The sequence below is a fragment of the Anastrepha ludens genome, chromosome 6 (assembly GCF_028408465.1).
Source record: "Anastrepha ludens isolate Willacy chromosome 6, idAnaLude1.1, whole genome shotgun sequence".
NCBI lineage: Eukaryota > Metazoa > Arthropoda > Insecta > Diptera > Tephritidae > Anastrepha > Anastrepha ludens.
In genome coordinates this window covers 126,745,558-126,856,284 of record NC_071502.1, presented here as the reverse complement: position 1 = coordinate 126,856,284, position 110,727 = coordinate 126,745,558, and the positions used below count along the sequence as shown (strand labels likewise).

At 35.8% G+C, this 110,727-nt stretch overlaps 8 protein-coding genes and 2 long non-coding RNA genes across 21 annotated transcripts; 5 read left to right on the top strand and 5 right to left on the bottom strand.

Annotated features, from left to right (window-relative positions):
* Positions 1-316: 316 nt before the first annotated feature.
* On the top strand, positions 317-2,034 carry LOC128868525 (rRNA 2'-O-methyltransferase fibrillarin). Its single transcript, XM_054110715.1, has 4 exons — positions 317-461; positions 525-734; positions 787-917; positions 1,168-2,034. Exons 1-4 carry the CDS (start codon positions 449-451, stop codon positions 1,756-1,758), a joined length of 945 nt encoding a protein of 314 aa, XP_053966690.1. The 5' UTR covers positions 317-448; the 3' UTR covers positions 1,759-2,034.
* Positions 2,035-6,162: 4,128 nt separating this feature from the next.
* Positions 6,163-14,031, bottom strand: LOC128868524 (uncharacterized). Of its 6 annotated transcripts, XR_008455133.1 has the most exons (9): positions 10,677-11,203; positions 10,402-10,624; positions 10,130-10,287; positions 8,834-8,949; positions 8,610-8,775; positions 7,795-7,925; positions 7,267-7,404; positions 6,517-6,895; positions 6,163-6,445 (listed from the first exon to the last, which is right to left on the bottom strand). XR_008455133.1 is itself a non-coding variant. In XM_054110712.1 (8 exons), the coding sequence occupies exons 2-8, from the start codon at positions 10,598-10,600 to the stop codon at positions 6,574-6,576; spliced, it is 1,230 nt and encodes a 409-aa protein (XP_053966687.1). In that variant the 5' UTR covers positions 10,601-10,624; positions 13,870-14,031; the 3' UTR covers positions 6,494-6,573. The 6 variants fall into 6 exon arrangements, 5 of the variants coding, with proteins under 5 accessions (XP_053966687.1, XP_053966686.1, XP_053966688.1 ...); XM_054110712.1 differs by lacking the exons at positions 6,163-6,445; positions 10,677-11,203 and adding an exon at positions 13,870-14,031 and having other exon boundaries at positions 6,494-6,895; XM_054110711.1 differs by lacking the exons at positions 6,163-6,445; positions 10,677-11,203 and adding an exon at positions 13,635-13,832 and having other exon boundaries at positions 6,494-6,895.
* Positions 14,032-16,006: 1,975 nt separating this feature from the next.
* On the top strand, positions 16,007-16,805 carry LOC128868172 (uncharacterized). Its single transcript, XM_054109977.1, has 2 exons — positions 16,007-16,133; positions 16,206-16,805. The coding sequence occupies exons 1-2, from the start codon at positions 16,099-16,101 to the stop codon at positions 16,639-16,641; spliced, it is 471 nt and encodes a 156-aa protein (XP_053965952.1). The 5' UTR covers positions 16,007-16,098; the 3' UTR covers positions 16,642-16,805.
* A 984-nt stretch (positions 16,806-17,789) lies between these two features.
* Positions 17,790-19,562, bottom strand: LOC128868170 (zinc finger protein 567-like). Of its 2 annotated transcripts, XM_054109974.1 has the most exons (4): positions 19,015-19,562; positions 18,884-18,954; positions 18,747-18,809; positions 17,790-18,659 (listed from the first exon to the last, which is right to left on the bottom strand). In XM_054109974.1, the coding sequence occupies exons 1-4, from the start codon at positions 19,331-19,333 to the stop codon at positions 17,817-17,819; spliced, it is 1,296 nt and encodes a 431-aa protein (XP_053965949.1). In that variant the 5' UTR covers positions 19,334-19,562; the 3' UTR covers positions 17,790-17,816. The 2 variants fall into 2 exon arrangements, with proteins under 2 accessions (XP_053965949.1, XP_053965948.1); XM_054109973.1 differs by having other exon boundaries at positions 18,884-19,562.
* Positions 19,563-19,581: 19 nt separating this feature from the next.
* LOC128868173 (uncharacterized) lies at positions 19,582-20,948 on the top strand. Of its 2 annotated transcripts, none has more exons than XR_008455073.1 (4): positions 19,582-19,917; positions 19,977-20,065; positions 20,120-20,187; positions 20,248-20,948. It is a non-coding gene; the product is annotated as an uncharacterized LOC128868173 (long non-coding RNA). The 2 variants fall into 2 exon arrangements; XR_008455074.1 differs by having other exon boundaries at positions 19,865-19,917; positions 19,970-20,065.
* Positions 20,949-21,770: 822 nt separating this feature from the next.
* On the top strand, positions 21,771-24,005 carry LOC128868171 (cytochrome c oxidase assembly protein COX15 homolog). The gene is made up of 4 exons (XM_054109976.1): positions 21,771-22,518; positions 22,667-22,799; positions 22,855-22,987; positions 23,123-24,005. The coding sequence occupies exons 1-4, from the start codon at positions 22,411-22,413 to the stop codon at positions 23,973-23,975; spliced, it is 1,227 nt and encodes a 408-aa protein (XP_053965951.1). The 5' UTR covers positions 21,771-22,410; the 3' UTR covers positions 23,976-24,005.
* A 41,198-nt stretch (positions 24,006-65,203) lies between these two features.
* LOC128868174 (uncharacterized) lies at positions 65,204-67,181 on the bottom strand. 3 transcript variants are annotated; one of them, XR_008455076.1, is made up of 4 exons: positions 66,995-67,064; positions 66,806-66,930; positions 66,440-66,741; positions 65,204-65,764 (listed from the first exon to the last, which is right to left on the bottom strand). It is a non-coding gene; the product is annotated as an uncharacterized LOC128868174 (long non-coding RNA). The 3 variants fall into 3 exon arrangements; XR_008455077.1 differs by having other exon boundaries at positions 66,498-66,741; XR_008455075.1 differs by having other exon boundaries at positions 65,204-66,741; positions 66,995-67,181.
* A 1,706-nt stretch (positions 67,182-68,887) lies between these two features.
* On the top strand, positions 68,888-98,050 carry LOC128866214 (transcription-associated protein 1). Of its 3 annotated transcripts, none has more exons than XM_054106767.1 (21): positions 68,888-69,211; positions 72,139-72,324; positions 72,411-72,605; positions 72,667-72,833; positions 72,900-72,996; positions 73,894-74,032; positions 74,092-74,464; positions 75,143-75,239; positions 77,016-77,165; positions 77,226-77,429; positions 77,488-78,105; positions 81,615-83,007; positions 83,102-83,397; positions 85,653-87,263; positions 87,515-87,815; positions 87,886-88,045; positions 88,099-90,874; positions 91,094-91,630; positions 91,692-91,820; positions 94,997-96,214; positions 97,373-98,050. In XM_054106767.1, exons 1-21 carry the CDS (start codon positions 68,984-68,986, stop codon positions 97,943-97,945), a joined length of 11,448 nt encoding a protein of 3,815 aa, XP_053962742.1. In that variant the 5' UTR covers positions 68,888-68,983; the 3' UTR covers positions 97,946-98,050. The 3 variants fall into 3 exon arrangements, with proteins under 3 accessions (XP_053962742.1, XP_053962741.1, XP_053962743.1); XM_054106766.1 differs by having other exon boundaries at positions 72,667-72,836; XM_054106768.1 differs by lacking the exons at positions 68,888-69,211; positions 72,139-72,324 and having other exon boundaries at positions 72,534-72,605; positions 72,686-72,836.
* Positions 98,051-98,432: 382 nt separating this feature from the next.
* LOC128866217 (transmembrane channel-like protein 7) lies at positions 98,433-101,881 on the bottom strand. The gene is made up of 3 exons (XM_054106770.1): positions 101,501-101,881; positions 101,066-101,295; positions 98,433-100,575 (listed from the first exon to the last, which is right to left on the bottom strand). Exons 1-3 carry the CDS (start codon positions 101,661-101,663, stop codon positions 98,638-98,640), a joined length of 2,331 nt encoding a protein of 776 aa, XP_053962745.1. The 5' UTR covers positions 101,664-101,881; the 3' UTR covers positions 98,433-98,637.
* A 1,527-nt stretch (positions 101,882-103,408) lies between these two features.
* Positions 103,409-106,214, bottom strand: LOC128866218 (probable transaldolase). Its single transcript, XM_054106771.1, has 3 exons — positions 106,026-106,214; positions 104,329-104,452; positions 103,409-104,265 (listed from the first exon to the last, which is right to left on the bottom strand). The coding sequence occupies exons 1-3, from the start codon at positions 106,114-106,116 to the stop codon at positions 103,485-103,487; spliced, it is 996 nt and encodes a 331-aa protein (XP_053962746.1). The 5' UTR covers positions 106,117-106,214; the 3' UTR covers positions 103,409-103,484.
* Between the last annotated feature and the right edge of the window lie 4,513 nt (positions 106,215-110,727).

Genomic DNA, 110,727 nt, shown 5'->3' with positions numbered 1-110,727 from the left:
TTTTAACCGGGGGTAATTTAACCGGGTGATAAATTGAAATGAATTGAATTTAATTTTCACGCGTAATTCGATCATTATGATTTATTTTGTTAACATTTACCTTTGTCACATAAAGTATGAATGCATCTTAAATGGGGCAGTGAGAAGATATGTGTTAATGAAATTAAACTTAAATTATGTTAGTTGGGTAAATTTTCCAAAAAAGATTATGTATCTTTTCTCGTAAAAAAACTTTTACTTTCTCAAACGTACACCAAAACTTGGGAGGTATTTTTGAAAATGCCTAAATAAGCAACACTGAGTTAAAACAGTGCGACCAATATACAACAAGGCTTTTTGAGAAACACGTGTTGAACTTTTTTCATTGCTTTTCTTGAGTGCCATCATTTTCCATAGCTTGTTGAAGAATATATCGTTTGTGTTGGTTTTGTCTAAATATATATAAATTATGGGAAAACCAGGTAAATATAAAAAGATGGTTTCCCGAAGTAAAAGACATTTAATAACAAATTGTAATTTTAAAGGTTTCTCACCACGCGGCGGAGGTCGTGGACGCGGTGGTGGACGTGGTGGTGGTGGTGGTGGTGATCGAGGCCGTGGAGGCTTTGGTGGGCGGGGTGGTGGTCGTGGTGGTGGTGGCGGTAGTTTTCGTGGTGGAGCTGGTGGACGTGGAGGAAGAGGTGGTGGAGGCCGTGGCGGTCGTGGCGGCGGTGGTGCAGGCGGCTTTAAAGGAGGTTAACTTGAGTACTTTATGTGAAATTTTAAATATTGTTTGTAAATCCGTAGGTAAAACTGTTGTAATTGAACCTCATCGTCATGAGGGAGTTTTCATAGCGCGTGGAAAAGAAGATGCTTTGGTAACACGGAACTTCGTCCCAGGATCAGACGTTTACGGCGAGAAGCGTATATCAGTAGAGGTATTTTATACGGTATTCTTAATGGAATTGTGTAATAAACAATTATGATGAGACTGTGCAGGGGTACAGAACTTGGCAATTTGTGGCCATGAAACTATGTCGAAAAAATTAAAATCGCTGGTTTGAGACCTGTATGCGTATTTTAATAGGACAAAGTTTTAGAATAATGCACAACTGACTCTATTATAAAAGCTAAAGTTTGTTTATCATTTTCGTATTTGATATGTATATGTGTATATTCTTTTTGCAGACTAATGGCGAAAAAATTGAGTACCGAGTTTGGAATCCTTTTCGTTCAAAACTTGCAGCCGCAATTTTAGGTGGAGTGGATAAAATTCACATGCCTCCAGGCTCTAAGGTACTTTATCTAGGCGGTGCTTCCGGTACAACAGTGTCGCATGTATCGGATGTTGTAGGTCCTGAAGGTCTTGTATATGCCGTCGAATTTTCACATCGTTCGGGTCGCGATCTAATTAACGTCGCTAAGAAACGGACTAACATAATTCCTATAATTGAAGATGCTCGTCATCCTCATAAATATCGTATGCTCGTTGGAATGGTAGATACGATTTTTGCGGATGTAGCCCAACCAGACCAGGGTCGTATAGTTGCTTTAAATGCTCAACATTTTCTTAAGAATGGTGGACATTTTGTTATATCTATTAAAGCTTCTTGTATTGACTCAACTGCGCAACCCGAAGCTGTGTTTGCAGCAGAGGTGAAGAAAATGCAAGCCGATAAATTGAAACCGCAGGAGCAAATTACGCTAGAGCCGTATGAACGCGATCACGCTGTTGTAGTCGGTGTTTATAGGCCACCAGCTAAAAATGTAGGCTTTTAGAACCCATGGTTATGGCAATGCAGAACATATTTTATAACTGATAATATGTATAAAATTTGAAGATAAAAATGCAGTTTGCAAAATAATAATTAAATTTAGATAACATTAACTTTTTTATCTGAATTGAATATATTGTCCATTCGGGTCCGAAGGAATTAGTGTCGAAGCTTCAGGCAAATATTAGCTATAAGTTTGTTAGTGTAAGTGAATTTTCTTATACATAAAAATATTTTTACCATAGAAAAAAATACAAAATGTGTAAATCAAATGGTTTAATTCATTGAGTTATAATTTTTCATAAGGGATTGTATATCGCGCCATTGTGTGTGATTTCGACTTTATATACATAGGAACAATTTTATAATTTCAAACACGCTTGGAAACACAATAGATCATTAAATATGATACGTATACACATATGGTCTTTAAGATATGTACCCCCCACGTTTATACGGAAAATGCAAGTGTTTTAAATAACAGATATCCAAATGTATGTTTTTTATTTCATAGATTAATATAAATAATAATTCAACAACCTTTTAAAACTTAAACTAGTAAAAATAGGATATACATATAAATATAATTGGCTCGTAAACCATTTTTGGTTGTTCCACAAATGGAGGGACCTACAGTTTTAAGCAGACTCCGAGCGGCAGGTATTTTTTATGAGGAGCTTTTTCATGGGAGAAATACACTCGGAGGTTTGCCATTGCCTGCCCAGAAAATAGGAATAAAAAAGAAATATCGATGTGGTCATTAAAATAAGTATGAAATAGATACGATACAAAAATAACTGATTCCATTAAAAATGCTGATGCCACTGTGCCCACCTTTATTGTCAATGACTTTTTATATTCGATTTGGCATAGAGTGGATAATCCTACGGCAGGTTTCGTTTCATATTCATCAATATTTCATTCATTTTTTGCCATAAATCCTTATTTTTGAATGTTTCCTTCCCCAAAAGTTTTCAGTGTGGTTAAGGTCGGGTGACTAGCTTAGCCAATCCATAACTTTAACATTATTTTATAAAAACCATTTACGTACTAACAATAAGTAGTGTTTTGGGTTATGATCTTGCATACAAAGCGACCGAAGTGGCATATTTTCCCAACGGTGAAATCCCTTCTTGAAGTACCTATATTTGTCCATTTTACTGGTTATGAGGTTAGTGGTTCTACTCCATACCAAGAGAATTGTGGCTCCTGCGTAAAGGGATCCTTTTAAGTCATAAAAGGTCACTACAGCTGAAATCAACGGAAATCATCAGTGAGAATTGCACAGCCTCGATTGCAAATTATGAGCCTACCAGGAAGAATAGCTCGTTGTCACATTCCCATGGCAGCCGGTTCAACGTTACCGGAATGACTCGGGTTTTTCCCGACCAAGGGCTGCCGCCCCAGTAAACTAGCCCTGTCTAATGTACTGTATCCTACCCCCAATCTTTCGTCACAGGAGCAACTCATTGTAGCAAGTTTGCTCCAAATACTTCTCTTCCGGGCTGGCGTCGAACCCAACCCCGGACCAGAGGTATTTTACTGCTGCATTTGCCACAAACGGCTCCACCCGAACTCCACCTCGGTTAGGTGTAATCAGTGCAACGGGTGGTGCTATCTGGCCATGTGTTGCTCCCGCTCACAAGCGGCCCCTGCCTCAACGGCGACACTACCCTCAGTGCCGCCACCAACAACACCTCAACGGTAAGGAGCCCCACGAGCAACACAACTCCCTCTCTGACCCACAACCCTCCTGCTCCTACCCCAGTGCGGGGACAAACCAGCAGCTCTTGGTCCCCCGCACAGTCTGCTCCGTGTGTCAGACCGTAATACCTCGGAATCTGGTATCAGTCCAATGCAATTCCTGCAATGGCTGGTGCCATTTTCGGAGGTGCCCCTTGCTGCAGAGGTCTGCAGCCCGAACCGCCCCAGTGGCGCGGCCACCAGTCAACATCACTGGAGAAAACCGGTTGGTAGTAGGTGACTTTAACATACATGCACGGGGAATGCTGCTGGAGTGACAGTCCTTGGCCGGATATAAATCCAGGTAGTTTCGGTAGCGTAGAACCGACTGTTGTGGTTAGTATCGTGCGGAGTACTTTCACATGCTGGATGGGGTCAACTCCAGATAGGTAGGAGTTAAGTCTGCTACTGTATCCAGAACGTAATTGTGCCAAGGTTACGCGGGACTCTCGGGGAAGCTGGAGCTTTTCGTCTGCAATAGGTGGTGGTTGGACTCCGATAACGGCATTCGGGGGTCGGGAGCTTACGAAGGTGGTAAGGGTCTCCCGATGAATGTCGTTTATGGCCTGTCTGTAGACTGTCAGGTCTAGTAGATTGCGGTCAGTTTTGTCCTGGATTTCGTCAGCGTAGTCTAAGAGACGTCTCCTGACGTGCCTGGGAGGCGGCTCAGGCTCAAGCAGGTGTCTACAGGGGTGAAACCTGCGGTAACATCCCAGCAGGAACTGCTTGCCGAGCAATTTGTTATGCTCCATTACTGGAAGCATTTGTGCCTCGTTGTGTGGGTGTTGAACCGGGGACATCAGGAGGCAACCGGTCGCTGTCCGAATGGCAGTATTTTGGCATGTCTGAAGCTTTGTCCACTGCGTGTCACTAGCTCCAGGCGACCAGAAAGGCGCTGCATAGTTTAGAACCGGCCGACCAATTGCCTTAAATGTTGATAGCAACAGTTCTTTGTCTTTGCCCCAAGAGCTGCCGGCAAGCGATTTGAGGACCTTGTTGCGATTTTGGACTTAAGTGGCAATTGCGGTTGTATGCGCTGAGAAGGAGAGCAAACTGTCAAAGGCTACTCCCAAGATTTTGGGGTTGTTTACCGTCGGGATTGGTGCGTCGTCGACTTTTACCTTAAGGGACAGTTGACTTCCTTTGTCCAGGTGGTAAAGAGGGTCGCCGTGGATTTAGTGGGGGAAAGTTGGAGATTCCTCGCAGTGAAAATGCAAGAAAGGTCGGTGAGATAATTGTTTACTTTGGAACACAGACCATCGATGTCATTGCCCGACGCCATTATCGTACAGTCGTCAGCGTATGAGACCAGGGAAACTCGCGCTGGTGGTTGGAGGAGCTTCGAGATGTAGAAGTTGAACAGCAAGGGATAAAGGACACCACCCTGAGGTCCACCTTGCTTTATCTTCCTCTGTTTTGATGTTTGATCTCGAAAAATCACTGACGAGTGACGACCGCTCAAATAGTTTGCGGACCACCTCTTCAGACCTGGCGGGAGTGTCGACTGATAAATATCATCTAGTAGCGTGGAATGGCTGACTGTGTCGAAAGCCTTCTTTAGGTCTAACGCTACTAGGACAGTCCTCTCGCAAGGGCGGTTTTGGTTAAGCCCGGGGTTTATTTGGGGGTTTATAGCGGTGAGTGCAGTGGTGGTGCTATGCACTCGTCGGAATCCGTGCTGATGTGGGGCTGGGGCCAGGCGTTTCGTGAAGAGTGGGAGTAAGAGGGCTTTAAGTGCCTTCACTACTGGGGAAAGTATCGGACGATAAGATTCCCATTGGTTGGCGGGTTTCCCAGGTTTCAGTAGTGGAACCACTCTCCCTGCTTTCCACTTGTCAGGGATGATGAGAGTGGCCAAGGACAGATTGAAGACCCTTGTGAGAAATCCTACTCCCAAAGGTCCCAGGTGCTTCAGCATCAACGCGTTTAGTCCGTCAGGGCCAATGGCTTTAGATGTTTTTGATTTGTTGATGGGCCCCCTGAACCTCATCACCGGAGAAAGTGGCGCACTGTCGTTCGTCAGTTTGTGCAGCCTTCTGGTAGCACGACGCTTGGGTCTGTCGGCCGGAGGATGCAGTATAAATTGCCGGCTAAAATAGCTCGCGCATCTCTTCGGCGAAGTACAACCGTTGAGGGTGATGGCCACCTTGTCGTTGGGCTTCGTCGGGTTCGACAGGGACCTAACGGTGGACCAGAGCTTACTCACCCCAGAGGTGAGGTTATAGGTCTTTAAGTGCTCAACCCATTTAGTCCGCTTGTGTTGGTCTACCAGTTGCCGGATCTCCAAATTGAGATCCCTTATGTGGGGATCCCCAGGATCGGCATGGCAGCCGGTTCTACGTTACCGGAATGACTCGGGTTTTTCCCGACCAAGGGCTGCCGCCCCAGTAAACTAGCCCTGTCTAGTGAACAGTATATCAGTATATCACCCAGTTCTAAGTGCATACCCCGTTGCTTGAACTACAGGGATTGCCTTGCACTACACACCATAGAAATTGGAAAGGTACGCAACCTTTGTTTTTGTTATATCAAGAAAATGTCTTATAAAGTGTAAGCCTGATTAAAGCATTGCCTTGTGCACTAGTGATTTCACAGACGGTGGAATACCCTGGTATTTTGTGGATTTTCATCTCGCCACTTAAATAAAAGGAAAAAAATGCATAAAACCATTAAGGTAATAATTTATAAAAAATCAACGAGATTTATAAGCAACTTCGAACTTACACTTTACTATATTAAAATTTATTAACCTATAAAACTGCACACCAAAAATCTTTGTAGAATTTTTAATTAAACACCGTGGAACTGCTGATTGCTAAGCCGCACTATATGGCAGTAGAGCTGTGCGCCAAGGCCCTGCATAGTCGGTCAACTTTGCTAAACAATGTCGTGTCGTGCAGTTTCGTTGCCGCATAATGTGGCCTGCCTCATATGATTCCATATAAACTCTTTTTTTATATTTAGTAAAAAAGAAATAGTATTAAAAAGTATGTATGTACGTTAACAAGTCTCTATTTACTCTATTAAATTATATTCTTTAAATTCGTAATATTAGCATTTTAGTTCCTTTCTGTTTTTATAATTTAGCTCGAGTTTTTAAGCCAACGCTCTCGATTACCCCGCAACTTTGAAGGTGCTTTAAAAGACATTCCAAATACTCCTCCCGGTGCCTCACGAAATGTGCTGCATGCTGTGAACGTTCCCAACATTTGAATGAAACTTTAATGTTGGCGCGTTCCCAATTTTCACGTACCGCTTGATTCGACGAAGGTGGTCCAATTGGATCATTCTCCGATACAAAAAATAATGCTGGCTGTTTAACCAATGTAGAATGAAACATTTGGCTGGATCGCATATAATGGATTGTGGCTTGATTGTGGAATGTCTTCATGTGGTATCTATTTAGAAAAATGCGTGTTTTAAATATTTTTGCAAATAGAACTTATCGCACCCTAAATACAAAAGGGTCACAACTCAAAATGTACTTCTGCTCAAATATGAACGAGACGTTATCAATAAAACGGTCCGCGGATGACATATGGCAAAAATACATTTTTTGTTTTTTGGTAGGACTGTTATAAGCTTACATGGCAAATTTCAGCGTGATATGTCACATAGTTTGTTTTCTGTGCTACTGGAAACAAGTCAAGCTCGAGTGTGGAAAATTTTGAGTTGTGCCCCTTTTGTATTTAGGGTGCGATATGTACATATGTAGGTGAAAATAATGTAACTATAGTAATTAATGGACGTTTGTTTCTAAATAACTTACAACATATAGTTACGTAGTGCACTTTGCATGCGGGGATTTTTCGGAAATATCGACTTTGGCACGCCAATTGGGATTTCTGTAATATCAGCAGCACTATCCCAAATTTGACAAGCAATTCTATCCAATACTTGTGAGTAACTAGAAATTTAAAAAATCTGTATTTATTCAATTTGACAAACTTGACTCTCATTTTTTTATTATTACATTAGTCATTTTGCCATAGCATCATGGCTACAACGTTCCCTTATAATATATGTATGCATACATATATATTACATATAAGATATGTCTATATATACATAATATATATACATTATACAGAATATATGTGTATATACATATAACTGGTGCTTACACCCTTTATTGGGTGCCAAGTTTTATGTCGCCTCCGAACTACGGATGGTTTTTTAGGAGGAGCTTTTTCATGGCAGAGACTTTAATTGATCTGCCAAAATTCAAATTTTTAATACTGTTAGCTCAGAGGAAACCTTACGTAATAGATTTATAAAATTCCAAATTTTTATATACCGTTCCATGTCACGAGCCATTTGTAACATCACTTCGCCCAATTGATAAGCACCCACTGAAAATCCATGAATAACAATTGGCGCATAAGATTTGTTGATTTCCATAAATTTAAGCGTATCTGCAGCGACAACCTATAATTTAATACGTGCACGACAAAAAGGCAACAAATAGAAATAAAAACAGCCATATTTTGTTAGTATAAAGACTTATAAATACCACGGTCCAATAGCATTTTTGCAACAGAAAAGTGTCCATATAAAGTGCATCATGAGTATACCATTTTTTTTTTTTTTTTTTTTGACAAAGTTGTACTTGTCTCAGTTTTCCTTTTCAGTGAGTCAAATTTTCTAAATTTTGTTCATATAAATCTTTACATTACACAGTATGTACTCGTATAAAATGTGTTGAAGCCGATATAACAGGTAGTTTTCTGTTTTTACTTTCCATAATTGCATAAGTGTTTTTCTAAGTAGTTTTCCTTCTAAAAAGTGATATTATTGCTTGTCATATCTATAAGATTTCCGGCATGTAGATACGTTTCTACTTATTGATAGTCGAGTATTTCTGCTAATTACGAGTATATACTTTCCTATTTATAACTTTTACGATTTCGGCAATTCCCACGGTATGACCAAAATTTGAAAAAATTGACCCAGAATAAAAAAGACTGAGACGTGCTATACTACTACTATACATGCTGCACTTTCAAGGTTATATGGCCGGTTTTCTGTCCCACTCAAAAATTTTATTTGTTGTACTGTATAATTATATAATAATATAAAGTGAACTACTTTTGTTAAAATATAGAAACAAACCTGTGTTCCCTTAACTGGCCAAAGAAGCTGCCACGGTGTAACGTGTACGGCCATAACATCGAATCCCATATCAGTATAGATTTGAGCATACTTCCTTAGATGTTTTTGACTTGCCATTAGCCACGCCATAATTAAAACAAGTGGGTTTCTGGAAGGTTTCTTGAATCTGAATGGGAATATTTATTATTTTTAAATCTAAAATTTTATAAATTTGTCTGACTAACTCAAGCGTCTTTGGGTCCACTTCGCTGTTGAATGGTTCATTTGTGAAAAATGTCATATTTTTAGTGATTTCTTTAGTTGAAAGGAAACGACGATTTTTCCAAGTCGCCATTGTTGTCTAAACAATGTTAGAATTAAGAAATAATCAAATATTTTCAATGTCATTAGATCTAGAAATTCAATGATTTTAACAGGGGTATTCATAGCAAAAATTTTTTATACGATTTGCTGCACCAGGAAAGATCTTAAAGAAATACGATTATCTAAAAAAATTGGATAACCGGCTTCCTTAAACATTAATCTAAGCAGTAATTTTTTCGACATTGAAGTTTAGTAAAATCCTACAGCCCATCCTACCTCCCTATAGAAGAAATTTTAAAAGACGATATTGCAGATGCTCATGTACATATGTATGTATACATATATGTATATGTATATGTATATATATGAGAATGATAAAATTTCTTTGGAAATATGTTTGGAAGAAAATACAGAACCAGGCTATTAGTGATTTAATACAATCTTAATAAAAACTGCGCCTGCTTGTTGGGGAGAAATAGTTTGTAACCAAACTTCATATATCATACATATGTATGTATTTCATGAAAGTTTAGTTAAAGCTATTGGTTTTTATTTTTTATTTGAGGTCTAAATTTTCACTGCCTGTCATAACGTTGATTGGAGTCGATTTCATTACTTTGAGAATTATTGCAGACTTATAGTGTAGCTCAAAGAGTGTGTTTATTGAAAAGAAGTAATTTTTTCTGACGAATCACATTTTGATCTCAGTTGTTAACAAACAAAACTGTTGCATCTGAGGATCGAAACACCAGCACGTGATCATCGAGAAGTCAATGCACTCCAGGGAGTGACAATTTTGCGGATTTTAGAGCGGTGGGAACATCGGCCCTCTCTCCTTTTAATACCATTTCGGTCTATGGTGATCTCTACAGAAGCATTATAAACGATTTGTATCGCCTGAAATTGAAGACATGGATTTGAACAATGGTTCGAGCAGGATGTCGCACTATGTTACAATCGATCCTTTGCGCGCCATTTTCGGTAATCGTGCTCCATCAATAAAGGGAATGTTTGCTCTTTCGAAAAATTAACATTTTTTTTAAGTAACCACTGTATAGACTTCACTGTACAATACCGACATTTGTATAAGTATATATAAAGATAATATTAAATATTTTGTCCCATAGATATATGTACATAATAATTCGTGAAACTAGTTGGTGGAATCACTATATGGATAATTCTATAAGGAAAGTATTAGGATTGAATGGTCTTACTTGATGTATTAATTTAGTAGGCTCGAACTGCAATGGTATCTGTAGACTTGAAAAATGTCTGCAATTGGTCTGCTGAGCGTTAAGAAAATGCCTGTTTAAATTAGTGGAGTACCCACAGTTAAAAACTAGTGACGTAATGACTTTGGTGCCGCAGTTAGCTATTATGGTAAAATATGAAATTAAATAAAAAATAGTAAGCTTTTTAGAAGTTAAAAACAATTGACATAAATTATTGTTTTGGGTAGAAAGTATGTCAAATTTTGGTTTTTTACCACCAAAGGATATGTCGGTTACTGGTGGCGCTGCTACTACTGCTGTTGAATTATTATTTCCTGTTGGTAGGACTGTAACGGTGTTGACGTTTATTGATTTATTCACGTTGTAATATTGCGGAAAGTTAATATTTGACGCTCCCGTCAGTAAACGGAATATGCGTGCAGTGCTTCCAACACAATACATCGAAGAAACCATTTCGAATACACAGCGGCCCAAAAACTGCAATTGAAATAATATAAGATATTGATATACATTTTGCACGCATATGTACATATGTATGCCTATGTATGTACATAGTTGCGTATAATTATGCTTCCTAGTTTGGCATTCACTAAGGGTTTAGAAAGATTATACGACAGTAACACACATTTTGTGACTTGCTGTGATTACAATCCCACAATTAGACTGGCTAAAAAAACGTACATATGTTAATGTTTATACTATATACATATATCCAGTCGGAAATTGTAATGTATATTCATGTACCGGCTTTAAAATATGCATTATACATTCCACGATGTATCTTTTTCCTCCCTCTTTCTCTCTTATAATATCATTTCTCTTCTCGATTAAGTGGGTTTATGCATTCCGGTATGCTACCTTTTATATACGTTAACATATGCATCGAATGCCATGTTTGCGCATAAGTATATATTATACAGTGCACTCGCGGTAACTCGAATAGCCGCTAAGTCGAACGACGTGCTAACTCGAACACATTTTTTTCCCTATTGACTAGTTTGTAACTCGAACAATATTAAAGCTCTATAACTCGAACAAAAAAACAAATTTATTTGTACACACATTCTTTTCAAACATGTACATTTTGTACATACATACATATGTAATAGTATATGTATATAAATTATATGTATACTAGTGTATTGTCCATATGAATATTTCGACGTTAATATCCCGTTAGTTTTCTAGGAACAACATCTTGCATTGACCAAATTGCTTTAAATTTGTCATTTGTAGTGTATCAGTGCATGTGAGTAATGGATCGTAAAAGGTTGAAGTGTTTAACATTAAAAGAGAGGGCTGAAGTCCTTAACAAAATTAAACGTGGATGTAGTGTTACTTCTCTAGCGAAGGAATATGGGGTAGCCAAGTCCACCATAAGTCTTATAAAAAAGAAAGACAAGGCAATTTTAAAAGCAGTAAACAACACGTTTTTGGGGCTTGGGAAGAGGAGAACTTTAAAAGCTTCTGAGTTTCCTAAAATGAAAGCCGCTTTATACAAATGGTTTCTGTCCCAAAGAAAAAAGAATTACCCAATAAGTGGACTCATCTTGAAAGAACATAACATGAAAAACATAATTTACAGGTCGAATTTTCGCTTTATGATGTTAGCAAATGGAATGATGGTGCCGAATTTACCGACACAGAAGTAATAATTGAAACTAGTGATTCTGAGTCTGAGTTTAACAACACAACTGAGACATGTGAGCGGATATCATCTGAGGAGGCAGTTAGCTCTATCAATAAGGTAATTCAGTGGGCCACAACTGAACAAGTAAGCCCCGCAAAGGTTAACACTCTTCAATTGCTGCGTGAAAAAGTCATATTCAACATTGCTGCAGGCAAGAAAAGACAAACACACATTACAACTTTCTTTTCGGCCTAACTTTTCTGTAAAAACTGACTTTTTTGTGTTACTGACACAAAGACTGCCAAATATTTGATGAAAAATATTGAAACGAATTAATTATTTTAAACATATTCATGTTCATATCCATATGTAAATAAATAAATAAATTTAATTGAAAAAAATCGATATCGATGACTGTTTTTTTAACATAGCACACTCAATTGATAAGTCGAACAAATTCGATAAATCGAACAGCGCCTGTTTTAATTAGTTCGAGTTATCGCGAGTGCACTGTATATGTATATAATTAGCGCATACACCCCTTTTTGGACGTTTGGCCGAGCTCCTCCTCCTCCTATTTGTGGCGTGCGTCTTGATGTTGTTCCACAAATGGAGGGACCTACAATTTCAAGCCGATTCCGAATGGCAGATATTTTTTTATGAGGAGCTTTTTCATGGCAGAAATACACTCGGAGGTTTGCCATTGCTTGCCGAGGGTGACTGAAAAAAAAACTTTTTCTTCATTCGAGATTGAAACCAACGTTGTCTCTAAATTCCGAATGGTAGTCACGCACCAACCCATTCGGTTACGGCAGCCGAATTGCATTTACAAAAAATATATTTTATCATTTTAACTAATGCCGTTTTGGATTAATCATTTAACAATACTACACTTCTGAATATGAGTTAGAGTTTTTAATAATATATTTACAAAGTTCTTATTTATTCAATTATTTTATTTCTTCGATATCACATATGCCTTTTATTTGGAGTCTTTTTGAAAAAATATGAATTAAAGTACAAAATCTTTTTGTCCTGGGATCAATACGTATCGATTGGTATCCCTCTTAACCTTTTTGATTGGTTTGAATTTTGCAGTTTATCAAATTTATCAACAAAAAACCTGACACAACAAAAAAATTTTTAAACAAACTCAGCTGGTATGTCTTTTTCTACAAGTTTTTGGAAGTGATGGATAATTTTCCGTTTGTTCATTTATTGACTTTTTCTTCTCTTTTGGAGAGGGGTTGGTGGTTCATTTTGTTATCCAAAACAACTATTACTAGTTCGCTGCCTTTTGAATACATGCTAAAATGCTTTCGATTCGCTATTAGTTTTCTTAGTAAAACGAAGCGCTTAAATTACACTATAATTTACTTAAAATGCACGGTTGGGTACGTATCTCTACATATATCCTTAAATTTCCGAGTGGGTACCAACGAACACCTGTACATATATTTAACAACGAATCATTCAAGCGTCCACACGTTTCCACACATATGTATGTATACATTAACACGATAATGTATATATTTTACACAAACATGAATGCAATTATTAGACTTTGAACCTTGCACCGTAAAAAGATATGTATGTATATGCATACGTGGAATTGAAGTATTGCTAAAATAAAGGGGTTTAACATAGGAAATCTTTAATGTTCCTATGTGTACATTCCCCAGTTAAACTAAAGTGAATCGGGCAGCTTCAATGCAGTTACCAGAAAATGTCAATGAAATTCACTGGGAAGAGAATTAGAGACAGACGCTGCCCGAATATATTCTATAGTCGGATTAGAGAACAAATTACAGTAAGCGCTTATATCTAAATGCTGGTTAAATAGATGTTATTCCAAACCCTTTTCCGTTGATTTAATGGTAATTATTTAAAACACTTGTATTATTTGTTCAATGATAGACTTATACAATAATCGCCTAATAATCGCACAAGAAATTCCGTCAAATGCACTACTGTCCCTCAAAATCCATAAATACTTCTGACCGTAGTCAAATATCTTTGTTTTCTTTATGCCTTTATTATCAGAACAGAAATGCATTTGCCTGCATTTACAAAACTTTGAATGCATACATACACATGTAGAAGTAAGAAATGTCAGAGCGGACGTGAATGCTCAGTAACAGCTGTGATCAGCGCCTCCATTTGTTCATATTTCTCCTACCCTGTATCGACATCGCTTGAGTTTTTGAAAAAAAAAAAAAAAATTGAGCTATCTGCCGTCAGACTACACCAAAGTAACAGCCACTTGTGTAAGGCAAATATTAGATAAGTCACTTCTGTTTGGGAATATTTAGAAATGTAAAACGATCGATAGAGCAACCACCGATAGTTTAATGTGTGGCGGTTAATCGGGTGTAGCGAATTTGGAGGAATCAGCTGATTTTCTGACGTAATATGAGATATGATATGTTTACACATAGGTCGGCATAAACTGTAGCGGCGATGGACAAAAAAGGTAAACCGGCTGGAATTTAGAACAATGTATATTTGGGAATTTTTGGCAAACTATAATGTTATTTTTAATGAAACTTGGTGGAGATGTTAGTGACGTGTTAAGGAACACTCTTTATAACTTTAAATAATTAATTTTTTAATTATTTGCATTCAAAATTCCCTCGGGAACTTCACTATAATTTGCCACTCTAAATTTTTTAACATTTCACTAAAATTCACCAAATATACACTCACACGCGTGTTTTTACTGATTTTTATGCTAATATTCTAATTATTTCTATTAAAATTAAATGCAAATTCATTTGCCCTGTAATCACCTTCCAATTTTAAACGCGAATAAGAAGAAGATTGGAATTACAACAGTATGGTATTGCCGGATGCCTGCAAATGAAAGCAAAAATTAAGTACTTGAGTTTAGTGTTAATGATGGGGATGGGGGTTATTGTGCCTCCTTACTACATACACGCAAATTACGTTTTAATTTTGGGTTCAATGGTTTTAACACGGAAAGGAGTTTTACGCAAAAATACTGTGGATTGCGTAGCCGGAGTTGGACTGATGAGGTTTATTTTTTTGAAGCGCAGCCGAAGGCCGCCCACGCGAAAAGGAGTTCTACGCAAAAATACTGTGGATTGCGTAGCCGGAGTTGGACTGATGAGGGTTATTTTTTGGAAGCGCGGCCGAAGGCCGCCCACGCGAAAAGGAGTTCTATGCAAAAATACTGTGGATTGCGTAGCCGGAGTTTTACTGATGAGGGTTATTTTTTTGAAGCGCGGCCAGAGGCCGCCCACGCGAAAAGGAGTTCTATGCAAAAATACTGTGGATTGCGTAGCCGGAGTTTTACTGATGAGGGTTATTTTTTTGAAGCGCGGCCAGAGGCCGCCCACGCGAAAAGGAGTTCTATGCAAAAATACTGTGGATTGCGTAGCCGGAGTTGGACTGATGAGGGTTATTTTTTTGAAGCGCGGCCGAAGGCCGCCCACGCGAAAAGGAGTTCTACGCAAAAGTACTGAGGATTGCGTAGCCGGAGTTGGACTGATGAGGGTAATTTTTTTTGTGATACGCTTAATATCATTGTTTTTAAGTTTAAGTGAGTTGTATGTTTTTATTTTCAAAATTATTTCTCAACTTTAAATTACAGCAAAAAATACTGCAGTTTTACAATGAACCTTCCACTGAACATCCCTGCGATCGAACTTCGTTATCATTTCAGGTGTATGGCAACACCAACTTTTCGCTAAATTAGAGAACTTTAACCTTAAATTACTTAAAAACTATAAGCCTCCGACAGGTTCTGTTCTCAGTTTTAAGATGGGGATACACCCCTCTATCACCCCCTTTTAACCGTTTTTTTCAAAGCGATATACATTATACTAAAGTTTTCCCGGTAAAACTAAGATTTTAGTTTATTTTATAATTCACAAAATTTATAAAACAAGTCTTCGGCTTATCCGAAATTTATTTTTCAAGCAAAGTTCATTAGCGCGCTACCTGTCTGCTTCCCATGAGGATTGTATTGGATCCGTAAATATTTTAATGTGGTATTTTGTAAAAATATTGACAACATCACTTAAGCCTTTCAATGGGCTTACTTTCTTCTAGGATCAACTTTCATAGATTAATATATCTTCACTTCAGAAAATAATTCGCTTTTAAATTTTGTGGGAATATAGCATTGGAGAAAAACTATCAAAACTCATCGATTGCTGCAAAAAAATAAAACTATCGATAAGTACATCGATAATTTGACACCTCACCTATTTACAATACACAAATTTGAAGGAAAATGTTGTAGTTTTTTTGTTATGACATTTTTTACTTGAAGAACTGTAGTAGACGTGAAATAAATATGCTTCGAAAGTATACTGCTGCAGTTCAAATATTGTAAGTAAACGTTTCAAAAATAAAACGATTTCTCTTAGATATATACGAGTACATATTTTTCAATTATTTTAGATCGAGATTATCTCACAAAAAAAATACTTGTTTTAAAGAACGGAAACAAATTGCTTCAAAAGCTTCCAAATCAACGACTAATGAAAGCTCAAATGAGCCCGTAAAATTCTTTGGAAGTCGTGCCGCTACTTGGCGTGCCCGTGAGACAAGGAGTGGCGGCTCCGAGGACATATTGTGGTTTCAACCTTACGTCATTTCAGGAAGTTTGGCGGTGTTTTTGTTATACTTTTGCATTCTACGTGAAGAGAATGATATTGACAGACGGTTGGAAGGTAATCTGTTTGATCAGGTTGCTGGCCTTGAGGAAGTACAGCTTACCATGAACTATAAATATAACAAGGAAAATGGTCTGGACACTTCTGAAATTGAGAAACGTTTATCTGAACTAGGGGTCGATATAAAGCAATTCGATTTACAACAATTACATAAGCATTGAAAAGCCGAATCCATTTGGTTTCTGCTTACCAATATTTATATGCATGGATATTCGATACCGTTTACTAAGACCAATGCTACTTCCTAACAGTTGGGTAGTTCACAATCAATTCAATTTGTTATATTAACCAATTTAAAAACAATATACATTTTATCATAATTTTACATTATGTTAACTTAATTCGAATGCGCCGAAAAATGTTAATATGAAAATCTTCTCATAAAAAACCATCTGCGTTCGGAGGCGGCATAAAACTGTACGTCTCTCTATTTGTGGAAAGATATAAATACGTATACCACCAATTGGAAGAGGAGCTCGTCCAAGCACCCAGACATAAAACAACATTTTAGTCTTGAACAAATTTTCCGGGTAGTTACTGAGATTTCACGACTACGAATAAAATATTCACATAAAAACTATCACGTTTTTTTTCGCATATCAACACAATCTCATTTTTTGCCGACGTTTGTTGTAAACAAACCACTATCATATGCCCCCTTACGTTCGCAAATCAGCTAATTCCTTCGAAAGCGCTGAGGATTCGATAACGATCTGATGTTCGTTTCTACGACAGTCGGTTCTACGTTACCGAAGCGACCCGGATTTATATCCGGCCAAGGACTGTCACTCCAGCAGCATTCCCCGTATGTAAGTATGGGAAATGTTTATGCTGCTACAACAACAGCATCTGATGTTGTTCACACCTTCTGTATTCTCTTCACCACGAGTCTTACCTGTATAAGAGTGGTTTTAGCTGTAATAATTGAGGCACGTTCTGTCAGAAAATTTCTGCAACAATGTCAACTTCACGCGTTCTGTCAATAAAATATTGACAATCTGATGGTGATCACCAGGTAGCTAATTCGCACAATATTAGTTTTTTTTTACTGCTATGTTATAAGTATCGGCAACAGGATCGCAATATTGCGGCGAACATAACCACACCCATATGCTTATACCACGGAATGTGGTGATAGGATGAAATGACAGTTTATAAGCTTCCAATATAACATTTATTCATAATTTAAGAAAGAGGTATACATATGTATTGGAGTGTTATATATCATGTTACCACTATATATATAGTCAATTTTAGTTTAGAAGACACTACTGAACTTTTCTAAAGAGAAACGTATTTTCAAGCCTCATTAAACATGTTCTTGATATAGTTTGAACTATTTATTCACATTAGCTTTAACAGATGCTTCTGCTTCATGAATTAACAAATGACGTTTAAGACGATAATTTTCGTAAAATTTCTTACAACATATGTTACATTGTAACCTTGGTGGCTTGTGTGTGCGCAGATGGACATTTAAACTTGTACTACTTTTATACGATGCTCCGCATAAATCACAAACGTAAGCACGAATGTCGGTATGTGCCACCATGTGTAAGTTATAATCCGTCTTTGTTGAACTAATGTGCCTGCACAATGGACAATTCCATACATGCTTCTTCGTATGCCTATTCTCGTGATGCTTCCAAGTAGAAGGATGTAGAAATGAACGTTTACAATGCCGACACTTGAAGGGTGCGTCATCTCCATGAGTATAGTGGTTATGAACCAACAGTTGATTTTGCGTTTTAAACTCCCGCTGGCATTTGTTACAACATACCAATTGTAAATGGCTGAATGGAATAAATTCTAATAATTTATTAAAGTATGCGGGATGCGCACATACATAACCATCACGACTCCAACGACCTCTTTTTGACTTGATTTTCGTCTTGCTTAACTGCAACGAACGGAGATACTCACGTTCAAACCACCGAATCAGGGAGAGTATACTTGATCGGGCTAATTGCGGCGATATACATATGTTAAAGTAATCTTTCAGTTCTGTACAAATTTTTTTTGCACTCTCATCTCTTTTTTCTTTGTGGGCAAACTCATAATCTAGCTGATTCCATTGACATGGATGGCGCCGAAAAATATCAATGAAACCCAATATAATGGACGAATGAGTAGTACGTAATTGAAAGAAAGACCGCGCAGCAGAGCCCACTGTTTCCATCTGAAATAATACAATGTATTTAAATTGGAATCATAAATTAACTAATAGAAAATATTTGTAACATAATTACATAAATAATAAACTTACCGTGTTATCAAATAAATAGTTCTTTTCGAGATTGTCTTGAGTAATATTTGTTTCTCCGGTTATCTTCAAAGAAATTATATTAAATAAATATTGATATATTTATGTTCCAAACTCATATACATTTGTATATTCTTTACCTCTGAAAATTTTGGCAAAATTTCTACTTCTAATCGTACTATCGATTCCTCATCAAGGACACCCTGTTGGTCTGTATATTTTGGCATTATATCAAGGATGAAATCGGAGCTTTGTAAATTTTCTTTCTCACATAGTTCACTTTCAGGCTCAATATTCTCAGCACGCAGTACCCCTTCTGTTGATATTGGAAGAGTCGGCTTCTGCTTCCATTTATTTTCTTTTTCACAGGAAGATTTAAAGAAGTTTCCGTTTGCATCATTCAATTTTTCTTCAATAAGGTAATTTCTTTTAAAATCGTCATGTGTTAAACTCATATGCAAAGTAAAATGCGTCCATTGCTTAAACACCCGTAGGCATATTTGACATTTTATTTGAAATTGGAATTGTTTGTCGCTATTGATGTAGACACGCCCACATTCGCTACTATTTTTAAATGCCCTTGAAAACATTTGCTCTCAATATTGTTTAATACTTTATAAAATAGAATCAATTCATGTTCCTAAAGAACAATGTAAAATTTGTCAGCTGTACTAAAACGGATGATACTCAAGAATGATAGAATACAAGTTTGCGCCTTCTGAACTCGCCGTGTCGTAGAGCCCATGAATAAAAAAACAAAAGGAGAGAGAACTACTTTTTTTTAAGAGGAAGCAGAGAACGTTAATATATTACATTCTCTGGAGGAAGAATAGGTGATAACAATGGAAACAACCAAGCTGGATTTATTAAGGTGACAGCATTCACCCAGCTGAATTTTTCGCCGTAGGTATAGCTTACGTCAAAATCATGATTCAATTATAGAAGGTTAGGTAAGTAAACAGCTTTCTCGCTCCCTCTTGACATATCGGCTCCCTTATTTGAAAACGTGTTGCTTCTTTACAAAAAAAAGTACCTATTTCACAAAAAAATTTTTGAATTGTAGTAAAAACTAAACTTTTGGTGCAAATTATTTGGTCGGCAACACCGTTTCCACTTTGACGCTTTGCTTTGTTATTATTCGTTGAAAATCTTTTATCTGTTTGTAAACATTCAAGTAAGTATAATAATAAAAGCTAATTATTTTGTAAATTAACGTCGTTTTTCAGTATTTAGGTCGATTATGTCTTACATATGGTGATAGTCGATTATTTGGAGTCGGCTTTCTGCTGGAGAAAACCACCGGTTTGTGAATTTTCATACATGTAAGTCCAGATCAGACATTTGTAAAAATTCTTATTAAACTTTTTCATTCATAGGTTTTTATAGCAGCGTTTTTGCAAATATAACAGAGACCACCTTACATACAATACATAAACTACAGTTAGTAAGTTCTTTTAGAATATTTGCTAATAAATTGTAATAAATAAAAAGTTTTTATTTGTAGGACTTCACAGACGGGCAATTGCTGCGGAAGGTGTGTGTTGAAGAGCTAGGTGGCCCAACTATTGTGGTTTTTAGAAACGAAACGCGCGTATTTCTACCATTGTCTCATGTGGTGCTACGGACAATTTCATAGGAGACATGGAGCGTGTTGTGTATGATGGTGCAAATACCTGTTTAACATGTGACGGTCATTATGTGCCTAGTACTGCTACCTCTGAAATCAATTTGACTTCCGAACTGGCTGTCCACGTCGATACCTTACCCCATCTAGAACAATATGCTGTACGTAGATGTATGCGCAACACCTACACGAGCAAGTCCTCGCGCTTTAAGTCTACAATTACAGATAAGTTGTAATGATATATTTGTGAGTTATTTTTAAGTTTTTGGTTTACAGGTTTTTGATTTCTGTCTGAAGTAAGTGCAGCGTTCCAACACCTATACGAGCAAGTGCACCCACATTCCTCATATTTCCTCTCCGATTCATTACTGAGACACGTGGTATTGATATACGTAAATTTACAAACCATCACAATTACTAAAAGTGGATTATATTACCAATATCTAAAATTTTTCGATGTATTAGTTTTAGTCTATATTATTGTAATACATTTTCCTATTAATATTAGGGACGCAAAGTATATTAAGGTAGACAAATTTTAAACTATAAACTAGTAAATTTGTAATTTTTATTGCAAACTATTTTAACTCTTCTAATTTCAATTTTTTTCTTATATTTAGAAATGATCGACTGAACTTCTGCTTTCGCAATGTCTTTACGGTAACATACTACATGTACCTACATGTATTGTTATGCACGAAATAAGAAAAAAAATTAAACTTTCTGTTTCATCTCATTCCTGTCGATTAAGTATATTTTGACCTTTGGTGTATTAAAAGACTTGTACTATTGTAGTAAATTAAACACATTAAATTCCTTTATTATGACTATTTTTTGTTCTCTTCCACAAAATATACTCAAATCTATTGCAAGATTATATATATATATATATATATATATAATTGGCGCGGGTGGGGTGTTTGGCCGAGCTCTTCCTCCTATTTGTGGTGTGCGTCTTGATGTTATTCCACAAATGAAGGGACCTACAGTTTCAAGCCGACTCCGAACGGCAGAAAAAAAACACATACATAAGTAACATCACATAGTTCTGCGTGCTCTTGTGTTAGATAAACATCCAAAATATTCTAAATAAATATTACATTTGTTTAAAGAAAAAACTATAATTTTTCTGTCGTTTCGTTTTAATGTAGATTAAATAACCAATATACTTGTTTTTCTCTTAGTACAGGACTAATTAGTTACTTTACGTACTTTTTTACTACCTCTAGGCAAGAAGGGGAAAACATTTTTCCCTTTTTCCCATCCTTCGTAAATGCAGCCCTAAAATAAGGGAGTGTCAAAGCGCCCTTGTCACTACTTACCTAACCTTCTATAATTGAATCATGCGTCAAAATGATATGCTTTGTTTGTATAAATTCGCGAAAGCAATGGAAACAACCAATCACAAGAAATTATACGCACACACACGTTCTTTCTAACCGCAGCGTCTTCCACATAACGCAAAAAACTACATTTGGAGGCTTTATATTCATTTATGCTTTAACAATTTAATACGCGGAACTTCCCTGCCATTAGTTTGTATAGTTTTAATCTCACAAATCACAATACCACCAAGCCATTATCTGAATATTCACAAACATGTTATTTCTCCTACTTTTGTTTGTTTTGTACTGCATCAGTTCCCCTTGCAATACAATGTTATGTTAAAGGAAGAAAAATGCAGTCTAGAAAACTAAGATTATCGAAGATGCTGTCTATGGAGGCGTCACAAAACAATACCAACTTGAAATTGAGCAAATGAATCTGTTGAACATTGAGATTTTAATACTTCTAATTTTTGAATTAAGCAAACTAATAAAAACATAATTTCAATATTAAACTGAACAAACTTTTTTTCCATTTTTACCATTTCCACATACTTAAATTTTGTTTTTGTCCTACTTCTACCACCTGGTGTGAATTCTAATTGTCTATCGATACTTTGCTTTATTTTATTTGTATCGATATAAATTATCTATTTCCAATTTTGATGTACATGAAGAGTGCAGAAAGTGTTTAACTAATTTTGTGTATTTTCAAGTTATGTTGGGTTTTACAAGACTTTTATTACATAAAAATGGAGTTTCTGCTATTAATTGCAGGAGTTCCTTGAGCCGGCATCATCACATATTTAGCTGCAGGTTTCAAAAGGTGAATTTTTTATAAATAATGGTGTATTACGTATACTTGCAAGAAAGATTACCATTTGAGAGTATAAAAGCCGTGCTGAATTAAATTTATTTTTATGGCAAATTAATTGTATCATAAAAAGTAACAATTTATATCTTTTTCACTCAAGGACATAAAATTGGTGACAAAAGGGGTCAGAAATTGGCAAATTCGATGCAATAGCAACCAGGAGAGAAGTGATAAAGTAATTGGTTCGTGGTTACTTTGTTGTGGTGGTATGGTGTATGTTGCAGTCGCTTTAGGTTTGACTGAATATATCCGCATTAAAATACTATGCTTACATGTTCATTTTAATAGGTGGGGTAACCAGGCTTACCGAGTCAGGCTTATCAATGGTAAATTGGAAATTACTCGGTGAAAAGAAACCATCAAACTTAGAGGAATGGGAATCAGAGTTCCATAAGTACCAACAGTTCCCTGAATTTAAATTGTAAGTAAATATGTTAAAAAATGAATACTAGCTTTTCTATGTATGTATTGTAGTACATATTCTGTCGTAGCAACAATATAAAGATTTATATAAAGAAACGTTTGTCTTCATTCTCTTTTTTTAATTTACTTTTAGAAAAAATAGTTCAATGACTTTGGAAGAGTTCAAATTTATATATATGATGGAATATATTCACAGAATGTGGGGTCGCGCGATTGGAGCTGCTTTTCTATTTCCAGCAATATATTTTTGGAGACGGAACTACTTTACCAATACAACTAAAAAATATGTTTTGGTACTTGGAGCATTTATTGGTTTACAAGGACTTATGGGTTGGTATATGGTTAAATCTGGCTTGGAAGATAAATTTCAAGATATAAACGACGTACCCCGAGTATCACAATATCGTCTAGCTTCGCATTTAGGCGTTGCATTTATTCTATACAGCTTATTTCTGTCATCGGGTTTGAAGAAGTTATTACCACCAACTAAAATCCTATCGTCTTCAAAAAGTATTGTGCACTTGAAAAAATTAGCACACCTTTCTAAAGGCTTTGTGTTTCTTACGGCGATATCTGGTGCTTTTGTAGCAGGTCTTGATGCAGGATTAGTATATAATTCCTTTCCAAAAATGGCTGATAAATGGATTCCCGATGACATTCTTGCATTTGAACCAATACAGAGAAATTTTACCGAAAATCCCACAACAGTCCAGTTTAATCACAGAGTATTGGGAATAACTACGCTGACGGCGGTATCTCTCTTATGGATGTATTCAAGAAGATGTGTTTTGCCAAAACGTGCATATTACGCTATGAATGCCACCATGACTATGGTATGGTTACAGGCAACTTTAGGTATAACAACATTGTTAAACCATGTTCCAATCCCACTTGCCACAGCTCACCAGTCTGGTTCCTTGTTATTGTTGTCCTTGGCTCTTTGGCTATGCCAAGAATTGCGTGTGCTAAAGTATATTCCAAAATAAAATACATAATACATATAATAATATAACAAATGTTTTCATTTAATACTTGCAACAACTCGATTATTTTGTTATAAAGTGTTTTTAATGGCGCCACCTCCACTACCCAATTCGCCTGGAGTTAAACGTAATGACGTAATGATTTCTCTGTAAATTTGAATTAAATAAGACGACTGTGAAAAAAATGGCAAAGTGTGTAGTGCGCTTAAAAACGCTTATGAACGCGGAAAAGGACTTTTTTCCAGTTCTAATTAGAGAGTCTGTTTAGGTCCACATCACGCTGGACGCAGCTTGAAAGTAAAAGTTTCGTATGTAATTTTCGCGGTTATAAAAAAAAAGATGTCTGTAAAGTCGGTTTACTGACAATAGTTTAACGTGACAACGTCATAAGAAAATATTGATGGAATGCTTGCAAATTTTCAAAACAAAATTTGAATTTTACTTGTTTGGTAGATATTTTGTATGGATATAGAGGAGGGGGTAAATGGAATTGCAATAGAATAGGTCAAGTTACATTTACACAAACGTGAAAAATGACGAAACATTTATCAAATTCATGAAAGATATCTTCAATTTCGATTGTGCATCAGACGTTAATAAGTCAACTACACTAAGAGGCACCATCATCGATTTGCCTTTTTCAAGACACTACACTCGAAACACTCCCTTTGATTTCCTACTTTTTCTATCATCGTCCTATTCTCAACAGAGAAATGGTTCATTACCATGCACACAGGAAGAAGGCATATGCAAATACAAGTACAGTAGGTTCTGTTTTTATGCGGTAGATACGTTCCGCAAGAAACAGCATAAAAAAAGCTACTAGTTCTATAGTAAAACTATAGATACGTTTCAAAAGTGCTAAAACGGCATAAATCTGAAATAATGTAATAAAATCGCTTAAAAAAGGGCACTAGTCCCATATTATAACTATAGATACGTTCCATAGACCGCATGAATCTAAAATAATTAAATAAAATCGCATAAACAAAATATTGTATTTTTGAAAATTATATCTTTATTTAAGAAACGTCAGAATCGAAAAATAAATTTAAGTCAGAAATAGAATCAGACAATACCCACATGTTGCGCGTTCGTTTAGGATTTGGCGTAAAATCACTTTCGTCACTTGAGGAAATGTACACGTCTGATCTAGATAGTTATGCAGGCGGTTCCATACTTGTAGGGTTAGCATTTCTGATGTAATCTGTGATGAGTTTTTGCTTAGCTGGTTTAGAATCTTGTTTATATGTACAATTCCCGATAGGTCGACATGCATTTTGTAATTTAAAAAAAAACCGCACTATTTCAAAACCGCATAAAAACAGAACCTACTGTATGTGAATTTATATACCTACATATGCGCATATACATACATATATATGCTCACTCAAGTAGGACAGAGCCAGATGTCGAACGTTGCCGAACCCGGGGCCGATTGTGCTCTTTGTCGTTCGTTCCGCGCTCTCGCTTGCAGTTCAAGCAATGTACATTAGCTTGCGTACAGAATAGATTCGTACATTTGATATGTCCATATGATTTGTATGCATCTTTACATATAGATTTGTTCTTTTTGAAAATTGCGCGAAATTGTATATGTACATATGTATATGCATGTTTATATGTTTTCACAATTGTATATTAGACTATGAAAATTGAACCAAAGTACAGTACTATCTCGATAATCCGGACACCCTTAATGTTAGGGGTCGTCCGGATTATGGGGGTGCCCGGATTATAGATGATTTTTGTTTTTCAACTAAACGTTGTTGTTTTGAAATGAACATAACGCAATTCAGATATATGTATGTACATAAATAGTTTTATTAAATACAGTACAATCATATTTACATAATAATATGTACATCTGTACATAATCAAACATTTTTAGTATGTACTATTTCATTTCACATTTAGTCGCGAATTTTCTAATGGCTTCACGTTTCTTTTTTATGTCAAAAACAGTAGATTTGTTGACACCAAATTCTGTTTCAAACCATCTTAATGATTTTCCTTTATCAAGGAGATCTAAAATTTCACATTTTTTCTGAAGAGTAAGGGTTTTATGAGCCCTTTTATTAAATTTTCCACTGCTCATAATAATAATGTCCACTCAATTCAGTTTGTCACTAAAGAATAAACACAACGCGTGATTTATGCTGTTGCATTTCGTATACATATATTGTTGTTAAAGTACCGCTATTTTACGAAAAACTCACAAAGCAAACTAAAAATTAAAATACATATGTATGTACATATTGCGAAGCAAATTTGAAAAATGTCCGGATTATAGAGTAAAAAATGTTAAACTGTCCGAATTATGCAGTTGTCCGGATTATAGATGTGACCGGACTACCGCGTGTCCGGATTATCGAGATAGTACTGCATATGTATGTATGCTTGTTTATATATGTACATATCTATATATATAAAAATTAAGCCGAAAAAAAGTGTGCATTTGTCCGGGGTAATCTCAGCAACGCGTGTAAGGAAAACAATGAAAATTTCACACATTGTTGGGGTTGCTTTGGCAAAGGTTTCTGTGAAGTTTGGTTGAAATCCGATAACGCGTGTATGTGCGGTGCGTCGGTTACGTGAGTGTGTTTTTGCTATTTGCCGCACGTATTTTTTGTACCGCACATAGCATTCATTAGAATTGAATACATTTGGGTCGTGTGTGTCTGGGCCGATTATTAAGAAATTTGGTATATATATATATTTTTCCACGGTGAAGGTTAGTATAATATGCTTATTGATTCCACTCGCCACCAGGTGGCGCTGCCGAAGGCCAAAACGAGGACCCGGGTAACCCTAGAATGTGTTTTTACATTGTAGGTATCAAATCAAAGCTACTGATGAGTGCTTTAATACAGAGTATTTTTTAGATCTCTGAGTTACCAGGGTCTCGAGATATAGCCGAAAATGTGGACCAAGGTACCCTTGGATGTGTTTGTACAATATGGGTATCAGATGGAAGCTGTTGATGAAAGCTTTTAAGTGAAGTAATTTTTACTGCCCGTTTCCGGGATAAAGAAAGGAGATGGAGCTGGAGATGGAAGAGGAATAGCTACAGGACGAGGAAGAGGGGTAACCACTTATTATTAAAAATTAAAAAAAGATTCTAAAAAAATTTTAAAATGTTACATATACGCTTATTATATAAACGTTAATCTAAAGTCAGTTATAGTAAAAAATTCATTGTATCATTGCCGGCGTGATTGGTGATCGTTTCCTTAATTATTTGCAGAAAGGTTATGCTAATATGAGATATTACCTATATCATTCATATATTTACATATTACCTGTGTACTCACAAATATACGGTTTAAGCAAATATATGCCAGTTTTTTTACTTCGCCTGGAAAGAGTAAATAGAACTTATTTTATATCAGACTTCACGCAAAAAAGTCATTTGCACCTGAACACATAGCTGGGTTAAAGCTGAGGGGAATAGAGCAGTTCTCTTCTCCTTCTCCGCTTTTTCATACACGACGAAGTGTATGTATCATACGATTGATGTTGTTGTTTATGTGTAAAGGGGAGCACATCTATGCAAATGCAGAACGGAACAACGACGCGCTCAAACTTTCTTTCTGATCTGATTTTCAAGCAAACAACAAGTGAGTATTTTTTCTCCAGAGAAAACCACGTTTTTAACCCTCCGATGTTCATATGGGTCTGGCCAGACCCATTCGATCTTTAAATGTATGTAGATCTTTTATTTTTAATATCTGAGGCTTCTTAGTCCATGACTTCCTAAAATGTAGTGTGCTAAACACAATGAAGGAGCAAAATTAAGAGTTTTTGCTATATTTGCTTTAAAAATAATAATTTTAAACTAATTTCGTTAATTAAGCTCACATGGGTCTGTGCAGACCCATATAAGCTTCTCATGTAAATTGGTTAACCGTTAGGTGTAAACAACTAAACTGCAGAGATAATTTTTTAGTTGACATTTGAAAATTAAAGTGAACACGTGTTTTTCAATTACCGGGAAGTGTTTTTTTAAATAAAATGGAACAAGTAAATATGGATGAAGTTGATGTGATGACGCGTTGCTTCGTAAGCTAAGTGCAGCAAATGTGAGTCGGGAAGAACGTCAGGTATAAATTGAAGAAATTATGGAACAGGAGTCCGATCCATTTGAAGCAAGTGGCGAGGTAGAAGATGATGAATATTTTCCAGATGAAGATGACTTCGGCGAAGCATCAGATATAGAACAGGAAATCGAGTTAGAGGTTGTTCTGGATGAAAACCATGATGATATTGAGGATTTGTATAGAGAAGCTGTCGCCCTTCAGGCTTCAACCACAATGGAATCATGCAGCACATCTATTACCCAGGGCCTTATATACAGGTCGAAAGATGGTAAGATGTGGAATTCAAATCATCCACCACCTGGAAGGCCTCGTTGTCACAATGTTACAACTTTTACTCGTAAAGGGCCACTACGAGGAGCGTCACCGAGTCATAAAGCTCTTTTCAAGCTATTGCTGTCTCCTGAAATCGTGAGTATCATTGTGCAGGAAACCAACAGAAATGCCGTTGAAGCGTTTCGTCTATGGAATGAAAAGCATCCGAGTAATAAACAGCGTTCTTGGGTAATGACTAACGAAGACGAAATGTATGCTTTTTTTGGGATGCTACTTATTGCTTTTTACAGCCGCCTCACGAGTGTAATCAGTATGGTTAAAAAAGGAGACATCACCATCCTGATGGGTGACCTAAACGCACAAATTGGCCAATGCAATCTGGGCCGCGAAGAGATAATGGGTCGACATGGGTTAGGTGTACTCTCAGAGAATGGTGAACTATTCACTGAGTTATGCGCAAGTAATAACCTTGTTATTGGCGGCACATTATTCAATCACAAACGCATTCACAAAGTAACGTGGACGTCACCTGACCATACTACCGAAAACCAAATCGATCACATTGCCATAAGTCGTAAATGGCGCGGCTCCCTCACGGATGTTCGCAACAAAAGGGGAGCGGACATATCAAGCGACCACCATCTCCTCATCGCTGTAGTCCGGCTAAAAGTTGCGGCAATAACCCAACAAAAGTCGCAACGCCGCTTCAATGTGGAAAAATTGAAGGACGAGAGGGCCTCCACTAGGTTCGTCGAAGCACTAACCTCGACCACTGCCCCAACTACACCACACGAAAATGAGTGGCAGCGAACCAAGCAAGTTTTCCTGAACTCAGCAGAGACCCATTTAGGCTTTAAGGCAATCAAGCGCAAGTGCTGGATATCAGACAGAACCTGGAACCTAATTAACGATCGCAGAGACATCAAAAACCAACTAAACTGTGCTAAAACAAGGCTATCTAAGACAGTCCTGCAGCAGCGATACAGCGACATGGACAAGCAGGTTAAGAAAAGTGCAAGAACGGACAAAAGGATCTGGAACGACAACATAGCCAGCAACGCGCAGTCCGCGGCGGAGACGCATCGCACCCGTGATCTTTTCCTCGCCATACGCAATTTAACCAACAAGTCACAGAAGTCCAGTAAGCCGCTTAAGGATGAGCATGGCGAAATGACGACGTCCAAAACTAAACAAGTACGCATTTGGGAAAAATACTACGAGAAGCTCCTTGCGCCAACACCATCCGTAGCAATACAGCCATGTGAATGTCCACGTCACTTGGTAAGACGCGATATCCCCACCACCTCGCCTGATGAGATCGAAGTTATGAACTCAATTAAAGCCCTAAAGGCCAATAAAGCGCCAGGACCAGACAACATCAATCCTGAACTACTTAAGGCTGACCCTCAGGTGAGCGCTCGAAGGCTACTCCCTCTACTGCAAAACATTTGGATGTCCGGGAAGATCCCGAATGACATTAAGGAGGGTGTCATCACGCTCATACCGAAAAAGGGCAACTTATCCGATTGCAAGAATTGGAGAGGCATAACACTATTAAGCATGGTCAATAAAGTAATAGCGCATATAATTAATAAAAGGCTTTCCGACGCACTGCAAAGTGGCCTACGGAATGAACAAGCGGGATTCCGACCACGCTGTTCTTGCGTCGATCAAATCAACACCCTGAGAGTGATTGTCGAGCAATCGGTCGAGTGGCGTTCGCCACTTTATCTCTGCTTCATCGACTTTGAAAAAGCTTTTGATACTCTTAACCACGAGGCAATCTGGGGAGCACTTTACTGCAAAGGAGTGCCTGAAAAAATCATTTCACTTGTCAAAGAACTGTACAGTGAAGCAAGCTGCCGTGTGAGACATGAGGGCATCCTGAGCAACGCTATTCGAGTTCGAACAGGAGTAAGACAGGGATGCGTGCTATCTCCGCTCTTATTTAATCTGGTACTGGACTTAGTGATGCGACAAGCCTCAGCGGCGAACAGAGGCATATCCTGGGGCCTGAGCGGCAACCTTGAGGACTTAGACTACGCTGACGATATTTGCCTGCTATCACACAAACACTCACATATGCAAGCAAAAATAGAGGCGGTGAGCGAATTCGCAGCGAGGGCTGGACTGAAAATAAACATTGCGAAGACAAAGATAATGCGAATCAACACCACCGATTCACATATCTTTCAGATACGCGGCACTAACATCGAAGCTGTAGATGAATTCTGCTACCTAGGCAGTGTAATAAATAAAAACGGCGGTTCAGCGGCTGACATACGTAACCGGATATCGAAAGCTCGCGTAGTGTTTGGCATGCTTGATAAAGTTTGGAGAGCAACGCATATAACGAGGCGCACGAAACTGAGAATCTTCGAGTCCAATGTGAAATCTGTCCTCTTGTATGCATGCGAAACGTGGAACGCGTCAACACGCGACATACAAGCAATGCAAGTATTCATCAACCGCAGCCTTCGCAAGATCACGCACATTTTTTGGCCTAACGTCATATCAAACTCCGATCTGTGGACTATAACGAAACAGATACCAGTCTATCTCGAAATTCGACGCCGCAAATGGAAATGGATCGGTCACACACTTCGAAAGCCATATGGTGATATCACTAGAGCAGCCCTGGATTGGAACCCCCAAGGCAGCCGCAGACCTGGCAGACCATCTAACACGTGGAGGCGACTAGTAGAAACAGAAGTGCAACAAGCAGGCCGCTCCTGGCGGCAAATAAAATTCCTAGCTTCTAATAGATTTAACTTTAACTTGTTTATTGAGGCCCTTTGTTCCACCTAGGAACCACGGGAAAATATATATATATACTTATTGCTGGTGTATTCCACTCGAATTCTCAGCCAGCGAAAGAATTGTGGGCCAGTTACAATATGCCAATTTATAAGGCCACCATATCATTGAATCGGTTCAAGAGCTTAACTACTTTCATCCGTTTCAATAACAGTGGTACTCGTGCTGAGAGGTTGAAGCAAAGCAAATCTGCTGCCCTGGACGATGTATGGCTCATGCTGATGGCCAATTTAGAGAAAGCATATACTCCGGATTGTCATGTAACCGTCGATGAACAGTTATTTCCATGTCGTGGGCGCACTCGATTCACCCAATATATTCCGAGTAAGCCGGCAAAATATGGCATGAAAGTGTGGTGGATTTGTGACTCTGTTTCAAACTACCCTTTGAAAGGTATAATTTATACCGGAAAACCACCAGGTGGCCAGAGAGAAACGATTCAAAGGTGAACGGGTCGTCATGAAATTGATGGAAAATTATATGGACAGCGGTAGGACTGTTTATGCTGATAATTTTTTTCAACATACAACTTGGCAGAAATGTTGATGGATCGTGGAGTGGATTTTAAGATAAAATAAGACCTTCATTCCGCATGAATTGCTTAACCCGAAACGTGATGTTAAAAGCACTTTTTTTTGTTATCACAATAATAATATCGCTCTGTGCTCGTATATGGCAAAGCCGAAAAAGCCAGTAATTATGTTATCCACTGCCCATTAACGTCAAAGCACCGATCCATTGAAAGGATTCAAGCCAGATCAAATTTTGGACCACAATAAATTTAAAGCGGGGTAGATACAATGGATCAAATGTTGACTGGCTATTCGTGCAAACGCTCGACAAACCGTTGGCCACTGGCAATGTTTTATAATATGCTTGATATTGCCGGTTTGGCCTCATTCATCATCTATGACGAGCTGAATCCGGCAAAGCAGAGTGATAAGAGGCGCTCATTTATCATTGAATTGGCACGGCAGCTAGTTATCCCACATATGACGAAACGGGCGACTAACCCATTAGTATGGAGGTTTGCTCATATAAGACAAGCAATGAATCTTTTCAATATCAAGGTGAGTATAAATTATATACACACATACATATATCTCCGCGTATAAAGATATGCGTATGCATGTATTCATATTTACTAATTTAAAATAAATTATTTCGCTACTTTTAGGTACCGGAATCTTGTCCATCGACATCAGATGCAACACAGCAACAATCATATGCTCAAGTTGCTTCAACACAGTCATCGTGCTACCATTGTGCTGCTTCTTCTTCGAAAAAGCGACGTAAAACTTGTTAAAACTGCAGCAAATGTATTCGTCCCATATGTCTTAATGAACATTCCATGCAACTATATAGTTGTAAACCCAATTGCTCTTCGTAATTAATACTAATCCGTTCAAATAAATAAATAAAATTATTTTTAAAACCGTATTTCTTACATTATTTGTATGGGTCTGGGCAGACCCTTATGATGCACTTACCGCATCATAAGGCACCGAACATCGGAGGGTTAAAACTGTTTTCTGATAAAAACAACCATTTGAGTAAATATTCAGAATATTTTGCATCTATTTGATAGGAAACGAAGATTTACTAAAATATTTAAAATATTTCACGCAAAATTGTTTCAAAATATTATTTGCCACGATAAAGCCGGAAAAGAAAGAAATTTTATTTTGTTAGTGCAAAGTGAACAGTGGACACTGTTACAAATCAAGATGATATTGTAAATTATCCCACTGATTTTTTGAATTCCTTTGATTTACCTGGATTATCGCCACACATGCTAAACTTGAAAAGAGAAGGCTCAGGAACGAATGGGCAGGTTAAATGTCAAAACACATCAAAACGAGGGTAGGAAGTTAACAGTCGAGAGTTAACATAGCGGAGCGTAGTCAACAGAAATAAATATAGCGTTTGCATTGAAATGTAAAATGCCATGATTTGATGTTAGGGAAAAGAAAATAACAGCAGACTTGTACATTTTTCTTTCATGCTTATTTGCCGTCGGCATTTTGCATGCGCAAATGGATTATTTCTTGTGAGATGAATAAATTAATTCTAAGTAACGCAATAGCACCGTAGGCCTAAGTAGCTAGAGTGCTCTATCAGTTAGTGTTATATTTCATATTTCTCTAATAAATAATAATAATAATAATTCTTAGTATATGCATGCATGAATATGAAATTTTAAGTATCTAATTGAATAAATTGTATTGAATTTAGGTCTATTATCAAAATTATTCAAATATCATAACACAAAAAATAACTTTGTAAACCATTCCATCTTCATGTGGCCATCCATATTCATGTGGGCAGAAAAAAACATGACTTGCCTCAAAACCCAGCTCATACACCTCTCATACACATCTACATATAAAGAATTCAAAGCAAATAGACAAACGTATGCAAACATATTTCTAATATACATATGTATGTACATATGTATGCAAAAATCACATTTCTCTTTCATGCTTATTTCTCGTAGGCATTTCGCAGAGAACGTTAAATATAGAGAAGTCTCACGAGCTACGAATAGTGTGAATTGTCAAAAATGAAGTGAAACCGCGAACACTATTTCACCTCGCTTAACTCGACAGCGGGGAAGTTCTTAACAGGGCTGATTACAGTGAATTATGTACAAGCAGAGAATGTTAATGCAATGAGAAGGAGCAAATGTTAAACGAGCTTTTTTCGAGTTCTAATTTGTAGATTCATAATAAGGTCATTTCAAATTCAACTTTGCTCACGAGTGGCGAATTGCAGATATTTACCACGCGAGTGACGCGAGTGGAGGGTTTCTATATTTACTTACCACGCTAGGACAGAAATTCAGATTTTTTCTGCGTTTACCATACTACTGAGGAAGTTCATAAGATTTTTCGGCACACTACTAAGGAAATCGAAGCGAATAAATTTGCGATTAAGAAGGCCGTGCGGCAGTTAGTTTGTGGTGCAGAAGCTAAAGTCGGCGGAGTTATTCGTTTTGTTTTTTGGCACGTATTTAATTCAGGTTCAAGTCCTGAAGTCATATTTTTTTTTCTTGCACATTTTATTTTACAATTCAAACCAGGAAAGTTTGGTAAAATTTTTGAGTTTATTTTAATTAAAATTTCTTTAAAATACTGTTTTCTTTGTATTTCATAAATGGAAATTTCTTTTCGGTATAAAATAGTTCATACTGGATATGACCTGATTTTTATATAAATCAATCAAAACAGAAAATATGTACATATGTCTATAATCTATTTCATCAAATCCAAATTATATTGATGAGAAAATATCATTCTAATATCCGTCCAGAAAGCCAAACGCGCAAACACACATACATATGCATATAATTACGCATACAAACTTTCAACTAACGCAGAATATGTGCATATAAAACTGCGAATCGAATAAATGAGTGATTTAGAAAAGATCATTAATAATTATAGATTAGCGCAATCGTGAAAGACGTGTCGTGTATGCAGTACATCGTCTCATATTTGACTCAGGTTCAAATCCTGTGCACAGTTTTTTGTTCCATATTTTTATTTCATTTTTTATATTTGGTTTAATTAGAATTGATTTAAAATAGTGTATTCAGGTTTTTCTAATACCTGTTATTTAGAAATTTATTTTCTATATAACATTATTCATACTTCTTTTGAATTAATTTATATGTAAAACAGCCATAAAGCCAATCATATGAATATGCATTCCTATATTTAATCTCTTCAGTCAAATCTGAACTACTTACATACACATATTGATGAGAAAATATTCTAATATCCATCCAGGAAGCCTAACGCGCATACTCACATACATATGTGTATAAAAATATGTACAAACTACCACCATTCTAACAAACCCAGAACACAAGCTTCTGCGCACACTTGACACATGGGATATGTATACCCTATGAGCAAAAAGAACCGGGAAGGTGATGTTGACTGCTTCCTTCGATTGCCAAGGCATAGTCCACCATGAGTACCTTCCATCGGGCCAGACAGTCAATAGAGAATATTATTTATCCGTTTTGAAACCTTAGAGAGATGCTGTGTGTTGCAAACCGCCGGAAATGTGAGCAACCAATCCTCAGATTTTGCATGATGATAACGCGCCATCGCACTGATCAAAGAGAATACAAATCGGCCTGCCGGGGGTGTTTGGAGGACTGGGTTAAACGTTGGCACATGTGTGTTGCTTCAGACGGGTCAAATTTTGAAGGAGATAATATAAATTTGCCTTAAATTTAACTCTGTTTTGTTTAATTTAAACATTCCCGGTACTTTCTGATCATAAGGTACATATATGCGGCTTCGCGGACAGCAATGTGTGATTCGCTGGAAGTCGCATTAACTAGCGACTGTGGCACAGTTAGAAGACATATTTACATACATATAAGGGTACATACATACATACGGAGCCGCGGCCACTCGACATGACAAAAATTTAAGATTTATCAAATATTGGCAAATAATTCCACGCGAAATATTCCAATATTGACTATTTTCGAATGGTCGCGAAAATTGGCATATGGGCGGCTCGTTTATGAATGAAATTGAAATATGAGCTCTAACTTATGAATGAACTTTTTGTTTTTGATCTAAATTGTTCAGCGCCGTCGCTGATAAAATCATGGCCGCTGCGACTGCGTCTACGAATGTATTTTGTTTTTGTAGTCGCTAGGCTTAGATTTTAGCTTTGGGCGACATGCGCATGTGAGGTATGTGTTTTTGTTGTGTTCTAGAATATTTTAGAATGTGTGGTGGCAAAGCGGCCATCGCGTTGTGCTTGCTGTTGCTTTTGCGTCTATCAAAGTATTCTGTTTTTGTAAGTACAATATTAGGAATATCGACTGGTGAAAGACAAAAGTACACGGAAGCAAGAAGGGAGCGCTGTGCTCGCGCATATGTATATGTATGCTTGAATGTATGAACGTGCATGGATGTAGTAACATATGAATACAATTATTTTGTAGGAAGTTTAGAAGGCAAGTAGGTATATATGTATGTATGTATATATGCTAGGACATAAAGTCGGTATATATGCATACATAGAGCAGAATTGTTTTTGCACTTGTTAGGAAGAAACTCGTTCACTAGTGCGCATGTGTATTTGATTTCTTGTAAGAATGTGATGTGGTATGACATGTGTACATACATAAGTCAAGGTTATTTGGGCATACTTGCATATGTGATATGATGTTCTTGCGCTTGTGCATTATTGTTTTTCATATACAAATGTACATACATACATATGTATGTAAATGCTGTCGAATACATAAACTATAAATTGACATACAATATAAAATAAGTGTTGATTTATCTTAAACCATTCTTTTTTTCTGAATGCAAATACCTCCTATTGACATGTACATACATATTATGTACTTATGTATATTTCATATACCATCATTTATTTACATATAAAGTATACGTTCATTTATGTACATATGTGTGTAATGAAAAACTTCATGAATTACTTTCAGAACTTTATTAAAATTTATTCGCGTCGCGCGCATGCACAAAACCTTTTGTTCACAACGCAGGCGCAGAAATAACGCTCTGCGTATTTATCCTCCCCACGTGACTCGCCATCAATTCTCGGTGGAAATTTTTTTTTTTTCGTTTTTAATTTTTATTTTTTTAATGTAATCGTAAAAAAATTTGTAATAAATTTTATGTATCCGCTTATCATTTCAAAAGTAACAAAATGGTAAAATAATAAGCAGTCGAAGAAATAAACGCACCGCCTATTTTTCCTCGCCACATGTTAGACTCGAGTTCAATTCCCGGCGCAAACTTTTTTTTATAAATTTTTATTTTTAAATCGTTTTTTTTTTTAATGTAATTGAAAAAAAAAAAAAATATGTAATAAATTTTACGTATTCACTTATTATTTCAAAAATACGAAAATATAAAAATTTAATTGGTTTAATGTCGAGGTGAGAAATGTGTTGTGTGTTGAGGTGAAAAATGTGTGGTGTTTCTAATTTTTGTGTGGGCAAAAGTCAGTGAGGTGTCTATAAACTCGGTGTGCTAAATGACCTTATTACAAATCTTTCAAATCTCAATTGTACTAAAAAAAGCTCACAGTAACATTTGCACCTTCTCATTGCATTAACATTCTCTGGTACAAGTACATTGGCTCTGCTCAGTTTTTGGTTTCTGTATGAAATCAAATTGACGAATGCCGACGGTATTTTGCAAGGCATTTGCTTGTGCATTTTTATGTTCCCTTGGTAAACGAAAATTTATTCAATTTGTATTTTCAAACAAAGGTGATGAAGAAAAAATGATTGAATATGCGCCAAATCAAATCAAAGTAACTTTAATATTTTGATTTAATTTAAAAAAATACATTATAAAACGACCTCTCACATTTTGGTATGTGCGTTTTAGTAAATTGAAAACTAAACAAATTTGATGAAAATTTTTACTAATTTTTTGAGTCGAAATTAATTCATAGCATACAAGCGTTTTGGTATATCCACATATGTATTTACATTTGAACATGCATTTATTTGTTCCTTTGGCAAACCAAATCTTTTTCAATTTACATTTTATTACAGGGAATAATAATATACATTCATTTGTATGTATGCATTTTCTAGATAGTATAAAACTTTAAAATAAATAAAGGAAAACTTCAAAGAAACGTATTTGCATATATGGGACAACTAAGTTCTATTGCATCTTTAATATAGTGTTGCACGCATATGTATGCACTGAAGCAACATGACCTACCTCACGAGCATCGCCTTATCATATTTCATGCAATAATTAGGATGTAAATATTCGAATGATCGAATTCCTGCAAATGCTAAAACAACTTCTTCTGCATATGCATCGACGCATGTGCATGTGCGTATGTATATGCACACCTGATCCCTAACTATATCTATATATCAATCAATCAATCGATCAAATCAAAAAATTCTGTATACAAAACGCTTCATTACATTTTCATTACCAGGCACACAGGAAGATGGCATATGCAAATATAAATATTGAATTCAAGCAAAACAATGCTTATTAATATACACATATGCATGTACATACAACCGCACACACAGGGCATTCGCTTTATTCCTCAAAATGCGTATGTCGTTCAAAGCTAAAATTCCATGCCTAGCGACTACAAGAACAAAATGCAGTCATAGACGAAGGCGTAGCGGCCATCATTCTAGTTGCCATAGCGCTGAACAGTCGCGGCGGCGCCGAACAGTTTCAACTATTGTACTGTGCAACAAAAACTCATCTTCAAAAAATTCATTGATAAATTCGAGCTCATAGTTCTAAGAGCAAGAACTTTCATTCATAAAACGAGCCGCCCATATGCCAATTTTCTCGACAATTCGAAAATAGTCAATATTGGAATATTTCGCGAAGAATTATTTGCCAATATTTGATAAATCTTCAATTTTTGTCAAGTCGAGTGCCCGCGGCATCGTACATATGTATGCAAAAATATATGTATGTAAATATGTCTTTCTAAATGCTCGACAGCCGCAGCTGCTGTGCGTCAAGTGCGCGCATGAGCATACAGTAAGTTGCAGAAGAAAACAAGTAGCTTAAAAAAAAGGTCTGATTCGGACATTTTAATACTAAGATAAAATTTGGAAACAATTATTTTATGTTAACTGATAGTAGGCAAATAGTTAATTAGTAGATTACTTTACGTATGTAGTTTTTCAATAGATAAAAAGTGCACAAAACATATGCATATATCTGCAGTTAGAAACTTACTCTGAAATCAGAGCATTTGTAGGTGCCTGTAAACATGTCAAGGTTACTGTACATACAATGCTGTGCCTATGAATGTGCGCTGCGCCTTTGAATGCGCGCTGGATTTCTTGCGAAGTTTTACCGTTTTATCTTGAGCTGTGGCTGGTGAGCACACATACACACAGCATATACATATGCGCAAATGTATATAAATTCACAAATTTACATTTGCATATGCCATCTTCCTGTGCGCCTGGTAATGAAGCGTTTGCTATAGAGGATTTTGATTCAGTTGAAGGGAATTCAACAAAGTTTTACAGACACCAGACAGACAGACATAACATATGTACATAATTTGGATGATTTGGAGAAATTCAAATATATAGGTCATATTAAAAAGCTACCTAGCATTCTTTGCTTCTAATCACCAACAAATTCTTATCGACTGCTGCTAAATTTACATAATTCAGCCCCTTACTGTTAATTTTTGTTGAAAAATGTGTCTGTGGTGAAATTGTCTTCGCGAGACGAGTACCCCTCGAAAATGAACACTTTCCAGTCATTAAGACTTCTCTATTCATTAACGTTCTCTGCATTTCGCAGAGAATTCTCACGAGCTACGAATAGTGTGAATTGTCAAAAATGAAGTGAAACCGCGAACACTATTTCACCTCGCTTAACTCGACAGCGGGGAAGTTCTTAACAGGGCTGATTACAGTGAATTATGTACAAGCAGAGAATGTTAATGCAATGAGAAGGAGCAAATGTTAAACGAGCTTTTTTCGAGTTCTAATTTGTAGATTCATAATAAGGTCATTTCAAATTCAACTTTGCTCACGAGTGGCGAATTGCAGATATTTACCACGCGAGTGGAGGGTTTCTATATTTACTTACCACGCTAGGACAAGAATTCAGATATTTTCTGCGTTTACCAGACTACTGAGGAAGTTCATAAGATTTTTCGGCACACTACTAAGGAAATCGAAGCGAATAAATTTGCGATTAAGAAGGCCGCGCGGCAGTTAGTTTGTGGTGCAGAAGCTAAAGTCGGCGGAATTATTCGTTTTGTTTTTTGGCACGTATATAATTCAGGTTCAAGTCCTGAAGTCATATTTTTTTTCTTGCACATTTTTTTTTTACAATTCAAACCAGGAAAGTTTGGTAAAATTTTTGAGTTTATTTTAATTAAAATTTCTTTAAAATACTGTTTTTTTTGTATTTTATAAATGGAAATTTCTTTTCGGTATAAAATAGTTCATACTGGATATGACCTGACTTTTATATAAATCAATCAAAACAGAAAATATGTACATATATCTATAATCTATTTCATCAAATCCAAATTATATTGATGAGAAAATATCATTCTAATATCCGTCCAGAAAGCCAAACGCGCATACACACATGCATATTCATATAATTACGCATACAAACTTTCAACTAACGCAGAATATGTGCATATAAAACTGCGAATCGAATAAATGAGTGATTTAGAAAAGATCATTAATAATTGTAGATTAGCGCAATCGTGAAAGACGTGTCGTGTATGCAGTACATCGTCTCATATTTGACTCAGGTTCAAATCCTGTGCACAGTTTTTTGTTCCATATTTTTATTTCATTTTTTATATTTGGTTTAATTAGAATTGATTTAAAATAGTGTATTCAGGTTTTTCTAATACCTGTTATTTAGAAATTTATTTTCTATATAACATTATTCATATTTCATTTGAATTAATTTATATGTAAAACAGCCATAAAGCCAATCATATGAATATGCATTCCTATATTTAATCTCTTCAGTCAAATCTGAACTACTTACATACACATATTGATGAGAAAATATTCTAATATCCATCCAGGAAGCCTAACGCGCATACTCACATACATATGTGTATAAAAATATGTACAAACTACCACCATTCTAACAAACCCAGAACACAAGCTTCTGCGCACACTTGACACATGGGATATGTATACCCTATGAGCAAAAAGAACCGGGAAGGTGATGTTGACTGCTTCCTTCGATTGCCAAGGCATAGTCCACCATGAGTACCTTCCATCGGGCCAGACAGTCAATAGAGAATATTATTTATCCGTTTTGAAACCTTAGAGAGATGCTGTGTGTTGCAAACCGCCGGAAATGTGAGCAACCAATCCTCAGATTTTGCATGATGATAACGCGCCATCGCACTGATCAAAGAGAATACAAATCGGCCTGCCGGGGGTGTTTGGAGGACTGGGTTAAACGTTGGCACATGTGTGTTGCTTCAGACGGGTCAAATTTTGAAGGAGATAATATAAATTTGCCTTAAATTTAACTCTGTTTTGTTTAATTTAAACATTCCCGGTACTTTCTGATCATAAGGTACATACATATATGCGGCTTTGCGGACAGCAATGTGTGATTCGCTGGAAGACATATTTACATACATATAAGGGTGCATACATACATACGGAGCCGCGGCCACTCGACATGACAAAAATTTAAGATTTATCAAATATTGGCAAATAATTCCACGCGAAATATTCCAATATTGACTATTTTCGAATGGTCGCGAAAATTGGCATATGGACGGCTCGTTTTATGAATGAAATTGAAATATGAGCTCGAACTTATGAATGAAGTTTTTTGTTTTTGTACGATATAATATTCTAAATTGTTCAGCACCGTCGCGACTAAAAGAATCATGGCCGCTGCGACTGCGTCTACGAATGTATTTTGTTTTTGTAGTCGCTAGGCTTAGATTTTAGCTTTGGGCGACATGCGCATGTGAGGTATGTGTTTTTGTTGTGTTCTAGAACATTTTAGAATGTGTGGTGGCAAAGCGGCCATCGCGTTGTGCTTGCTGTTGCTTTTGCGTCTATCAAAGTATTGTGTTTTTGTAAGTACAATATTAGGAATATCGACTGGTGAAAGACAAAAGTACACGGAAGCAAGAAGGGAGCGCTGTGCTCGCGCATATGTACATATATGTATGCTTGAATGTATGAACGTGCATGGATGTTGTAACATATGAATACAATTATTTTGTAGGAAGTTTAGAAGGCAAGTAGGTATATATGTATGTATGTATATATGCTAGGACATAAAGTCGGTATATATGCATACATAGAGCAGAATTGTTTTTGCACTTGTTAAGAAGAAACTCGTTCACTAGTGCGCATGTGTATTTGATTTCTTGTAAGAATGTGATGTGGTATGACATGTGTACATACATAAGTCAAGTTATTTGGGCATACTTGCATATGTGATATGATGTTCTTGCGCTTGTGCATTATTGTTTTTCATATACAAATGTACATACATACATATGTATGTAAATGCTGTCGAATACATAAACTATAAATTGACATACAATATAAAATAAGTGTTGATTTATCTTAAACCATTCTTTTTTTCTGAATGCAAATACCTCCTATTGACATGTACATACATATTATGTACTTATGTATATTTCATATACCATCATTTATTTACATATAAAGTATACGTTCATTTATGAACATATGTGTGTAATGAAAAACTTCATGAATTACTTTCAGAACTTTATTAAAATTTATTCGCGTCGCGCGCATGCACAAAACCTTTTGTTCACAACGCAGGCGCAGAAATAAACGCTCTGCGTATTTATCCTCCCCACGTGACTCGCCATCAATTCTCGGTGGAAATTTTTTTTTTTTCGTTTTTAATTTTTATTTTTTTAATGTAATCGTAAAAAAATTTGTAATAAATTTTATGTATCCGCTTATCATTTCAAAAGTAACAAAATGGTAAAATAATAAGCAGTCGAAGAAATAAACGCACCGCCTATTTTTCCTCGCCACATGTTAGACTCGAGATCAATTCCCGGCTCAAACTTTTATATAAATTTTTTTTTTTTTTAAATCGTTTTTTTTTTTAAATGTAATCGTAAAAAAATTTGTAATAAATTTTATGTATCCGCTTATCATTTCAAAAGTAACAAAATGGTCAAAAAATAAGCAGTCGAAGAAATAAACGCACCGCCTATTTTTCCTCGCCACATGTTAGACTCGAGTTCAATTCCCGGTGCAAACTTTTTTTTATAAATTTTATTTTTTAAAATCGTTTTTTTTTTTTTAATGTAATTGAAAAAAAAAAATTATGTAATAAATTTTACGTATTCGCTTATTATTTCAAAAAATACGAAAATAGTACAAATTTAATTGGTTTAATGTCGAGGTGAGAAATGTGTTGTGTGTTGAGGTGAAAGATATGTGGTGTTTCTAATTTTTGTGTGGGCAAAAGTCAGTGAGGTGTCTATAAACTCGGTGTGCTAAATGACCTTATTACAAATCTTTCAAATCTCAATTGTACTAAAAAAAGCTTACAGTAACATTTGCACCTTCTCATTGCATTAACATTCTCTGGTACAAGTACATTGGCTCTGCTCAGTTTTTGGTTTCTGTATGAAATCAAATTGACGAATGCCGACGGCATTTTGCAAGGCATTTGCTTGTGCATTTTTATGTTCCCTTGGTAAACGAAAATTTATTCAATTTGTATTTTCAAACAAAGGTGATGAAGAAAAAATGATTGAATTTATTATATGCGCCAAATCAAATCAAAGTAACTTTAATATTTTGATTTAATTAAAAAAAAAATACATTATAAAACGACCTCACATTTTGGTATGTGCGTTTTAGTAAATTTAAAACTAAACAAATTTGATGAAAATTTTTACTAATTTTTTGAGTCGAAATTAATTCATAGCATACAAGTGTTTTGGTATATCGACATATGTATTTACATTTGAACATGCATTTATTTGTTCCTTTGGCAAACCAAATCTTTTTCAATTTACATTTTATTACAGGGAATAATAATATACATACATTTGTATGTATGCATTTTCTAGATAGTATAAAACTTTAAAATAAATAAAGGAAAACTTCAAAGAAACGTATTTGCATATATGGGACAACTAAATTCAATTGCATCTTTATTAAATATGTATATGTTGCACGCATATGTGTGCACTGAAGCAACATGACCTACCTCACGAGCATCGCCTTATATTTCATGTAAATAACCTAATGATCCAATTCCTGCCTCACAAATGCTAAAACGAATTTCTTTTGAATACTCATGTACATATTTGTATGTGCGTATGTACACTTGGTGCCCATATCCCTTCAAACAAATCAAAAAATTCTGTTACAAAACGCTTCATTACCAGGCACACAGGAATATGGCATATGCAAATATAAATACATATTGAATTCAAGCAAAACAATGCTTATTAATATACACATATGCATGTACATACAACCGCACACACAGCAGAGAACGTAAATTCATAGAGAAGGCTCAGGAACGAATGGGCAGGTTAAATGTCAAAACACATCAAAACGAGGGTAGGAAGTTAACAGTAGAGAGTTAACATAGCGGAGCGTAGTCAACATAGCGGAGCGTAGTCAACAGAAATAAATATAGCGTTTGCATTGAAATGTAAAATGCCATGATTTGATGTTAGGGAAAAGAAAATAACAGCAGACTTGTACATTTTTCTTTCATGCTTATTTGCCGTCGGCATTTTGCATGCGCAAATGGATTATTTCTTGTGAGATGAATAAATTAATTCTAAGTAACGCAATAGCACCGTAGGCCTAAGTAGCTAGAGTGCTCTACCAGTTAGTGTTATATTTCATATTTCTCTAATAAATAATAATAATAATAATTCTAAGTATATGCGTGCACGAATATGAAATTTTAAGTATCTCATTGACTAAATTGTATTGAATTTAGGTCTATTATCAAAATTATTCAAATATCATAACACAAAAAATAACTTTGTAAACCATTCATTTACATCAAGGTTTATTATTCAGTAAAGTGTTGAATTAATATAACATCTACCATCCATATTCATGTGGGCAGAAAAAAACATGACTTGCCTCAAAAGCCAGCTCATACACCTCTCATACACATCTGCATATAAAGAATTCAAAGCAAATAGACAAACGTATGCAAACATATTTCTAATATACATATGTATGTATGTATGTATGCAAAAATCACATTTATTTTTCATGCTTATTTCCCGTAGGCATTTTGCATGTCTATGTATTTCTTGTGAGATGAATAAATTAATTCTAAGTATATGCATGCATGAATGTGAAATTTTAAGTATCTAATTAACTTAATTGTATTGATATTAAGTGCATTATCAAAATAATTTCAAAATATCCACATAAAAAATTGGCTTTGTAAACCATTCATTTGCATCAAAGGTTATTATTCAACAATATGTGTCCTTTTTAAATTTTTATATCCATATATATGTATATTCATATACTAAATAGATATAACATCTACCATCCATATTCATGTGGGCAGAAAAAAATCTTGACCTGCCTCAAAACATAGCTCATATGTATCTACATATAAAAATTTAAAAGCAAATAGACAAACGTATGCAAGCATATTCCTAACATATGCAAAAAAACTCATCTAAACGGTATTCGCGTACATATACATATGTATGTATGTATGCATATACATATGAATACATATGTTGGGACAACGTACATACATATGTACGTAAAGGTTTCTATTCTAAGCAAAACAATGAATATTCGTATATACCTACATATAACCGCACATACTTACTTTATGCCTCTGCATGTGTATGCTTCCAAAACTAAAATTCTAAGCCTAGCAACTACAAGAACAAAATGCATTCCTAGGAGTAGCTGCTGCGGCCATGATTATTTAGCCGCGACGGCGCTGATCAGTTTCAAATATTAAAAAGCACAACAAAAACAAATTCATTGATAAGTTCGAGCTCATATTTCTACGAGCAAAGTACTTTCATTCATAAAACGAGCCGTCCATATGCCAATTTTCTCGACAATTCGAAAATAGTCAATATTGGAATATTTCGCGTAGAATTATTTGCCAATATTTGATAAATCTTCAATTTTTGTCAAGTCGAGTGCCCGCGGCATCGTACATATGTATGCATCAATATATGTACGTAAATATGTGTATATGTACAATGATGTGCCTATGAATGTGCGCTGCGCCTTTGAATGCGCGCTGGATTTCTTGAGAAGCTTTACCGTTTTATCTTGAGCTGTGGCTGGTGAGCATACATACACACAGCATATACATGCGCAAATGTATATAAATTCACAAATTTACATTTGCATATGCCATCTTCCTGTGCGCCTGGTAATGAAGCGTTTGCTATAGAGGATTTTGATTCAGTTGAAGGGAATTCAACAAAGTTTTACAGACACCAGACAGACAGACATAACATATGTACATAATTTGGATGATTTGGAGAAATTCAAATATATAGGTCATATTAAAAAGCTACCTAGCATTCTTTGCTTCTAATCACCAACAAATTCTTATCGACTGCTGCTAAATTTACATAATTCAGCCCCTTACTGTTAATTTTTGTTGAAAAATGTGTCTGTGGTGAAATTGTCTTCGCGAGACGAGTACCCCTCGAAAATGAACACTTTCCTGTCATTAAGACTTCTCTATATTTAACGTTCTCTGCATTTCGCATGCGCAAATGGATTATTTCTTGTGAGATGAATAAATTAATTCTAAGTATATGCATGCATGAATGTGAAATTTTACATATGTATGCATCAATATATGTATGTAAATATGTGTTCTCAATTCTCGACAGCAATAGCAAATCGAAATATTTTTTCTGTCGCAAGTGCTCGCAGCCTCATATGTATGTACATATGTATGTCTATGGAAGTTTGTAGGCATGTACATATTTATGTATATGCGTGTTTGCTTTTGCACGTCCATATGAACGATTTTTCATATGCAGATATTCATTTGATTTAGCTGAACGAATATATTGATTTTGTAAGGAAATCCTGTCGAATTAAATTATTGGTATATGTTCATTTAAGTTCTTCTTACCAAATAAATATTATTATTCTTAAAAAATTGAAACACTAGTTTTTTTAATCTCTAATTTTTATTTTTACCAACAAGTAAGTTAACTGCTCATATATCGTCCCCTTAGTATTAAAATAGCCTATACATTTTTTGATGTTTTGAGAAAATGAATTTCAAACTTTTTGTCGAAAGTAGCTCACTCAAATCTCGTATGTCTGTAAATATTTATTATTTTTTGACTGACATTTTGACCCACTTTGTGGAACTAGAATTTGACTAAATTTTGACCACATATAAAATCGACGATGGAGAATCCAAAAATTCAATAAAAAAATAATAGCCTATGAGCACATATAGTATATATATTACAATACTATATACTTTATTCTTTTTTTCGGTCCACTTGTTCGGTGGAACATCATCATAGCCTAATTAAAATTTTTATTTTTATTTTTACAAAATTTAGATTAAGGTATATTCAGTATAATCATATACATACTATATAAAACTAGAACCCGCACCCTCCGGAGATTTATAGTTTTCAAGTAATTTATTGCTAAAATTGTGTAATTTAGCGAAAGGATATTGTTGTTTTGAATACAAGTATAAAAACCAGTAAAAATACGTTTGTGACCATATATTTTATGAATTGAAGTGAAATTTAGAACAACATATGTACATACATAGTTGTATTATGTACCAATTTATAAGTGTATTGTATTAAAATGCGTGGAAATATTGAAAGATATAAAAGTTGTTCATGAGCCACTCCCTTACATCTCAACCAAGTTTCATTAAATAAATCATTATACTTGGCTTCAAATTACCCATACGGCATTATCCTACACCCGATCCTTTAAATTCAAAAGTTTTTTATAAATATGTAAATAAAATAATGAGAATGTGCGCATTCAAGTTCAATTGGTTACAAGCAATCATAAGAGCTTTTCAATATTTGGCGCAATTTTCATATATGTACACATGTATATACATTTATCTAATCAAAATCAAATCTAATGCAATCATACATTTTTTCCAATATTTGGCGCAATTTTCATATATGTACATATGTATATACATTTATCTAATCAAAATCAAATCTAATGCAATCATACATTTTTTCCAATATTTGGCGCAATTTTCATATATGTAAACCTAAAATAAATATGTCCTTTGCTAATATATGTATATAAACATGCATACATAAAATTTCGCGCAATTTTCATAACTTAATTACATACATACATATGTCCTAAATTACGCGCAATTTTTATAAAAAAACCAAAAAGAACAAATCTGTAAACATGCATACAAATCATATGGACATATCAAATGAACAAATCTGTTCTGTACGCAAGCAAATGTAAGCTAATGTAAACTACATTTTTTCACACTTGCGTATCACTCTCTCTCTCTCATTTCTCTCCGGCAGCCATATTAATTAATTTCCTACTGTTAACTTGTGCTTTCCTACCCATATTTTGTTAGGAGGAACGGGCCGGGACTGCGCCTTCTCTATGAATTTACGTTCTCTGGAGAAGGCGCAGTCCCGGCCCGTTCCTCCTAACAAAATACGGGTAGGAAAATGAAATCAGCACAAGTTAACAGTAGGAAATTAATTAATATGGCTGCCGGAGAGAAATGAGAGGGAGAGAGTGATACGCAAATGTAAAAAAATGTAATTTACATTTGCTTGCGTACAGAACAGATTTGTTCATTTGATATGTCCATATGATTTGTTCTTTTTGATTTTTTTATGAAAATTGCGCGTAATTTTATGTATGCATGTTTATATACATATGTATATTAGCATAGGACATATGTATGTAATTAAGTTATGAAAATTGCGCGAAATTTTATGTATGCATGTTTATATACATATATTAGCAAAGGACATATCTATATTAGGTTTACCTACATATATACATATATGAAAATTGCGCCAAATATTGGAAAAAATGTATGATTGCATTATATTTGATTTTGATATGCATGCATGAAATAGAAAGCAGAGAAGGGATTTATTTATTTAGAATGCGCACTTTCTCATTATTTTATTTACATATTTATAAAAAACTTTTGAATTTAAAAGATCGGGTTTAGGATAATGCCGTATGGGCAATTTTAGGCCAAGTATAATGATTTATTTAATGAAACTTGGTTGAGATGTTAGGGAGTGGCTCATGAACAACTTTTATAACTTTCAATATTTACACGCATTATAATATAATACAATACACTTATAAATTGGTAAAATATAATACATACATATATGTATTTTGTTCTAAATTTCACTTCAATTCATAAAATATATGGTCACAAACGTATTTTTACTGGTTTTTATACTTGTATTCAAAACAACAATATCCTTTCGCTAAATTACACAATTTTAGCAATAAATTACTTGAAAACTATAAATCTCCGGAGGGTGCGGGTTCTAGTTTTATATAGTATGTATATGATTATACTGAATATACCTTAATCTAAATTTTGTAAAAATAAAAATAAAAATTTTAATTAGGCTATGATGATGTTCCACCGAACAAGTGGACCGAAAAAAAGAATAAAGTATATAGTATTGTAATATATATACTATATGTGCTCATAGGCTATTATTTTTTTATTGAATTTTTGGATTCTCCATCGTCGATTTTATATGTGGTCAAAATTTAGTCAAATTCTAGTTCCACAAAGTGGGTCAAAATGTCAGTCAAAAAATAATAAATATTTACAGACATAACGAGATTTGAGTGAGCTACTTTCGACAAAAAGTTTGAAATTCATTTTCTCAAAACATCAAAAAATGTATAGGCTATTTTAATACTAAGGGGACGATATATGAGTAGTTAACTTACTTGTTGGTAAAAATAAAAAATAGAGATTAAAAAAACTAGTGTTTCAATTTTTTAAGAATAATAATATTTATTTGGTAAGAAGAATTTAAATGAACATATACCAATAATTTAATTCGGCAGGATTTCCTTACAAAATCAATATATTCGTTCAGCTAAATCAAATGAATATCTGCATATGAAAAATCGTTCATATGGACGTGCAAAAGCAAACACGCATATACATAAATATGTACATGCCTACAAACTTCCATAGACATACATACATATGAGGCTGCGAGCACTTGCGACAGAAAAAATATTTCGATTTGCTATTGCTGTCGAGAATTGAGAACACATAATTACATACATATATTGATGCATACATATGTATGGAGCCGCGGCCACTCGACTTGACAAAAATTCAAGATTTATCAAATATTGGCAAATAATTCAACGCGAAATATTCCAATATTGACTATTTTCGAATGGTCGAGAAAATTGGCATATGGGCGGCTCATTTTATGAATGAAAGTACTTTGCTCGTAGAAATATGAGCTCGAACTTATCAATGAATTTGTTTTTGTTGTGCTTTTTAATATTTGAAACTGTTCAGCGCCGTCGCGGGTAAATAATCATGGCCGCAGCAGCTACGCCTAGGAATGCATTTTGTTCTTGTAGTCGCTAGGCTTAGAATTTTAGTTTTGGAAGTATACACATGTAGAGGCATAAAGTAAGTATGTGCGGTTATATGTATATACGAATATTCATTGTTTTGCTTAGAATAGAAACATTTACGTACATATGTACATTGTCCCAACATATGTATTCATATGTATATGCATACATACATACATATGTATATGTACGCGAATACCGTTTAGATGAGTTTTTTTGCATATGTTAGGAATATGTTTGCATACGTTTGTCTATTTGCTTTTGAATTTTTTATATGTAGATACATATGAGCTGTGTTTTGAGGCAGGTCAAGATTTTTTTCTGCCCACCCGAATATGGATGGTAGATGGTATATATAATATATTCAACACTTTGTAGTATATGAATATACATACATATGGATATAAAAATTTAAAAAGGACACATATTGTTGAATAATAACCGTTGATGCAAATGAATGGTTTACAAAGCCAATTTTTAATGTGGATATTTTGAAATTATTTTGATAATGCACTTAATATCAATACAATTTAGTTAATTAGATACTTAAAATTTCACATTCATGCATGCATATACTTAGAATTAATTTATTCATCTCACAAGAAATAATCCATTTGCGCATGCAAAATGCCGACGGCAAATAAGCATGAAAGAAAAATGTACAAGTCTGCTGTTATTTTCTTTTCCCTAACATCAAATCATGGCATTTTACATTTCAATGCAAACGCTATATTTATTTCTGTTGACTACGCTCCGCTATGTTAACTCTCGACTGTTAACTTCCTACCCTCGTTTTGATGTGTTTTGACATTTAACCTGCCCATTCGTTCCTGAGCCTTCTCTATGAATTTACGTTCTCTGCACACAGGGCATTCGCTTTATTCCTCAAAATGCGTATGTCGTTCAAAGCTAAAATTCCATGCCTAGCGACTACAAGAACAAAATGCAGTCATAGACGCAGGCGTAGCGGCCATCATTCTAGTTGCCATAGCGCTGAACAGTCGCGACGGCGCCGAACAGTTTCAACTATTGTACTGTGCAACAAAAACTCATCTTCAAAAAATTCATTGATAAATTCGAGCTCATAGTTCTAAGAGCAAGAACTTTCATTCATAAAACGAGCCGCCCATATGCCAATTTTCTCGACAATTCGAAAATAGTCAATATTGGAATATTTCGCGTAGAATTATTTGCCAATATTTGATAAATCTTCAATTTTTGTCAAGTCGAGTGCCCGCGGCATCGTACATATGTATGCATCAATATATGTACGTAAATATGTGTATATGTACAATGATGTGCCTATGAATGTGCGCTGCGCCTTTGAATGCGCGCTGGATTTCTTGAGAAGCTTTACCGTTTTATCTTGAGCTGTGGCTGGTGAGCATACATACACACAGCATATACATATGCGCAAATGTATATAAATTCACAAATTTACATTTGCATATGCCATCTTCCTGTGCGCCTGGTAATGAAGCGTTTGCTATAGAGGATTTTGATTCAGTTGAAGGGAATTCAACAAAGTTTTACAGACACCAGACAGACAGACATAACATATGTACATAATTTGGATGATTTGGAGAAATTCAAATATATAGGTCATATTAAAAAGCTACCTAGCATTCTTTGCTTCTAATCACCAACAAATTCTTATCGACTGCTGCTAAATTTACATAATTCAGCCCCTTACTGTTAATTTTTGTTGAAAAATGTGTCTGTGGTGAAATTGTCTTCGCGAGACGAGTACCCCTCGAAAATGAACACTTTCCTGTCATTAAGACTTCTCTATATTTAACGTTCTCTGCATTTCGCATGCGCAAATGGATTATTTCTTGTGAGATGAATAAATTAATTCTAAGTATATGCATGCATGAATGTGAAATTTTAAGTATGTAATTAACTAAATTGTATTGATATTAAGTGCATTATCAAAATAATTTCAAAATATTCACATAAAAAATTAAATTTTTATATCCATATGTATGTATATTCATATACTAAATAGATATAACATCTACCATCCATATTCAAAACACAGCTCATATGTATCTACATCCAAAAAATCGAAAAGCAAATAGACAAACGTATGCAAACATATTCCTAACATATGCAAAAAAACTCATCTAAACGGTATTCGCGTACATATACATATGTATGTATATATGCATATACATATGAATACATATGTTGGGGCAATGTACATATGTACGTAAAAGTTTCTATTCTAAGCAAAACAATGAATATTCGTATATACATATAACCGCACATACTTACTTTATGCCTCTACATGTGTATGCTTCCAAAACTAAAATTCTAAGCCTAGCGACTACAAGAACAAAATGCATTCCTAGGCGTAGCTGTTGCGGTCATAATTATTTACGCGCGACGGCGCTGAACAGTTTCAAATATTAAAAAGCACAACAAAAACAAATTCATTGATAAGTTCGAGCTCATATTTCTACGAGCAAAGTACTTTCATTCATAAAATGAGCCGCCCATATGCCAATTTTCTCGACCATTCGAAAATAGTCAATATTGGAATATTTCGCGTTGAATTATTTGCCAATATTTGATAAATCTTGAATTTTTGTCAAGTCGAGTGGCCGCGGCTCCGTACATATGTATGCATCAATATATGTATGTAAATATGTGTTCTCAATTCTCGACAGCAATAGCAAATCGAAATATTTTTTCTGTCGCAAGTGCTCGCAGCCTCATATGTATGTACATATGTATGTCTATGGAAGTTTGTAGGCATGTACATATTTATGTATATGCGTGTTTGCTTTTGCACGTCCATATGAACGATTTTTCATATGCAGATATTCATTTGATTTAGCTGAACGAATATATTGATTTTGTAAGGAAATCCTGTCGAATTAAATTATTGGTATATGTTCATTTAAGTTCTTCTTACCAAATAAATATTATTATTCTTAAAAAATTGAAACACTAGTTTTTTTAATCTCTAATTTTTATTTTTACCAACAAGTAAGTTAACTGCTCATATATCGTCCCCTTAGTATTAAAATAGCCTATACATTTTTTGATGTTTTGAGAAAATGAATTTCAAACTTTTTGTCGAAAGTAGCTCACTCAAATCTCGTATGTCTGTAAATATTTATTATTTTTTGACTGACATTTTGACCCACTTTGTGGAACTAGAATTTGACTAAATTTTGACCACATATAAAATCGACGATGGAGAATCCAAAAATTCAATAAAAAAATAATAGCCTATGAGCACATATAGTATATATATTACAATACTATATACTTTATTCTTTTTTTCGGTCCACTTGTTCGGTGGAACATCATCATAGCCTAATTAAAATTTTTATTTTTATTTTTACAAAATTTAGATTAAGGTATATTCAGTATAATCATATACATACTATATAAAACTAGAACCCGCACCCTCCGGAGATTTATAGTTTTCAAGTAATTTATTGCTAAAATTGTGTAATTTAGCGAAAGGATATTGTTGTTTTGAATACAAGTATAAAAACCAGTAAAAATACGTTTGTGACCATATATTTTATGAATTGAAGTGAAATTTAGAACAACATATGTACATACATAGTTGTATTATGTACCAATTTATAAGTGTATTGTATTAAAATGCGTGGAAATATTGAAAGATATAAAAGTAGTTCATGAGCCACTCCCTTACATCTCAACCAAGTTTCATTAAATAAATCATTATACTTGGCCTAAAATTGCCCATACGGCATTATCCTAAACCCGATCTTTTAAATTCAAAAGTTTTTTATAAATATGTAAATAAAATAATGAGAAAGTGCGCATCCTAAATAAATAAATCCCTTCTCTGCTTTCTATTTCATGCATGCATATCAAAATCAAATATAGTGCAATCATACATTTTTTCCAATATTTGGCGCAATTTTCATATATGTATATATGTAGGTAAACCTAATATAGATATGTCCTTTGCTAATATATGTATATAAACATGCATACATAAAATTTCGCGCAATTTTCATAACTTAATTACATACATATGTCCTATGCTAATATACATATGTATATAAACATGCATACATACAATTACGCGCAATTTTCATAAAAAAACCAAAAAGAACAAATCATATGGACATATCAAATGAACAAATCTGTTCTGTACGCAAGCAAATGTAAGCTAATGTAAACTACATTTTTTTACATTTGCGTATCACTCTCTCCCTCTCATTTCTCTCCGGCAGCCATATTAATTAATTTCCTACTGTTAACTTGTGCTGATTTCATTTTCCTACCCGTATTTTGTTAGGAGGAACGGGCCGGAACTGCGCCTTCTCCAGAGAACGTAAATTCATAGAGAAGGCGCAGTCCCGGCCCGTTCCTCCTAACAAAATACGGGTAGGAAAATGAAATCAGCACAAGTTAACAGTAGGAAATTAATTAATATAGCTGCCGGAGAGAAATGAGAGGTAGAGAGTGATACGCAAGTGTGAAAAAATGTAGTTTACATTAGCTTACATTTGCTTGCGTACAGAACAGATTTGTTCATTTGATATGTCCATATGATTGTATGCATGTTTACAGATTTGTTCTTTTTGGTTTTTTTATGAAAATTGCGCGAAATTTTATGTATGCATGTTTATATACATATGTATATTAGCAAAGGACATATGTATATTAGGTTTACATACATATATGAAAATTGCGCCAAATATTGGAAAAAATGTATGATTGCATGCAATCGGATACTTTTTCACCCGGGCCCGGAGTTTTCAGAGGGGCCCAGACTCGAGATTATACGTATTTATATGAATTAGACATCATTTGAAAGGGCCCGCATTTGCAATTTTCCCCCGGGCCTGGATATGCTCTCTACGGCCCTGATTGGTACAATATAACACATACATATACATATGTATGTATTTTGTTCTAAATTTCACTTCAATTCATAAAATATATGGTCACAAACGTATTTTTACTGGTTTTTATACTTGTATTCAAAACAACAATATCCTTTCGCTAAACTACACAATTTTAACAATAAATTACTTGAAAACTTTAAATCCCCGGAGGGTGCGGGTTCTAGTTTTATATATTTATATAATTATAATGAATAAAATAAAAATGTAAAAATAAAAATAAAAATTTTAATTAGGCTATGATGATGTTCCACCGAACAAGTGGACCGAAAAAAAGGAGCTGCTGCATCGAGAGCTGCGTGCCTATTTTCCAGATTTTTTTTATTTTTTAGGGTTTTCTCCATCTTTCAGATTTTTCTCCATCTTTCAGGTTTTCCTTTTATCTTCTTTTTCAGGTAGCACCAGAGCTTAGATTTTTAAACCACTACAATTTTCACTTAATCACGATGGATTGAGAGTAGTGTTTTAAAAATCAGGTAAATCGCAATGACTTAATCGATGTCAATATCGAAGTCGTGTGAGAAATTGTTATAGTATGAGAACAATTTCGTAATTCGTGCTTTCACAATTTTATATATATTTTTTTTCATTTCAGGAAATGTAAATACCTGTTATTTATGGCATTGTAATATATTATATATACATATATATATAAGAGTACTTAAATTACTTGTGAATAAAAATAAAAAATTAAAATTAAAAAAACTAGTATTTCATTTTCTTAAGGATAATAATATTTATTTGGTAAGAAGAACTTAAATGAACATATACCAATAATTTAATTCGACAGGATTTCCTTACAAAATCAATATATTCGTTCAGCTAAATCAAATGAATATCTGCATATGAAAAATCGTTCATATGGACGTGCAAAAGCAAACACGCATACACATAAATACATGCCTACAAACTTCCATAGACATACATATGTACATACATATGAGGCTGCGAGCACTTGCGACAAAAAAAATATTTCGATTTGCTATTGCTGTCGAGAATTGAGAACACATATTTACATACATATATTGATGCATACATATGTATGTACGGAGCCGCGGCCACTCGACTTGACAAAAATTCAAGATTTACCAAATATTGGCAAATAATTCAACGCGAAATATTTCAATATTGACTATTTTCGAATGGTCGAGAAAATTGGCATATGGGCGGCTCGTTTTATGAATGAAAGTACTTTGCTCGTAGAAATATGAGCTCGAACTTATCAATGAATTTGTTTTTGTTGTGCTTTTTAATATTTGAAACTGTTCAGCGCCGTCGCGGGTAAATAATCATGGCCGCAACAGCTACGCCTAGGAATGCATTTTGTTCTTGTAGTCGCTAGGCTTAGAATTTTAGTTTTGGAAGCATACACATGTAGAGGCATAAAGTAAGTATGTGCGGTTATATGTATATACGAATATTCATTGTTTTGCTTAGAATAGAAACATTTACGTACATATGTACATTGTCCCAACATATGTATTCATATATGTATGCATATATACATACATATGTATATGTACGCGAATACCGTTTAGATGAGTTTTTTGCATATGTTAGGAATATGTTTGCATACGTTTGTCTATTTGCTTTTGAATTTTTTATATGTAGATACATATGAGCTGTGTTTTGAGGCAGCTCAAAATTTTTTTCTGCCCACATGAATATGGATGGTAGATGTTAAATCTATTTAGTATATGAATATACATACATACATATGGATATAAAAATTTAAAAAGGACACATATTGTTGAATAATAACCGTTGATGCAAATGAATGGTTTACAAAGCCAATTTTTTATGTGAAAATTTTGAAATTATTTTGATAATGCACTTAATATCAATACAATTTAGTTAATTAGATACTTAAAATTTCACATTCATGCATGCATATACTTAGAATTAATTTATTCATCTCACAAGAAATAATCCATTTGCGCATGCAAAATGCCTACGGGAAATAAGCATGAAAGGGAAATGTGATTTTTGCATCCATACATACATATGTACATATATTAGAAATATGTTTGCGTACGTTTGTCTATTTGCTTTGAATTCTTTATATGTAGATGTGTATGAGAGGTGTATGAGCTGGGTTTTGAGGCAAGTCATGTTTTTTCCACATGAATATGGATGGTAGATGTTATATTAATTCAACACTTTGCTGAATAATAAACCTTGATGTAAATGAATGGTTTACAAAGTTATTTTTTGTGTTATGATATTTAAATAATTTTGATAATAGACCTAAATTCAATACAATTTAGTCAATTAGATACTTAAAATTTCATATTCATGCATGCGTATACTTAGAATTATTATTATTATTATTTATTAGAGAAATATGAAATATAACACTAATTGATAGAGCACACTAGCTACTTAGGCCTACGGTGCTATTGCGTTACTTAGAATTAATTTATTCATCTCACAAGAAATAATCCATTTGCGCATGCAAAATGCCGACGGCAAATATGCATGAAAGAAAAATGTACAAGTCTTCTATTATTTTCTTTTCCCTAACACCAAAGTGTTAGTGAAGTGTACGTTGCTTCTTGGGGGAATGCACACAGAGGCGTATGGCAGCTGTGCCAGTAGCCTAAAGACCGACCATTGTGGCAGAATGCCACTCCTGCACGAGGTGCCCCTGCTTTTAAGCAAAAATGGCGGATCTAGAGAGGCATAACTCGAAAAAACCCGTAATCCTAGGTGTAATTCGAACCGTGCCTATAGGATGAATGGCACTACGTAAGTGTGTCTTATAACGGTGACCTCCAGATATCGGGCGCCCTCTGGTTGTAATTAGCTTTACCGCGACACCGGGGCACTGTCGTGGCTCGACCTTCCCTTCCCCTTCACTCGTGAGACCACATGGCGGAGTTAAACAATTCATTAAAAAAGGCAGGAGTGCCCAATATAAACCAGGTCGATAACGACCTTTCGGTAAACAGTGCCGAACTACCTACAACATCGCAGGCAGCTAAGGGCAAACAATGCCCTCCAACTGTCAGCGAAATCACGGATATGGAAGTTGACGACGTGGCCTTGGGGCCAGATGGCAAAGCTACCATATCACCAGAGTAAGAGGAGAAACTATTATCTTCTCCCACTCGTGATACAGGAAGAAAGGACGAAGACAAGGTGCGGCTTTGCGGTGCCGCCAGAAAGCGCCTAAAGTACTTCCTGAGAAAAGGTCACAGCATCGACGAGGCAAGAGAGTTGGCTCAAAAACCAGCTGATCTGAAGTGACAACGCTCCAGCAGCACCACGCCAAAGCAAAGCTCCCCTAAGCGTGCCAATTTACAGGGGAGCTCTAGCGTTGGAAAAAAGGCAGTAGAGACTACCGAAACGGAAGGGCCAAAGGCAGCAGTGCCTAATCCAGAAGTCAAGGTAGACTCAACAAAAATGTCTTACAAAGACGCGGCGTGCAGCACGAAGTTGGGAATAATTCCTCATGATTATCCAACTACGGTATGGTCGACGGAAAGACTAACGGCCATACAACATGCTATCCTGGAGGCGATAAGGAAAAAGCAGACTGGTGCTGCAAAGCCCAAATTTAATAGCTGCACCTTTCGCCCAGGATATATAGTTATATCATGCGGCTGCGATGATACGGCTAATTGGCTAAAGGAAGTAGTTCCTAAGCTGAAGCCGTGGAAAGATGCACAGCTGAAGATTGTGCAGGAGGCGGACATACCGCGCCCACAAATCTTCGTTGGTCACTTTCCAGAATTGGACAGCACCACAACTGAGGATATTATTAGCCTCCTTGACGGCCAAAACGAGGGCCTCAACACAAATGACTGGCGGGTGCTCAACAGAGTGCGCAAGGGTACTGTGGTAGAAATTACCATTGCTATCGACCCAATCTCCGCAGAAGTCATAAAGACTTCCAACAACTGGCTGAACTACGGGTTCGGTAAAACCCAACTTCGGCCAAAATCTAAAGGCCCGATTGATCCGCCTAAGGTTATCGAAAAGGACTCTGAACCCTCGGCGAAACAAAGCTCTGAGGAAGCGGGAACTTTGACTCCAACGGCTTCAATAGCCCAGGACGACAAGGCCAGCTGCTCCAGACAAGAGGCAGGAAAGCCAACCACATCCGGCACATGGCGCCATAACGTGGCCGAGGGTATTCGCATGCGACCCCCGCTGCAGGCTGATAAAAAAGCGCACAGCCACAGCCACAACAAGGATCGAAGAGGGGATCAGATGTCCGCTGAGGAAGCAGTCCTGCTGAAAAGCAACCGAGGCAAAAAAAAGGCAGTCATTGCCAAACGAAGGATCACTAGATGACCTGGCCTAAGCGAAAATCTTACAACACCAGAAGGCAACTCGGATGCCTTCAAATAAATCTCCATCACGCAAAAGCAACCTCAGACGTGCTTACGAAGAGATTTAACCAAGAACTCTTGGATGTAGCTTTCATTCAAGAACCATGGGTACGTAAAGGAGTCGTTCTGGGACTCCAGAGCGTAAACGGTAAGTTGATATATGCTGCCAACAAAGACCGTCCCAGAGCGGCGTTGATAATAAATAATCAACTAACCTTTATCCCAATATCACAGTTCATTACAGAAGACCAGGTGGCGATTTGGGTAAAAGTGCCAACGAGCAAAGGTGAGCATGAGGTAGTACTTGCCTCCGCCTACCTTCCAGGAGATGAGGTCACTGCTCCAACAAGGGAGGTTATAGCCCTGGTGGAATATTGCCAGCAAAAACGTCTCCGGTGGATCCTCTGCTGTGATGCAAATGCGCACCACACAGCGTGGGGAAGCACAAACATCAATCCAAGAGGTGAGTACCTTATTGAATTTCTACTTAGGTATAATATATCTATCCTAAGCCGAGGCAACGAACCTACATTCATTAATGCAATTAGAGGTGAAGTCCTTGACATCACTCTCTCTAGCCATAATGTTTTGTCCGAAATCTCAAATTGGCATGTGTCAGAGGAAACATCTATGTCGGATCACAGACATATTAGATTCGATATAGGTGCAACCAAACCACAAATGACAATTTACAGAAACCCCAGAAAAACTAACTGGGACTACTTTCACTTCTATTTAGAACAAAGTGTTAACTGCTCTAAGCGTCACATTCAGCTTATATCTGAGCTTGAGTTCGAATCGAACGAACTACATTCAAACATAATATCTGTGTTTCAGGAAAGTTGCCCAGTAAAAGTGAAAAAGCCACAAAGAAATGTTCCTTGGTGGAATAGTACACTTTCCAACCTGCGTAAAGAAACAAGAACCCTATGGAATAGAGCTAAAGCAATGGGGGACTGGTCCTCCTACTCAACAGCCCTAACCAACTACAATAAAGAATTGAGGAAATCTAAAAGGGCTACTTGGAGGAATCACTGTGAAAAGATTTGTAGTCTTCCGGATGCTATTCGTATCCAAAAAGTCCTACTAAAAGATCACTCAAACGGCATTAGTACCCTGAAAAAGCCAGACGGAAGCTACACAAGGAATCCAGAGAAAACCAGTCAACTTCTGCTGGACACTCACTTCCCTGGATCACTTGTGCTAGACGAGATCTCTGTACCGGCAGAAACTACTACATCTGCGGGTGCTGAGAACTTAAAACTAGCAAACAAGCTATTCCATGAAAAGCGGGTACAATGGGCGATATCAACATTCAGCCCATACAAATCTCCTGGTCCTGATGGGATATTCCCCTGTCTCTTACAGCAGGGTGCACACCATATTATCCCTAATTTGACCAGACTATACAAAGCAAGCTTATTGCTAGGATATTCGCCTACAAAATGGGCTGAGGTTAAGGTCGTATTTATTCCAAAGGTAGGGAAAAAACCCGAACAATTGCCTAAATCATACAGACCAATTAGTCTCAGCTCATTTTTCCTCAAAACAATGGAAAAGATAGTTGATCAGTATATTAGGGAATACAATCTAGCTAAATTCCCACTGCATCGACTTCAATTTGCCTATCAACAGGGAAAATCCACTGAGACTGCAATACACAGCCTGGTAACAGTTATTGAAAAGGCTATTGAGTCCAAACAGATAGCTCTATGTGCATTTATTGACATATCAGGAGCTTTTGATAACACCTCCTATGAGGCAATCTATAATGCCCTATATCAAAAGGAGGTACCTGAACCCATCACTAGATGGATAATATTCATGCTGAAATCTAGGACGATCAGCACCGAACTAGGAGGAACAATCAAATCTATTAAAGCCACAAGAGGTTGCCCTCAAAGTGGCGTACTCTCACCTCTTCTGTGGACTCTAGTCATAGATGAACTTCTCCACAAACTGAATAACCTAGGATTCCACACTCAGGGTTACGCTGATGACCTAGTAGTTTATGTATTAGGCTGGCATGAGGAAACCATTTCGGATCGCATGCAGCAAGCCCTTACAATAATAAACAAATGGTGCACGGAAAAAGGGCTCTCCATCAACCCATCCAAAACAACTCTTGTACCGTTTACTAGGAGAAGGAACATAAATCTCAAATGTCCGACCCTTAATAGAACAACACTTGAACTCTCGACAGAAGCGAACTATCTTGGCGTTAGTCTTGACAAAACGCTTACGTGGAACTCCCATATTGAGAGAGTTACTTCAAAAGCCACAAGGGCATTCTTTGCCTGTACAAGGCTTTTTGGCAAGACATGGGGACTAAGCCCTAGAATGACCTTCTGGACATTCACCACAGTTGTAAAACCCATAGTCACTTATGCATCCTTAGCATGGTGGCCCAAGGTCAAGCAAAGAAAGGCGGCAAACGAATTAAGCAAACTGCATCGCCTGGTATGTGTTGGTATTACAGGGGCTATGAAAACGTGTCCCACGGATGCATTGGGTGTGCTCCTGAACATACCACCGCTTCCAATTCTAATTGAAAGGGAAGCTCGCTCGAGTGCCTTAAGACTAAAAGGTATATCTGAACTTAAAAGTGGGGATATGAAAGGACATTTAAAGATCTTAGAAGACTTCCTACATAGTCCCATTCTTCATAGGGATGATATACTATCACCCAAACCAATACTCTTCAGGAACTTCCAAGTTATAATCAATGAACGAACAGACTGGAGAACTAACTCTATCACTTTCAAACCTGGCTCCCAGCTATGGTTTACTGATGGGTCCAAATTGGAAAATGGTAGAACAGGGGCAGGAATCAATGGGCCCAAATTCAAAAAATCGATTCCGATGGGATCCTACCCAACTATATTCCAGGCAGAAATACATGCCATTGAAATATGTGTGAGAGAATGCCTTAGAAGGAAAATGAGAGGTACTCACATCTACATACTTTCAGATAGCCAAGCGGCTCTAAAAGCCCTTCTATCAACAACTATCACCTCTAAATTGGTAAATGATTGCCTAAACCTTCTAAATACGTTAGGAAACCTCAACACAGTAACACTATGTTGGATTCCGGGACATGAAGGACATGTGGGAAATGAAATGGCTGATGACCTTACAAAACAAGGAGCAAATATGCAACTTACTGGTCCTGAGCCTTTCTGTGGACTGACAAACGGCCACATTAATGAATCCCTTAGGAAATGGGAGGAAGGAAAACTTGCCGCACACTGGCTAAACTGTGCCGGTCAGCGTCAAGCCAAACTATTCCTAAGTCCCAACAAAGGAATATCTGACAAACTTCTCTCACTAAACAGAGTAGATCTGCGTCTTTTAACAGGATACCTTACAGGTCACTGCAGCCTGAGGTACCATCTAAATAATATTGGTCTATCCGAGACCAATGTCTGCCGCTTTTGCGAAATGGACATAGAAAGCTCAGAACATGTGCTTTGTGAATGTCCTGCGTTGGGCAGACAAAGACTTCACCACCTTGGTGGTATCGTAGTATCTCCATGCAATCTTTGGAACAACAAACCCAAAACTGTGCTAAAATGTCTAAAAAGCCTAAAACTCTAGGGTTACAAAATAGGCCTTTCACAATAGATCAACTCTGGTCGCAGTGCGTAATGGCCTTCTAATAATAATAATAACACCAAATCATGGCATTTTACATTTCAATGCAAACGCTATATTTATTTCTGTTGACTACGCTCCGCTATGTTAACTCTCTTCTGTTAACTTCCTACCCTCGTTTTGATGTGTGTGTGTTAACCTGCCCATTCGTTCCTGAGCCTTCTCTATGAATTTACGTTCTCTGCGTTTGCTTTGTCGTTCGTTCCGCGCTTTCGCTTGCAGTTCATTCAAGGTAACGACAATGCGCAAGGTAACGACACATTTTTTCGTGCGTGCAGCCGGCTAAATCGAATTATAAGACGTTATCACGTCAAAATGTTCTATTACCTTAGCCGTTTATTTTTCACTGAGACTTTTTTCAAAAAGCAACAAACACAATTGGTCGAAAAATAACCGCCAAGCAAGGTTCACCGTGTCATTATACATGATGGAACCGAGTTCGGTGGTTTTATTGCCGCGAAGATATCGATCATCATTCACTTGTTGGAAAGTGAACAAAGACTGCGACATGCTTACACCTAACTACCAGCTACCAATAAGTCTGACATTAAACCAACGAGCAACTATAAAGAGGAAAGGAAGAAATGCAAACTAAAACAGTATCATCAAAAATTGTCGATCAACCGCAAAATTCCTCAAGTACGTATCAAGACAAAATTTTACTATAATATTTTTACAAATTACTGAAATGAAATGATGTTGAAAAATAATTATATTGAAAACATAATAAATAAATATAATTACAACATGTAGGTATAAGTAAGTATTTGAGTTTTATATATGTATATACATATGTACTCTAAACGCTAATTTTTCTTTGCATTTAAAATTATATGTATTTTGATTTCAATGTTTATATGTTTTGTTTCTATACTTACACATTCTTATTTGTTTTCGCGTTGATTGTTGGCATGTATATTGGCTAAAATATTCATAAAGAAGTATATATTTAATTTGAAAATTTATCTCACATGTATACACGTCCTGTTTTATGGCGTTATCGAATGGTGGTACTGTGTTTGGTTGTCCAGATAGTATGATAATCTCCTAATAATTTAATAATACGTTCACATATGCATTAATCACCTATAAGTCCACCAAATTAATCTACCCGTTCACATATGGCAGATTACCTGCAAAATTGACAATAAGCTGTAAATACTGTTGTGAGAGGTTTTTCTTCATATAAATTTTTTTGGTGGAATATTTTGGTCTTTTTGGTTTCTTGAATTATTATTAACGATATGAAGAAAATACAAGGAGAAAGAATAGTTAATTTAATTGCGCAATTGGCTGCTAATAATAAACAGTTGGCGGTAGTCTGTATGCGACGTTTACTGAGGTTGCTAGAAATTACGGTAGCAATACGCATGCGAAATTTGATATTAAATTTTATAAGTAATAAGAGGGCAAAGCGTTTGTGGACACACGCTTTTTTCTGTAATATGAATGCATAATTAATAATACGAGTATATAACAAACAGTGTTGCCAACGCCAATAAATCTGAGTCGCTAGGGCCAATATCAAAAGTCGCTAGAAAGTCGATAACTCCATCAGGGGCGGATCCTAAATTTCATTCTGAGAGGTGCACAAGAGGCCAGCTGCAGACTTAAGATTTTTAGATGAATAATAATTAAACCAGTAATACCAACTCTACTGAAATTTGAGATCAACGGAAGTTAGTTTCAATCTCCTGAAATACTGCTTTTTTTCAGAGGTAAATCCATTATTTAAGCAACCTCGAGATATATTTAAATATTTTATATTTACTTAAAATGAATTAAAAAGTAAGTAAGCTAGAGGATAGTAAGCAATCAACTGAGCCGATATCAATTCAACTGTTTCACGTACAGAACATAATAAAATCCGGGGATTCCCCGACCGCATTGCTCTATGTGATCAGTCGTAAAAATAATTTGGTTACTCATTACAATTGTGTGAAACAAGGTGTAATTGAATTGGAATATATTTTATTATTTATTAATACAACGTATGATTTTTGTTAATTTCAGTCAATAAATTGTTACTCTAGAGTATAGAAGTTAAAGGGCATTCACGGGTAATCAAGTTGACAGAAAAGTATCTATTGCGTAAAACGGTTTTGATTTGCACTCCAAAAGTCGCCAGATAAGTCGCTAAATCATTTTTGTCGTCCAAACTTTTTTTGTTGCCAAGACTCAAGCAAAAGTCGTCAATTCAAGCGACAAACTCGCTAAATTGGCAACACTGATAACAAACATTTAACTAAAATTATGTTTACAAATCTGTTTTCTTTGCCGGCGTCCATTTCATTTAGTTTTTGTTTTGATATTTCTCTTCACATTCGTAATAATAATTATCGATAACACAGAAAACGCAGGGTTGCTTGTCCAAAAGTATGATATTCGTAGGGTTTCTACGACGGATTCTGTGATAGGGCTGAGTATTTCAAGTTTACCATATACGTATTTTGTTGGAAATGCGCGACTAACTAATTTTATCTATTTGTCATTCATTCCATTCTTCTATTCTCTTTCGCTTGACATTTTCAATTGAAAAATGTTGTTGTTGCTCGAATGCTACCACTTTGAATAGATGCGCCTGACAAGTCGATAAACGAACAAAATAAACAAAAGGAGGAAAAATTACATATTTTTAAAAATTCGGCGAGTGGTTTGGTTCTTTGTTAGATTTAAACTAAACAAATTAATGAATGTGAACTGCCGCTTGTTAAATTGTGAAAGCGTAAATTAATATTGTAGAAGCTACGCGATCAATAATGATAGAATACACGATTGCGCCTTGCGAATTCACCGTGTCGTAAGCAGAGAACGTTAATGTATAATTATAATGTATAATTAACGTTCTCTGTAATGGCCTCTGGTGACGATACAGCATGCTTGACTGCGCTTTGTATGTGTTAGTGCAGTCGGGTGGCGTCGTGTCACACATACTTGTTGTCGGTAAAAATCAAAAATTTTAGATATTAGAGTCAAGCACCCGACACGCACACATATAAAGTTCTTGTCAAACAATGCTTGACCGTACCAGAGGCCATAACAAGTAATTCCTTGTTTGTGAAGAGGAAGAGTAAGCGAAAACAATGGACACAACCAAACACAAGCGATTATACATACGCACACATACTTTCTTGCCACGGCGTCTTCCGCATAAAAACGTAAACAAACTGCATTTGCAGGCTTTATATTCATTTGTGCTTTCACAATTTAACACGGGGCACTGCGATTTCATTAGTTTGATTAATTCAAATCTCACAAATCATAAAACTACTAAGCCATTCACTGAATTTTAACAAACACGTAATTTTTGCTACTTTTGTTTGTTTTTTATTGTGAACTGGGCTGAAAATCGCGAAAAATAAATATTTAATGGCGCCACCATAGATACTCAATTCGCCTTGCAAGTGAATGACATACTAAAACAAAAACATAACAAACCTTGATGGCGAGACAGAGTACGCTTTCTGGGTCCACCGTTAGATGAGTTAGACGAAGACGACAGACAGGGATTAGTAAGCTGCTACAACAGAAATCGCCAGAAGATACGTACTGCCACATCTAGAAATTGAGGTAGTTATTAAGCACACGTATATAAAAGTACGTTCACATATGCATTAATTACCAATATATATATATATATATATACGCGTACACCCTTTTTGGGTGTTTGGCTGAGCTCCTCCTCCTATTTATGCAGTGCGTCTTGATGTTGTTCCACAAATGGAGAGACCTACAGTTTCAAGCCGACTGCGAACGGCAGATATTTTTTATGAGAAGCTTTTTCATGGCAGAAATACACTCGGAGGTTTACCATTGCCTGCCAAGAGGCGACCGCTATTTTTCGTCATTTTGTTGTTTCACGGACACTACGTCATTCGAACCTACGTCTTCCAAATGGTAGTCACGCACCAACTGATTCGGGTGACCGCAAACCTAATACGGGGTATGTTCAACAATGCATTATAATGCGCAACAACCATTTCAGAGTGAGCAGTGCGTTCAAAAATGCAAATATGGCAGTACTGCAAATGCAACGCGTTCTTAAACGTCATTTTTGTATCAAAGGTCGTGCATTATTTGCAGCAAAAATTTTCACACTGCCAATAAATACGCTAGTACAATGTCTGATGAAAAGTGGGAATTTAATTATTTATTTTAGCTTTTAATACAAAATTTGATGAGAAATACGATATTTAAACTTTATTTTATTATACTTTTCTTGGTTTTAGTGATTACTTTAGTACATCGGAGATAAAATTACTGCTCAGAGTCCGACTGAGCATGGAGAACGAGTTCACGTCGGGAAGGAGGAAAAAGAGCGTGCTCTGGGCTAAGGTCGTAGATGAAGTAAAAAAAGTTAATAAAGATTTAAAAATAGATAGAAACAACGCCCAGCGAAAAGTGGACCAATTCATTCGAAAATGAGAATAAAATATATCCTCGGGAAACGATTTTATTGTTTCAAAAAAAGACTTATTTTTGGGTATTTTCCGTTTTGATATTAAACTTTCGACAAGATATGTCCTTCTTTTAAGCTTTACACGGTTTTTTTTTTCTTAAATTTAATAAAAGACTATCGGTTTTTTCCTCACATACATCGTCCATGACCAAACTTAGTAACAATTTTACTGCACAGCGCGTTCATAAATGCAACAAATCTATTTGCAATTTTTCAACAAATCTATCAGTTGCATGAATTGTCACATTGACAGTGCTGCCAGCAAGTACTGCGCATTATAATGCAAAATGACATATTTCAATACCGGCAGCGCTGTCAAGTTTAAACTCGGCCAAAATCCCGTCTTTTTTACTTTGTATACCATGGTGTATGACGTCAGCAGCGAAAAATTAAGTAACGGGTTTCGGAAGGCGCTACCTTCGGTATTCAATTCAACTTACATGTGCACCATGTATTCCGTTTCAAGAAGAGCGTGTGAATGTGTAAACGTAAAATAAAGTGATTAAGTATTAATTAATTATTTGAGAATTTTATTTATCAATCCAGTAATCGAACTCAGAAGAATTAAAGATAGACGTTTTATTTGAGGAAAACGTAACAGTATATAGTCGCAACGCTGGTGTCTTGTATTCTATCATGCTCTTGTGCTTTCCGCTACTGCTCTTGCTTCTGTTGATCTTCTACTATAGGAGCAGTTGCTACTTATGCCGGTTATTTTTTGTTTTGTTGGTATGGTTGAATACAACTTCAAATAATTTTTTTTTATAATTCTTGAACCTTCAACTTTTTATGTTAAAAAAATTCCATATATGACGAACTAATATATTGATATCTTGATTATGTTTTAACGATTTATTTATTTATGTATGTCTAAAATTTGGAATATGGCGAAATATCACAGAGAACAGTACTAACAGTAAGGAAACCTAACTTGGAGCTGAGCAAAACAGTTGATCACAAGTTTTGCACACCTGTTCACCTATTCATCTGTTCATGTTCAGAGTAGTAGCAAGAGCAAAACTGTAAACTAAGAAATAGCTGAGCAATTTCAATCTATGATTTAAACACAAACACGCTGTGAGAACTGTTGACAACTCTCTCAAACCCAAAACTTGCAAACTTATTGCTTGGATTTATGAAAACGCTGTTTAATGAATAAATTTTAACGCACTCTGTGTGAAGACACCTAATATGTTTTGTGTATAACACTTTTAATTTCTTTGTCGAATAAAACATGTTTAAGAAAGTTACAGCACTGTGAAGTGTTTGACAACTGAATGTGTATTTTGTATTATTTATGAAATAAACGCGGAGGACAGTGATTTAATTTTTCTTATAAAAATGGCTCAAAATGAATTTAACACATTTCGAAGTTATGTTAATATATTAAGTGATCCCTCAGCTAAAGAGGAAATTAAGTTTAAAGCGGCACAAGAGCTAAGTGAACATTTTGAACTAATAATACAAAGCCCTTCATACCCAGCTTTCTTAGAACTTGCGCTAAAAGTATTTATTCGGATATTACAAGATGGGGAACCACAGTTTATTCAAGAAAATAGTTCTCAACATGTAAGTTTGATATACATATGTACGTATTGATGTAATGTGCATATATTTGGCGCGTACACTCCTTCCGGGTGTTTGGCCGAGCTCTTCCGATTTGTAGCGTGCGTCTTGATGTTGTTCCACAAATGCAGGGACCTACAGTTTTAAGCCGACTCCGAATGGCAGATATTTTTTATGAGGAGCTTTTCATAGCAGAACGACACTCGTAGGTTTGCCAATGCCTGCCGAGGGACGACCGCTATTAGAAACAACTTTTTCTTAATTTTTTTTGTGTTTCACCGAGATTCGAACTTACGTTCTCTCTGAACTCCGAATGGTAGCCACACACATAAGCTTGGTTGAAGATAAATTCATAGTGCTGTTTCGAAGTGTTTACTTTTAGTTGCAATAAAATAGTTATTATAGTAAATAATTGTAGACCGAACGTACTTCTGCAATCTTTTTTCACATTTACTGTAAATGTTTTTTAGATAAGAACACAGAAATCCTCATGCTCTTCTTTTGGGTTTGTAACATATCTATCGGTTGTTTCTTTAGTTGCATGAGAACTATCGATATGTTGTTGTTGTTGTAGCAGTATCTCGCCCTGTCAGTGTAGTGTAATCACCGGTCGTCTTCGTCTAGCTCATCTAACGCTAGGCCCAGGAAACTAGCTGTTTCGACGGGTTGGGTCCAGAGGGAGATAGGTGTTAGATGAGTGTCCAAACGAGTGCTTGCCTGCATATTCCTATGATATCACTTCGAAGGGTTTGGTCAATCTACCTCCAATTTCTCTGCTTTATTTTCAGTCTGGATGGGTAACTGCTTATCTATCAGATTATAATAAAAAAAGATCATTCCATCAATATTTCTGTTTTGTATTATCAGTTTCTCAATCGCTTAAAAAACACCCTGAAAATATGTCTTTACTTTTACTTAGGAAGGCATGCTAAATTGAAAACTTGGAGCCGTCTTTCTGAATTATTTTTCCGAATTATGAATTATTCGCATTAAATATGCGATATATGGTATTCATAGTTCTGCGAAAGTTCAGAGTTTTCATAGATCCCAGAAATTGTTTACTCACTTTAAAATATTGAATTCTCCCTTACATATGTATAGTGTGTATATACATTTCTATATAGTGAGTATATATATACATCTCTTCATTGAAAACAAAAAGTTTTTATGCAATATATTACTTAGGAAAATTTATCTCCGTATTCTATCATTAACCTGATTATCATAGTGTACATCCATATCAATACTTTTGGGCTACGACTCCAGGATATTCCTGCTACTGTTTACACACCATGAGGGCCTTGCTTGCTTTGGACAGTGCAAGGTACCAGGACAAAGACAAGGTACTTAACTTCGTTGGCCATTTCAATAGCGAACCCGTCCATAGATACTTTTTTCATGGCTGCTCCTAATACTTCTCCTTAGAGCTGACATTGACTCTAATGCTGGACCCTAGGTACAGCAAAAATCAGCTTTGATTTTAACAACAGTCTCAAATGATTTCGAAATTGTCAATTTCGTAACAGGTATATAGAATAGGACGATATTCTTATTTCCACTTTTAAAGATTAGACTTATATGAGCCTTTTTCCTATCCTGCAGAAATAATTAGTCAGTGAGCGACTTAGTAAAAGTTAACATTAATCGCTTTGTGAGCGAGAGGCCAATCTAGTGGAGAATAGGTAATCGGTCATGGATTAGGGTTTCAGAGTTGCAATCGTTTCTTGAACGTAATTTTTCGTCACGAATAACGCGTCGAAAGTCAAAGGGGAATCTTATGAACCCGAATTACATACAAAATTAGCACGGATTTGACATATTTGCCTCTATAAAATGTATTAAGCAAGACCTTATGAAGCTTCTAAATTTAGCCAGTTTGCATTTATAAACTTAAACATCATAGCTCTTTGAAACTTTGTATTTTTTGTATAGGTTATTTCAAATGAATGAGCTTTCTATTATACCAGGGTAACTTGTGTTTCGTAGTAGGAAACAAAGGAATACCTTAACATATATTCTAAGCACAAACTATGATATATAGTAGTTTTGATTTAAAAATCTCAAAGCAACAAGTTATGTGGAAATCAGCAAATAACAGATCCCACTCAAACAACATACAATTAACAAATACAGGGTTTGATTGAAAAATAATGAGCCTTCCCGCGCGGATCGTCTGCTAACCGATCAACCGAATCGGCTGGTGGGGGAAAATGACCGTTGGATCTTCCCCTTCCACTAGAAACCGGCCCCAGTTCACTGGCAGGTGGGAGAAAATGATCGTTGGACCTTCCCCTTCCACTAGAAACCGGCCCCAGTTCGCTGGCAACAGCGGTGCAGTCAACATCGCTCCGCGCGTGAAAGCTGTTTTATAAGTGTGTTGGGATTTTGCAGTGGCGAAAATGCAGCGATCTTTGGAGCAACGATACTCGATCAAATTTTGCGTAAAGCTAAACAGTTTGTACCTCCAGGAAGCACTGTAAAAGCGGCATTTTACAAAGAAGTGCTCCTTCAGCTGAAAAACCGCGTGGCCCGGGTTCGGCCCGACCTCGTCAACAATTGGACCCTTCATCACTACAATGCGCCGGCGCACACCGCCTTCCTCTGCATCTCTGCATTGGCCAAGATGGGGATTCCGGTGCTTCCCCACCCTCCCTACAGACCAGACCTGTCCCCTCCGGACTTCTTCTTGCTCCCTGTGACAGCCGAATTGAACGCGATTCCGGCGGATGAGTTTAAAAAATGTTTCCTGCAGTGGAAAAATCGCTACAAGCGGTGAATTGACGCTCAAGGGTCCTATTTTGAAGAATATTATTTGTATAAGCCAAAAGGTTTAATAAAACTGCTTTACTTTTCAATCAAACCCTTTAACATGCAATTTAAGGATTCATATATTTACATATAATAGGGAATGTGTTAAAATTTAATTGCAGATACGAAAATTAATATTGGAAATGATTCATAGATTGCCTATTAGCGAAAACCTACGTCAACATGTAAAGCCCATAATCTCAGTAATGCTTAAGATTCTTAGAAGCGACAACGAAGAAAACGTACTGGTTAGTCTAAGAATAATAATAGAATTACATAAACATTTCCGGCCGTCGTTTAACCCTGAGGTAAGTATTGTATTAAAAGAACTATTAAGATTATGTATATCAGGTAGTTCTTTATGATGTGATGAAACAACTGTTATATTGTTCAGGTGCAGCACTTTCTTCTATATGTAAAGGACATATACACGGAGTTGCCAAACCATATGAACAAAATATTTGAACAAAAGCAGCAACCGATGCGTGTAAAGGATCTTAAAGAACTAAATATTGACCACCTCTTATCTATAACTTATGCTCCCAGAATTATACATGTTGAAAGTCTGCAAGACTCGTCACCGCAAGTGGTAAGCTAAACTAAGATATTAAAATTTTGCAAATAAAACACCAATGATGTAAAAAAATCAGTTTAATCTTTTACCTAAAGGGGTCTTGTCCTTAAGGGTATTACAAGAGCTGCCTATAATCGTGGTATTAATGTACCAGATATATAAGACTGCAGTTCATCAGGAAGTTTCTGAGTTTATTCCGTTAATTATGACCACAATCAACTTACAACCTTCTCCGCAGCAAAGGTGGTATATAAAGGTTTATAAATTTATATGAAGAAATATTTTTGCTAATGCCATTTAAACACTCAGGAATTCTGCTGATCTTAATAAAGAGATATTCGTTGATTTTATGGGCGCCCAAGTAAAAACATTATCATTTTTAGCCTATATTGTTAGGATATTTCAGGTATGTACAAGATTATACAGGGTGTCTGGTGGTAGAATTAAAAATGTAAACTAAATTAAACGTTTATTTCAATAACTATTACAAAGAAGACATGTGCGAATTGCTTTTTTAATTATTTCTTCTAAATGCTTATCGTTACGTCGGATACACTCTTCGAATCTGGACTCCCTGCTCCGTGCAACTCTTTGGGGAAATGATGTTAGGATGCAATTAACCTTGCGAACGATATTTTCTTTTAGTCCTGAGATAATTGCTGGGTTTGTTTCATAAATTTTACTTTTGTCACCGAAACGACTTGCCAGTTTGTTAGGGAGGAAATTATGCAGTCCCCGAAAATTGCTTGCCCTCGACGATTTTCAAAAAAATATGGTCCAATTATTCCATTCCTTGAAATGCACACCAAACCTTCACTTTGGGACTATGAAGTGGCTGCTGATGTTTTAATAGTTAGCTTTGTAATTTTGCTTTTTCAAATGAAAATAGGCTTCATTACTCCAAAAGTTAGTGTTACAGTAACGAAATCGCTCCACATTGCCTCGCAGAAATATTCACGCAAATTATAATCGTTGGGCTTGACCGATTACACGATTTAAATTTTGAAGGGGTGAAGTTTAAGATCCTTATTTAACACGGCAACAAGTAAACATCGAATATTGTAACGTGAACAAAATCTACGACGAACAGTTGCACACGAATAATAGGCATTGAAATACGTTTCGATTGCGACCGCTTGTTGTTCACCCCTCGACTGCCACCGCTCATACCTTTATCGGTTAGAGAGAAACTTTAAATTTAAAACCTAATTCTGCCACCGGAAACCCTGTGTTAAATCATTTAATTATGCTTGTGCCAACATAAAATAAAAAATAAATTAATTAAACTAATTAAAAATTTAAGGACTTAATACTTACACATTCAGCATCAGTTACAAATGGAATGCTTAGTCTAATGGAACTGTGCCCGAAAGAAGCTGCCCATTTAAGGAAAGAATTGCTGATAGCTGCCCGCCACATTTTCGCTACCGACTTGCGGCAAAGTAAAGTTTTTAATACTATTTACTTTATTCATTCAGATACAGAAGAGTTTCCTTTCTAGAATTCGTTCCTATAATAGAGAAGCTCTTCAATGAAGATCTATTAATTGGCAAAGGAGTGACTCTGGAGTCTATTCGACCGTTAGCATACTCGACTTTAGCGGATTTGGCGCACCATGTTCGGCAGAGTTTGTCTCTGGACGTGCTTGAAAAAGCAGTTAATTTGTTTTCAAAAAACGTTCACGACGAGTCTCTTGCAACTGGTATACAAACCATGTCTTGCAAACTGTTGCTAAACTTAGTGGACTGCATCAGGCAGCATAGTGAATTGGATGCTATTAAAGCAAGAAATATATTGGTTTCTTTGTTAAAAGTATTCGCATATAAATTCAAAACTATAGCAAAAATTCAGTTGCCTTCAATAATACAAAAGTGGTGAGTATATAAAAAATCCCCAACGACCCTGATAAATCAAAAATAAGCATTTATTTAGATACATGCATAGTAATTTGTGTCCAGAATTTGTATGAAACAATAAATGTACAGTTTAATTTGCTCAACATTTTCATGGGTTATAGGCAATTTTCAATGCAGTCATTTTTTTTTTTTTCAGTTTAAGCACAATTCTTAGTTTTTTCTTGTATATATTTGTGTTTACTTCTTGATTTTGAGTATTTTTTCTAACTGGTGAATTGGTTTCACTTAAAATTTTGTATGCTAATGAGCACGAATGGTTTTGTTTTATGTCATTATTTACGACATATTGTGTATTGTGAAATAAATAAAAATATATGTAGTTTTCTATGTGAATCGCACATAAAAGTTTAGTGCAAACTTTAACGATACGATCGAATGGAATACAAGTTTTTTAAGCTATCTAGTTTGCCAAGACAACGCAAATTTCGACTCTTACGAACTTTCGTAGCTCTGTAAAAGTCGAACTGTAATGTTGAACTGCACTTGAGATAGGCCCGGACATAGAAAACATATTACACATTTTTAATCGTTTATTGCTATTTTTCATAAAAACAATTTAGAAAATTAAAGAAAAATTGTGAAAACTGTTTGAGAAAAACTCAACAAAAATAGCATCTGATTTTTAATTTAAAATAGGAAGAACCAGTCTTCTGCACCGGCAGCAAATTTGTCACCAGGTACTTCGAATACGTCCAACACCAACAGCTACAACGACTTTAAAGATGGAACTGGGGTGAGTAAAATGATTTTACCAGCTAATATATATATACATATATAGTTGCCGTGTTTTCTTGAGCGCACGTCACATAAAAAATTACTGAACCGATTTAGATGCGGTTCGGAACAGTTGTAGAAAAACACACATTTACAAGCACTTTATAATTATATAATTATAATAAAAATTAAAATTAAAATTAATTAAAAATTTATAATTAATAAAAACATTTTTCTAAGAGCGGTCGCCCCTCGGCAGGCAATGGCAAACCTCCGAGGGTATTTCTGCCATGAAAAAGCTCCTCATAAAAATATCTGCCGTTCGGAGTCGGCTTGAAACTGTAGGTCCCTCCATTTGTGGAACAACATCAAGACACACATCACAAATAGGAGGAGGAGCTCGGCCAAACCCCTAACAGCGCCAATTATTATTTTTTATTTTATTTATTTTTTATGAAATTTAAAATTTTCACTCAGATATGGTGCGCAACAAAGCTTTCCACTTGTGTTGCTATGTTCAATTGTGACATAGTCAAATTTATGTTTTTTTTTGTTACTTTGAACTACGGACGCAAAAAAAAAAAAATAAATAAATAAAAGTAACGTGTACTCTCCTTTAAAAGGAACACATAAAAGACTGAACATTTTGCCGCTTATTTCGTGTATTTAATTCATATGTAGTGAGCAGAGTATAAATTCATGTCAGTTTTTAATAACATTTAATAAATGATTTTGTGGATGAAAGTGTTGTAAGCTGTTCGCTTATGAAAGAATTTAAAGGTCTTTGGTAGGAGAAAAAAGTGTCTGCGTCCTGTTATGGGAGGGTTGTCCGTTCAAAAGAGAAACATTTAAAAAATACCTAAGGACTTTTGTGGTACTGAAAAAAGTGTATGTTAGGAGAGACGTCTTATATATCGGGTATTCTTTTAGCTGTATGAGAAGTGTCGATATCTATAACTATGGTTTGACAGCTGAGAATGGCAGGCTGTGTTGACATTTCTGTCCAGTAAGGTTTGGCAAATTATCGTGAAGCGTTTAACACCAGAAGAAAGCTTCCAAATTGGGGAAACTTACTTTTAAAATAAATTTGTTCGCGAAGTTAATAGAGCACTGACGGCATCATCGGTCCTTATTTCTTTCGAAATTAGGGTGCTGCAGTTAGGGTGAATGGCGAGCGCTACCGAGCCATACTGATTGAATTTTTGTTTTCAAAAATTAATCAACTAGACATCGATTAACCAGCTAAATATTTAGTTCAAACAAGACGGCGCAATTTGCCATATAGCGCGCTTAACATTCGATTATTGCAATATTCAAGCCACAATGGACATATGGCCATACGTGAGTCAGAAATTGGACTAATCGAATGGGCCTGTAACTCGTAGCCGCGCCAAACATATACAGGTTATCATATTGAAATAATAAGTGTCATGAAATTATTTACCAGATTATATAATAAAAAAAATCATTCCAACAATATTTCTATTCTGAATTGTCATTTAAGGTTTTCAAGCTCTTAAAAAAATACCCGATATAGAAATTTTACCTTTTTTGCGTATGTTTGTGTACCGGTATACTGTGAAAATAGTCAACCGATTGAGTTAAAACTCACAGGACAAATTAAGTTTTCAGCTCATTATAATAAGATCTAAGAGTTTCCCGATAGGTGGCGCTATAGTCCAGATATCTTTGAAAAGCGTATTTATGGCCGAATTTGGCACAAATTCAAAATATATATATAGTTAAGAATAAATTTGAAGTAAGTTAATTTATTAACTTGTTTTTTGGCTTAAAGGAAAATGGATCGACCATGGATCAGGCAATGAAAATTAATATCGTAGGAAATCATTGGTTATGCCCTGCCAATATAGTGGAATATCGAGGTTTAGTAAAAACTTTGGTTGGTGGAGCTAAAACAATCACTTGGGGATTCATAAGTTCTAAAGTAAGGACGACAAAAAATTATATATATTTTAATACTAATGATATTTTGTGTTTTGTTAAGCCTATCTTTTCTGACATGAAAAATAATCAGGAAAAATTATTTGACTCAAGTGAATTAAAAATATATATTGATTTGGTGTATTGGGCAATGGAGGCTTTGGATATATACACAATAAGTACTGCTAACACCAATCAACAGAGAACATCAAACCAGGGACCAAGAACTAAAGAAGAAAAAGAAGTTCTGGAACACTTCAGCGGCATTGTAATACTTTGAATTAAAAATATTTATTTTTGTTTTAATATTTAGTTACTATTTTCAGTTTCTAATGATGCATCCTCAAAACTTCCAAGAGGTGTTTGCCACTACTATTGACTTTATGGTCGAAAGGATTTCTAAAAATACATCCCTCCAAGTAGTGGCAAATTCATTCCTCGCAAATCCAACAACGTCACCTCTTTTTGCAACAGTGCTCGTTGAATATTTATTAGGAAAAATGGATGAAATGGGTTCAAATATCGAACGCTCAAATCTATATTTGCGATTGTTTAAATTGGTATTTGGAAGTGTAAGTTTATTTCCGGTTGAAAACGAACAGATGCTTCGTCCGCATTTGCATAATATCGTCAATAGATCAATGGAACTGGCACTAACGGCTGAAGAACCATATAACTATTTTCTATTACTACGTGCCCTATTTAGATCAATCGGCGGAGGAAGCCATGATTTATTATATCAAGAATTTCTGCCACTATTACCGAATTTATTAGAAGGTTTGAATCGTTTGCAGAGTGGTTTTCACAAACAGCATATGAAAGATCTTTTTGTTGAACTCTGTTTGACTGTACCTGTACGATTGTCTTCTTTGTTGCCATATTTACCAATGCTTATGGATCCCTTAGTCTCAGCTCTTAATGGATCAGCAACATTAATAAGCCAGGTAATTTTAACACAAACCAAAGCCGAATAATTCTCTTATCTCGATTAATGCTGGGACGCAATGTGTTCAATAGTACAATGCTAAGATAGTCCAGTCAAAAGAAGATTTAACTTAGTAATTTTAGGAGTATGCGAGTTTATGGTTTTATTATGTAAAGCCCATCACTGTGAACTTAAGTTTGAGTTTTCGGGGTCGGGGGTTGTGTCCCGCGGCCGCCATCTGGGAAATAAGGGCGCAACTGGTTTTTGCGATTATCTCGTGAATTTCGAAAGTTACGAAAACTTTGTAAAATACTTTTTTGTAGACAATAATGTTATCTACAACTTTCATTCAAAACTTTTTATTGTAAAATTAATAATAAAAAAGTTATAAACAAAATTACGCGAAAAATTAAGGGATGAATGGTTTTAAAGCGTAATAACTTTTTTTTTATTGATTTTATGGAAAATATACATCAGAGCTTTTTTATAGAGCATTCTTTTGTGAACATTTTTGTCTATAAGTTTTTTCCGCTATCTTTATTTAGTCGTATGATTTTGAGCTGCCAAGCGGAGCAACCAATACATTAGCGAAGCGCGTACATGATTACATAGGCCGACAAAATTTAACCAACATTCGGACCCAGAAACCAGACTATATATTTCCGAAGGTTTATGATGCGCTGAATCCAAATCTGGCCTCAGAATTGCTCTATCAGCTCTGGTTTTCGAGATATCCTAACCTAAAAGTGCAAAAAACACCATTTTTGCCCATATTTGAGGTTATGTAGCCTTGCAGATGTTTTCTTTCACCAAAATTAAAGGATGACATCTTTAAATACAAGCCTTCTTTTTTCAAATGGCGTTCTGTTTGCTCAAATATCATTTTTTTTCGCAGAGATATCGCATTTTGAAATTTTCATGTTTCGAAATTTTCCTACACCTGAAAATCGATTAAGATAACATAGACATGATATAGTCGATTACGCTTTAAAACAATTCATCCCTTAATTTTTCGCGTAATTTTGTTTATAACTTTTTTATTATTAATTTTACAATAAAAAGTTTTGAATGAAAGTTGTAGATAACATTATTATCTACAAAAAAGTATTTTACAAAATTTTCGTAACTTTCGAAATTCACGAGATAATCGCAAAAACCAGTTGCACCCTTATTTCCAAGATGGCGGCCGCGGGACACAACCCCCGACCCCGAAAACTCAAATTTAAGTTCACAGTGATGGGTTTTACATAATAAAACCATAAACTCGCATACTCCTAAAATTACTTAGTTGGCTATTTTTTTTGTCTCTTTTGACTGGACTAAGATGCCAAATTTTGAAGTGAAAACTTCTTTAGAATCGTTGGGAGTGATTTGAGACTCGATGAAACGAAAAAGCGACACCAAAAAGAAGAAGAAAAAAGATATACGTATATATATGTATGTATAGAAAATGCTTCATTACCAGGCACACAGAAGGATGGCATAAGCAAATTTAAATTTGTGAATTTATATATGTATGTATATATGTGGATATATGTATATATGTTGTGTGTATGTACATATGTGCCTCGCCACAGCAAAACATACGGTAAAATTTCTCAAGAAATCCAGCGCGCATTCATAGGCACAGCGCACATTCATAGGCACAGCATTGCATGTACAGTAGGGCGGGCCGATTTAAAAATCGCTCATTGCTCTATGAAAATCGTATTCTAGGGATCAAAATAAGAAACTTTGCCGAAGGAACCATACCTCTAAAACGAATTCTGATGTCCCCCAATTTCAAAATATCACCATTTTTGGCCTTTACATGAAAAAATCAGCTAAATGGCTATGTTTTTTCTTTATTTTTATTTATTTATAATATTATCTATTTTTTCTCTTAAGAAATTTATTTAGTCAGAACATATGTAAATGAATGAATGTGAGTTATAGAAAAGAAACTAAAAAGTTCGACCCATATTGGGGGACATCAGAAATCGTTTTAGAGGTATGGTTCCTTCGGCAAAATTTCTTATTCTGATCCCTAGAATATGATTTTCACAGAGCAATGGGCGAGTTTTTTGCCTTCCCACAAATCGACTCGGCCTAATGTACAGTAACCTTGAACAGGCAGCTGCGGTTGTCGAGCATTTAGAAACATATATTTACATACATATATGGGTGCAAACATATTTACGGAGCCGCGGGTACTCGACTTGACAAAAATTGAATATTGGCAAATAATTCTACGCGAAATATTCCAATATTGACTATTTTCGAATTGTCGAGAAAATTAGCATATGGGCGGCTCGTTTTATGAATGAAAGTACTTGCTCTTAGAACTATGAGCTCGAATTTATAAATCAATTTTTTGATGATGAGTTTTTGTTGCACAGTACAATAGTTGAAACTGTTCGGCGCCGCCGCGACTGTTCAGCGCTATGGCAACTAGGATGATGGCCGCTACGCCTGCGCCTATTAATGCATTTTGTTCTTGTAGTCGCTAGGCATAGAATTTTAGCTTTGGACGACATACGCATTTACAGGAATAAAGTGAGTGGCCTGTGTGAGCGGTTGTATGTAGATGCATATGTGTATATTAATAAGCATTGTTTTGCTGGAAGTTCAGAATACAAATATGTATGTACGTACATAGGCTAGGCCATAGTATAGCATACATACATATGTATAAAAAATTCAAACCAAGCGTCCTACGAATGTTTGCGTGTATGTTAGTACGTCTGTGTATTATACGCGTTACGACGCTCATAATAGCAACCGCGTGTGCTGTATTGCGTCCGTATTTTTATATTCGTAAATATTTTCATTTTTAAATATTTATCGCAATTATGCCGAAAAATAATGCAGAAAAGTGTCGTGAATTTCGACAGAAAAATATTATAATGAACCTATAATTATCCCGCTCCTAATGCTGCTTTCGTCTCATTCTCTCTCAGTTTGTTTTACGGAAGGTTTCACTTCTATCGCGTCTAACCGTTAGACTGGTATTTTTTTTTCTGAGTTTTATACCATTTTATTGGTTTCTATTATCTTTTTAAGTATGTATTAGAAGTGTATAGGAAAAAAATCTGGTATAGATATTTAAACTACATTATTTCAAGTCTATTATTATTATTATTTAAATATTGTTTATAAATTCCACAGAAAAGTGGTTTTAGAAAATTGTTTTGGAATTAACGGTTAAAGATTTTTGTAGAAAATATTGTCTTGGGAACGCTTGTGAATCCATCCTATGGTTATTGTCTTTCCAATTTAGCGAGTTTAAAGACAGTTTAATTAATGAATTAAGATATTCCTTGAGCAAATTTTAACTTAATATTTTTTCGAGCTTATTTCACCTAAATGATGACAAACAGACGGCAATACTAGCAGTCGCTATCGGCAGGCAATTCCAAACTTCCAATTGTATTTCCGGCATTCATCCATAATTTGGTTGGATGTGAAGCTCGTCCTAAGATTGAATGCGTCATTTTATTATCATGCATTAAAAATATTGAAAATACATATATGTATGCTTTCTTTTAGGGCTTGAGGACGTTAGAACTTTGCGTTGACAATCTGCAACCAGACTTCTTATATGATCATATTCAACCTGTTCGAGCATCATTAATGCAAGCACTTTGGCGAACGCTCCGAAATCAAGATAATGCCGCTCTTGTTGCTTTTCGTGTGCTGGGCAAGCTTGGAGGTGGGAATAGAAAAATGATGACTGAACCACAGACTTTACAGTTTAAAGAAAATGATGCGGTACCTACCGCCGTCGTTACATATTTTCAAGATCACGATAAACCAATTGATTTCCCTATTGAAAAAGCAATTGACACTGCTTTTACTGCACTTAGCTCTAATACGACAGATGCTTTTTATAGGAGACAGAGTTGGGAAGCGATACGATGCTTTCTAGCCGCTTCTATTAATCTTGACGATGACAAATATACTTTACAGAAGTTGTTCATGCATAATAGTTTTACTGAAGGAAATATAATGATTTCTCCAATAATCCAAACTAAATTAGAAGAAGAGCATTCACGCAAAACACATCAGACAGCATTAACAGGAATGTTGGTGGCATCTGCAACAAAAGATCTTCGGGAGTCTGTTTTCCCGGTTATGGTTGCCGTTGTTCGCCACTACACTATGGTGGCAATAGCACAAGAAGCCGGTCCCTTTCCATATAAGCATTATCACAGCTCGCAAGGTGTTGATCCGCTTGTCTTAATCGACGCTCTAGCAGTATGCATGGGACATGAAGAGAAAGAATTATGCAAGCCCGGTCATCTCTGTATGGAACTAATTTTGGAAACAGCAAGTACAATAATGGGTACTAAAGAAAGAGCGTGTCGTCTGCCTTTGATTCAGTATCTTGTGGAAAAAATGACTGCACTTTGTTATGAGCGGCCGTGGTACGCGAAAGTGGGCGGATGCAAAGCTATACAATTTCTATATCAGCATGTGTCGTTAAAATCTTTGTATCAACACCTTTTCACATTTTTAAAAGCATTTCTATTTGTTTTGATGGATCTGGAATGTGAAGTTTCAAGCGGTGCTATCGACGTCGCTAAGACCAATCTTAGAAACATGCTCAAATTATGCATGGTGCCGTTAGAAAACGAAAACAATAATGAAGAAATAGTCACTTTTCAAAACAAAGCGATGTACGAAATTGTCCACGAGCTCGTTCGCCAAGTGACCAGCTCTAATGCTTTGGTTCGTGAGGAAGCAATGGCTTCTCTAAATTTCATTGCTAAATTACAAAAGAAAACTGTATATGAGATAATGGACCCACATAAAGAGGTTTTAGCTGATATAATACCTCCGAAAAAACACCTATTGAGACATCAACCGACGAATGCTCAAATTGGCCTAATGGAAGGCAATACATTCTGCACTACCCTTGAGCCGAGGCTTTTTACGATAAGTATGTGCGAATTCCATGTTCAATTCAAAGCTAATTTACAATATAAGTATAACACAACTTAACACTTATTTCTAAATCTTTAATATCTTTTTAGGTCTTACCAACAATTACCACCGATTATTTTTTCATGAGCTGCTAACTCTGAGTGAAGCTGAAGATGCCACTCTAAATAAATTGGACTGTTACAAAAATGTTGCAAATCTCATACCACTGCGGAAGAGTGCTTTAAGGGCCTTAGCAGCTTGCCATTACATAACTGATAGCCAATGTAAGGAAAAAATTATCAATATTCTTTTTAAAGTGATGGAAAGCAACAAAGAGGAGTTGCAGGAAGCGGCTTTTAATTGCACCAAAGTGTTTATTTCTGGAATTCATATTGACAAGGAAAAGGTAATGAATGGCTTACTTAATGGCATTCACGGATGAAGTGTTTGTTGAAATGTGCATTGTTGAAAAACTCAATTAGAAAAAAAGCTTTTATTAGTAAATTAATTAATTTTATATGCCGAATTTTTAGATGCCAAATATCTGGTTTTGTACTTTGTGAAATATGTATGTTTATTATTATTATTAACATATTAGATTTTAATGAGAACGGTTCGTTATAGAATTTTAAATATATTTTTATTAGTTATTCATTATTAGTTTCTTCATACAAATCAAGCTACGGCAATGAGATAAAATGTGTTGGACTTATCGAAAGCTTTCTACGTAGATATTGAAAACGGAGTTATTATTTGTGTGACCGATATTTTTTAGTAATGTTTCGAGATTAACGCTCTAAGCCCAGAAAAATTAAACAAGGTGCGCCTTTTCCCATTTGGATTTAACTTTTACATTTCTAAAGCACTAACTAGCTTAAGTTGCTTTATCTCATATACAATTGGATACACGCCCATATTATCGGTCAGTCCATAAGTTCGTGTGTATTTTATCCATAATTTCACTTTTGTACGTTTTCGCATACAAAAAATTATTCGCGGAATATAACGGAACTATTTATATTTTCTTTGATATATTGTGCATTGAACAAGTGATTTTAATCGCGGATAGAAGCACGTGTTGTTAAAAAATAAAATGGAATCTTCGAACGCGTATAAGAGGCATATTTTGTATTTTTTTTATAAAAGGGGTAAAAATACAACAACTGCAAGTGCAGAAATAAACACTGTTCACGGAGAGTATACCGTGAGTGTAAGGACTGCGCAAAAGTGGTTTTCAAAATTCCGAAGTGGTACCTACGACGTAGAGGATGCCCCGCGCGCTGGTCGTCCTGAAGTCTTTAACTCTGACGTCTTGCTTGAACTCGTGGAAGCTGAGCCAAATTGAGCTTGGAGGTTAAATTCGACGCATGGAATAGTTCACAGGCACCTGGTTCAGTTGGGAAAGGTTTCAAAGCTTGGAAAATGGGTTCCGCATAGACTTTCCGTCGCCAACCTTCAGCAGAGAGTGAATGTGTGTTCTCAGCTGCTGCAACGGCTTGAAAATGAAAGTTTTTTGAGCCGTATCGTTACTGGTGATGAAAACAGGGTCCTTTACAATAATCCTGTTCACAAACGCCAATGGTTAGATAAAGATGAATGAAACACCAGAACCCACCCCTAGAGATGGCCTTCACCCCAAGAAAATTCTCCTATCTATTATATTTGGTGGGATATGGCTGGTATTGTTTATTATGAACTTCTGGAACCAAACCATACGATAACTGCTGATTATTATTCCCATTAGCTATCAAACCTGATTGAGGCACTTAAAAAATCGACCGTCTTTAGTGAATAGACGCCAAGGCGTCGCAAGACGCAAACCATAGGCAAGCTGAACGAGCTCGGATGGTAGCTAATGCCGCATGCACCATACTCTTCTGATATTGCTCCTTGTGATTATCACCTTTTCCGTGGACTTCAATCCCATATGAGTAACAAGAACTACTCCTCAAAAGAAGCTATAAAAAGGGATATCGAAGCGTATTTTGGCTCCAAGGACAACAAATTTTTTGAGCAGGGAATTAAAAATTTGCCTAAACGTTTGGAAGACATTGTAAATAATGAAGGAAAATATATTATTGATTAATAAATACTTTAAACATCTTTTTTATTAATTTTAAAACCACCTTTAAAAACGCACGAACTTATGGACTGACCTGATATATAATGAACTGATTATTTACTGCATAGAGCCTTACCATCTCCGCTGTTAAATGCATGGGGAATCTATTTTCGAAATAGTCTAGCTGACCTAGGCAATAAAGTTTATCTTCTCTTTACATACAATCATTAATAGGCACGTTTTACGATAGCAGGGACTAGTACTTAGTTAACGAAGATCCAGTAAGACATATGCATTTCATATGTACATATAATCCTAATTAAGGAGCATTGAGTAAAGTTTGGCTAGTAGTTCCAGTCTAATTTTATCATTGTCCAGAAAATGTCCTCGGTATAACTCTAGCTACCTATTTACATATGAAATTGCGAATTTTCTGGGTTTACTTTTAGATAGTCCCTATGATAATAATAGCCGGAATCGCCGATTTTGCTTCGATATGTTTCGTACTACAGAATGTTTGTATTGCAATTCTCTAAAACTTTACAAACTTTACAATATAAGATTTTCTGTAAATATTTAAATAATACATTTTTAAACAGGTTCATGCTGGAATGCGGCCGTTACTGTTAACATTGGGCGATCATCGGAATCTTTCTTTAACAGCAACGAAGAGACTTTCGTACTTCACACAGCTATTCCCTCAAATGTTTAATGAAAAACTAAGTGAACAAATTTTACAACATTGTCAGAAGATTTTAGAAATGTCTATTTCTTCGCACAAATCAAGTACCAATCAAGGTGGCAATTTTTTTACGATTGCCAAACGTGATGAATATGAACAAAAAGTTGTAACTCTAATTGAAATGTTTCATCAAATAACAGCAGCGTCGCCAAAATATATCGACAGTCTCTGTCAGCTGGTCTTGAAAACTGAAAAAAGCTTAATGATCGAATCATCAAGCCCGTATCGTGAACCTCTCGTGAAATTTTTACTTCGGTTTCCTGCCGAGACCGTGGATCTGTTCGTTTCTGATGGTATAATTGTAAATGCCCAATGGAATAGGTTTTTCTTATATTTATTAAATCACAAATGTGGACAACCATTTCGCACTGTTATTAAGACACATAAATGCAATGCCTTAGTTAAGCTTATAAACGGAACATTAAACTCGAACCCACAATTTGAGCAATCACAGAAATATGAAGCTCAACATCAGGCTGTGCTGCTAGTGTATACAATTATGGAAATGGACGATCAGTGGATTCCTACGCAAACGGACATTGTATTAGCCTTAAAAAAGTTATGGGAGACAAGTTTGTATAGTACATGCAAAGACAATGTTACCTGTGATTTGTGGCATTTAGTTGGGAAAATATTGCTACTGTATTTTTCCCACAATACCAATGATATTGATTTACTTTTTCAACTTCTACGAGCGCTTTGTTTACATTTCATACCGGACTTCCATTTTCTACGGGAATTTTTACAAAATACTGTAGCTCAAAGCTATACTGTTCACTGGAAAAGAAAAGCGTTTTTCCACTTTGTTGATAAATTTAATGGTACTACTCTCTCAGAAGATCTTAAAGCAAAAATTATAACAGCCGTGCTTATTCCTTGCTTCATCGTAAGCTTTGATAAAGGGGAAGGAAATAAATTGATAGGGGCACCCCCAGCTTCATATACCGATGATGAAAACAATGTTGTATCTGTTTTCATCAGCAAAGTATTTGACCCCGACAAACCGTATGCGAATGAAGATGCAGTTAGAATTGCATTACTGCAATTTGCTTGTTTGCTTGTGGAAAGAGCTTCACAGCACATCCATGATGGTGATGCTAATAATAAGCGACAGGGCAACAAGCTTCGCCGTCTAATGACATTTGCATGGCCTTGCTTGCTTAGTAAGAGTTCAGTGGATCCAACAGCTCGATATCACGGACACCTTCTACTAGCTCATATAATTGCTCGATTGGCTATACACAAAAAGATTGTACTTCAAGTGTTTCTTTCATTGCTCAAGGGGCATGCCCTTGAAGCTAGACCAGTTGTTCGTCAAGCACTTGATGTCTTAACACCGGCGATGCCATTACGAATGGAAGACGGAAATACTATGCTGACTCATTGGACAAAAAAAATTATTGTCGAAGAAGGGCACTTAATGCAGCAACTATATCATATTCTTCAATTGATTGTACGCCATTATAAGGTAAAAACCAGCATAAGCTAAATATATTTAACTCATATTTATAAAACCAGTCGGAAATTCATTTCATTCAGCATATTCCATACGTTCTCTACCTCAAATATTCTAAAAAATGTAATTCTAAAATTGAAAGAAATCTCTGTATATGAGAGAAAATATTTCTTATCCTTAATCTAACCAATGTAAACAGTAATTAAACAGTAATAAAAATTATACCTAGTATTCATATTTTTATGTGCTATATATGTACATAGGTATATTATCCCGTACGTCATCATTTAGTACAGCATCTCATTAATTATATGCAACGCCTTGGGTTTCCTCCCACTGCGTCAATGGAACATAGAAAACTTGCTGTTGATATCGCTGACGTAATAATCAAATGGGAGGGACAGCGTATCAAAGACGAAGAGAAGGAAACAAAAGTGGAGGATATAAATCTAGATGGTGGAGGTGCAGTATGTGACAGTACTAATAAACGATCGTCTGATGAAGTGAGCGCACAACGCAAGAAAGCCATCACATCCGATGGTCAAAGGAATCTAATCGGCCAAAGTAATATAATTATTTAATTTTTATTAATAAATGTTTGTACTGTTATAGCTCACACTGCCACTTATAACAGGTACATCTGGAATTAATCAAAGTCAGAAAATGGACGAAGCTTTCCGATCGATAGAAAAAACCCATTGTGATACAGTACTTAATTTTCTAATACGTCTTGCATGTCAAGTAAACGATAATCAGCCCGCAGTTATTTCACCTGGCGAGGGATTGTCGCGCAAGTAAGCCAATATTTGTTTCCCATTCACATTATATTTATTTATATATTTTTTAGATGCATAATGCTATTAAAGTCGGCAATGCAAAATAAATGGCCCCAACCGTTCGAACTTAAACTAAATTGGCTGGATAAAGTGTTTATGACTATTGAAACTCCAACACCAAATCTGAGTAACATTTGCACTGGATTGGACTTTGTTACGTTTTTAACAACGATTTTGCCGGCTGATCAATTGCTATCAACCATAAGACCAATTCAAAAAGGTCTTTCAAGCTGTATAATACACCAGAATACACGAATTGTTCGTCTTATGCATGCTTTTCTGACAAGACTTATGACAATTTTTCCACCAGATATCAATCATAAACACGAAGATCTTGATATACTATATAGTGCTATAAGCAAAATGATCTCGGATAATTTGACCTTATATGAAAAAAGCCCTCAACCCAATCCCCCGTCACTGTTTGGAACGCTAATGATATTAAAGGCCTGTTCTTCCAACAATTCAAGTTATATAGACAGGCTTATGTTACAATTTATAAGAGTGTTAAATAGGCTGACAAAGGATCACTTAAATACACAAGGCAATGGTCAACCTATTGCTTCCAGTACGGACAGCAGTCATATATCTTTGGAGTTGCTCGTCCTTTCCTTAGACTTGATAAAAAATCGAATAATCATTATGGGAGTTGAAGTGCGCAAATTATTCATTGGAAATATTCTTGTAAATCTGATTGAAAAAAGCTTAGACGTCAAAGTCTTAAAATCTATAATAAAAATGCTCGATGAATGGATAAGAGCGAAAGAACAAAATCCAATAATGCAAATACCTTCAATACGAGAAAAGTCTATTTTACTGGTGAAACTTATGCAGTATTTAGAGAAAAAGTTTTCAGACGAAACGGAATTAAATATACAATTCTTAGAGATCGTAAACTACATATACCGAGACGAATATTATAAGCAAACTGAACTGACAGCTAAACTTGAAGGTGCGTTTCTAACTGGTCTGCGATGTCAAGATCCACAGATAAGATCCAAGTTCTTTGAGATTTTAGATGCATCAATGAGAAGGAGGCTTCACGATCGCCTTCTTTACATTATCTGTTCACAGGCTTGGGACTCAATTGGCACACATTATTGGATAAAACAGTGCATTGAGCTTTTAGTTCTGACCACTAACACAATGACCCAAATTCAAAACTCAAGTGAAGCGCATAAGGTACCAAGTATCAAATCAGTAATCAATCTCGCTGAAGGTCAGGATAAAAGTAGCTTCGTAATATATACGTCTTCTCATACTGAATGCTTTGAAGCTATGCAAGTCGAAGACAAGGAAGATGTTTTTGATAATGATCTTGAAACAAATTGGAGTGTGAATCGCAATCATGAGAATGACAAAGAATTACCGAAGCGTAAATTACAACTTCTAATAAATAAGCAAATAGAATTTTTAGAAGCTAATCGTAAAATTAATACGGAACAGTTAATTATCGCTATTGCACAACTTTGCCACATGGATATAGAACTAGCAGAAAATGTGTGGTTAATAATTTTTCCAAGACTTTGGGCAATTTTCGATGAGGAACAGCAGCATTTGATTGCAAGAGAACTCGTTCCATTCCTCTCTTCTGGTAGCAACGTGGTGCAAAAGGACTGCTTTCCTAGTGCACTTAACACCTTTGTAGAAAGTCTGATGCAATGTGAACCTCCGATATATATTCCACCATATTTAATGACATATCTAGGTAGAGCTCACAATCTCTGGCATCGAATGACTTTAGTACTGGAAGAACTTCACCATGGAACTAGAAAAATATCTCTCGATAATTCCGAACCGGATCAACAAGAGCAATTCTCCGCAATGAAAAAAAATTTAGTATATGATTCCCTCTCTCAAATGTATGCTACCATGCATGAAGAGGATCTTTGGGCTGGTTTGTGGTTGAAGTATGCACATTATCCAGAAACTAATATTGCTATAGCCTACGAGCAGATGGGATTTTTCGAGGAAGCTCAGGGAGCTTACGACTTGGCAATGTCAAAGTTCAAACATGATCAAGCCAATGGACTGATTAACACAGATGTCAACAGTGAATTGCTTCTCTGGGAAAACCAATGGATTCGTTGTGCAAAAGAGCTGAATCAGTGGGATATTTTATTGGATTACGCCCAAACAAATAAGGAAAAAAACATGTTTCTTATACTTGAAAGTGCATGGCGAGTGCCGGACTGGAATTTAATGAAAACTGCTATATCCAAAACAGAGCAATCTTTTGCAAAACAATTTGGTTATAAAATTCATTTATATAAAGGTTTTCTGGCTATATTACATCAGGAAGATCGTCAACTCTTGAACGTTGAGAGACATATTGAAAATGCATCTGCATCATGCATGAAAGAATGGCGAAAGTTGCCTCCTATTGTTTCACATATACATTTACAATATCTACAGGCGGCTCAACAAATAATGGAATTACATGAGGCAAGCACCATACATCAGGGCTTAATTCAATCACGTAATACCTCTATCCACGATATGAAAGCTATTGTCAAAACGTGGCGGAATCGTCTGCCTGTGGTTGCAGACGATTTATCACATTGGAGTGATATATTTACATGGCGACAGCATCATTACCAAATAATCACTCAGCACCTTGAGCAACAATCGGACCAGGGTAATACCATGCTTGGGGTCCATGCCTCCGCTCAAGCAATAATTTATTTTGGAAAAATCGCAAGAAAACATAACTTAACTGGAGTTTGTCAGGAAACTTTATCGCGAATATACACTATACCCTCAGTGCCAATTGTGGACTGTTTTCAGGTAAGCATAATAAGGAAAATTTATTTCACTATAAACCAAGAAATGTAGAACATAGCATTTTATCAAATTTATTCGTCACTTATTACAATATTTGATATGTTGTGCAGTTTTCAGCAAAAATAGCGATTGAAGCCATCAATGGTCTAAACACCTACATATTTTTCGAAACTATTTTTTTTCAAAATGAATTTCAAGAGTCATTTATTAATTTATTTTTAGAAAATACGACAACAAGTGAAATGCTATTTGCAAATGGCCGCTTCTTCGGGGAAAACTGAACTAAATGAAGCGCTTGAAGTAATTGAGTCTACCAATTTAAAATATTTCACAGGAGAAATGAATGCGGAATTCTACGCTCTGAAAGGACTACTTTTAGCACAAATCGGGCGTTCCGAAGAAGCAGGTAAAGCATTCAGCGCAGCAGTGCAACTTCATGATGGGCTAACGAAAGCTTGGGCCATGTGGGGTGATTATATGGAACAAATGTTTCTTAAAGATAGACAAATGGTTTTGGCGGTTAGTGCCATAACTTGCTATTTGCATGCTTGCCGACACCAAAATGAAAGCAAAACGAGAAAATATCTGGCAAAAGTTTTGTGGTTTCTGTCCTACGAGAATGCAAGTGGCACTCTTATGAGTACTTTAGAAAAATACGTGGTCGGTGTACCACCGCCGTATTGGCTCCCTTGGATACCGCAACTACTTTGCTGCTTGGTGCAATATGAAAGCAATGTTATTTTGAATCTTTTGAGTCATGTAAGATTTAATTGTGAACAGTTTTTCGTTGGTTACTATCGAAATATGAATTTATTTGCAGGTAGGACGTTTATTTCCTCAAGCCGTGTACTTTCCTATTCGTACTTTATATCTAACATTAAAAATCGAGCAAAGGGAGAAACATAAAACAGCTGAGCAAGCCGGTTTTATTGGAAAACTTCAAACACCGGTATGGCTTAGTGAAATTATAATCAAAACATATACATGTGTACTTGGTGGGATTCTGTTGAGTGTCGAAGTATGAATGATATGTTGTATTGTTAAAAGTGCTTAATTTGGATATATTATCTTTTTTTACACTTACGAGTATTTGGGTATGTATTTCTATGATACACACATTATGGATGTCACGCCTCTTAAAATTTAATGACATGTCTCTGCTTTTGGAAACATCAGTATTATTAACTGGCTTCCTATAAATAAATGGCTTTGTTGGAAGTGTTTTTGCACAGTTTATATACCAACTCAGGTTATTATTAAAATATAGTTCAATAAATCTTCTCGCTTTTGTTGTTGATTTAACGTCATAAAAAATAAACCCATACATTTTTTTGGGGAATGCTGCTGAAGTGATACATTCGACTTGTTCGGTTAACCTAGAATCGACTGTTGGAGGAACGTAAATATTCTCGTATATTATGTTACATATGGGCATTTTCACAAAAAGGTCAACCACGAGTGCAAAACTCAAACCGTTCCTGAAAACTTTTTGTTGATGAATAATAAATCTCAAATGTGTTTACTTTATAAATATAAAAGAATTTTTCTTTTCTTTTAATTTTGAGCCGAAATATACAACGAATATACAAAATTTACAAAAATCTAACTCTTTTGACCAAATATACTAACTTTTTTCCTTGTAATATTCCCTTATTCAAAGCAATACTATGATGTTTTTATAATTTAAAAATCTTCTACTGATAACATAATGTTTAACAAGCAGAGAGACTTAGTGAAGATCGAATAACGGTAGTTTTTTTTTTGATTACTTCTGCTTATATTCGTATGTCGCGTCCGTTACCGAAAAATAGCATTTATTGTTCTCATTAGTGCAAAAAGTGTTGAAGTATAAAATGCTTTCAGACTTTAAGCAAATAACTTATTTCACTTAAGAAAATTAGCCATTAACTCTTGACAAAAACGATTAATAAAATTTATTGGTGTTTGAAATTTGTCGCGTCCGTTACCGCGAACCTTAAATTTTAAATAAAGTCGTAGAGATTGCACAAGATTAAAATTTTATAGATGGCAAAAACGGCAAAAGAAACAAGAAAAGCAATAACAACGAAATATAGGGAGAAAATGAAAGAAAACGTCGAGAAATGGCAGGAAGACAAGAACAAAGAAGCTAAACGAAAGCAAGAGTACCGAAAAAGATTATCACAAAAAATGAAAAGTGATAGCAATTTATTAGAAAAGAAGAAAGAAAAGGACCGTGTTAGGCAGTAAGTTTTGCGGCAAAAAAAGAGCGTAAATAATATTGATAGTTTGAATTGCGAAATTTACAGCAAACGGTGGGAAAAGCAATAAAAAAAGTTGAGCGTGCGTTACCTAAAAACCTGAATATAAAAATAGCTAGCCAACAGAAACGATGGATGAAAATACTACCAAGTCATCAAAAAGCCTGATGCGTGAAAAATTAATTGAAAAATTATTTTTGCAAGATGGAATCAGCGTTCAAGCTCCTGGGAGAAAGGATACAATGCTAATCAATGGGAAAGTAGTCTCAAAACGTTTTATGCTTATGACCTTAACAGAAGCATAACAACTCTTCAAAGCCGAATATACCGAGGAAAAATTTAGCACCAAATGAAATTGTTATTCAAGTTGATTTTGCTGAAAATTATCGCTTGACATGCCAAAACGAAATTCAAGATGCCCACTTTAGTTATAACCAAGTAACAGTGTTTACGTGCGTAGCTTGGGTTCTTGGTGAAACCAAGTCCTATGCTGTTATCAGTGATAGATTGACTCACAGTAAATTCGACGTTTACTGCTTTATTTCCAAAATTATCAATATCTTACAAAACCAGTACAAAGGAGTTACCAGCATTTATATTTTCTCTGATGGAAGCACTTCCCAATTCAAAAATAAATTTATTCTTTCTAGTATTCCAAGACTAGCAGCTGAATTTCATTGCGGAATCTTAGAGTGGAATTTTTTCGCCACTTCACATGGCAAAGGTGCTGTAGACGGAATAGGTGCCGTAGTTAAACGAAAAGTCTGGCAAATCGTTAAAGCAAGAAATATCATTCTCGGTGATGCCTTATGCTTCTACTAATGTACTAAGAACAACATTGATAGAGTTAAAATTTTGTATATCTCTGGAACACAAATTGATAGCTTTCTAATCAACTGTCAGAGTTATGGCAAAATGTTCCAAATATCAAAGGAGTTAAAAGTATGCATTGGTTTTCATATTTCGACAGTAAATGTATTGAAGTTGCTCGGACGGTCTATTCATTAAAGAAAATAATTAAAATAGACCATCCTAAAAACTAATAACTTTCTTCTTAATTTTTTAAGTCGTTTTTACTGTAATATTACTTGAGTTTTTATTTTCAATAAAATTGAAGTGTTATAATGAAAAAAGTTCTATTTCCTAGCTCATGGAAAATTTTGACGCGTCCGCTATGTCGCGTCCGTATTTCTTCTATACTCAATTAAAAAAAACGAAGAGAAAATTATCATATTTCATAAACCTACGAATAACAGTCATCTGTTCGCATTTATTAACATATATATTACATATATTGTATATATATAAAAATCCTTAATTTGCTGAATTTTGTATATTTCTGAATGCGCCTCAAAAAAACTTCTATTTTTTGTCGCGTCCGTATCACTTTATAATTGCTTATAACTACGTACTTATTTGTAAAAGATCTTTCCCGTATATAGTAAAATCTAGCACTCCGTCAGCCCTTTAAAACAATATCAATATATATAAACTTTTACTTTGTCTTCATTGTTTTGGACGCACTTAAAAGCGTACAAATGTCGCGTCCGTTACCGTGAAAATGCCCATATGCTAATCTTAAACGGCATATCGTGAAAAGCTCATGCGATATGGCATTTTTTTGATGAGCAAGACCATATATAAATCAATTCTATTCATTTACAATAAAAGATTTCCCTTTCCAATTTTTCCTTGTCGGATACAAGCAAATGGTTGGCATGTATCACAATTTTTGCTCGGATTACCTAAATGTGTATACCAAAATTTATTTAGCAAGCATTTATGTATATATAATTGCAAAATTATTCAATTTGTAAAAAGTATCGTAAATATATGTATGTATGTATATGTATAACTATAGTTAACAAATTTCACATATCTTTAGGTGCTCGACAGCCAAAATACTGGTCAAACAATCAATACACAAACGAGTACCGGGTCTACTGTTAATCCAATCAAAGCAACACCTTCAATGTGGCGTTGTTCTAAAGTAATGCATGTGCAACGGGAAATCCATCCAACAATTCTCAGCTCCTTAGAGGGAATCGTGGATCAGATGGTTTGGTTCAGAGAAAGCTGGACCGAGGAAGTGCTAAGGCAATTACGACAAGGCTTAATTAAGTGCTATGCAATTGCATTTGAAAATAGAAGCGCTGTAAACGACGCTACAATTACACCACACACTCTACACTTTGTTAAGAAATTAGGATCTACATTTGGCATTGGCATCGAGAATATACCGGGATCCGTGGCAGCCTCTGCCTCGAATTCAGCAGCATCTGAGTCTATAGCTCGTAGGGCTCAAGTTACCTTCCAAGATCCAGTGTTTCAAAAAATGAAAGAACAATTTACCAATGATTTCGACTTTTCTAAGCCCGGAGCTATGAAATTGCATAATCTAATTTCTAAATTGAAAACATGGATAAAAGCTTTAGAGGCTAAAGTGAAAAAGCTTCCAACCTCATTTCTTATTGAAGACAAATGTAGGTTTTTGTCAAACTTCAGCCAAAAGACAGCAGAAGTTGAGCTGCCTGGAGAATTACTATTGCCATCCTCTTCTCATTATCATATACGTATCGCAAGGTTTATGCCACGCGTGGAAATAGTTCAAAAAAACAACACGGCAGCAAGGCGATTATATATTCGTGGAACTAATGGAAAGATTTATCCATACTTAGTCGTTATAGACACAGGACTCGGCGATGCCCGAAGAGAAGAACGCGTTTTGCAATTAATGCGAATGCTTAACTATTATTTGGAGAAGCAAAAGGAGACTGCCAGACGTTTTCTGAATATGACGATTCCCAGAGTAGTTCCGATATCTCCACAAATGCGCTTAGCTGAAGATAACCCAACTAGTATTTCCTTAAAAGAGATTTACAAAAAATGTTGTTTGAAGTTAAAAATAGATCATGACCTTCCAATCGTCAAGTATTACGATCGCCTCTCGGAAGTTCAGTCACGAGGGACTCAAACCACCCATACAGTACTGTGTGATATATTTTGTGAAGTTCAGACTACCATGATTCAAAGTTCGTTGTTTAAAAAGTGGGCTCTTAATAGATTTATTTCTTCCACTGACTTTTGGCAGTTCAGAAAAATGGTAAAGTATATCATTTCAAATAAATTGCTAACCTCACGTTCAAATAATTTATTTAAAAAAACATACTAAATATTATGAAACATAACATTTTATGATCTCATTCTGAAATACTTATAGATAATTTTATTTCATATAGAGCTTTGAAAGTGGCAGAGCTGGGTTGCGATCATCCTTTTAGGAAATAAATTACTTTCAATTAGAAATTACAAGGCATTGCAATTAGTAGTCAATCCGTTCAGTCCACAGCAAAGGAATTCATTCCTTCTTTGATACCTCAAAAAGTTATTCGTTTTCTTAAATTCCATCACAAGGAATTGCATTTTCAATTCCATTTATTATTCTGTTTGTTATTATTATTTGATATTTTTTTTTGTTAATTTCACAATTTAAAAAACCAATATTTCTTTCCAACTATTGTTCTTCTATTAACTTTGACAGGATATGAGGAGCAAACTTTTGAAAAATTGCATTCAATGTTTAATTTTAATCTTTCACCACAACAAAAATTTCACATATCACATTCGTGAATAAACTTTTAGTTTCTCAATTACTTTCACAATTAATTTGAAGACTTGGGAAAAAATGTATTACATTTTCAATTCCTTTCAAAGAACATTTAAAAAAAAATACGTCTAAGCTACTGTGGACGGAACGGATTGAAACGAATTACAACTACTAAGGAATGTAATTGAGGAACAACAACAAGACGCACGCCACAAATAGGAGAAGAAGCTCGACCAAACACCCAAAAAGGGTGTAAGTGCCTGAGATATATGTATATATCATATATATATTTCAGTTTTTGTTAGTTGAGAATTTTGTTTATATTATACTTTGTGCTTTCTATGCGCTCATAAAAGGTGATATCAAGGACATGAATGTTTTAAAATTTCACAAATATCCAACACAGTTTTTATAAGATGATTCTAAATATTATTCATGTTGACCAAATAACTCTTTGTTTCTCAACAGTTGCCACGAAAATTTTCTTTTGTAAAAAAAGCTTCTAAACCTATATGTTACCTGTTACTATACTTTCGGATTTAATAACGCATTTTAAATTTGCTAAGCTTGTATGTGCCGTCTATTATTAGTATTGTTAAACAACTTAAATTCTGCAAGACAAACTTTTATAACAATGTTTTTCTCTCCTTTTAGTTAACTCTGCAGCTGGCACTTGCATTCTTATGTGAACACGCCCTTCACTTGACAAGATTGAATGCGGATATGATGTATATTCACCAAGACTCCGGTTTAATGAATGTTTCCTATTATAAATTTGATATCAATGACGAAAAGGAAGAGCTTGACTGCAATCGGCCCGTGCCGTTCCGTCTTACACCAAACATTGCTGAGTTTGTAACCAATATTGGAATAACTGGCCCTATGTCTGCTGCAATAGTGGCCACTGCACGTTGCTTTGTGCAGCCGAATTATAAACTTTGTTCAATTCTGAAGGCCATTCTCAGAGACGAGATAATTGCTATACAGAAGAAACGCATTCGAGATAATAAACTTGTGGAGCCAATAGCGGATTCCGCCATTGATATGAACGCTATGGACAACACCATCAGTTTGATCAATAGGGCTGTCGCGGTTATAATGTCACGACTGAATTCCATTTCTTACTTTGATAACACAGAATCCAAAAAAGTGTCCATTTTGATACAATCTGCAATTAACCCGGACAATTTATGCCGCATGGACCCAGCATGGCATCCCTGGTTATAAAGTTACAAACCTCTGTATTTTTCACTATTTGTGGTTATGTTTAAGGACTTTCTATAAGTAATTAATTAAAAAAAATATATGTTCATCTTGCTTTTTAATAATCAATAGATTTCTTTAGGCTACTTAATTTTTCCAAAATATTTCTTTAGCAATTTTGTCTAGAATTTCCCAATCGGATAAGAAACAGCAGCTCCCAAATCATTCCCACCTATACCTTTTTCGTCTATTAGACTGCAAGTATTTTTCCGCACGGAGTAACATCATTTGACGTGTAAATAGCTGAAAAATAAATGTTTCTCTCAAGTGTTCGGATTTCACAAGTTAGATCTTAATTTTTGCCGTATACCTTTAAACAAAGTGTTTAATACACTTTGCGATTGAACTTTTTCTGTTTGAGAGTGTAGAGATACTTCAGTATATGGTATAGTAATTTTTATTATCATTCAAAAGGCAATAAAGGTTTCTCGGTAATGGTTCTTTATTTTTTAATCATTTGTTTTCTGTAAGTATTTATGAATATTTTAAGATTTCTGACTGCTGGAGATCTTCTAAAATATTTCCTACCTTCAATTTATCCTAAATTAGTGGTAATAATTTAACATTAAAACAAGCATTTTCTCATTAGAGATGTACAGGCAGTCTTTATACCTTTGTGTGTAAATATATATTTGAAGTGAGTTTATTATATAGTTTTACTCCTGCGATTCTTGATGAGTCAATAAAAGACGAGTTAATAGAAATTTTTTGTCATGTCCTTCTAATACTAATTGGTTTTTCAAAACTTCAACCATATTTTTGTTGGCATCAGAGACCGCATAAAAATAATAAAGTAATAAAGTTAAAACAAAAAAACAAGGAATTACAAATAACGGTGTTCCGAAAAAGAAAACAAAGTCTTTGAAAAATACTGGCATTCCCATGAAAGTAGACAACGGAGCATCCCATACAGTTTTTAGTCCTCTAAAAGGTCCACATGACACAGAAGGTGCCACTTCTGCAAACGCATAAGTTAATACTATTATTGAAACTACGAAAGATATTAATAATACAAACATAAAAAGAGAGTTGGATCTCGATGTTCCATATAATATTTTAGTTGGTTTTGAATTGACGAGACATTGGAACTTTTTAACGTAAAACATTAGAAACATAATTATAGTTATTAGTGCTGGCAAAAATGGCATATAAAAACTTCCGATCCAGCAGATTGTTTGTAAATAAACAATGTCCAGAGCATGTTTGGACAGTTCAAACTCTTGTTCACAAACAAATTTGACAAGATTATTTTTAAAATATATTGCCAATACAGCACGGGGCAGGTTAAAACAAAACGTTACAAAAAGATGACTTACAAAGTCTGTTAAAACAAGTTTGTAGAACTGTTGACCTACAAACGTTTCCCAACATTTATATGGAGCGGAATTCGGAATAATTATTTCAGAGTTCGGTATGACAATGTAATAGAAACGGCTTAATAAAATGAATAAAGAAGCAAGTCGTAAAAATATCATTCGGACCAGACTGATCTTTATCACAAACAAAGGGGAATATTTTTCAAAAGAGCACAAATATTTGAAAAAAGCTGGTAAGATAAGGTTTAAACAGACAATGCAAACATAAGGAGCGAAATCAATGGCCAATTCAAGAAGTTGAAGTGATGACCCATGAACTTCAATATAATCGTATGAATTTACTTCCATACTACTTACGTTTAAAAATTTAATATGACCTTGTTTCAAGCTAATATTAAATAATAAAAATATAATGTATGCAGAGATTATTAGTATAATAACAACTGAAAAATTAACAATAATTCTTATCATAATAAGCTTTAACATATAGTCATTTGAGCGGTTATTCCTTTCCACTTCAATTCGCTTGGAGTGAATTGAACTTTTGAATTCATTAAAAACAGCTTTGTGTTTAATAATGCTGGATTTTTCATTGTGAATACAAAAGTCCCATCCTCCAAATGCAAGATTGCAATATTGGTAAAACTGCCATCTCCCGTTTATAAGTCGATCTTTAAATTCTCGTGCAGATGCTTTTACAATAAAAATCAGAGTTGTTGTAAAATAACCTAACACAGCAAATATATATGCAGAAGATAAATCGTAATGAAGCTGTTGTTCTTTTTCCTTGTATGTAGAGTTATGTGTGTCTTTAAAAGCAATTCCTATACGTTTATTAGAGTAGCCTCCATAAAACATCAAAGATATTTCTAGTATCCCAGTGCCTTGCACGGTATCAAGAATGTTAAAGGACTCTCTACTCTTCATATCTACATATGTGTTTCGATCGCGGTTCTCGGTAAGACAATTGTTTGAGTGATTCAAATTTTGTGAAAGTTTACACCTGTCTACAAAGTTATCGTATGCAAGAATATTTGGAATGATTACAAATATAACTATTAATAGGAATGTCGCGCAGTTAAGATAAAAAAGCCATCGTAAAAAAATGAAGTATGCCACTACACCACTGCCGAAATGTCCTTCAATTTGTTTTAAAGATGACTGCCATAATTTTATAGTAGCACTAAATTTCGACCATTCCAGAGCAAATTTTTGCCAAGCTTTACGATGTTTCCATTTGAGTTGGTTAAAACCTTGAAGACGCAATTTAGTTGCACTCTGAAGAGAAAGAGAAATTAAAAAAAAAATATGTATGCATATGTATGTATGTCTCTACATGTATTTAGTAAGTAGCTACAAATTTTCGTTGATTTTTGACAATTTCGTTTCGCTGAGGGGTCAAACATTTTCTTTCATATAAAATATACAAAAAAAAATTACATTACAAAGATATTTCTTTTTATGTATCATAAAATGATTTTTTGCAAAAGTTCATGGTTTCCCATAGAAGCGTTTTAATTTTTGCCACAAGGCGATTTTAGTAACCGATTCAAGATATTCTGTGCTATTTGCATAAATTTGAACAGTAACGATTTTACTTTTGGATGCTATGTAAAAATTATTATTTGCAAAATATAATAATTTATCATTGATGCTAATTAACTCTTGCTATAAAGATGAAAAAATAGTATATTGCGCAAGTAAGGGTTTGGATTGTTTTACTCTAATGAAGTAGAGATCCTGAATCAAAATAGTTTAATTTTCTGACCTGCAAATCTGATTTAAATTCCTTCTTTTGGTGCATTGACAATGGCAATTGTTTAATTTGAAACATCTCTTCCCAGATGTGTTCTTCGTCGTTAATAACTTGGGATAAATCTGGTAGTAGTGAAAATTGCCCTTCATTCTGCTGATAACTTCGTGGAGCAGTAGATGGGAATTGTTGCCAACATATCTTGTGTTTGCGATCCTGTTGCGAGTAATTTCGTTTAGATGTGCCTGTGCAGATTCCAAAGAGAATGTGTGATCGTTAAAGTGCAATAAATGAGTTTTAGCCACACAAGTATATATAGAACACATATATGCCAAAGTGAATTATATATAGCCTAGAATAATAAGTTTTCTAATCACTCGGGGAGCCAGCACCAGCATTTGTTTACTAATAACTGGATGAACTACAATCAAAATTAAAGTACGCTCTAACCTAGCCTATTTTGTTTTGATGGCAGCAATGTAGTTATTGCAATAGGATTTTTAGCGAAACCATCCCAATCCGCACAGTAATTCTCCTGATAAAACTCGCATCCTGCTTCTTCCCATCCATTAGTCTTTCTAGATTTTTGTTTATTTTTAGAAGCGTCAGACATTATCAAAAACTCAGAATTAGAAAGCACAATTACAAAAAAGGTTTTTGTTTGTACTTATTATAGCTGGAGTTGCCATGTAATCATTAAAACATTTGTCGAAAGCAACCTTCACCCGTCATTTGTATTCCATTTAGTACTTAAAGTCCTTCAATATATCATGTCATATATTTTAAATTTATTGAAAACAAATAGTTGGGTTGATTTTACAGTTATACCTCATGAGCAATACACACTTTGAAATGTTAAACGAAAATAACAATTCATTGGAAACAAGCCACATTAAATAAGTAGTAGTGAAATGTCAAAATCAGTAAAAAGTTTAGAGTATCTTAAACTAAATTTGACAATATAGAGACCAAATAAAATTGCATCCCTACTCAAGGGAAATTGAATAAAGAATGTGGTGTTTTCGGAAAGCAGTTAATTTAATTTTCCCGATTTTGACAAGTCTAACGTGAGGCTCATTTCCAAAACAAAACAAACGAACAAAATTAACAAAAGGAGAATTAAATATACCCAAACTACATATACATATATACACACACTTTCTTGCCTCGGCGTCTTCCGAATAAAAACTCAAACAAAAAAAAAAACTGCATTTTAAGGCTTTATATTCATGTGTGCTTTAACAATTTAGCACGCGGCTTTTCGTTTTCAGTATATATGTGTATATCCGTTGTTCTTCGATGAAACTACTTTCCAGTAGTTTTTTAATTTAAATGTCACAGATCATAATATTACCAAGGAATTAACTTAATTTTCACAAACGTGTTATTTCTCTTCCTTTTGTTTGGAAATCGAAGTTATAACAACCCCATTCTCTCACTGCTCTCAATTTACGTAAGGCAGAAACTTTATTAAGACACAAATATTAAGCTAAGTTAAGTTACGTAAATGAAGTAAGCCCTAATAGAATTTTTATAAGTTTGAGCGGTTAGTTCGGTTTGCCATAACGATTTGGTTAAATTTTTGTTTTTCATCGTTAGTTTGGCTACACAACCTTTTGTAATTGGTAGCACTGACAAGTGAATGTATACATAAACATAGATATATGTATACAGTCCCTTGTGTCAATTATTCAATATCGTTTAATTTTGTGGTAAAAATGTGAGAAATAATGAATACGTTTTATATTTTGGATATAGTTTTCAATATAGTATTTTGATTGATTTTTCTGTAGATATACAAATTTGTCTTACTTTTCCGCTTTTTATTGCTTAAATTTGATTCCAAAGAGCAAATGTTGTAAAGAATATATCCACATATATTTATTATTACTACCAAAAGAATACAACTTCTATATCAGTGCTGCTAACAAACATAAAACTGAACCGGTTTATTCCCATTGAAATTGATTGGGACAACTTAAAAAACACGTTAAACGCACACAAACCAATTAAAAGTTGATCAAAAATGGATTCATATATATAGCTTTTAAGTATATACTAAATGTAGTGGACTACATTCCTTATTGTTTAATTATTTTTAGGTAATAGCTTACGAAATTTTTTGGCGGTATTGCGTTAGTATAAACGGCGCACAAACTTCAAGCAGATTTAAAGTAAATAAAATTTAGTATAGCATTAAAACTTGCATAATTTACACATTAGATTTGATTTGCACCTCAAAAACACAGGTTATTATTCTTTATTTTGTACAGTATTTATATCATGTTTACCCAGCATAAAAAACAAGTTATCAAGCTTGCTGATGAATTGTATTATGGTGGAATCAAAACTGCTTAGTTAAACTACACCCGGATTTTTTTATTTTAATTACATGGCAAAAATCTTCCAAAATAATTTCATTACAACAAAATGTTTATACATCGGCGATGTATTTTCTTATCAAGTCTTCCAACTTTCTCGAGTCCTGCGCGAATTTCCTTATACCTTCAGAAAGCTTTTCTGTTGCCATGGCGTCTTCATTAAGCATCCAACGGAATGTAGACTCATCAATATTAATTTTGTCTATATCCGCAACCTTAGCATTTTTTATAGACAACTTTTCAGCAATAGGTTCATCGTCATTTTCAAGCTCCTTCAACAAAGCAGGACTAATTGTCAGAAAATCGCAGCCTGCCAATGCTTTAATTTCTCCAACATTTCTAAAAGAAGCACCCATTACAACCGTCTTGTAGTCATATTTTTTATAGTAATTGTAAATTTCCGTAACCGATATGACGCCAGGATCTTTCTCAGGTTCAAAGCTTTTAGTCTTGGTGTTAGCGACATACCAATCTAAAATTCGTCCAACAAAGGGTGAAATTAAAGTTACTCCAGCATCGGCACAAGCCACTGCTTGAGCAAAAGAAAACAGAAGAGTCAAATTGCAATGAATATTATGTTTTTCTTCTAGTATTTTCGCCGCTTGAATGCCTTCCCAAGTCGAAGCAATTTTTATAAGAACACGATCCTTCTGAATGCCCATTTGTTCATATAACTTTATAAGCTTTAATGCCTTTGCGACGCTTTTTTTTGTATCAAATGACAAACGGGCATCGATTTCGGTTGAAACTCTGCCCGGTATTATTTTTAAAATTTCACAACCGAATAGGACAGCTAAGTAATCAATTGCTTCCTGGACCTTATCGTTAATTGAGCTGGAATTAAAAACCATTATGTAATTGGTAGCTTGATTTTATAATTAACTTATTTAATATTACTTTCCAACTTTGGCTCCATAGTTAACCGCTTCTTTCAGAAGGTGATCGTATTGCTCCATTTTCGCCGCTGTCAATAATAACGAGGGATTTGTAGTGGCGTCTGTGGGCTTATACAATTTCATGGCTAAAAAAAGAAATTTTTTTTTTAATATTATCAAATGAAAAGTTTAATAATCTGAAACAGCGAATGGATTTTTTGCACCATTCAAACGTTGTTAACAAAAAAAACAAAAACTCAAAAACGTATAGAATGTTATATCCTAAATACACAAAATTATATACAATTAGAGGGCATGTTTTTTAACTTTGTTTTTCAAAAAACTTCGGTAAATATTGCCAATAACTTTAATATATTGTTAATAAAAATGTATACAATGCTTGAGTACCAAAAGAAAAACGAATCAAATGTGGCCCTTTTACCCCTCGGACCAAACACACGGCTCTTTTTTTATAAAACAAAAACATGATTAGCTTTTGCATCTCTGATCAAATATTATTTTATAGTAAAAATTTGGAATAAGACTCCGCGATTTATTTTTTTTATTAATGTGCAGAAAAATATAAAAAAATCCAAAGCTTTAGCCTCCCAAACTGACAAGGGAAATGCAGCAGGGAGTGGAGAAATCATTTTGCGTCAAAATAGTGCGACAAGTGCAGGTCGAGTAGCACGAAAGAAATCCCTTTTTAAGGAAAACAAAAAAAGCTGAGTTACCTTTGTTAGGGAGCTAGGATAATACAGACAGAAAGGAAAACGTACTCTGTTTACTCTCTATGTTTTTAATTAATTAAAATAATAAATGAAGTAAATTTTTAAACAACAATTTCGTAGCAACAGTTCGGCATTTAAATTTTCTCAATATATGTACTAGTTTTCTAAATATAGTATAGCGTTCGGAGCTTTAGTAGTGTGCCTGCATGAAATAAACTGTGATCCACTGCATATATATATATATATATATATATATATATGTAAATTTGACCACCAATATGTTGAATATGGAAGTCTTGCAATATTACCTGCAATATTAAGTAATTAACCCTCTAACACCTTATGGAAAATTCAATTATCGCTACATTTCAATAGAGTGGCAATACCAAGCATCATTTGATTAATTTTTCGTACGGCACTCAAATATTGTATACATGTTTATTAACAATGTATTGGTTATTGGAAATTTTTACCGAATTTTTATATAAAAATACAATTAAAATATGTAGTCATGCGTAGAGAAGAAATATGTTTATTTCCGTGTTTTTAGTGAAAGAAAAAAATCAATTTTCTAAGTATTTTCGTTAATAACTTTTGAACGGTGAAAAGAGTTTGCTCTTTGAGATTATCAATAATGGAGCTCGTATCTATTTGTGCCCCCCCCCTGGCATTTTTAATAAATTTTTACATGTTTCCCACAAATTGGGTAATTACCAAAAATACATTATTGGTGTTTGCTATTGTTTTCAGAAAAACAATAATTTGATTAAGCGTGATTTGAAAACCGCGCTAAAATTCCTCAATTTGTTAAAAAAAACTGAGTATATGTCCTCATTAACCTTCTACTTGTTGAAATTATCTTTGTTAAACTTGACTGCCATTCACTTGACATTCAGCTGACTTTGCTTTCACTTTGGAGTTTGTACTGATAAGCCATGCACAAGGCATGTTGTGTAGGAATTTTCAAAATAGTAGTAATAGCAATTACCTTCGAAATCCCCTGTATCGGCTACCACAACAGTAATTTCTTTCAACTGGTCCAAAGTCGACAACTTTTGTTTTTTTGTTATCCCTTCCATTTTTAATACAAACTACGACTTCGGAACTTCGCTTTGTTAACTATGACCGGAGAAGCTGTTCTCTACTTCTACTTAATCAGAACGGATATGTTGCAATTGGAATGGAAGCAAATAAAATAACATTTGCCAACAATGCCACATGTTTCGAAAGAATTTAATTTTTCGTAGCTACCACGTATTTAAAAACGTTAGAGGTCTTCACACCTAGCTCGTTGCCTCGTTACTTGGCAGTTATACGTATATTTCCTTTTCGAATCAATAGTTCGTAAAATAAAAATCATTTACTTTATTTTTGACGATTTTCACATGACTGACATCAAGTCCCTTACCGATGCAAAACAAACGAACAAAACAATCAAAAGGAAGAGAAATTGCATATTTGTGAAAATTCAGTGAATGGTTTGGTAACAGGCCTCTTCTATTCGCTAAGCATTAGCAAATGACGAATAGATGTAGCAACTGGTATAAATGAATATATATTTGCAACGCGGTGATAGAGCTACTTTAAATTACATGTGATTGTGGGCAATGAGTTATAACAGTCTAATGATGTATAACCATACTCGCTAGCGGCGAATCTTGCTCGAGAACTTTGTTGTTGCTTTCGCATCCAAATCTTTCGTTAAGTTAATCGAGCATAGATCCTGACAGCAAAATAGATAATGTTTATTTGAGCCGAATGTGCTACATCCGTGTCGTACGTCATGCCCAAGAATGATAGAATACACGATTGCGCCTTACGAATTAACCGTGTTGTAAGAGCGGATGAGTAAACAAGCAAAAGGAAGGGAATTTACTTGTTTGTGAAGAGGAAGAGTAAGCGAAAACAATGGAAACAACCAAACCGCACACACACATACTTTTATAGACTGTTCACTAGACAGGACTAGTTTACTGGGGCGGCAACCCTTGGTCGGGAAACAACCCGAGTCATTCCGGTAACGTAGAACCGGCTGCCCTGGTCACACAATGCCGACGGTAAGTAATCCCAAAATTTTGGGTGTAATCTTCGACAGTTTGCGCTCCATCTCAGCGCACACAACCGCAATTGCCACTAAGTCCAAAATCGCATCAAGGTCCTCAAATCGTTTGCCGGCAGCACTTGAGGCAAAGGCAAATAATTGTTGCTATCGACATTTAAGGCAATTGGCCGGCTGGCTCTAAACTATGCTGCGCCTTTCTGGGCGACTGGAACCAGTGACACGTAGTGGATAAAGATCCAGACATGCCAAAACACTGCCATTCGGACAGCGACGGGCTGCCTCCTGATGACCCCATTACAACACTTTCACAACGAGGCCAATATGCTACCTGTGAAGAAGCATAACAAACTGCTCAGCAAGTAGTTCCTGTTAGGGTGCTACTGTAGGTTTCACCCTACTACACTACGCCGACGAGATTCAGGTCAAAACAAACAGACACCTACTGGACCAGACAGTGTTTAGACAGCCATTAAACGACATTCACCGGGAGAGTGTTACCACCTTCATAAGCTCCCGTCCAGTGAATGCCGTAATCGGAGTCTAACCACCACACATTGCAGATGAAGAGCACCCCGCACGACACTAACCACAAGGATTTCTCACAAGGGTTTTGAATTTGTCCTTGGACACTCTCATCATCCCTGACAAGTGGAAAGCAGGGAGAGTGGTCCCACTACTGAAACCTGGGAAACCTGCCAACCAAGGGGAATCTTATCGTCCGACAACTCCCCTTTCCCCAGTAGTGAAGACATTTGAAGCCCTCCTACTCCCACCCTTCACAAAACACCTGGCCCCAGCCCCACATCAGAACGGTTTCCGACGAGTGCATCGCACCACCACTGCACTCACCGCCATAAACGCCTTGCTAAACCGCGGACTTAACCAAAACCGCCCCTGCGAGAGGAGTACAGAGTAGCGTTGGACCTGAAGAAGGCTTTCGACACAGTCAGACACAGATATTTATCAGTCGACACGGGAGTCTCCCTGGTCTCATACGCTGACGACTGCACGGTAATGGCGTCGGGCAATGACATCGATGGCCTGTGCTCCAAAGTGAACAACTATCTCACCGATATTTCTCGCTTTTTCACTGCGAGGAATCTCCAACTTTCCCCCCTTAAATCCATGACGACCCTCTTTACCACCTGGACAAAGGAGGTCAAACTGTCCCTCAAGGTAAGAGTCGATGACACACCAATTCCGACGGTAAACAATCCCAAAATTTTGGGTGTAGCCTTCGACAGTTTGCTCTCCTTCTTAGCGCACACAACCGCAATTGCCACTAAGATCCAAAATCGCAACAAGGTCGTCGAATAGCTTGCCGGCAGCCCTTGAGGCAAAGACAAAGAACTGTTGCAATCGACATTTAAGGCAATTGGTCGGTCTATTCTAAACTATGCTGCGCCTTTCTGGTCGCCAGGAACTAGTGACATGCAGTAGTCCGGTAGCGGCGGGTACGTGCGTGGGATGCTGCTCATTAACTCATTTAATACCGGCTGAAATTTTTTTTGTGTATTGTTGACATTTAGTAGAATAAAAAAAATAGTTAGCTGTGCCGTAGAGGGAGGAAAATGCGTTTCCACGACAGTCGGTTCTACGTTACCGTTATGATGTTACAACAACAACAGGGGGAAAATACGTCAGTTGAACGGAATGATACATTCTTGCTTAGGCTGACGGTCTTCCCACCGCTATAAACGCAGCTGACCATCATTATTATAGGTATTTTCATATATGTCCAAAATTATGTAAAAAAATTTCAATCGGCATAAAGCAGTTTTACTTTTCAATTTTTTTTTACAAGTTCACCTGTTCAGCTGACGTGTTTTGCCCCCTCTACCGCGCAGCTGACTATTTTTATTTATTCTACTAAATGTCAACAATACATGAAAAAATTTCAGCCGGTATAAAATGAGTTGGTAGAAATTTTTTTTCGACACGTTTCGTACCCTCCTACAATCACACCCACCGCGGGTGCGCCAGCTGATGTTCACTTTCGTTATTCATGAAAGCTAAATCACAAGTATAGTCAAGAATTTAACGGTATAAAAACGAAGTCCAAAATCGACCCCTGGCTCCCGGACTATAACCACCTTTTCACATAACCTTTAGAACCCACTCATCTAACACCCTTCTCCCTCTGGGCCCAACCTGCCGAAACAGCATGTTTCCTGGACCTACCTTTAGATGAGCGACGAAGACGACCGATGACATACACCGAGGTGGAGTATGTATATGTATGATGCTGAAGCTGATGCTGAAGCATCTGGGACCCCTGGGAGTAGGATACCTCACAAGGGTCTTCAATTTGTCTCTGGCCACTCTCATCATTCCTGACAAGTGGAAAGCAGGGAGAGTGGTCCCACTATTGAAACCTGGGAAACCCGCCAACCAAGGGGAGTCTTATCGGCCGATAACTCTCCTTTCCCCCAGTAGTGAAGACACTTGAAGCCCTCCTACTCCCACTCTACACGACACACCTGGCCCCAGCCCCACATCAGCACGGCTTCCGACGAGTGCACAGCACCACCACGGCACTCACCGCCATAAACGCCCAGATAAATCGCGGGCTTAACCAAAACCGCCCCTGCGAGAGGACTGTCCTAGTAGCGTTGGACCTAAAGAAGGCTTTCGATACAGTCAGCCATTCCACGCTACTAGATGATATTTATCAGTCGACACTCCCGCCAGGGCTGAAGAGGTGGTCCGCGAACTACCTGAGCGGTCGGCACTCGTCAGTGATTTTTCGAGATCAAATGTCAAAGCAGAGGAAGATTAAGCAAGGCGTACCGCAGGGTGGTGTCCTTTCACCCTTGCTTTTTAACTTCTACATCTCGAAGCTCCCCCAACCACCAGCGGGAGCTTCCCTGATCTCATACGCTGACGATTGCACGATAATGGCGTCGGGCAATGACATCGATGGCCTGTGTTCCAAAGTGAACAACTACCTCACCGACCTTTCTCGCTTTTTCACTGCGAGGAATCTCCAACTTTCCCCCACCAAGTCCACGGCGACCCTTTTCACCACCTGGACAAAGAAGGTCAAGCTGTCCCTTAAGGTAAAAGTCGACGACACACCAATACCGACTGTGAATAACCCCAAAATTTTGGGTGTAACCTTTGACAGCTTGCTCTCCTTCTCTGTGCATACAACCGCAATTGCCACTAAAGTCCAAAATCGCAACAAGGTCCTCAAATCGCTGGCCGGCAGCACTTGGGGCAAAGACAAAGAACTGTTGCTTTCGACATTTAAGGCAATTGGCCGGCCGGTTCTAAACTATGCTGCGCCTGTCTGGTCGCCTGGTACTAGTGATTCGCAGTGGACAAAGCTTCAGACATGTCAGAATACCGCCATTCGGACAGCGACCGGGTGCCTCCTGATGTCACCTATACAACACCTGCACAACGAGGCACAAATGCTCCCAGTCGCGGAGCACAACAAATTGCTCAGCAAGCAGTTCCTGCTGGGGTGTTACCGCAGGTTTCACCCCTGCAGACACCTGCTTGAGCCTGAGCCGCCTCCCAGGCACGTCAGGAGACACCTCCTCGACTACGCTGACGAACTCCAGGACAAAACTGACCGAAACCTACTGGACCGGACAGTATTCAGACAGTCAATAAACGGCAT

Bases quoted from the DNA above. Each gene is read 5' to 3' on its own strand.
- LOC128868172 (XM_054109977.1), top strand. From the start codon at position 16,099: ATGCTTCGAAAGTATACTGCTGCAGTTCAAATATT. The intron at 16,134-16,205 runs GTAAGTAAACGT...CAATTATTTTAG, and splicing joins ACTGCTGCAGTTCAAATATT to ATCGAGATTATCTCACAAAA.
- LOC128868171 (XM_054109976.1), top strand. From the start codon at position 22,411: ATGTTGGGTTTTACAAGACTTTTATTACATAAAAATGGAGTTTCTGCT. The intron at 22,519-22,666 runs GTGAATTTTTTA...TTTTCACTCAAG, and splicing joins TTAGCTGCAGGTTTCAAAAG to GACATAAAATTGGTGACAAA. The intron at 22,800-22,854 runs GTTTGACTGAAT...TCATTTTAATAG, and splicing joins GTATGTTGCAGTCGCTTTAG to GTGGGGTAACCAGGCTTACC.
- LOC128868525 (XM_054110715.1), top strand. The intron at 735-786 runs GTTAACTTGAGT...GTAAATCCGTAG, and splicing joins TGCAGGCGGCTTTAAAGGAG to GTAAAACTGTTGTAATTGAA. The intron at 918-1,167 runs GTATTTTATACG...TTCTTTTTGCAG, and splicing joins AGAAGCGTATATCAGTAGAG to ACTAATGGCGAAAAAATTGA.
- LOC128868170 (XM_054109973.1), bottom strand. From the start codon at position 19,333: ATGTTTTCAAGGGCATTTAAAAATAGTAGCGAATGTGGGCGTGTCTAC. The intron at 18,810-18,883 runs GTAAAGAATATA...ATTTCTTTGAAG, and splicing joins TTTTGCCAAAATTTTCAGAG to ATAACCGGAGAAACAAATAT. The intron at 18,660-18,746 runs GTAAGTTTATTA...GTATTATTTCAG, and splicing joins ACTATTTATTTGATAACACG to ATGGAAACAGTGGGCTCTGC.
- LOC128866218 (XM_054106771.1), bottom strand. From the start codon at position 106,116: ATGGAAGGGATAACAAAAAAACAAAAGTTGTCGACTTTGGACCAGTTG. The intron at 104,453-106,025 runs GTAATTGCTATT...TTCTTTTTTTAG, and splicing joins CGATACAGGGGATTTCGAAG to CCATGAAATTGTATAAGCCC. The intron at 104,266-104,328 runs GTAATATTAAAT...TTTTAATTCCAG, and splicing joins TATGGAGCCAAAGTTGGAAA to CTCAATTAACGATAAGGTCC.
- LOC128866214 (XM_054106766.1), top strand. From the start codon at position 68,984: ATGGCTCAAAATGAATTTAACACATTTCGAAGTTATGTTAATATATTA. The intron at 74,465-75,142 runs GTGAGTATATAA...AATTTAAAATAG, and splicing joins CCTTCAATAATACAAAAGTG to GAAGAACCAGTCTTCTGCAC. The intron at 90,875-91,093 runs GTAAGCATAATA...ATTTATTTTTAG, and splicing joins CAATTGTGGACTGTTTTCAG to AAAATACGACAACAAGTGAA.
- LOC128868524 (XM_054110710.1), bottom strand. From the start codon at position 10,700: ATGTACATACATAGGCATACATAT. The intron at 10,288-10,401 runs GTAAAAAACCAA...TTACCATAATAG, and splicing joins AACCGACATATCCTTTGGTG to CTAACTGCGGCACCAAAGTC. The intron at 7,405-7,794 runs GTATATAAAAAT...TTAAATTTCTAG, and splicing joins ATGGCTCGTGACATGGAACG to TTACTCACAAGTATTGGATA.
- LOC128866217 (XM_054106770.1), bottom strand. From the start codon at position 101,663: ATGTCTGACGCTTCTAAAAATAAACAAAAATCTAGAAAGACTAATGGA. The intron at 101,296-101,500 runs GTTAGAGCGTAC...GAATCTGCACAG, and splicing joins ATCAAAACAAAATAGGCTAG to GCACATCTAAACGAAATTAC. The intron at 100,576-101,065 runs GTCAGAAAATTA...CTTTCTCTTCAG, and splicing joins AATTTAAATCAGATTTGCAG to AGTGCAACTAAATTGCGTCT.